Here is a 108,030-nt window from a genome sequence, read left to right as displayed (position 1 = left end):
TTCGTGCCGAACAGCGTCTGCAGTCGCGATCTCAGCAGCCTAGTGAGACCTTTACGAGCTACATCGAAGATGTCATCGCTCTCTGCAAACGCGTCGATGCATCCATGACTGAGGGCAATAAAATCAAGCATATCCTGAAGGCCATCGACGAGGATGCGTTTCAGATGCTGATTTCAAAGAGCCCCTCGACTGTTGGCCAAGTTATTGAACTCTGCCAAAGCTATGACAAGCTCCGCCGTCAACGCCTCCTCACCCGCCGTCCTGTTCCCCATCAGGAATCGTTGTCCGGCTTGACCTCTCCTCTTCACGATTCCAACCTCCTCTCGCAGATCAAGGCTTTCGTCCGGGAAGAAGTTGCTCGCCAGCTCTCCCTTATCTCTAACCCGCCGGAGTCCAGTTCGTCCCTTAGTCCGACCCTACGACACGTCATAGAAGAACAAGTGTCCGAGGTCCTTCCTCTGGAGCGGGCGCCTCAACTCACCGCCCCCCTGACTTACGCCGACGCCGTCGCACGACCACGCCCACCGACGTTCCGGGCTCCGCCTCCGATACCTAGCCCTGTTTTTACTTCCCCGCCACCACGACCTCCAGTCCACCGGGCAATTAATCCCTGGCGCACAGCGGACAATCGGCTCATCTGCTATTCGTGTGGTATTCCCGGACACGCTGCACGCCTGTGCCACCGCCGTCCACTTCATCCACGTGACGACCCACGCACAGCAGCGTACGACCATCCGTTGACTTACGCTCCAGACCGCGATTTACCTGTTCCCCGCCCTAGCCTTCGCCCAGTTTCTGACCGCCGTTCTCCTTCTCCTCGTCGTCACTCGCTCTCCCCGATGCGTCGACGTCCCTCTATCGCTGACACGGAAAACTAAGTGGCGCAGTTCCCGAGGCAGAACTGCGTCATCGTCGCAACGCTCAAGCACTCTTCTTTCGCCGCCCAACGTTATTGATGGCGCTGTTGAAGGTGTCTCTGTGCTTGCCCTCATTGACACAGGTGCCGCCATATCTGTGATTGCCGAAAAACTATGCCGCTCAATGCGAAAAGTTACGACGCCTTTATTCGGTCCATTACTCCGCACGGCCACAGCACAGCACGTCCAGCCGGTGGCTGCGTGCACCGCCAGACTTGAAATTCAAGGAGTGCTCTACATCGTCGAGTTCGTCGTTCTTCCCCACTGTTCCCACGATATTATTTTAGGTTGGAATTTTCTCTCTCGTCACCAAGCTGTTATTGACTGCTCCCGTGCAGAAGTCGCCTTCTCTTCGCTTGGCAATGCCATATCTGACGACGTTTCGCTTTCCTGCACCAAGTTATCCCTCACTGACGACATCCAGATACCCCCGAACGCATCCGTTCTGGCACGTGTATCCTGTTCCGCTGCCTCTGACTCTACCGTACTCTTCACACCTTCCACTGCTTTCGTTCGTCGCCACATCTCACCACTCCCAACCGCGCTGCTTGGCCTTCAAGCAGGTGCGACTCACCTTCCTATCTACAACCACTTCCCATTCCCGATTACGTTGCTTCGCGGTGAATCTCTCGGCACTGTGGAGCCTTACGACACCATTACCGCGTTGGAACTTCCTAATGGATCATCCGAGGTCAACACCCTCTCCGGTTGTCCTGTACCTGCCACATCGCCTGAAGACGTTTTCAGTCACGTCATCGACAACGCCTTAACCCCAAGCAGCGCCATGACCTCCTCCGTCTCCTCGACAAATTTCGCCCTGCTTTTGACAGCCATAGCACTTCTCTGGGTCGAACGACGACTGTATGCCACCGGATTGACACCGGTGCTCACTTACCGCTACGACAGCGACCATACCGCGTATCTTCGACAGAACGACGAGTCATTGATGAGCAAGTAGGTGAAATGCTCAAGCGTGGCGTCATTGAACCATCCGACAGTCCATGGGCATCGCCAGTTGTTTTAGTTAAAAAGAAGGATGGCTCGATCCGCTTTTGCGTGGACTACCGTCGCCTAAACAAAATAACCCGAAAGGATGTTTATCCATTGCCACGGATTGATGACGCCTTAGACTGCTTACAAGGTGCGGAGTTCTTTTCCTCCCTCGATCTACGCTCTGGTTTTTGGCAGGTGCCTATGGCTGCAGACGATAAGCCTAAAACAGCTTTCATCACACCAGATGGCTTATATGAATTTCGTGTGATGCCATTCGGCCTTTGCAACGCGCCCGCGACTTTTGAGCGGATGATGGATACTATTCTTCGAGGCCTCAAATGGAACACGTGCTTGTGTTATTTGGACGATGTAGTAGTGTTTGCACCAGATTTTCCTACTCACCTTGATCGCTTGGAGCAGGTTTTACGCTGTCTCAGTGACGCTGGCCTCCAACTCAACCTGAAACAATGTCACTTTGGGGCACGGAAGCTGACAATTCTCGGACATGTCGTGTCGAAGGACGGCGTCCTCCCCGATGCCGCAAAGCTCCGTGCTGTTAAAGAATTCCCAAGGCCAACGTCTCTAAAAGACTTGCGTAGTTTCATTGGCCTCTGCTCGTACTTCCGCCGCTTCATTCGCAATTTCGCTTCGATTATGGCACCGCTGACAGAGCTACTTAACGGAGATACCAATCTTTCCGCGTGGTTCCCGGCTTACGACGAGGCCTTCGCGACGCTACGTCGCCTGCTTACAACACCACCGATACTGCGCCATTTTGATCCAACTGGTCCCACGGAAATCCATACGGATGCTAGCGGCGTTGGTCTTGGCGCTGTGCTGGCCCAGCGAAAGCCCGGCTACCAAGAATATGTTGTTGCTTACGCGAGCCACACTCTTACGAAAGCCGAAGCAAATCATTCAGTCACGGAGAAAGAATGTCTAGCGATCATCTGGGCCATTACAAGATTTCGTCCATACCTGTACGGCCGGTCCTTCGATGTTGTCACCGATCACCACGCACTTTGCTGGTTGTCGTCCCTCAAGGATCCCTGCGGCCGCCTAGCCCGGTGGGTGCTGAGGCTCCAAGAGTACGACATCCGGGTTGTCTACCGCTCAGGCAAGAAGCACGCCGATGCCGATGCTCTTTCGCGCTCGCCTGTCCACACCGACATTGTCAGTGTCTCCGTCCTAGACGACCCACTTCCCCCATTCGCTTCTGTCGACATGGCTTTGGAGCAGCGCAAGGACTCCTGGATTTCGTCTTTGATAGATTACATCTCTGGTTCACCTGCACGCCCACCATCCCGAGCACTACGCCGGCAAGCTTCGCACTTCGCCATCCGCGACGGCATCGTCTATCGCCGTAACAGTTCCGACGGCCACAAATGGCTGCTTGTAATACCCCGGCAGCTCCGCACCGATGTATGCGCCGCTTTCGACGCCCTCAGTGTGCACACGCTGGTCTCTTCAAGACCTACGCCAGACCAGGTCATAGGTTTTATTGGCGCGGTACGTACACATTTGTGCAAAAGTACATTCGCTCTTGCACAGAATGTCAACGTCGCAAGCCTGATCCTTGCCGCTCTTCTGGACCAATGCAACCTTTGCCGTACCCGTCACGACCCTTTGACCGGGTTGGAATAGACCTATACGGGCCTCTTCCATACACAGCTGCTGGCAATCACTGGGTCATTGTAGCTATAGACCACCTCACGAAGTATGCCGAAACGGCCGCTCTACCAGCCGCGACGGCTCGTGACGTTGCCTCCTTCCTGCTTCAACGCTTCGTTCTACGTCACGGCGCTCCCCGCGAACTACTGAGCGACAGCGGCCGCGTCTTTCTCGCCGATGTCCTTCAAGAACTTCTCACTGAGTGCCGCATTATTCATCGCTGTACCACCGCTTATCACCCGCAAACAAACGGATTGACAGAACGCTTTAACGGAACTCTTGGCGACATGCTTTCGATGTATGTCGCCTCCAACCACACCAACTGGGACATCATCCTTCCCTATGTCACGTACGCCTACAATACGGCACCCCAGGCAACGACGGGCTTTTCTCCCTTCTTTCTTCTGAATGGCCGAGAACCGTCATTTCCCATTGACACTATTCTTCCTTACCGTCCCGACTTATCAGAGGGTACACCGGTTTCAGAAGCCGCCCGGTATGCAGAAGAATGTCGGCAACTAGCTCGCTCCCTTACAGTGCAAAAACAAGCGCTACAGAAATTTCGTCATGACGACGGGAGCCCCCACACCCAGTTTTCGCCTGACGCTCTCGTTTGGTTGTGGGTGCCTCCTACTTCGACATCAGGTGTCTCCTTCAAGTTTGTATCCCGATACCATGGACCCTAACGGGTTCTGCAGCAAACTTCTCCGGTGAACTACGTCATCGAACCTCTGACGCCCCCTACGGACCTGCGTCGCCGATGCTGCGAAACTGTCCACGTCGATCGGCTCAAGCCGTATCACGAGCCCTTCGTCCTCACGACGCCTTAGGCATCCTGTGCGGCTCCGTCTTCAGCGAGGGGGGAAGATGTAAGGAAGAAGAAGTGCGTCGTGTAGAGCTCCGCAGCTGAATCGCCAGCGCTACTGTAGTGGGGCTCGTGCTCGACGCTGTTCCTGGTGCGCCTGGCGAAACCTACGCTCTTGTGTCTTCCTGTCGGCGTCCTTCGTGCCGTCCACAGCCGTGCTAGACTTCCTTGTCATAGTGCCTAAAGCTTGCCTACCAACAGTCTTCTGGGCTAAATTTGGTGCCTAATCCCAGGCTTAACTAGTACATTTGCAAACGCGATATATGGTACTATATCACCCTCCTATACCTCCGCAATTTAAGACACATCTATTAAAGCGAAAGCCTTAGGTGTCTATGTTGGCGCTGCCCTTAGCGGTGACCTTGGCGAAACTGTGCCGTGGCGAAAAATGGCCGACGCCGCAAAGAGTAAAAGCACGTCTAAAAATTAGGGACAGCTTCTTCACACTAGTGGTGCGATAGACTGGGCTAACAGCAAAGCTGGCGACACCACCTAGCTTTATCTCGGTTCGGCCAAGTTTTTGCAAGGTTATGCACCCAGGAATCACCGACAGCCCAAGGAGCAACGAACACTCGGTCATCAAAGTATCTGGACGCTCAAACGCTTTTGCTCAGTTTCGCAGGCTCGTAACTCCGGATCAGCCGCTTCGGCGGCGCGATACTCGGGATCGGACCGAAGTCGTCTCACTAGCTCTCGAGTAACGTAGGCGGCTTTCGTGCCGCGCTTCCTTTGCTTTGGGAGTGACGCTCTTCTTCGGCCGCCCAACTTCGCGCCGATGTGCTCGGCGTTGGGACGCGGGACTTTGGTGTCGCCTCGGCAGGACACGGAGCTATATATCCTGTGGGTCGGCGCAGCGACGTCACGGCTCACGCAGCTGTGGCGAGACTTGGCGCGGTCGGCGCAGTGTTGCTAGGTGACGCATGGTGACGTCATCTCTAGGCGGAGGTTTTGCGGCGTACACTAGACGGACCATCCTCGAGCTTAAGCTATAGGTTACAGGGGTATGTGCCATTGCATGCGCTTGGACCCTTTCTACAATACCTCCAAGATTGGCCTACAGTTTTAGACGCGAGCGGCGAGAGCATCTTATGCTCGGGGCAGTGTCCGTTCTGCGGCGTCCGCACCCATCGCAACTGCGCATGCGCAACTCTCCCTCATTCTCCTCTCCTACGCAGGTGTGCGCTCTCCTCCCCTCTTCCCCCTCCGCCACAGTGCGGCGCAGCAAATCATTGCATATAACTCTCTCTCACTCTCTTCCTCTCTCTCTAAAGGTACGCCGGTAGGCGGCGCAAGTGTCGCGGCGCAGTATAAAGCGCGCGTTCGCTGTGCTCCCGTCATTCTCTCTGTGCAATGATGTGCGAAACACCACGAACAACGTCAACGTCGGCGCTAGTTGCAGCGGCAGCGCCAACGCTGCGGAGCAGAGGAAGACTCGGCCGCGAAGCGAACGTAAACGTCAGCGTCGGCAAGCGGGCCCCGAACTTCGGGCCAGGGAAGCCGAACGTCAACGTCGGCAGGAAACTTCTACGTCCCCGCGCTGAACCCGGTCGAAGAACGGATCGCACCGCGACTCCCGTTCCACGGTGACAACATCGTCATCATGACGGTGTATCTCAAACCCAGCATCTCAAGAGAAAGTGTCAAACTTTACCTCGCAAGGAGCATGGTATAGTGCACCAAGACCTACAGACACGCGCCCTTCATACTCACAGGGGACTTCAACGTAGACATGCTGACAACCGATTGGCACTGCAGCACATATGAAGGACGTATACTCTTTGCGATGCATTTCCCAAGATCACAAGCAACTCACCACCATCAGGGGAACGTGCATAGACCTCATCTTAGCAAATTTCAAGCTCGACCCTCTGCAGCAAGACCCATCGACGCTACACTTCGACCACAAAGCCATCATCTTCAAGATACCGCGCGCACCGATGCTAGGAATCATGTACGATCTCTAAATAAAGACGCAACAACCCCGTACAAACGTCTCCTCTCTTCTCAATACTTTCTCTCACTCTAACTTTCATTGGGTTGTGTTGCCAAGTGAAATGAAAAGGAAACTCGATGCACACCCCTCGCGATGCTTTCGCATCCCACCATCGTTGCCCGTAGGGTAGGATGATGTTATTTTTGTTCGCACTACGCGGCCTAACCGAGAGCTTAAACAGCTCCGCTGCTAAAATGCTTGGACTGACGTCACATTTCTCATGGAGGTTCCCATAAACAAAGTAAATTAGTGGCTTCGAGAAGAAAATTTGGTAAATTTCAGTCTGGGTGGTACTAATCGAACCCGGGCCTCCGCGGTGTGAGATGAGCACGCTTCCCTGAAGCCACGGCTGCTCCACGGTTGTGGTTTACTAAAGGTGTGCCAAGTTCGAGCCTGATTGCACAAGTAACGTGGTCACAGAGATGCGCTCGTGCCACTGCTCGCGCATTCGTCGTCTTCTACGGCTGGCTCCGATGCCACTGATCATGTCATTGTTCCCATACTGCCCCTCGCGATCGTGCCACTGCTTGCTCGTTCATCATCGTCTTCCTCCACAGCTGGCAGGCTTTCGCCTTAACGTTTTAAAAATGTGTAAAGCTTGCTTACTTTTTGTGACCTCAAAGCCCCTGTTTATCATCACAGCATTTTATAACTTTGCCTTATAACCCTTGTAAGATTTGCAAGAAAATAAGACATAAGCAAGGAAAATGCCTTAATATATCACTTGCATATGCTATCAAACACTATTAGAGTTTGCTCTGCATTAATTCTTGTGTCCCCAAACTGCATTCTTGCACCCTTTAACAAAGCAAGCACCTTTTGTGGAGACAATGGCATTGTGCATGTGTATCCGCATGTCAGGCTCATGTGCCTGCCCATTAGCCCACTTTTTGCTAGCCTGCTGTTGGAATCATGATGATTGCAGAAGATTGCGCTATGAGAGTGCTGTCCTTTTCAGTTGCGGAATGTGCTACGATTGCCAGAACACACATGCCACAACGGCCGAAACAGACACCGATCTCCTAGCGTAATCTTTTGCAATCATCGCGACTCCGACAGCAGGCTGGCAAAAAGTGGGCGAATGGGCAGGCACATGAGCATGAAAGGATGCGTGCACAATGCCATTGTCTCCATAAAAGGTGCTTGCTTCGTTAAAGGCCGCAAGTATGCAGTTTGGCACATGCTCTTCCCTCTCGTATTATTTTGTCTCACATGTGGCATGCTAATGTGTGAGGTCACATAAACAGACTTACCTTTTGGTGCTATGATTCAGTAATGGCAGTGCAGACAATGACCACGAGCTTCAGAAAGTCGATGCTGATTTCTTGTATGTCTGAATCAATGATGTAGTATAGAGTGAAACAAATGTCAGGCAAGCATGGTGACTGCAATTAATGTTTACCAGTCACTCATCAGGTTATGCGTATTATTGTATCTGTACATAAAGCACTTCTCTTATAAGGCTTGTTACCTTAACTTTTGGACAACCCTTGTAATAACTCTGTTGCAGTAGGTACAGAAAAAGGTAATCCACCCAAGAGTAGTGTGAATCCATAAAAGTAGAGTTGGAGTATATAAAGTAACTCTACTCATAAAGGAAACCAAATATACAGGTCCCTTGGAAAGAAACCTACGCAGTTGAACTTCCTTAATAGGTACTGATGCGGTAGTTGGTGATCCATGATTTTGGTGAAACAGCGCACTTGAAAAAAAAAAAAAAAAACGCTCACACAAACATGAATGATGAGGACATACAAAGGCACAGCGTATGTGTATGTCCTCATCATTTATGTTTGTGTAAACGTTTTATTGCGATAGCAATTATATGGACACTCCAAAGCAGATTTCTGCCGTCGGCGCCGCCCTCAGGTTCTGTATGACGTCAATGGAGATGAAATAGTTGCCGCGCGCCGCCGAACGCTGTATGTGCGAGTGAAAGGACGCGAGGGACGCGCGCTTTCACGGGGAGTGAACGAACGGCGAACAAACGCGCGTTCTGTGCCGTGCTCCCTTAAGGGCTGCAGAAGTAGGCGTCTCTTTCCTCCTTTACCGTAGGGGGGAGGGGGAGGGAAGGGAGGCGACGTGTAGCTGCGGCACCAAGTGCCTATTTTTATATCAGAGGCTCCGGCAACAGTCACCAACGCCGCACGCATTTTGTGCGAACGCGGGCAAAACGCCGACGCGTCGACAACAGTTCTGCGTGTTGCCGGTGCTGCTGCATGTCCAAATTTATACAGCTGATAAAGCTACTATCATTACTCCGTATAGCTCTCTACAAATTTGCTATCGCAATTGATGCTTCACCTTTCAGGTGAAACTGCGACAATTTTTTTTTAGTGCGCAGCTCTTAATAGCCCTAATGTACATTTACACAAACATAATGTGCGTTTACACATTAATGTTTGTGTAAACTTTTCTGCCACCAAACCTCTAATCACCTCTTACTAAGCTCTATTGAGGACATGTTTACTTTCCCTCTGCTATCCCTGAACCCAAGGGCTTCAAGGAGGCCAGAGGAGCCTAAACTGGAAGCTGGGTAGATATCTTCACATTCCAATAAAACATGTTCCATCATTTCCCTAGCTTTACCGCAGCAAGCACATGCATCTTCATCCTCGGTGTACCTCGCTTTATAAGTACGCGTTTTAAGGCACCCTGATCTGGCTTCGAAAAGTAAGGAGCTTCGCTTTGAGTTATTATAAATTGCTTCTTTCCTGATTTCGTTCTTTCCTTTGAGGTAGTTAATCATAGCAGGTTTCTTTTCCATTGACACCACCCATGTAATTGTCTCAGCCTCGCTCACTTTGCATTTGACGTTTGTTGCTGTGTTGCTGACCATACAGGTCGCATACTTGCCGGTAAGCTTCCTAGCTCTTTTCCTCTACTGTGAGTCAATGTTGTTCCTGTACAAATATCGGAACACTCTCACACCCCATTTAATTCCTTCCATATTCTTCAATTGTTCTTCAAAATCAATTTTACCTTGAGCCTCCCTTACTTCAAAATTTGTCCAGCCCGTATCACCCTGCAAAGCTTCATTAGTAGTGTTCCCGTGATGCAAGGCATCCCACCGACCTTTGGTTGCCATCGAGTCCTGATTAGGCCCCCCGACTTCAAGCAAACAACCGCATTTCTAAATGTAAGCCCTAGAACCATTACACCTTTCCACATACCCCAGAGCACCTCGTACCTATTGTATACCCATAGCACTCTGTGTTTCATTATGGCTGCATTTCTCTTGCCTTTTGCTATTATTGTTCTTTCCTGTGTCTCCAGATATATACCGCCTTCGTTTATCCATACACCAAAGTGTTTGTATTCTTTTAGCTGAAGTATTTCCTGGCCCTGGTATCAACGCTGTTGTTCACTGTTTTCATTGAACACCATAAAACCAGATTGTTAACGCTAAATGTTAATCCTAAGTTCTCACATTCTTCTCCACAGATATCAGCCAGACGTTGCTTATCCCTTTGCTTGTTAGCAAGCAACACAATGTCCACATGAAATAAACCGGGAAGCTGCTGCTCAACTATTGTGCCGGCTTGTTTGTATGAGAGGTTAAACCCAGTATTGATTCCTTCCAGCGCCCTTTCCATTCTTACCAAGTACATCATAAACAGCAGCAGGGATAAAGGGCACCCCTGCCTCAGTCCCTTGTTGATATCAACATTATCCTCACTCGTCATCCCTTCCCATTCAACACAAACGGTATTTTCTCGGTAAATCTCCCTCAATAGTTGTATACAGTCGTTGCCTATACCTTCCCCTTGCAGGATATCCCACAAAATGTTGTGGTCTACGTTGTCATACACTATAGACGGCTACGGTAATGTCTAAAAAAGCCACATAGAGCAGTCTCCTTTCTTCTCTGGATATTGCAATACACCGAGTAAGGACAAATATGTTATCATCCAGATGCCTACAGATTCTGAAGCCATTCTGAAGTTCTCCCAATATGTCATTATCTGCCCATGCTTGCAGCTTCAATTTAATCGCCTGCATTGCCAACCTGTATATCACAGTTGTAATGATCATTGGTCTATATGAGTGATTTCTATCTTTTTCCTCTTACCTTTATAAATTAATTCTACTTTGTCATCAGCTGTCTGGTATTCGTCTATCATTTAAGGGTTTTTTCTACTACTTTTAACAGAGCTTCCTTAATTTTTGGTCCTAGTTCATATTTCAGCCTAATGGAAATCTTGTCTAGCCCTGTGGCTGTGTGCTTAGGAATTTTCTCTTCGGCTTTCTTCCAGTTGAAACTGTCAGCTCCTTTCCCATCTGGTTCTCTTTCATGCTCTTTTTTTCCTCAAGTACAACCTCATCATTGCCTTGGAGATCTGGCTGTTATTTTTCGTATGTAATTTATGCTGCGTCCCCTTCCAGTTTGTTTCCATCTTCGTCTATGATATGTTCTTGTATTGTTCCAGACTTCCTGCCTAATAAGTTCATGTGGTTCCAAAATATTATAGGTGCAGCCTTCGTTTTCTCACGTATTTCTGACAACCAACGTTCACTTTCACCTTTACCTTTCCTTGAACCAGCATTTGAACCACAGATTTTTTCTCACGGTATATTTCCCATTTTCTGGCTACTTCATCCTGCAGCAACTGCGCTTTTTTTGCCTGCCTGTGCTCTCGTGATGCTTTCTGTCGTTCAGCGATCGCTTCTTGTATCTCCCTGTTCCACCAGCTTCTCGGTTTCTTTTTTCTTTCCAACGAACATGTTGCTTCTCTTTCCGTATTTCTGTCGTAATTACACTAGGAAATGAACTATACTCCCACTCTTTGCTTGGCCATTTGACAATTTCTTCCTCGACTCTCGCGATTATGTTTGTTATTTGTTCAGCATTCAAATTTGGCCTGGCTGTTCCTCGCTCCCTTTCCCAACTACATATCCCATTTGCAAAATGATGCGTTTATGATCACTCCCTATGCTGCTACACCCTTCCTCGTCAATGACCATTTCCCTCAGCTTATCATAAATTCCTTCTGTCATCAGACAGTAATCAATGGTTGATTGCCGGTTTCCTACTTCCCACGTGGTCTGCCCATCACTTAGGCCCTGTATTCACGATGACGAGGTTATGTTGCTGACAAAGATCTAGCATTGACTTCCCGTTGGTCTTATGGTATAGCCATATAGATCCTGCACGTGGGCATTCATGTCCCCTAATAGGATAATACCGTCATCATTCCCAAAACCCCTAATATCAAAACTTAGACATTCCACTAACTCCCGATTCTTTTCCTTGAAATTTTTCATCATCATCATCATCAGCCTATATGATGATGAAAAATTTCAAGGAAAAGAATCGGGAGTTAGTGGAATGTCTAAGTTTTGATATTAGGGGTTTCGGGAATGATGACGGTATTATCCTATTATTGAAATTTTTACCTGTCCATAAATACGTCACGCCAAGCGAAGTTTTCTTTCCACTGACTGTGCCTGATAGCCAAAGATGCTCTTGACACTTTGAATTTACTCTTTCCCATTTGGCCCCCTGATTTACGAGCATTCTGACTCCCCAACCCTTTTTCTTCCAATTTTGTTCGGTTACACCCTTCCAAAACATAATTCTCAATCATTGGTGGCTCTTCTAAATCTCTAATGTGCGTTTCTGTAACCGCACACACACCTCTTTGTTCTCTATTTAACTGCTCCTCAATTTCTAACTACTTTTCCTTTCTTCTGCCAATTTGCGCCCATGGGCCCTCTAAAAGATCAATTGCACGACCAGCAAGTCGCCAGCCCACTTAACGTCCAAGCCTGTGATCGAAGTGAAATCTGTCTCTTTGAAAGCCACCGTACCTTCTCACTTCCCTGTTGACTTCCACAAACTCGAAACCTTTCTCTCGGCTCACTTTCCCAATCGCCTCATTAGTGGCCACAACTGCTCTTTGTACGTAAATGTCACATACAGGTACCTGTGGCACAGTGCATACCCCAACCTGCACCCAAGGGGCCACCTCACGTAAGCGATCAACACCCTTTGCCAAACGCTGGGCTAGTCCTGCCCCTTTCCTGTTGAGCAAGTCATTTAGGATGCTGAGAGACCAATGAGAGTGCCCCTTCAGTGACGTGCATGCGGGAAACTGGTTTCATGCGGACTCGCCAGGCAGCTCGATGCGTACTCATGTCTGGTCTCGGCCGAACCGCTAGTTTCGTACTATCGTCTGTTCGCGTCAGCTCTCGCTCGTGCTTGTTTGGTTTGCTTGGTTTAGTTTCGTTTGCGCTTGTTTCGATTGTCATGATTTGCAATTGTTTGTAATCTGACTGTATGCGCGACACGAATTGTGCAGTACTTTCTGGAAGCCAAGCGGCATCAGTGAGTAAACTGGAACCTTTCACGAATCATGTATAAAAGCCAACATGCTTGACTCGCAGATCAGATATCCAATGATTGCCGACTCTGCGACATGTCCCTCTCAATTTGTTTGCCTCGATATATCGCGAAATGGAAACACATATAGCGCTGAGCTCAAATTTCGCATAGAGAGTATCGTAATCATGGGTGAATTTTTTTTTCATTACGCTGCTTCACTATGCAGTTGAACCAAAACTTGTCAGTGGATAGGGTATTTAATCTGCAATCAATGCCTTTTCGGGGCGGGCACTTAACCATCTGGGCTTTGAAGCTTTGCGCTACGCTTGCATGAATGACAATTTTTGCTTACCTCGAGACTCCCTCCACATGCAGAATTAATTCTACAAAACTGCCACAGTTCAGCCCACACGCACTTCGAGTGGTCAATTAATTTGGCCTTGCTCAGCAATCTACTATCCTGGTTACTTCAAATAGTTGTGCAGCTGCCCCGAAAAGGTATTGATCGCAGGCTTGATCTGCTCTCCATGACGAATTACATAACTGTGAAACTTTCTCATGAACCAACATGAGTTTATTCATAACTTCGTGGTACTGTAAGCTGGATAAAAATTTGTCCCCCTTTGCGAAGCTTCTTCCCCAGTGTGGATTTCTGCAGAACTAATTTGCATTGGCAGATGTAGGTGTCGCTTGATTTTACCAACACGCAGAGAGAGACTGCAGGCCCGTACGGTGGAGGTGACAAGTTTTTATTCTGTAAATCGTGCACGTCCAAAAGGGTATCACAAGCCAAGAGAGAAAGTGGCCAGCCTATTTCAGCTACCGTGAACCAGCATAATCACCGTGAACAGGTTCATGCCGAAGGCCACACCAAATGGGGATTGGGAACCCATTTCAAGCAATGCGAAACGAGGACCAACAATGAGAGACCTGCTCCGAGTGATATGAGCCAAAGTGACAGCATTTGTGCAGTTGTCAGCCACACCAGAGTTGTGCTGCTGAAATGCCACAAGATCAAGATTAGCCTACACGTTGCTGACAGCAAAATGTGATACAGCATGGCAGATAAGCAGCACTCCATGGCATCTCTCATGTTGGCTATGATGGTTGCCTTTATTAGTTTTGAATCATTATTAGTCCTTGTGTAGAGGTATCAAAAGGCAGTTTACAGTACACCACATGGCTATCAAGTGTCTATCCAAGCTCTTCATTTTGCAAGCAAGGTTTTATCCAAGACTCCCATTTTTGCCTTCTGCAAACTTTCTTAAAGCAAATATAGGTGCACGTTACTTGTCATAACATCAGCATAGAGTAGGAGAGAGCAGGAATGGCATGGCTGTTCCGACTAGAAGTGAGCACCTGGTGTACATACTGCACATACTGTTTATACTGTTCACAGCAATTTGGCATGTACAAGTATGTAGAAGTCACAAAAGCATAGTTTGACAGTGATGAGTCATTCTACTTTGTTCACAGTGCAGTGGCACCACAAACCATCCACTTATCTTTGTTCTGTCCGAAGAGCAAGAAATTCTCTGCATGACACCATGTTCTGCTTTGCTTTGCTTACACCATGTCCTTATCATGCCAACACTGTCACACAGGACAACTCGATCACCTCTGATTAGCTTACCATAACAGTTTCCACATCATGTACAGTGACTTACAGAAGTGACAAAAGTTCGTGAAGAAAATTTTCTCACAGACCAAGCACGCAGCCTAGAATTCAAAGGCTGCACTTTGAAAGTAAAAAAATAAGTTACAATTGCATGAGGTGGATCCAAGCATTGTACAATGCTTGCTCAGGACAACCGTGAGAACGCTCATTTTTTCATTCATTTTCATTGCTACCGTAGCACATCAAAATTTTTCCAGGATTTATGCATTATGCAATTTTTTTTTCCTAATTAGTTCAGTGCACAGGTAAAAAAAGCACAAAAATACAAGAAATAAATAAAGGAAATAAAAGACAAGCAGCACAAGTTCTCTATATGAAACTCAGCTATCAGAGAGATCTATGTGCTCTCTCATGACAGCTGCACAGATCAGCATGTGTGATAGGTGCTCAAATGACACACGCAAGGCATGATGACACAGCCAAGGTGTATACCAGGCAACGCTGTCAAAAGACATTTACCATCAAACGCATTCATAACAATACTGATTGAATATAGCAATGGGCAGCTGTGGCTCCGTTAGCTTCTTCATGTCTTGTGTAACAAAATACACCACCCATAACTGCTTTGAGACAGCATTATATGTAATGACAAAATTGATTCGCTTGCTATGGTGTGGTCTGAAAGGGAATAAAGAAGTCAACAAAATTTTGAGGACAGAGGTGAAATTACTCTGTAAACATTTGATGCTGCACATTGTGAGGCTGTGTGGGAAGCAATGTACGTTGCTATGCTGCGTGGGTCCACACTATTTCACATCATTGTATCTTCCATGCTTGGATGTGCATTGCAGATTTACCATGGTCATGAGCGGTCATTGGCATAATGTTTCTTGGATGGACTTTTTAAAAGAACACAAACGTATGAAACGGAAAAAGCTGGCAGACTAAGGATCTTGCACTGTGAACAAACAGATTACTCTGCCCTGTTCCAGTAGCTGAAAAATGTTAAGTACATTCAAGTTAACTCCACATCTTTTAACATAACATGGTTATAACAATTATCTCCAATAACAGTGAAATTTTCATTGCACTTCAGTATTGTTATAAGAGGGCTTGACCTTACTTATTATGTGCATTAAGATGTGAAAAAAAAATAAAGGAACACAGTCACTCACGTTGGATATTGGGTGAGCAAATGGGAAGAGTGCATCTAATACAGGCAAGTACCCTAGGTGATCAGAAGCAAAAGCAAACAGTTACCAGCACTTTAACCAAAGCATGTCAGATACACGTCACCCCCATGATACCAGAAATTTTGCTCATATACAGCAACAAAACTATTCTAGTAAACCTTTTTCATGGTCTAGTGCGAAGACATACTTGTAACAGAAAAATACACAATAAAGATGCAATTACATGGCGGCACTTGTTCTTCATACCCTGCCATGTGACTGACTTTTTTAGGCTACTTTCTGTTACAGCAAAGTATATCAGCCCTGAGTACTTTGCTGTGGACACATTATATATTTGAGAAACCACTACAACCTCTTAGGTTCAACACTAAAAAGAGCACATTTTGATGCGAAAGCGTCAAATGGCCCATCAAGCGGAAGCATGTGTTATCGATGCGTTTCTTGTCCACGCAAGCTCTCGCCTCCATTCTAACTGCACCTTGGTAAGACCAAATCAAGACGCGTCAATGGTCTCGACACGCCCGCTTGTCCGCGAGGAGTTCATTACTCGAAGGACCGCTCAGCGGCATTCAAGTGGACATTGATGCTTTCGCATTCACAACTCATAAGAAGTTATTAACATAAGAACACATTAAGCATCGCGCTTCATGAGCTCACATTATGAAGCTCTTTTGCTATGGCAGCTTGCAGCCTACGCTTGATAAATTCCGCCTTACTTGCAATAGCATAATTGAACTTAAATCTTGTGAAAACCTTACACATTCCACCAAGTCGTCTTAAAACAGTCTGCTTCTTGACATTGCACTTCTGTTGTTTTGGCCCGCTAAAGGCCAACTGCATTGAAATTTCACTTTGGCTAAATTAGTTATAAATGAATATAATACAAAAGTAATCATGGAGAAGCTGTAGCGTGGAAATGGTCAAAATGTTAACTTAACAGCGCTAAAATATCCCATTGGTACATGCGATGCAGATCTCACAACATGTCTTCTAAGATGTTAAGTGCTTTGCGGACGTCACCATGATTTCAGAGGTTGACTGATTAATGGGTTTTAATGGCGCAAGGGCCAGTTGCGCAAGGGCGCAAGGGCCAGATTGGCGCCAAAGAGCGCCAATATCAGAGGTCATTCTTCAGGTTAGTTGTAAATGTTCCACATACTGCTTCATTTCTGCCGAGTGGTAATGACAGTATTTTCTACAAAGGAATTTAGGTGTCAAAAAAATATATTTTTGAAAGCTTTTCATGGTGCATCCACTTGTATTTTTAACCTAGAAAACTGTTCTATGAATACCGTTTGGGAATCTAATTGTTTTATGCAGTAAGAAATTTCACTGTAGTTCGCTTTTAGGCATCAGTGGTGTGGTAATGGCAACACAAGTGCCAGTGTACTTTATTGAATGCATAAAATTTACAAAGGCGCTTCCAAGCAGAACCCCAGGGCTACCCTTGATAATGTTGGCTTTTTACCTATACAGTCAAACTTTGCAATAATGAAATGGGATATACCGAAATAATGGGCATAACAAAGTCAGTGAAATTACCCTTGAAATCCCGCAGAAATTCATATAGCAGTACATGCAATAATGGATATAACGAAGTAATGGTTATAGCGAAGTAATTATGGCTCCCCCCTTCAACTTTGTAACAACGAGGCTTTACGGTATGTTTTACACAGTCTGGACTTAGTTTGTTTGCTTATCCAGATTTTTAATTACTTTCCTATTTTTGTTTATTTTCTTGTCTACTTCATGTCAATTCAAATGCCTCATTTGAAGTAGAAAGGTTACATTAATCTCTCTCTCCCTTGCCCTAATAAGCTTTAGCAACAACTTGCTTTTAAGGCTCGTTGCTATGGCTTGTTGCTATGATTACCTTGATGCTAATGTAACCTTGCACATCAGTGGAAACCAAGGCGGGAAACAGCTTTTACTGTTAACGGTGACAAAAGGTGGGCTTGATGGCCCTTCATAATTTTTTTTGTTTTTCAAGCTGGCTGGAAATAATGTATTTATAGGTGGAATAGTTATATTCCCTTCTAGTTCTTTGTAGTATAGTCCCATTCTTCACAAGGTGAATGCATACATTTGTTTCAGTTAAAATAGCATCTGGGTGCCATTACCTTGATGCCTCTTTGGAATGACTTTTTGCTATGATTGTATACAATATCAAACCCAGAAACCGGCCTTGCGGTAACAATTATATTAGATTAAAGTAAATACTTATGCACTAGAATTCTTTGACACTACCGTTAGTGCTTTACAACTGTTACAAGTTGAGAAGAAACATTTAGACAACCTACGTGCAGATGCCTGAAGCAACTACACAGGTTGTCTAATGCAGGACGCTTTGTGGTGTAGAAATATATCAAAAACATATAAACATTAATTGAAAGAACACATATCTACCACTGTAATATTTTAGAAGTGGAAAGCAGCAGCATGGTAAAGCACACCTGGTTGTTGGGACGATTTCATAACCATTAGAAAGAAAATGAAAAAGAGAAACCTGTTGCTTGTTACATGGATTAGGGGTGCGGTTACATGTCCTCCGCCAAGCATGTCATGGCTCATGAGATCTTGCGCTCATCAAAGGACATGATGGCAAACAGAATGATGCATGTAATTACTGTAGTACTGGTAACTACAGTGGTCGCTTGGGCTTTTCAGAAAAAACATAAGCAGGTGATTCACTGCACGGTGCACTATAACATGAGCAACCAGACAAATTGTGGTTAGCAAAGCAAACAGCCTTTTCAAAGCAAGCACAAATTAGTGGTATGGCTCCTCTAAAGACAGCCAAAAACAAGCAGGGTATTTCACCTAAAGGATGAGCTTAAGGGTCAATGTTATCCGAGTTAAAATGGTATACTGCGTGAGTTCTTAACTCCCTACATGATTTGGAAATGAAGGTTGTTGAAATACGTAAAGCGATCGAGAACTGGCTGCTCTTACAGACTGCAATGCTATGTTGCGTTAAGCAATGACAGTGACGGCCTGTAGGCTGTTCTTCTCATTTAAAACAAAAGCTCCACATTTCAGTGAATGTGTAGCTCGAAGCCACTTAACAATCTGACCATGTGGAAGGAGCTACACAGCTGTGAACATCTTGCTGATGAGCATGGCAGCTACTACAGCAGTCAGAACATACAGCAAAGAAAAACAATGGAACACATCAAGTTTTCATTGACAGCTCATGTAGGTAAGAATGCTGGTGATGGGTCATGTATTATCGCAGTTTGCCGGTGGTTTCAGCGACTGCAAAGCCTGGTTATGGGCAACGCATGATGGAAATGTTGCCAAACCTACTATGGGCCCACATTGGCACATTGCCACAAAGTATCATACGCAATTTGCCTGAACGCACGGTGGTTGTTTCACCACTACAGGAATGATGCTCAATAGGTCGACATTAATTCACTTGGTTGAGAATGAACTTGACTTGAATGTGATTTTGGGCTTTAATATCCCGGGATCCTCTACAGGAACTAATCATAAACCTTGGAAAACAATTCAATTCACCTGGGGAAATTTAACTGATTTAGGTAAACAATGATTGCTTAGTCTATTCGTACTGGCAAATCTGGGTAACACTTTATTTGTGACAGTGATTACAGGCATTTTGTCTAATGTTATACTAAACAACTAACTCCATTAAATGCCTTGAACAAGCTGAACGGTACAATGCACTATAATTTGCAATTGACGCCACGAAAAGCTTTTCATATTTTGCAAAATCTGAATCAAACACAGTAGCGTATAAGGCGTATGTGCTTTGCTGATGTATGTGCAAGGTACCCGACACGCATGGTTGGGAAAATGTGCAAAATTGTTGGAGCTTACAACGTTGTAATGTTTGCTGCCGTGATGTCTGTAGCATATGACTAGAAGTACGCTACTGCTGCCTGCCATTGCGCCACACTGCAATGCCGACCCTGAGGTCTCTGTGGCTACTCACTCGCAATAAGCTGATCTTCAAATTGAGCAATGCTTTTCAACATCACAAAGAACATTCGTGAGAGCAAATGGGAACAGGCTGAGTTGAGAAGGCAATATGCCCTTGAAACACCGCCTTCAGTGTGCATAGACTAAAAATAAAGTCAAGGAAAGCATCAGAAAACTACCTGTTTCTAATTGAAGTGCAGAATTAGCAACGAAAACTCTTATTCTTTCCTTGGCTTCATATTGTTGTACTCATAAGAATAAGCGCTTCTCTGTAAATCTGATTCTCCTGCTTTGCTTCCTTATCCCAATTGATCAACAAAGGGAGGAGATACGCCGATATCATATTTTAAATCATATGATCAGTATATGACCTATACTGGGAGAATGCTTGCCCCTGATACAAAGCAAATCATTTGTTTATCAGACATGGCATCAATGCCAAGGCACCAAATTAAGTTATTTAGCCAGTTAAAGTCTGAAGCACTGCAGTGGAGGGCTCCAGAATAATTCTGAATAAATGGGGTGCTCAAACGTACAACTAAAGCTAGATGAAAGAACATTTTCCCATTTTTCCCCTGTTAAAAAGCGGTAACTGCCGCGGGGAATTGAACCTGGTAACGCTAAGGTAATAAATCATGCATTCAAGACATGCGGTGCAGCAAAGCAATCATTCGAGTTTCGCCTGCTCACAAACAGATGGCGCAGTAGGAAGTCTATCATAGCCACAACAAAGGCTTGCATTTTAAGAATGAGCAATGATATGTAAGAGCACACACATGGATGAACTGATGTCGATCTTAGCTGCAGCCACTAAGAAAAATGTCACAGTCTTATCAGCAAAGAGGCTTTGCAACTGTTCTGCAATTCTGCAATTAATATTTGCTGTTACCGTAATGTAAGTGACACTTGAACGCAGTGCTAACATTCGAATAAACACGACTAATGTGCATACAAAAAAATGGCATGCAGCTTTCCAAGCTCCTATCTGCTAGCATGTGCGGCAGAAAGGACCCCGCTACTGCTACTGTCTTTCAATATAGGGACCTATGACCTCGACTGACACACCCAGTTTTAGAGCAATGTCTTGCTCAGGGACCTTTGTGACAGTTTCATAATTTGCCCACCTGACAATTCTGCTACCATAAAGGTGCTGTCCATGACATCACCAATGGTTTCTTGTGAGTTTCTGGCAGCTGCCTGTGCACAGTGCTGCTAAGGTTGCCTTGGCAAGCAAATGTAAAAGGGTGCTTTGCTGTCTGCTTGTGCTCGGGCATGACTTTGGCACAGAAATTTTCTTGGTTGAGAAATAAATTTCCTCTCGACAACAGCTGATGCCTAGGAAAACTTCTGTAGTTGGAGCGATTTCGCGGAGTGTCAAAAAGTGGGAAAGTGATTTGTAAAAGGAGGATGTTTGTACCATAGTGGGCAGAACTTTGGAGGCAACAGTGGTGTGGCTTTTGGTGGGGCTATGTAGCCTGAAATTCAGACACGCACCTCACTGATGGAACATGCATGCACACGTACCACTTGATTTCAGGCCACACACCAAGGGTTCACGATGGAAAGTACTTTCTTTTTTTTATTCGCAGCACATGTGGTCTTCACACTTTTGCTAGTAACCGTCAATCGTTTCCTGAATTGCTATACTACAGTAAACATGCCACACCATACCTCACTGCACTCCAGCCGTCACAACTTTGTATTAATTGCATGAGCTTGCTGAAATCTACTTCGTACAGTATGGAGAGCACCTATTTACAGATGTTGAGCGCAAGATGGACAGACAACTTTACAAGGTAGCTACATTGCTTGATGAATGAAGCCAGACTAATGTAGAAGTCTCCTCTGCTACGTCACCAGTGAGCATAACCCCTCCAGTGCATGCTGTCCCCCTAAACAGCCATAGTCTGCTGTGTTAGCACGGTGTCATATATGCACTTGCAAAGTGATATGGCCTGCGCAAAAGCGGATTATTTCCTCACTGCAAGGGGAAGGAATTTGTGGCAAAAGATGAAGATGTTGGAAGTAACAGGAAATTCCGCGAATGCGTCAATCCCCTCACTGGGATTTTGTGCCACCTAGGTTCTTACTTTACCCATACTTATTCTGCAGTGGGGAGATGGCCTGAGAACAGCACTACCTGCCATTTGTTAAGGAATCGTGGTCGGTAGAATCAAACGAAAAAGTTAAGACGAGGGGCATCACAAACAACCATGGCCAAGGCAGTGGTAATGTTTTCATTCGAAGCAGTCCCAAGCATAACACTCTGGCTAAATCACTTTACATGTGAGAATTTCACCAAAGAAATCCACTTTTTTCGCTTTACGATACCCTATATTTCCCCATCCGTCTGTAACTGCTTTGATAAACCTGCTGGCTAGAAATGGTTTTAGGCGCAAAAAATAAGACACGGACAACAGAATAAAAGACCCGGACTGGCGCACACTTACTATATACTATACTGAAGTAATGGCCTGCAAACCCTTTTTCTCAGATAAGTGCAAACCACAGATGGTAGATAAATAACTGATACAGGCTATCCATTACCCGTGATTCAATCCTGTATTGCTGTGCAACCTACGTATCATTGTTTCGTGCAGTGCCTTTGCTCAGTGACCCAGAATTTGAGTGACACACAACACTGTAACTACAATGTGACCTGCCACGAGTGGTACATGTCTAAGCAGATAGTAAAATCTAGGTAAAAGACCACTCAAAGCCTTCGTTCAGTGTCATACACAGCCAAAGAAAATGTAGTTTTAAATGACTACAGTAGAACCTAGTTCATAAATTTTAAAGAAAAATGCGAAAGGAATGTACTAACCGGCAAAACATACAATCCAAAATCACTAAAACATTTGACACACTGAACTGTAGTTTACATCTACGTAATGCGAAGCGTTGTGCGAATTGTTGCAGCAGGAGATGACAATGCGTGTTCAGCTAGTGAGGCTTGAGCAATTCGAGACGGGCATTGTCGTTCTTGCGGCTTCGCCAAGATTACGTTTGCGCTCTCCAAATTCAGCCTGGGTAAGCCGCTTCTTCGAGTGGGGCATTATGGCAGGAAGTTTCGAAGCACTCACATGGCGTGAATCGTTGTGACATAAGACGCCGACGCGCGTCAGGCTCATGGGGCCTGAGTGACCCGAGATGAAATGAAGCTGGTGGATGACGGCGAAATATGATGCCTACGATGCCACCAGAGTGAAACATGATGCTCACTTTGTGCTGCAGCATGGAACGGCGACGCGTATTAGGTTTATCACCTATTTTCCAACTTCCAACGGCACTATGCCCAACGCTCTGTGAAACAGATAGGTGAAAATGCTCATCGCAATCGGGTTGGCGGCGATGACTGTGAATGTGGCGAACGGCAACCCAGGAGGAGATTTAGGTGCTACCATAATAGAAAACTGAGTGCGTGCCGGCGTTCTCGCGTGAGACGGGCGGGCGAGTATTGCGAGGGAGCTGCTGGGGCAGGCCACTACTGTTCTCGATCGCGCACGCCTTTTCTTGTTACATGTTTACGCCTTTTCTTGTTTACGTATCGTACAATTGCAGTTTGGTGATGTACTAAACATTGGTGCCGAAAGAACGTATTTTCCGGGAACGCATTAAGCATAAAAACAGAAGCGTAACGGTATTCGGTAATCTTTTGTGTTCTTGATCGTACACGTTGGTGCCAAGAAATCAACCGTAACCGGATCATATCAACGATGTTCCACTGTACATATGCTTCCATGCATACACCCATTCAAAACAATGTAAGCAGCAGATTTACAAGCAATGTTATCGTCAGTAGAAAGCACTGCGGTTCTCGGCATCATTTTGTGACGTACCAATGAATGTCAAGGCACCAAAATATACGATGCAATTATTTTGGCACCTCCTGTGGTTTCAACATTGCAACTCCGACAGCAGTGCACCCTAACACCTCAGCCACGACAAGTGGGTTTTCCACTACAATGCAATGTCTCTCATCGCCGCTCCAATAGTTTTGGGAAGTACAGATGACCAGTAGTCTGCAGAACACTAAGCAGGTACATTGCTTTCTTTGTCAAAAATAAGAGAAGCCCCTGTATTCTCCCAGCCCCACACCCGTACTCTTGAGATTGCACAGTAAAGTTGAAAAATGCCAAACAGATACGTAAGCACCCAGACCGTCTACAAAACCGATCGTACAGATGTGAAAAAAACAACAACAACAAAACAAACACTTCAATTACGATGAAACAAAAAACAAAGCCGCAGTACCACAAACAATTATATTAAAGTCTCGGTTATAAGCAGCAAAGGAGAAATTAGAAGTGAGCACAGTGTGATCTGCATGATTAGCCTCAAGTACTGGCTGCTCTCAGGCACATGATCCTAGTAAAACTTCTAAGCTTAGAGAAGAGCCACTCATTTTAGCAAGCTCCTTAATTTCTTTCATATATGACAGATCAATCCCTTAAATTGAGAATAAATTTTACATTCATGACACCACCTTGGGGACATAAATGGGGGTGTTTTCAGGGTGAACATTTGTTGATTCTATAACATCACATGATGGATCTAATGACACCTAGACTTAGTTTTCATCATCCCCAATAGGTAGCAGTACATACTAAACTCGTTATTCTCACCAGAACAAAGCATGTAGCCGGCTTTCTCCACATGTCCCACCAAATTTTCAGCTTATGCTAAAGTGCGTTTAGTATATCACTTTCGCAACAGGCACATGTACCTAAAGATGCATGCCACATTTAGGAGACCCTTGGAGGAAGAGCATGAGATTCACCACTTGAAATACCCCACAAGCAATGTGGAGAGGCAGTTTATACACGGATACCTGGCCAGCCACTAATAAACACCCCAGATGTAGCAAGGCAGCATTTCACATGCTCTGTGCCACAGTTCTTCAATCATGCCAGTTGCAAAATTCTCCATAGCCCTCATATTTAAGAATCCAGAGACAGAGATGGGCAAACAGCATGGAGGTCTGCTGATTCTTGCATCTCTATGAACAACAAGACTAACTGGGCGCAGTAGCAAGAAGAAAAAACAGATCTATGAGCCCACTGTAGCAAGACCAAATAAATAAACAACATTCTTTTTTTTTTTTTTGCACTGGAGATGTGTCTTAAAGCATAATGTTAGGAATTTACCCCTCAGCCAGATCTGCCATTTTGGGCACTCTAACATACTTAATAGGCTACAATACACCAAAGCAGTTTCACTTTGTCTCTGACTGGTGGCATGTAAGTCAATAGATCCTGCACGGATTAATGCCTGGAGCATGCCCGGAGTATGAAGCACAGTTACAAAACTGGCATGATTAAAGAGCTTGAACTGGCACAGCTGTCAGGGCTTTTAGTCACAACAGCAGGTCAGGTGGTTGTCACAAGAGGCCACAAATACACTTGGCTGCTCACAATGAAAGCCCCTGCAGAGCTTACTGCCTGTAAAGGGCAGAGCTCAGCTTGCGACCACATGGAGGGCCGCGAGGCAATGCGCAAACACGACGACATTGATATCACGAGACAAGAGGGCTTACATTTGGCTATCTATATTGCTTGCGAAAAAAACAATTACGTGAGGCATCTTCCACGCTGGCCGACTGTGTAAGACGCCTACATTGTCCTTGCACGTCCATAAGTAGCAAGGCAAATCTCCTTTGTCATCAAGAGTGTACAGCCCTATGCAGCCTACAGACACATCAATTACTTTTCCTTACAGTTAGAAAAGGCTAGTCAGAAATGGGTGTAAATAAGTTAACGTTAAGGCAGCAGCCACTGCAATAGTGAAGGTTCGGGTCTAAAGACACGTCATCACACATACGTTCACTGTACCAACGGAAGAGTTCACTTATGGGTGCTTGCAGTGGGGTTCTGCACTTTCTTATGTTCTGGTTATGCCTATTGCCAGATTCTAAGTAATACTGTCATTTAAACTTGCATGATGGTTATCACAATTATTAATAATAAGTAACGGTGTTAACATCTGCACAGACCCAAACAATAAGAGACACTGGAGCAAAACATTAAGATAACCTACATTGCGAGATTGACATGGCAACAGCAGATAAGTCAGTCTTGCCGACACTGGAGGCTTGAAAAGCCAGTGAAAAAAATTAATAAATAAACAAAACACAATTGGTGACGCAGCCTTGAAATTCTTGAACCACCTGCCCATGAAACCATAGATTTTAATGGCCTGTTCCTGGCTAGTCCATATTAATCAATAAGGAGATAATATTGCACTCGAGGGTAAGTAAAGGCTGAAAGTGGTCACTCTCGTCTCATTTTCTTGCTCAGAATGGTCCGATATACAATAAGAAATCATACACCCATAGCGTTGCAGTGGCTGCAGTGTGGGCTTCAAATTCAGAAAGAAAGATTTCGGCCACAATTATTTCTCCATTTAAAAGATCAACCTTTCTCTGGCAAAATTTGAGCGAATGCTGCACCAGTCTATAACTGATCCAATATTCTACTTAAGTGTCTCTCTAGTACCAGTCAAAGTAGCAAGTAGCAGTGAGTTTGCCTCAAATGCAGAATTCTCCCAACTTCCCATCCCTACGAGTCACCCAACTACACAGAGGCAGCTGAGAACACCAACTGCACAGAAGGCTGCGCACGCTACTGTGCAAGGCAGCTGAGATTCAGACACAATTTGAACACGCATTAAACAAACACGTTCAGGACAGAAAGTCTCTGATAACGCCTCACAAAGGCGAAGAAGGGTGTCATCACAAAGAACGTCCACGTGATCACATGCAGCACACCGGTACGTTTTGTCACAGGATCGCTCACGCACTCCGACTGAGATTCTGTGTGGTGACTGCCAGGATTCGGTGCGTCAGTGCGCACCAACCAGGCGGAAGTCCCAGTGGTGCACTACCTTGGCGTCATTACACATCTCGAGTGTGACGTGCTGACCAGCTCGGGCCTTCTTGGCACCCAGACACAGGCCGGCCGCCAGGTTGTACAGGGCAGTGCTTTTCTGCACGGGCACACACCATGACGTCATAGTGTCAGTACGAGCACTTCTGAACATTTATCCTCTGTTCAAGATCAGAAAGCATCAATGAGCGGGCAAACGTGGGTAAGTGACATTGTCACGCGGTGTAGAAATGAGGTGACGACAAAGGAATTACCTGAATAATTAAAGACAGATATTTATTGCGGCAAACTCGTGCCCGCAATGAAAAAGAATAACTCAGCGGCAACGATTGTGATAAGCACAGTAGCTGTCAATGAATCAAATGAAGCATCTCTTGCAGGGCCATTATTTATACATGACGTAGAAGTTTCTCAATGACTTGCATATAGCATTGCAAATGTTCCTGAATGAGCTAGAAGCTTCGCATTGAAAGCGTTCTCAAATACGGCAATAACAGTACAGCTTTGAAGAAGAGGAAGAAAACATTTATTTGTGGCGATGTTTAGTCTGCATCACCACACAGCTTTGAGAACGCACAGATAAGCACACAAAATGCAAGAACATACACTATAGACCCTTTTTGTGGAGTAGTTTGCTCTAGAGGAACGAGATGGTGCTTTCGGCAGCACGCCATACACTGCCTCAGCGAAAGCACACAAATACTAATCCTTTACTGCTTTGGCCCTGCTGCCGTGCGATCAACTGTCACAAATGCAAGTGGGTAATCGCTAACGCACTGTACGTCATTGATGCTGCAAAATGAGCAACGCTAGATGGAAAAGGTGAGTCAGTCACGATTTCAGACACAAAAAATAATGATGAAATATTATGGAATGAAATGAATCTGTGGGACCAAGTCCACGGACCACTGCTGCATAAGGACTGTCTCTGTGGCCGGCCCTTAGCGATGTACGGCTTTTCTCAAGGATAAAAAAAATTCACTCGTTTGCCAGCATTGTATCGCTAATCTCGAAAGTAACAGCTTCAACCCCCGAAACGTCAGCAAGAGTGAGCACCACTCATAACACAGTGACAATGGGAGTAGCGCCGCTTTGATGCATAATAAGTTTCTCGGACATTATCTGCACCATGCATCAATCTCACAGCAAATTTACGCCCACTCTATCGCCAACATTTTTAAGAATAAGTGAATGGGCACAAACTTGAATCAATGCACCGAAGCATCGGTGACAAACACCGATAATACACTAATAATAAAAGCTGAATGTTTCATGACGGTCCACAGAGCAAGCGAGTGACTAGCCATAATGCATCTTTGCTACAGGCTATTACCAAGTACAGAAGAACAACATTCCAAGCCTTGTGGGAAGGAAGAACAAATCTGTCGCAACTGAGCACACCCACAAGCGATTAGGCAGAAAATGAACAATGAGATAGTGACTGCACTGAAGAACGTTACTGTATCAGAAACATGAGAAGTTTAAAAGTGCTAGCCAAATAAAGAATGAACAGTAAAACACACTGATCCTGATTTAATTCATAAGCGGAAAGGTTGGATAGCTTGGAATACATTTCTAGCCCCACTTATACAAGAAATCTTGTTAATTCGACCCTTGTTAATTCGAAAAATTGGATAATTCGGTCTCGTCCTTTGGTCCTGGCAGGCGTATGCATTATTTAATGCAATCAAACTCTCGTTAATTCGGACGTATCTGGCTGTACATCGGTTAATTCGGACAACTCTCGGAGCTCGACGAGTGCGGAGCGCTGCAAAAGAGCAAAAATGGTGCCAGCATACAACCGAAACAAAGCGGGTGAGTCTCCACCGCCACAGTCATTATCGGATATCGTACGTGAATGACGGCAACGCCGAAAGGCTTTGAGCTTATTGGTGCCTTTGAAGCCTTTATTCTTGCATTCATAGCCACGCGTAACACCGCGTTGGTCGCGTGCCTTCATAGCTGCGTAGTCATCATCCATGATTGCGTCGATAGCCACCACGGTTTCGTCCACAGCGGTCGCAGCAAACAGTAGTTTCGTTTTGACTCGGTGCGTGCGTCGGCCGCGTGCCTTCAGAACTGCAATGTCACCGTCCATGATCACGTCGATAGCGGCTATGGTCTCATCCACAGTGGTTATGGAAAACAGTTTTAATGCGCAAGCGATCTTTGGCGAGTGCCCCAGCAATATCTGTCACGAGAAAAGTGTAATGCCTTGTGTCAGCACAAAAATGCGTAATTTGCGAAGTTAAGACATTAAATTACTATAAATGTGTAAATGTAGATGATTGGCAGCTTAATAAGCGACGAGGAACAATTGAAACAAAAGAAGAAGAAAATATGATCAGAGAAAACTGTTCTCGTCAGGCCAAATTGAAAGCTTACTTTCCCGCATTACGGGTGTGTGTGCAGAGAAGCCTGCTGTGTGACTGCCGAGTATAAAAATCAGGATAACTGATTGATACATGTGATAATAGTACAATAACAATAATAAATGATTGGTGGCATTAAAAAAAATGAAAACACTGGTGACGTTGCTGTCTCAAGGTCGTAACAAAAAAGAAAAAACAGAAAATAAACTAAAACAAATGAAAAAAACGGCTCTGGTGAAACCGGTTTTGACAGCGTTCTGGCTCAGTAGATACGATCACATTGAAGGGGCCATGCAGCTTCCTGGCAACTCATCTCCCCACAGTTTGGTACACGAATTTAATTTCCTTTGGCACCGGAACAGCGATGGGTAGACATGCATCATGCTAGGAAAAGCAAATAAGCAAAGTGAAGTAACAGCCGAGTCAAAGAATGCTTACGCATTAGTAGACAAATCTCAGAATTTCTGTACTCTTTTTTCGTCTTGACTTGGTGCAAAGCTGTCGAGGATGAAGACCACCGGCTACATAGCGACGTACGGATGATCTGCTGGCGACCAGTTCACTGGCAAAAAAATAATCGGGATGTGCATGCGGCAGTGAAAAGCATGTCTCAGATGAAAGCGCGCGCCGCTGCCGTGCTATTAAGTCATGAGGTCTTTGTCGCTTAAAGTGCTAATCAGATGAAGAGAATTCGCCTTTCGCATTGCGCTGTGGTGCCACCTTAGCGGGCTCCGCGAGAAACAATATGTACGGCGTCGGGGCCCCGCGGGACGCAGAGGCACGCTGCAAGAAGCGAGCTGAAATGGGTTTGTGCATTTGTCAGTCATTGTAATTTTCGTTTTGTGTGAGTGGCCGCTTGTTGGAAAGGACACCTAGGCTGGCAATGACTCTGGTGCGACTTACAACCGCAAGTCATCGAAATATGATGACGGGATTTCGTACAGCTACGCCGACAAAACCAGTCACCGTGCGATGTGCCTCTGAACAAATACATCGCACCATAACTCGATTGACACTGCGCCTACGCTTGTATTCCTGTTATTCATATTTATTCGTACCAAACATGAGTCCAAACATGCTTCGGAAGTTAAAATGCACGAATGTGACCACTCGCCAGCCGCACACATCAAGTTTAAGCTGGGGTCGATTCCGCTCAGATCGTACATAGCAGCAGAGTTCATGCATTTGCCACTGTTAGACTTGCACTCAACGTACGCTAATAGGATGATAAAAAGTGCTTTTATAGCCGAGTCTCGACCACAGTGGCTGTAGCTCTTCGAAGGGGTGACATTGCGCCCAGAGTATTTATGCAACGCAAGAACGGCGCATTTGTTTACATCGGCACCCGTACGGCCACCGCTCGCTGTTCGCTTCAAGTACAGTAGAAACCGTGCACCGCTCCCACGAAATAATAAGGAAATGTTCAAAGCATATATGAACCCTTCTCATGCACATATCAGACGCGATCACACTGAGACAAGAAGGCATGAACGTTCCGGGCACATCGAAAACGGCGACAACGACCACCTAGCCGCTCTGGCACGCGAAAATGCCGATGCTCGCCGTACTCGCGTGGCAACGAGCGGTGTTGTTGCTTACGATGCAGTATCGAAAGGGCCATCACTTGTTGCCTCTTTAGCATAAGAGGCAAACTGTGTTTTCGGTAACTACTAAGGCAGCATAAAAATACACTCTCCGTAGTTGCACTTCGTTCATGGAAGCGCAGGTGACTGCGACCGACAGCCTTCGTTCAAGAACGGTGCCTGTACCGCGGTATTAGCACTGCGCCGTGTCGCCGCTTCCCACTCTGCGTGTGCATCGTACTATGCTAAGAGTGGTTCACTTCAAGTCAGTAAGGTCAGTACCGAACTATATAAGCAGTTTCCTTCGTCATACTTGCTTATCCTATATTTCAGGACCGCCGGTAGCGGACGAACTCGTAGGCTGTGTTAGGCCTAATGAAGCTGCTTGAACGAGATCGACACCGCCTCAAACTTGATGTGGAGGGCTGTAAAGGGCTGGAAATCGTGCATATCAGCGCCGGAAGCACGTTTCAACTCAATTTGAGCGTCAATAAAAACATACACGAGCGCATTTGCGGCGATATTCCCGTTGTTGGTGCGACGTTCTCACTCGGCGGCCGCTCGCACGGCGAACAGCACACTGGTTTTGTCGGCGGCGGCGGTCGCTTCTTCGTCATATACTTGTATGACAATATAGGTCTCCTACTGGCACAGTATCCCAACTACAGCCGGCCGAGCGTTGGCGCCGGCGTGAGGTCGACTTCTGACCGACATCGGTGTCGTGTCGGCATATATTGTGATGTACCAGACGTTAACCGAATATCGCTGTGAACAGCTGAAGTTTCTACCGAAACACAGCGCAAATACTGCGTCGTCGACCGGCACAGCGCCGACAATAAAGAGTTCGCGTGCATGACGGCTATGCTGCATACGCGTGCATCGTCAGCTGCACGAACCACCAACGCTGTACAAAACGCTTTCGGCACTCGCCGCTAGGGTACAGCGCATGTGCACTCGGGACATGCAAAAGGCGGATTGCAACTTCCGCACTGCTTTTGTGCAGAATAGAAATAAGATTTGCTCATTCCTTCAGTAAATAAAAGAGTATTGATGTAGCAAGCATTTGCTTATTGTTTTCTTGATATCCTGGATAATTCAACATTTGGCTAATTCGGACATTCTTCTTGGTGCCATGAAATCCGAATTAACGAGGTTTTACTGTCGTACAAGCACCATATACACTGCTCGTGCCATTTGGACAAGGCGTCATGAGCTCTGAAAGCGTTGACATGTGCTCTGAAGCTGCGGCCAAAGCTTCGTGTGGTAGACCGAGTTGCCAACTACGATATCCACAAAAACAGAGGTTTGCCGAGCCGAACCAGCGTCATGCATATACATTGTGTGCACGAAGGCAACAGAGGATGCTGAGGCACGCAACGGATGCGTCACCACCCCATCAAACATGGCGGCACCCACACAATTGATGTGAAAAGGGTCTATAATATGATAAGATGTTGCTACAGTGGCAAAATAATGAAGTGAAGCAGACGCCTTATGCAGCAATACTCTAGTCGAAATTAAGAGGGAAAAAGTGGATTTGAGCAAGACATACAATGGTGCACAGCAGATGAAGTGGGGGCCTATTAGAGAATCAGAATGGAGCACCAAAGACAGAAACACAGTTGAGGGTGGCAGAAGATTAGATTAGCAGGCATAGAATGTTTCTTTTTCTTCTTTCTTTTGTTTATTAAATGCACACTGATATGATGAATGGCATAGGATGTCAGCTGAGGCAAGACATGAGTACCTAATTTAAGATCGCTGGGAGATCTCTCAGTCCTGCAGCGAACGTATATGCTGATGACGATCTTGTAGAAACTGGGGTTATCCAAGACAACATCCCTGAACTTGCCAATAGAGGGAGTGGAGTAGCCAGACTAGTTAAAGGCCCCAGAAAAAAATGTAAGTAGCGCCAACAGCGCCCCTTCGCCTCTGCCTCCTCTCCTAGAAGCTGCAGCAGTGCCTCTTTGGTGTCCACAAGGAAACTATCGACACGAAAGCCACGAGAATGGCCGCGCTCGACTGGCACACGCTCGTTAACGCAAGAGTTGTGTCTTCGGCGCCCATCGTTGCCTCGGCGCGCGTGCTGCGTTCCATCAAGTAAACAAGGCAAAAGTGAGTAGACATTCCAGATGGCGCTTGCTCGACCTTCTAAAAACACCAGTGCGTCACGTTTGAAACCGTGCGATTTCTCAGAGCTGCTGAGCTTACCCGGATGTCCATTTCCAGCGCAGTGGCGCTGCCTTCAGTAGTGTCAACACTGAGTGCGTCAGCATGCAAATGCACTCGCGTTCGGCCCTGCTTGCTTGCGGGGATGGTTTTTGCCAGTACAAGCGTTTAGCTCACTTAAATATTTTATAAAGCACTTCCATGACATGGTGTACTCCTAAAATAGTGAACAAGTCGTAACCGCACCATCGGCATAAACTCAGTTTAAAGACCCTGAATAAATAGGTTTCTTTCTCAGGGGCCTTATGTCATGCATCAAAACACAGTGCTAGCACTTCTGTACATTGACTGATTGAATACCGCATATTTTTTACATTTTCAGGCACTACACAAATCTCGCCCCTTGCTTTTACATACATTCCATTCGGCCGTCCTCAACGTTACCTTTTAGCATTTTTCCTACTACCAAACCTCTCCGACTTTTTTCAGGTCCCTTTGAATGTGATGCTGCTGTGAAGCCACACTTGGGGGCAAATATGCATTTAATTCACACCCTGACGTTACTGTTAAATGTTTAGCATTTTTGGTGCGGGTTATACGTGCTAAGATTCGGTACTTGCAATTGAAACAGCAGCCGCACTGCCTGGTCAGAAGAGCCACCATGTGAGTTGGCATACTGAGCATGGTCGGCAGCGTGGCATATTCGAATTAACTACCGCAGACACTTACGCGTTCGACTTATCGGGCCATTTTCACACATTGAAATACACTTAATTACGACCGGACTACGGACGTCAGCTTGAATAAACTGGAAGTTCAAAATAGATAGGTACGAATTAACAAGATGCCACTGTACATCATAGCAGTGACTAAGTAACAGTCACGCATATGACTTGCTCATCACAAAATGCTGCAAAAAAAATGCCAGAACAAGAGGAATTTTGCATGAAATAAGCCTTTACAAATGGTGTATGATGATTTTACAGTCCCAAAATTTGTAATTCACCACCTTCTGTGAGCTATGCTGACTATCTTATTCAAAAGGCAGGAAGTGCATACCGTCCCCATAGCATTAATCGACATAATGCAGTGATATGCCTTTTGCAACAATGAACTTGCATGAGAGGCTTCTGCATCCAATGTAGCAAGCTCCCCCAAAATTTAGTAAGCCAGTGCAGTAAAACATTGTTAATTCGAACATTGCTGGTTCAGAAAATCGGTTAACTTATACTCGTACTTTGTTACTGGCAACTGTATGCATTACTTAATTTCGTCAAGCTCTTGTTCATTCCAACCTATCTGGCCACGTAATAGTTCATTCAGATGACCCTCACTATGCACCGAGCACTGTGTGCTGTAAATGTGCTATACAAAAGAGTGATAGCGTAGAACCAAAACAAAGTGACAGAGTCCACATTGCCATAGACATCAGCGGGTACCGTATGGGAACAACAGATACAGTTCATGCCTTTGTACAGTATAGACCCCTTATAACGTAACCGCTTATAGTGCAGGACCGGATATAGTGCGGTCTTTTCAGACTCCCGTTAATTTTCCCATAGCACTCCATGTATACACGTATCGCTTATAGTGCAGTTTCGGGAAACGAAATACCGGTTACAGTGCGGCTGCCTGGGAGTACGGAAGTCAGCGGAGACGGCGAACGCTCCCCTCAAACGGGCACCCCAAGGAGTGCTCGAGGAAGAAAGACGAAGTGGAGGAGAAGGGCACGTGGTGCGAACGAACAGCCAGTGAGGCTGAAACCAGAATCTTGAGTGCGAGTCGTGAAATACCACGGCGCGCATAGCGAGCGAGGGCCACGAAACTGCCAACACCGGCCAACGCTCGCTTCACGATAACGGCAGTAAACGAAACTTCAGGGAGCGGGCAGCGCCGGCACGGCACGGCGAAGGCCGCACGCAGATACCGTGGAATGTGAGGGAGGAGGGCGGCAGGGAAGCGGATTTTGCCTCGGCAACTCCGCCACTTAAGTGGCTCCCCTCGCCCTCCCTCGTAGCTCCCTCACTTTCGACTGTCACCGTGCGCGTGCTGCCGTGCAGGCGCCGCCGCTCCACCGGCCCAGCGCCAGCTCCATGAAGTTTCGTTTTCTGCCGTTATCAGGAAGCAGGCGGTTGCCGGCGTGGGCAGTTTCATTGGCCGGCCTGGGATAGCACCGTGCTTTCCTCTGCGCCGTAGCTGCAGCGTGCAAGGTCAACACATGACTAGAAAGTAGAGGAAGCATAAAGGAGAAAGAAGGGTTCACTGCCATTTTCTATGCATGGCTACCGGTAGCTTGGCTGTGACTTTGGTACATACGTACACGCATTTTCCGGCGCAACGCAGAATCGGCGACCTTGCCATTTGAGAGAGGGTGAAATTTCCGCTCTGTTTTTTTTTTTTGTTTTTGTTTTGTACGCGCGCGACATTGATGGGTCTCTCCTAAGCTTTTAACTCTATGGCGGTGCCGGAGCAATGCCGGTCGGAGGCGCCACCGCGTGATTTGGTTCGAATTAACAAGATTTGACTGTAAACTGAATGCAAACGTTCTAGCCGCACTCCTTGACTGTTGCATACGCGTGGCGGCTTGGTGCACATGTTTTGCATATGTGCGGGCCTTGAAAACTGTTGCTTTGGTTATAGTGCGGTACCGCTTATAGTGCGGATATTCGCGACTCCGGCAACTTACATTATAGGCAGTCTACACTTTATTGTATTTACCACCACACATGACACTGAGTTGACTGTGTGCCTTCAGGAGGGTCTAGTGTCACCGACTCTGGTTAGGTTGATAGACACCACGGATCTTTCTGCTGTGGCTCCAGCAAGCAGCTGTTTCGTTTTGATTCAGTGCCAGGTGCATGCATTGTCACAAACACTGTGGAAGCCATTGAGAATGAAAAGTATTTCTACCGTGGCTTGCACCGGTGGTGTCGAACCCGCCGGCTACACTATGATGAACAATCTGTTGCTGACCAGCTCAATGGCAAAGAAATAACCGGGATGTACGTGCAGCAGTGAAAAGCACGTCTACTCGGATGACGCAAATCTCGCACCATAGCTACAATGCAAAGGAAGTGAGGCCTTCGCACCTGCAAGTGCTTATCGGTCACAAAATAATGAGAATTGCAACTTTCAAGCTAATCTTGTGCAAAATAGAAACAAGGGTTGTGGATTCCTTCAGTAAGTAAAGGCATATAAATATATTAAGCATTTGTTTATTGTTTTCTTAATTAGTACATTTGATAATACGTCATTTGGTTAATTCTGACATTCTTTCAGGTCCCAATAAATCTGAATTAACGAGGTTTTACTTAATGCTGATAAGCTCGGACCTTTCCACTCTGAACTGGAGTGAAAAGCTCCAATGAAGTTAACATGAACACATCTTTATGTGTTTCTTGGAAGGGAATGTAGATTTTGAATGCACACGTAATTTTTCTATCATAGGCGAGGTGACCATTAGTAGACTTCTGAACTGTGAATCAATCAATACACCAGTTCTCAAACGGAAGCACAAAGGCAAGATTTGCAACTGTAATGCTACTTGTTGCTCGGCTAGTTGGCTCCTAGTTATTATGGTGAAAAAGGCGCCAAAGTATATGAAAGAATTATGTGGATCCCACGCACTATGGGAATCAATGTACACGAAGCTTTCCATGCTGTTTGCGTCGATTAAGGATAATTGGCGGTGATGTTTACGGCTAATGTTCAAGTTAATCAGCATTTAGTGCAATACTAGAGGGGTGAGTTGATGTTAAACGTTACTTGCAAGCACCACTTATGTTTGTCTGCACAGTAAACAGAACATACAGTGAGACATGCTTGCTTGAGGAGTTAATGTGTGCCATTGTTCGTAGCCTGTGACAAGGTTACCACTGTCATTGCCTCCCATGGCAAAACACATCATGGCTGAAGTGTTGAACTTTAATTAAATTACGGAGCTTTACGTGCCAAGCCCATAATCTGATTACAGCGCGCGTGGCAGTGGGAAACTCCGTTTAATTTTGATCACCTGGGATTCTTTAATGTGCCCCTAAATTTGAGTATAGAAGCATTTTTGCATTTCACTCTCGTCGAAATGGGGCTGCCTGCGTCAGCATTGAACCCGTGACCTCAAGCAACGCCAGTACCACAAAACTACCGCGGCGCTTCCGTAGTGTCGTCTAGATGCTGCTGTTCTTTAACGCGGCTTTGCATCCACACGCTTTACGTCAGTTGTCCGCTTAACAAACTTGCACGGGATTTATTTTTCAGAAATAGTCGAAACGTACCATAGCGTACATTGAATTTTAATTTATCCAGTTAGTCTGCAACTGCTGCCGTGTTCACTAGTAGCATTTCCTTGCCTTCTTACGCAGCCTTCCCTCTCCTGTCCTCCCCCCATGCACGCGAGCTGCGAGCGAAAAGTTGCTAGGCTGTTACGCACTCGTTTCGTGATTGTGTCGGTTCTACCCATTCTCTGCCTCCTCTTCCTACCTCCGCTCTGACATTCTATCTACCCGTCTCCGGACTGTTGTACGTTAGTAGAAAGGTAAGCACTGCAGTTTCTGAAAAGCCTTTGAGGGGGGTCACGAATAAATAAAATAGGGCAGTCGAGGGGGCATTGCAGCGATGCCCAGCGAGCTCTAGAGGGCATTGTAGTGATGCAATGGAAAGGTCCAAACGAGTTTCTCGCATCGCCCTTGCTCTCTGTCATGCTCCTGCCATGTATTTACCTGCCACCTCCCGACGCAGCCTGTATCCCCACCACCACCACCTCGATACGATGAAGTGGAAAAGTTGAAGGAAGAGGCAAAGAAAACTTCACTTTTAAAACCAGACAGGAAAGAGAGTGTTTTCTGTGCGGTCATTCCTTGAGATGGTTTCGTATCTTTTTCAGCATAATTAGCTACACCATAATTCGCAAACCTGTAGTTGAACAGATCTGGCAGGCCATCGTCGCATGCACAGCGAGTTACTCACATTGCTGGAATGGCGCCAGTCTTGGGAGCCGCCCATCTCATGGCACTTGGCGAGCCGTGGGTACTCGTCGCCCCCATCCAGACACAGCCGCTGCGCCAAGCGCAGGTCATGCAGCGCTGTCTCGTACCACAGCTGCGACATTTGAAGGAAAAATGGTACAGTCGAGCCCACGTATAACAATCCCAGTTATAAGGAATGCTCGGTTATTACAAACGAACACAGCATGACAGCCTTAATTTTCATGAGGTATATGGCAGCGCATCTCGTCGAAACCCAAGTCTTCGCAGCTCCGAGCGCCTTTACAACGAACGCATTAATACGGCTGTGCAAGCTCATCTTCAGCAAAGCTCTCGGTGGCTAGCACTTGCTTACTTTGAACAGTCTGGAAGCAACGATTATCGAGTCAGCATTCAAGAAGCAAAGCAAGCCTACTGATTACTTTGGTAAATAATGTTTTGCCATTTTATTGTAAGTGGGCTTGACTACACATGGTAAAGTCGCTTGTTGGGGGAGCGGCATAGTGCACACAAAAATCTAGCGGCTACACAGAAAGAAAAGCAATGGAAAATGACAGGCATAATTTTAAGAGACACGCAAAGACAACTATGGATTACAGATCGAACATGGGTAACCATTACTCTAGTTGAGATCACGAGGAGGAAGTGGATTTGGACAGGTCTTGTAATGCATAGGGCAGTTAACTGGTGGTTGGTTATATAAGCAGCAGGAGTACCAAGGGAATGGAAATGCAATTGAGGATGGCTACTTTAAGCAGTGCAATGAGATTAGGCGGTTTGCATGCACAGGAAGGAAGCCACATGTTGTTCAGATCAATAAAAGAGGCCTTTGTCCTGCAGTGAACATGCGATGATGAATGAATGTGAATGAATGATGTGATGACAAATAAGCACTCAAATTTAACGCACCCCTGATTTTATAGAGGAACAAATGTAGCATGCTTCAAATTCTGGCAATCGGAAATAGAATGAAAGCTGCAAAGTTTATCTTCCCGTAATTAAAATTTATTTACACATAATGTCCGTCGTCGTCATTCACAGAGAGCTTTTTATCTCTGTCTATGGACCACAACATGCTGCCCTCTTTGTGGTCTGGAAAACATGATTTTAGGGCTCTAAAGAGACACATGCAAGAGAGAACACTCAGACACACAGAGTTCCATGGGTGTCTGTGTGTTTCTCATTCTGTTCTTATGGTCCATTGTGCCCGATATTCCACTTTTCTAGACCGACTCTCCAAAAATTACAAATGGGACAGCGGCCCATGCCTATGCTACCTAGTTTGTGCTGCAATGGATGCATGTCGCTGGCGTGCTGATAACATGTGATGCAACTCTACCACTGCTAGCTCAGCGTGTAAAGTTACTAATCTTTTGAATGAGCTTTCATAATTACAACCTGCGAGTGGCACGTTATCAGAATCCTACATGAAACCTTGTTGTGCTGCCATCTTGTGACGAAAATGATGCTGGCTCTGAAGCTCGCTTGAACAGAGCTTCAGCGAGTCTGGTGTTGCCCACGGGCAACAAATTAAGCTATAGCTAAAAAGTCTCCACAAAATATTTCTTTTCGTTGAATACCTTATCTACTTGCATAATCAATGCACTTTCCCAAAACATTTAGCCGAAGTTCGGGGGTTGTCTTCATTAACTAGGGTAGACGTTTGATCAAATACTTTTCCATGGCCACTATTAAGCCTAATCTATGGCGTTAAGACTGTGCTTCAAAAACCAGTGTGACAACCAGTGATATTGTCCACGTCGCACGACTCAAACCCTACACCTCTCCAAGCGCCTTGGATATTTAACAGCATCATGACGGCACTTTTGCCGCTGGGGGGGGGGGGGGGGGGGGGCGGTAGTATTACGATATCATCTAGAGATGCTCAAGGGACGAGCCGCCGCGAGAAAGACGATGAAGTGTGTCTGGGCTTTTGGCGCGAGCAAAGTGTCAGCCTGGCGGTTTTGGCTCCAGTGTAAATATATTGTAAATAGCCTCTTTCGTGTGTGTCTTTCCACACGTAACACCAGCTACTAATGAATCGGACATAAGCTAAAGGAACGAGCAGTCATCTATTTTGTCACCTTGAAAACACTCATTCCTATTCAGAATCTGTGTACGAGGAACCCACGCTTCTGGTTGCCTCTTCAACCACTTCAACTTCAATGGCATCCTCTCACAACAGATGGCCCTTGGTGGTGTCAAATGAGTTTGAAATGCCAGTTCTCTTAAAGCTTTTGATGACAGTGTCATCAGAAATGATCCTCCACGTCTCTAGGATTATGTGGACAACAGTTCCACCAGCGGTCTCTCAATCTTGCCTTCTGGCGTCAGAGGATGATCACCCTTGGTCGCACGAAGCACACTGCCCAGCTACGGCTCACTTCGAAGTTTGCAGCAAGGATGGCCTGCTTCCTTGCAGGTCGGTGAGCCTTGTTCTGTATGGTTTCAGTTTATGCAGCACAGCGTGTCTTGCTGGCAGCCCTCAGCTTTTTGTGCTGCTGTCTCCAATCGCACATGCATACTTCATCAATGCTGAAGTGCCTTGCTGATGTGTGGCTGCCATTCTCCAAAGCACACTCAACAGCTATGCGCTTGAAGCTGGCAGTGTAGCATGCATACTGCTCTATTGCGCAACAAGCCAGCAGCCAGATCGCTCCACACACGCCGACATGACGAAAAACCTGACTGAACTAACAAAAAAAAAAGTAGGATGGAATACCGGCTGTCTGTAGATGGCACTAGGGAACATACGACATTCCCGGTCGGCCACCACCACCACCATCAGTCAAAACTGAAACCAGGTCACCGCTCACGGCACTAAGTGGCAGGTGTGACCACTATACGAGGGAAGTCATATGTGAATTTTTAGTGCCAAATTAAGAGAATGCGCTCATTATGCAAATACGTTCATTAGGCGAGTAAATACGGTACCCTTATTCTCTGTCTACGTTGCACATTCTAGTGAAAAATAAGCATTTCCTTCAGGTACTTTTATGTCTCGTCCTTAAAGGGTTAACTGAGAGTTGAACTACTGGAAGTCTGCTGCACTAAGCCTAAGCTCACATGCATGGCATATCGGGCCAATGCTCGCACTGTCACTGTGCATAGAAAGATCGAAAGTAAGTGAAGTGCCATAACCCACCTGGCGCTTAACCTTGGCACACTCCTGCAGCAAGAACACAGTGCCCTTGGTGGTGACGTCATCCTCGGACTCTACGCACAGATGAGTGCCCGACAGCTGCAGCTGCACGCAAAGAAAGCAAAGCAGCATACCGGTGAGACAGCACTCAGCAGCAATTCAAACAAATCCAGTCAACGCAATCAACATGACCCTTGAGCCTTCCTCAGTATGGTGGCGCCATCTAGTTTAGGCACCTGCAAAAGCATTCTTTCACTCAGCTTAATTTTTACATAGAAATTTTATAAACACAGTAGAACCCCACTGATACGTTTTTCATGGGACCGTAAAAAAAAGTAAGAGCCGGGAAACGCAAGAGCCAAGAAACAGGAAAAATAGAGAAATGGGAGTAGTGTTGAACTGCACAAAATATTATTTTAATTCTTACGTCTGAAAAAAGTCGTAGTTTCGCCCGAAAGCCAAAGCATCGATTGCGACAGCAAATTAGTAGACAGCTATACAAAGTGAGAATAGTAGTCTTAACGTCCGTATAAACTTGTAAACATTCGCTTATTAACTTTATTAACAAGCATGGTGTTAGCGCTCACAGGCAAACATGAACACATCACACTCGATGAAACAAAGTTTTCTCCATCCATCCATCCATCACACTCGATGAGCACAGACACGCGCTGTCAAATGCTGGCATGAAGAAGCACCGCTGCAGAAGCGACCGAAGTGACCTTCAAGCTGTTGTCTATCGCTTCAACGCAAACTGAGCGCCGAGAACACACAACACGCACAAAGCTACGAGCCGCCGACGCACCTACACTGCCTAGACTCTGCCCCCCACGCAGATTGCTTTCAAGATACGACCCGCGCGACCGCACGCCACCGCGCAGTACGCAGTTGATGCCAGAGTACATGCCACAGTACAACGCCGCCCGCTATCCCTCCCCCCTCACTCCCTCGCCGGTGTGTAGAGCGCAACGGAAGAAGGCACGCTTCCTCCCTGCTTTTCTTTCTTGCACGCCCGAGATTTAGACGCGGTTGTCAGCTCCCCTCGCATGCTTTCACTCGCACATACAGCATACGGCGCGCGGTGACAGCGTTATCGCCCTTGGACTATACGAAACATCTATGCGCCAAAACCAATTTTAGGGCCACAACGCGTCATAGACAACATCTTTAGATAACAAATTTGAATCTCAAGGGCCATGCTGGCGGAAACCGAAAATATGTCATAGTTGTCGCCCCCGGCACTTTGGGCGGCCAATGCCATCGTCCAGCCACCAAGCCAAGCGACATGAAAAGTCAAAATGACCGCTCGGGCCGGCGCGGGGTGGCAGTTCGCAACGTATATATGATGCGGGAACGGTCCCACAGTTGCGATGCAACAGCGGGGTTACCAATGCATTGGGTTCTATGGGAGCTGTGCCGGGACCGGCCGAAAACAACGTAACAGCAAGGAAAACGCAGCACCCGGGAACGTAACAGCGGGGTTCTACTGTAGCCATAGGATCTTTCTCAAAATTATACAGAATGAACTTTACACATTCTCTATACGTACGTGCTACACACAAATGCTTGTTTTTGCATTATGCCTCGATTATTTTTAGCGCTGGAAAAATCAGAAGTAGCAACATGGCGGCATCCTTGTGGTTGCCAATTTTTTCGCCCAGCTTTCCCTCTAGAGTCAGCTTAGTAACTCTATGCCCTCAGCATTTGCTCGACACTGGGCCGACAGCAGTGGATGGCCATGGTTCACTTGTGCGGTCGAGACAAAAACTCTACGCCGGTGGGGCATTGCCTAGCACTCCGTTACGGAAAGCTTGGCACTAGTGTATTTGTTCCTTGTGAAAAGGTGTATCAAGTACTGCAAGCACCCGGAAATAGCTGCGTGCTGCGCACTGCCTCACGTACACACGCACTGCCGCAGCAGCAGCAAAGTATGTTGTATTTACACTATCTAGACAAAATTTGCTCAGAAATCTGTTTTTTGTAGCCGATAGTCTGTTAGAAGCAGAATTGGTTGCATTGACAATATAGGCACGGCAAACTAAGTGAGAAGAATACTCTGTTATATCCGAAAAGATTTTGTATGCAGATCCATTATAATGGGCGCGGACTGTATAGCCATACTAGCACCTCTACTCTCAGTTACAATGCTAAATTGAGAATAGTTGGACAACCACGTCATGGCCGTGTCATGTTAGGATGGTAGGCAGAGAAAGTCACCTGAAAGCGGCCAACAATGGTGGGCATCTTCCGGCGCAGCAGGTCAAGGTTCCTGGGGGGAGGAAACTTCTTGCGCTTCTTGGGGGGTGCCAGGTCTTCGGGGCTGGGCGGCCTCAGCTCCGGGTAGACGTTGTGCATATACCAGTCGAAGGAGCGGCACTTGAGCCGTTTGCGCAGTTCCTTTCGGGCCGACACGTCCCCGTACCACTGGTTGCGGGCGTCCCTCCGTGTCTGCAGGTAGTACGTCTGCGACACAGGGGCACAGAAGGAAACAGTTGTCACATGAGGCATTAAGGAGGAGGGGGGGGGGGATGCGGCAGCTGAGCAGAGGGTAAGTTGGCGCGCGCCTATTGGCTGAGGCTGCGCATGGCTGTAAGTGCGGCTGAGTGCATATGCAGTCGCACACCCTGCTTTAGAGGTAACCTGCCATGTATGCGAAGAGTGGCCGTGCCGAGACAGCGTGGCATCATGTAATCTGTCTTCCCATGCATTTAGTATTGGTGGTTGCTTAATCTCAAGTTTCGGTGATCTGTTGAGGCGAGAGGCAGATCAAGCATTCGCTCCCCGCTGCCGTCTTTTTTCATGATAGCATTGACTTAGTGTGGGCGATGCTATCAGCCATGGGGGCAGAGTGGACGTGAAAGCGTGGCTGGCTTCGCCAATTCGTACAGCCGATGAGAAGATGTTGTTGACGTGGCATGAAACCGTATCATTCATTGCCGACTCCCAAATTCATCAAAATGAATTGTTTTCTCATTCAAATTTGCATTTTTCGACTGCCCGACAATGCATTAAGTTCTGTGGCCCCTTTCTGTGCAAGAAAAATCGATTGGCGACTGTACTTATCCGCATAAAAGGTCAAATTGCAATACAACGACATTTCGATATAATGAAGCAAAATGTCGATTTTACCGACTTCGTTTTATCGAGGTTTAACTGTACCGCCGATGTGCAGATATCGTCAACATGGCATCTTAAGTTGCCGATTCTCAAATTTAATGAAATATCCTTCTTTTGAAATTTGTGTTTTCCAGTTGTTCAAAAACTGAAAATATTATGGCCCCCTCCATGTAAGAAAAATACTTCAGCAACTGTCCCTATTTGCATAAAAGGTCAAATTTCAGTGCAGCAGACTTCTGTTAATTCAACTCTGATTAATTTGATTTTTCAGTTAATTTGATCCCGGCCGAAGTAACCGGTCAACACCCATACATTTTTATGGGCTCCAACTTTCGTTATTTCAATACTAAAATATACCTATGCCAGCTAATTCAAACTTGACCAGTCCACACTCACGCACCTGACCCCTATAGTGACCCAAATAGCGACCCCTTTAGAGGCAGCGTCTGTGTCGGCGGAGCTTAGGGGACAGTGAATATGTTGAACACACGTAATCTCCCATCAAAAACGCTTATTTTCAGCCTCCCATAGGAAGATTTTCAAGCAATAACTGTAGCTCACAATAGCTGATCACGGTATTTACCCGATCCTAACATGCTTCTTTTTTTTTATGAATACTGTGCCGGAATTTGCCTGCAATGCGCAATCAGACACAATACCAATTCCTCCACTGCGACGTTCATACACTTTACCGCATAACACGAATATATAGCGGCAAAGCTGACTTTAGGAAACAAGCTGCCGTTGTGCGACGCATTTTTACACCATTTTTCTTGCTAAAAAAATTGGGTGCGCATTAGATTTCTACCTTGCTTAGGAGCTTTACTGTCATTTCTATGTTAGCTTTTTTTACATTGCAGATATAGAAAGTGGGCGCGCATTTCATTTGGGGGCGTGTTAGAATCGGGAAAATACTTCCAAAACAATCAGCGATGTTGTTCCGATTTTTCTGCATCTTGTTTAATTCGACTCGCAAGGTAATTCGAGCAATTTCATCAGTCCTGTCAAGGTCAAACTAACGAAAGTTGACTGTATAACAAAAATAACGAAATAAAGTGGTGATCTTACCGACTTCGTTCACAGTATCGAGGTTTAACTGTAGTGCCAAGTGTGTACGGTTTTCATGATGCATCAGTGCAACAAACACAGACAGAAAAAGGATGAACACAAGTGCTGTCTTTCAATGTGAGGTTTATTATGAACACATATAGTGACCCTTTTCGCGGCGCTCCCGTGGGCGCTGCCATGTTTGATCACATGGTGACGCGTTCATTGCTTGCCTCAGCTGCCTCCGTGCCTCCGCATTTACAATGCAAGCGTGTGACGCCGGTGCAGTGCAGCAAACCTCCGTTTCGATGCGTATCGTAGACGGTGACTGTGTAGACGACACGAAGCTTTGGTCACAGCTTTAGAGGACATGTAAGTGCTTTTAGAGCCCATTGCGCCTTGTCCAAACGTCGCGAGCAGCGTATACGGTGCTTGTACTAAAAACGAGGCTAGAAATGTATTCCAAGCTGTCCAAACTTTCCGCTTATGAATTAAATCGGGATCAGTGTGCTCTGCGTTTTTTATTTGGCAAACATTTTGAACCAGCGGCTTGTCATATTTCTGACTCGGTAAAGTTACTCGATCGGTGCGGCCCACTATCTGATCGTTTATTTTCAGCGTAATCACTCGCGGGTGTGCTCTGCTGCGATAAATTTGTTCTTGCTGCGCACAAAGGCTTGGAATGTAAATGTTCTGTACTTTGCGGTAGCTCGTAGCAAAGACGTATTATCGCTAGTCCCTCGCTTACTCTGTGGACCATCACGAAACATTCAGCTTCCAACCTTCGTGTTTTGTCGGTGTAGTCGCCGTCACTCATGCTTCGGCACATTGATTCAAGTGTGAGCCTATTCACTCACACGTTGGCGATAGGGTGGGCGTAAGTTTTCGTGCGAGTAAGGGTGGATGTGTGTAGATAATGTGCGGGAAACTTACTATTCCAGTAAGTGGCACTACTTCATTTTGTAACGAGCGGTACTCAATCCCAAGTGCCGACGTTCCGGAGTTGAAGTCCTTTCTTTGGAGGTTAGCTATACAGCGCAGGCGGGTGAAATATTTTTTTTTATCCTTGAGGAAAGCCGTGCATCGCGAAGGGCGGCAACACAGGCAGTCCTTATGTAGCAGTGGTGACACAGGTTGATTACATTCATTAATATGTGAATCACTATTTTGCAGCGAACCACCGCACACGTCTTCCCTTTATCGTTACACATCTTGCAGTATGAATTGGGCACAGTGCATTAACACACACCCAGTTGCATTTTCGACAGCTGATCGCAGAGTAGCAGGGCAGAAGCAGTAATGGTTTCGTATTCGTGCACATTCGCTGAGGCAACGTATGGCGCGCGGCCGAAAGCGCCATCTCGTTCCTCTAGAGCAAACTGCTCCGCGAAAAGGGTCAAGAACACAGATTGCACCAAAACTTGAAAAGCAAACAAAAATATATTAACCAACTTTTTTAAGAACAGCACAATGCCAACCACTTGTGAGTAAACATGATCGAAAAAAGCATATTCAGCCTGAGTTAAGGAGATGGTGCCTTTCATGTGGCGACCTTGACCCCGTTAGTACTGTTGGCCTGGTCAACTGAGCAGCTAGGCGCAGTTTAGCACATATTGATGATGGTGCTTCAAATGATTTGAAATACCACATCACCTGTCATTTCCAATCACAATATTTTTGCACATGGAAATAAAAATAAGTCGCCGACGGATATTTCAGGCTGGCATGATTATTTGAACAACCCCATGCACCATCTATGTGACAAAGAACTAACGTACAACGATGAGTGAAATTTCGGACACCCGTACGATGTCTTGCTAAATATATTCGGACTTATCCAAGTGCGCGATATCAAAAACACGCATTGCAGCCGTGGGCAAAGTTCACACCACTCATGCTGTAGCCCGTGTCCTCACTTTTGTTGTCGAGGTGGTTCCTACATTTTCCAAGTGCCATACTGCCGCTGCGAAGAGTGTCGTTGACTCAGCACTAAACCATAACTTTGCCAACCAATTCAGGCCATCGCAGAGGTGCTGGTTAGGCCTAACCGGAGGGGGGGTCACATGGCAAGACGGTAAGTCGTCGAGGAAGTTCCCCCTAATATATTCATACTCGTAGACCGCATGAGAGATTAGGCAGATAGGGCATGAGATCACATGCACCAGCTGGATTGGTATACAGGTGCGTGACACGCAATTTCAATTTGTGGCGATTAGCTGGCAACTATGGAGAATGCCTACCACATTTGTATGTGCGCTAACTGGACACAACGGCCGAAGCTTGTGTGTGGGCATAAAGCTCCAAAGTGAATTTGCGCAACACAGCCTAAACTGACAGCGTTGCGGAGCCAAGGTCGCATGTGCCATATCTGAACTGTGTGAGGATGCACATCAGGCTGCAAGACTAGCGAATGCGAAATGCACGCGTGGCCTCGACCATCATGAAATTAACAAAATTTCCAGCAAGTATTATTTCAATGGAGCAGAACATGCAGCAAAATTCTGCAAAGAAGTTTTTCGTGGTGCTGCACTTGTAAAAAAACATTAATTTTCCCACCGAAAGAAGTTTTTTTCAGACTGCCTGATTATTCGGACATGTTCGCAGCCTTATCTGTGACCAAAATCAGCAATAAGTCACCACAGTGCGTCGGATCTGCATTATTTTTTCCGGCTCAACAGTGTGCCGCACGGTCACATTGAAGAGGACTTCATTGGCGCGGCGTCAAACTGTATAAGGGGGGACGCGGCTTTCACATCGCGAAAAATGGCAAAAAAATCGATTTTTTGAAAATCACATTTTCAGTTTCTGTAACTTTTATTCTATCTCATTCCGAAATATCATCACTGAAAATAAAGTAGAAGTGCTCTAAAAAAATTCTTGTATCAGCCAAGGTGCCGAAAAATTGCGCGGAAATCGCGAAAGAACGGCGTTTTTCAAGCCACGATATCTCCGGAACTGCGCAGCCGAGCGCCGCCATCTTGGTCTCGTTGGAAAGCGCATTTCTCCGTCTTCAAATCTGCCGCTTCAGCTATCTCCTCCATACAGAAACAAGCACACAAAAAGCAAATGATTGAAGGTCGTGCCAGAGCCACCGATTGGCAGCGCCCGCCACGTGACTCCAGCGCGGTTCGCCATTGGTCCGGTGCTCGCTCCGTGATGGCGTCGTCTGCTCCGCTTGTTGCGGTCTCCTCGCGAGCTCCGGACAGTTTCTGTAATTTCGACGAGTGTTAAAGCGGCCGCTACGTGGACATCGCAGTAGCGTGGCCGATCCCGCTTTTTGTGGACGTCTCAGAGCCGCGGCTAAGCATTCCGAGCATCGGTGACGCGGACTTCGCGACCGAGCTTCGGGCACGGAATGCTCGGACACGCGGCTAAGTCTCTCGCGCGTAGGCGTCTCCGACTCGGCGATGAAGCACATCGCGCGCGGACTTCTCGGATCCTTGCCTATGCATTTCGTGCGTTGGCGCCTCCGACTGCGCGACTAGGCAAATCGAGCGTCGACTCCTTGAGCCCGCGGCTACGCATTTCGCGCGTCGGCACATCGCTCAACAAGTGTCGACTCCTCGGACCCGCGGCTACGCACTTCGCGCGTCGGCATCGCGAGCGTCGACTCCTCGAGCCCGCGGCTAGGCATTTCGCGTGTCGGCACATCGCTCATGGAGTGTCGACACCTCGAGCATCTATTCCTCGAACCCGCGGCTAGGCATTTCGCGCGTCGGCACCTCGGACTGTGCGACTAAGCTCGTCGAGCGTCTATTCCGCGGACTCGCGACCAGGCATTTCGCACATCGGCACCTCGGACCCGCGACTTAGCACATCGCGCGCCGACTCTGTTATCGTAATGCAACGATATCTAGTAATAATACCTATCATACCACCCCTTCTTTTAAAGAGAACCTCATCATGAGCTCTGTTCACTAGGCCACTTGGGCTGGCACAGACACCTGGATGCAGAAGTGAGGCATCATACAAAAGTACAGCCTGGAAAGCACCTAGCAGCTGCATTGCTGCCTATGTATCAGTGGCTCTCCTAACCTCCATAGCCATTGTCAATGGAAGATGATTCAGAAGGCTGCTGAGAGCCTTCATTCAGTAACATGGTCGATTCTACCAAAAGAAAACAATGTCTCACTGACTGCAATAGAGACTGCTATCAATGAGTCAGTCTGCAGGTACAACGCTAGAACTACTGTATATTTATGCCCACATAGTTCTGCACCTCACTTGGTTTGAAACCCAGGCACCATGCTCTTTGTAGAGCAGCAGTAAAGAATGCCATACAAACATGAAAAAGGCAGAACGAAGGCTCAGCAGACCAGAGGCCACATGTCCAAGAAGCCCCACGTCACAAAACACATTAAAGATTACAACTTTGATGCGTTTTAGAGAACTGAAGAGAAGGTGCAACTTTGAGAGCCGTTTTCTCAAAACTGTTTTTTCGCCTTTCTGCTCAATTTCTGGAGCCGACTTCTTCGTTACCGTTTAGCCTATTTTAATTCTGTTTTTTTTGTCACGTTCCTTGGACTACAGTGCAGGTCGAGACAGTCTCGCATTTTTATCTTGACATTTTATAAATTTATGGCGTGGCTATTCGTTCACCCCGAAAGTAAGCTTGGTGCGAAGGTAACTTGAAAAATGACTATCTAAACAATTTTTGTTGCGAAAAAAAAAAAGTAAGACTGTCACGACCTTCAGCACGCATTGAGCTATGCAGTCAATACTCAACGAGCCTTCCATCATGTTTTTTAAGCTCCCCAGGCCCTCCAGAAAGTTCAAGAGAGAAAAATTCTGCTCAATAAAATGTTCTCAAGGTATCACTCTGAAACTTTTATGGCAGTATTAGGGAGACATTCTAAACATTTGTTCCAATTTTCATCAAAATCCATGAAGAAATCAGGAAGTTGATTTTCAAAGCCACGTCCCCCCATAAGTGGTCGCTGGCTCTCCAGATCAACAATTTTTTTTTCTTCTTAAAGTTCGGTTTTTGAAACTGCCTGATTATTCAGGCATTCTTTACCGCCCCTTCTATGCAACAAAGTATCCGTCGGCAACACTACTTTGCATAGAAGGTCAAATACCAATGTGGCAAAATTTCCATATAAGGAAGTGAAGTGCCAAGACTTCATTATACAGTGGAATCTCGATGATACGATCACGGCTAATACGAGTTTCCGGATGATACGAATTTTCCTGTGGTCCGGGCTGAGCCCCATTACTTTGCAACGTGCTAGAGAACGGTTGTTATGAATCGATTTTCAACCCGCGTTGGTTGATACGAATAAACGCCGCCCCACCGACAGCTGCGAAAGAGAACAGCGCGCAGTCACGCGCTTTCTCTTTTGGTGCGGAGGCGCGGACGCGGCGCCGGACAGCGCGGAGGCTGCGACTGGGCGCGAAGAGTTTGAAGCGGTGGCGCTTTTATTGCTTTTGTGCTTTTCCTTTCTGCGCTTTTCCCCACGCAGGCATGGGGAAGCGCAGCCGTCGCAGCGAGCGAAGGTTCGTGCGGTCGATCGCTTTAACGGAAACTGAGCGACCGAAAGCACAGCGCATACAAAGGTCAGAGCCGTGTGGAGATCGCTTTCAAGATACGGTGCGCGCGACAACACCCACAGCCGGCATAGCCGCAAAGTACAAGAACGCATTTGTTGGCAGAGTAGAAGCCGCCCCCCCCCCCCTCCCTCCTTCCCTCCCGCGCTGCCTTCCCACTTTGCTCTTTTCGCGTGCGAGATTGCATCGCCAATTACTCTTGCGTCCGGTTGCAAGATACGCATTTGGTGCCGCAGCACAGTGTAGCCACACCCCCCTCTCCCTCCCTCCCATACCCCCACGGCCTTTCGCGCGACGGTCGCGTTTGCTCTCCTCTGTGCGTTCGCTCTCTGTGAAGGCGCGCGTCCCCCGCGCGCGCTCACTCGCACATACGGCGCGCGGCGACGATTTTTTCACCCTTGGACTCATGCTCTACGTCTCATGCTCCTCCTCTGTATCGCCCTTGTTGATCTCCTCTCCCATTGGTGGGCGCACCTCGTTGAGAAGCGTGCTCGCTACTGACGTGACATTTTCCCGCGGAAACCGCATCTCACGCGGCTGCACTGTAAGCGGTTAGCGTATACATGGAGTTCTACAGGAGGGTAAACGAGAGTCGGAAAAGGCCGCGTTGTAGCCAGTTATGCACTATAAATGGTTACGTTATAAGTGGTCTATACTGTAAATGCTTTTTACTTGCGTGTGCCTGAGTGAGTTCACCTCCAATTTTTTAATTTAGCTAGTTTTAATTGTGTTTCGATGATACGAATTCCGGCTAATACGAATATTTTTTGTGATCCCGTGAGATTCGTATCATCGAGATTCCACTGTATTATGGTTTAACTGTAGCAAAAAGCAACAAAACCAAGTCATTTCAAGAACCAAGCCGGGGAACAGCTACCGCTTTTGACCATAACACTGAGGTTATGTTTCAGAGAGCCTTTACAATTGGATGATGAGTACGAAGCATGCTATGTGATGGTACATAGGGCAACAAAAAGGAGGAGTGTGCCTACCTTGTACTCATCCATCCAGACATGTGCCACGCGAAGTGAGTTCTTTGTAAGCGTATCCTCGCCACTTGGGGATCCGTAGGGGCGTCTGCGCCGAAACACGTGCCCCACTCGTGAACATGGCAGGATCTCCAGCCGCCCTCCACACATCCAAATCTGCACATGGGAGCAGGACACAGGTGATGGTGATGGCTCAATTTGAACATATCAAGGCTACATAGGGGACACGAAAGACAATGCAGGGGGTTTGCCTTGGATTAACTTGTACTCTTGATCTGAAGACACAAGTTCTGAGAGTGAGAACTTAAAAAAGTGTTCGTGGAATATATTTCAAAAGCATGGTGCAAGAAATGTGTGTAGCATTCTTTATCGCTTTTTTTTATCTGCTTACCATAATAAACACACTTCCAGAGCAACGCCGCTGTATGCACCCCCCCCCCCCCCCTCTAAGGTAATGCCTACAGGCCCTTACAGTGACAATAAGTGAATTAAAACCCGACCATTACTCCTGGTTTGCGTTTGTCTTTTTTTTTATGTAACATCAAGCACACAGCCTTGTATTGTAGCAACTCGCTTCATTGTGTTGTTTTTAAAAAAAAATGGCAAACTGATCAAATTCATGCAAACTCAAGACTTCGAAGAAAAAACACAAAATACACTTGAACAGAGCTCATCCTGATTTCTTCAGCTGTCTTTTGTGCTTTTTCAAGCTTTCAAAGCCATACATGTAACGTTAAACTTCAATGTAATGAAGTCTGAAAGATCGGCACTCTACTTAATTACATCGAAAGTTTGTTATATTGAAATTTGACCTTATATGCAAGTAAATACAGTCATACATTATTTTTCTTACACGGAAGGGGCCGCTAAACTTTCTGAATTATCAGGCAGAAATTTTAGTAAGAAAAATTAACTTTTCGACTTTGAGGGTCAGCGATCAAAGATACTGTTTCACGCCACGTTGACGATATCTTCACATCGGCAGTACAAAGCGAAGCCAGTCTCTATTTCGTGTCCACTCCACCCCCACAGCTGATAGTGTCGCCCGCAGTGGGGAGCAAATGCTTCATCTGCATCCTGCTTCAACGCATATCCGAAACTTGAGATTGCGCAACCTCGTGCTAAACACACAGGAATACAGCGTGCATGATGCCACGCCATCTTGGTATGGCCACTCTTTGCACACACGGCAGATTACCTCTAAAACAGAGTGCACGACTGTCATGCGCAGCACTGGCCGTGCTAGAAAAGGAGACACACACCAACCTGCTCCTCACTCCCCAATACCCCTTCCCCCATAGTACGCTTAACTGCAAGCTCGCTCCACTTCCCCCCCCCATTTCTACTTGCTCACACGGGAAGATGGCGCTAACCAAACCACAATCATCCTTGGCTCACTCTTGCACGCTTTGATTCGCACCCAAAGCATACAGCGTGCGGGGCCCGACAGGCTATTGCACTTGGACTTTATACCGAACATGACGCTGCTCCGCTTCGGTGGACACTCTTGATCGCGCAGCGTGTGATTTGAGAGGTGCATGAGCAAGCAGCCAATCGTAATTCAACCATTTGACCATCTGCATCCATGGAAGTTTCCATCTACTGTCTCGACATTCCTTTCGTCATATTGGAGTTAAAAGTGCATGGTGTCCTATGCATGAGAAGTTATAAAAAGTTAGTACAGTGGAACTTCGTTCACGAGTTTTGAAAAGAAATGTGAGAAAAAAACATTGTGACCGGGAAAACGTACGATCTGAAGTCACTAAAAAATTGGCAGACTTGATTTAGTTGACACCTACGTAATGCGAGGAGATGCGCGAATCAATCATAGCACAAGATGCCGACGCGCGCCGAGCTGGTCGGGCCAAGCTGCCCGCGCCGCACGTTGTCATTTTAGTGGTTTTGGCAAGATTCTGTTTACACTCCTCGAATTCAGCCTGGGTTCAGCATCTCTTTAGAGCGGGGAATTTTTGACGGGAACTTTTGACGTGCATGCCTGCGCAAATTGCGGCACAAGACGCCAATGCGCGTAGAGGTGGTGGCGCCCGAGCAACTGTTGTCGTTCAATTGCACAATGTTTTTTTTTGTGAAACAGAAATGAAATCAATCAAGCTTGTGGGCGACACCAGAATACGATGCCTATGATGTCGCCTGAGCGAAACATGACGCTCATTTCGCGTGGCCTGCAGCATGAAACAGCAGTGCATTTGAGTTATCGCCTGCTAAAAGCGTGCAGTACGCTTCAAACGGCACTACGTCCCACGTTCCGTGAAACAGATAGGTGAACATGCTTTTCGCAATAGAGCTGGCGGCGATAGCCGTGAATGTGGCATGCAACAACCTGGGAGGAGATTTGCTGGTACCGGAATAGGAAACTGAGAGCGCGCCAGCATTTTCACGTGACACGGGCAGGCGAGTACTGCGGGTAAGCTGCTGCAGCGGGCCGCTACTGTTCTCGATTGTGCATGTCTCTTGCCTTTTGGTGCTTACAAAGGATCTAGCAGCCAGAAACCGTATCATACGATCGCAGTTTGGGTATGTACTGAATGTTGATGCCGAAAGGTTGTGTTCTCCGGGAACGTATAAACCCATGTTATGATTGGGTCGAGCGAGCAGGCCCTGATTTTGAGTGCCAGAGAAGCCTCCCACGCCAGCAAGAAAGAAACGGTCACAAGCATGGCACACACACATACAGTATAGACCACTTATAACGTAACCGCTTATAGTGCAGGAGCGGATACGCAGCGGTCTTTTCAGACTCCCATAAATTTTCCCATAGCACTCCATGTATACACGTATCGCTTATAGTGCAGTTGCTCGAAACGAAATACCGGTTAGAGTGCGGCTGCCTGGGAGTATGGAAGTCAGCAGTGACGGCAAACGCTCCCCTCAAACGGGCGCCCCAAGGAGTGCTCGAGGAAGAAAGAGAGACGAAGTGGAGGATAAGGGCACATGGTGCGAACGAACAGCCAGTGAGGCTGAAACCAGAATCTTGAGTGCGAGTCGCGAAATATCACGGCGCGCATAGCGAGCGAGGGCCACGAAACTGCCAAAGCCGGCCAACGCTCGCTTCACGATAACGGCAGTAAACGAAACTTCAGGGAGCGGGCGGCGCCGGCACGGCACGGTGAAGGGCACAAGCGGAGACCGTGGAATGTGAGGGAGGAGGGCGGCAGGCAAGCGGATTTCGCCTCGGCAACTCCGCCGCTTCGGTGGCTCTCCTCGCCCTCCCTTACTTTCGACTGTCAGCGTGCGCGCCCGCCGCCGTGCAGGCGACGCCGCTCCAGCCGGCCCCGCGCCAGCTCCCTGAAGTTTCATTTTCCGCCGTTATCGGGAAGCGGGCGTTTGCCGGCATGGGCAGTTTCATTGGCCAGCCTGGGACAGCGCCGCTGCTTCCCTCTGCGCCGTAGCCGCAGCGTGCAAGGTCAACATGTTAGTAGAAAAACAGGTTCACTGCCATTTTCTACGCACGGCTGAGACGTCGGCACGTACATGCATGTTCCGGTGCAATGCAGAATCGGCGACCTTGCCATTTAAAGAGAGTGAAATTTCCGCCGCATTTTTTTTCTTTCTTTTTTTGTTTTGTTCGCGCGCGACATTGAGGGGTCTCTCCTACACTTTTAATCTATGGCGGTGCCGGTGCAATGCCAGTCGGAGGTGCCGCCGCGTGATTTGGTTCGAATTAACGAGATTTGATTGAATGCAAACGTTCCACCCGCATTCCTCAACTGTCGCATACGCGTGGGGGCTCGGTGCGCATGTTTTGCATGTGTGTGGGCCTTGAAAATTGTTGCTTTGGTTATAGTGCGGTACCGCTTATAGTGCGGATATTCGCGGCTCCGGCGACTTACGTTATAAGTGGTCTACACTGTATATTGAAAAAGAGAAATAAAAACTACAAGCACACAAAGCATTGGGCATACGAGGACAATACATAAGTGTTTCTACAAAGTGTTCGTGATGCCACAGCACGCTCACAGTTCGGTGCTCCACGAAGCTGACGTGGTTGCGTCGCTCAATGATTTGCACAAGAGGAGACGGCAGGCGAGCTCTCTAGACTCTAAGGCTCATGTTTGTCGACTGTGTATAGACGTCGGTGTCGTTTAGAGGCCCACTTGTACATTGGCGCTCAACCGGGTCCCTCCGACAGCTGTTGGCCTCCGGAACGAGACGTCCAACCCAGGCCAACGCGTCTTCCTTGCTCCGTTTCTCAGCTTCATCTGCCTCTGCAACGTGGTCTTTTCCTCGGCAGTCAGCTGGATGCACGCATTCTTCGCTGATTTGCTACGTGCTCTTTTGTGGCGCTTGCTTATTCATTATTATTCTTCTTTTTCCACGCCACGAGTGCACGTGCAGTGAAGTGTCGTCCTTGTTGTGGAGGATGCAAGCGCCGCGGTGCACGTGCTTCGATATTTTCAATGCCATTTCGTCAGCATTATTGAAGTGTCTCTTGGCACTTCACCACATCAGCCCCCATTTCATGACTGTGAGTGCGCTGTAGCAGTATAAACGCTTTCTAGAAATGCTTGTCTATTGTTCTCATATGCCCAATGCTTTGAGTGCTTGTAAATGTCATTTCTGTCTTTCATGAAAATTTGTTTTTGTGTTGTGCTTGTCACCGTTACTTCCTTAATGTCCTCGGAGGCGTCTCTGGCATTCACAGCCGGTAAAAAAGAAGCGTAACTGCATTGGGCCATTTTCTGTGTTCTTGATCGCAAACATTGGTGCCGGGAAATCATATGTAATGGGACCATATCAACGAGGTCCTACTGTACTTTGTTATATCCAAAATTTCGTTATACCGTTATACTGAAGTTCGTTATATCAAGGTTTAACTGTATTTCAATCCTGAAATAGGGTTTCATCGGATACAGTAGACTTCCGTTAATTCGACTCTAGTTAACCTTTCAAGGACGGCGTCAATTTTTTACAACACTCTTGAAAGTTCTTGCCTGGTATGAGTAAATGAGGTGCTCAGAAATGGTTTACAAAAAAATTCCCTTTCTCTACATCAAGCCCTTTACTTTAAAAAAGTGGGACCTATTTGTCCCACTGACACTAAACGGTCTTTTAAAAAGTGGAACGCATCTCCCATTGACCCTCAAGGCAAAATTATTTCTGATTACTTTCCTCACAAAAGAAAGCTCTGGAATTTTTTGTGTGGTACGAACGAATGAGGTGCTTAGAAGTAGTTTACAACTATTTCACTTCTGTACAACCAGCGGTTTATTTTATTGTGATAGCAATTATACAGGCACTTCAAGCAAACTTCGCCGTCACCGTGGGGCTCCGCATGTGTATGCTATGTGCTTATCCATGCCGTGTACAACGCTTACATTGCTACACTATTAAATCACCAAATTTGCTCATACCAGGTCTTAAGTTCTTGACTAAATTATTCCTCAGAATTCTGAGAATGGCAGCCCACAAACAAATGTTATGAAAGATAACAGTCACAGTGCATGTCTCTATCTTAAAGGGACCGTGAAACGATTTCGACGATTTTGTACAAGCCCATTGAGCCGTTAAGGTATCTCCTTCTGATCATTAAGTGCCACATTTAAGCGCTTTGTGTAAAGCGTGTAATTTTTTATACTGTTTTAAAAATGTGCATCGCTACCAATCACAGTGGTGCCACTTCCCTGAGTTCTCAGCCGCCCCGTCACCATCTACTACGTAGCGAGCGCACGTCAGTTGGGCGAGCGATCCGACTACCTACCCAGGTTGCGTCATTGATAATTTTTTTTACTTTATTGTGAACAAATGTTATTCATAATAGCTGGAATGTTGGTTAATTTGTTTCTATAAAAAAAGTAACATTTATCACTGCACTCAGGCACTTCCGGCAAACAACAAGTATCCACTCGTGTTACAACGTGCTCTGTGTTGACGCAAACTATGTGGTCAATGTTGGTCTCGAGGTTTCTTTTCACGAGGACCATGAATCGCCCTGCAAATCTAATGACTGGCGACTTGTCAAGCTGTGACATTGTGTGGTATTGCAAAGTATGCCTCAATAGGACAATCTTACAATCTCACAGCGCCTGTAGGGCTTGTTCAAACGACATTTAATAGGAAAAAGGACTTAATGAGAGCTTCAAAAAAGGAAATGTGAGAAAAAAGAAGGCTCTCTGAATGACGGAAAATAATGTTTTCATGAACATTGGTTTGGCTTGAGCACTGATGTGTGATCTTTCTAGCAAATTGATGTGCTGGTGCAAGAGCTGACATCCGTCTCGGACTGCTCAGGAATCTTCCTGCGCCTATCTTCTGCTGAAAACAACTTTAAGAACAAGCTCATAGCCCTGTCAGCTGTATCACATCGCAATTGCATTTTTTGGGGGACTGCTCACCCGGAAGGAGATCTCCAAGTTCTCTCCACCCCAGATGTCCATGCCGTCATCGTACTCGCCCAGCTCGTGGAAGTACCGCCGGTCCATGGCAAACAGGCCACCTGCCATGGTCGGTGAACTGCACCCGGCACAGCAGGTGAGCGACAGATGCATACGAGCACCGCTATACACACAAGCTCAGAGCAGCCACGCTCAATGCAAGCTATGCTTCAGAGCAGCCACGCTCAATGCAAGCTATGCTTCGCATGCGGCAAGTATTCGTAGGCTAATTGGTTGTGCACTATCGTCTTTCTCTTCATGTTATCAGTTCAAATAAGCTTTCATCCCTCCACGATTTCCAGTTCTCAAGACCACACTTCCTTAACACATGGTAAGGCCTCCTCTAGTGCTCAGTGACACGTTCCTGATAACAGCATTGTGCGCAGTACCATGCAGGTGATACTAGATGCTACAGTCAAACCCACTTGTAACAATCATCAGATGCCGAGAAAATCCCATTGCTTTAACCAATAATTGTTATAATCAGGTTGCACGTAAAAAGCAGAGCGGTCAAACATGCAAACATTTTACTTAGACAGGAAGAAGCAGTCGAACCCACTCATACATAGAGTTTCTAAATAAAAAACCTAGAGGGAAAAGTGGCGCTAGTGTCTATGGGGGTTCTCCTGAACGTCGCCTCAACCTACATGGGAATGATGGGAAGTACAGGCTTCGGATTGACTTCTGTCTTGAAACTGGTGGCGTTTGCATGCGGCGCAGTAAACGAAGCTGTATTAAAACATTTTCTTGCAAAAATTAATTTTATTGATGTTGTGTTTTATATTATGCATAATACATTGAATAAAGTTTGTATGACTTTGAGATTGAAGCATGGTTTACCACCAGGGTATGCATCGTTCTGCCTGATTTAGCGCCACTGAATAATTATTTATTTACTTTCACAACAGCAATAACAACTGTGCATGTGCTTATATAAAAAATACTCATCAAATATTTGTGGGAATAAAAATTTTGTATTATGAGAAAAGTGTTGCGCCTTTGAGAGAAATGTTACAAGTGTCGTGTGCTACGACGCCTGCTCGCTGCGAACGCAGGGAAAGTGAACTTTTCTCACAGACGCACTTGCGTCTGCGCAGACGCACTTGCGAACTCTCTCGCTCTTTCGAAAGGCTGCATCGGCTGTCACGATTGATGAACGTCTTCAAGTACTTTTAAACACATCTGCTGCAGTGCTATCTTGGACGCTTGTGGCCTCTTACGAGCATGCTTCACTATATTTTATGTTGACGTACCGCTTCTTCTGAAGTGCCCGCCAGCAACTGTTATATCGTGGCTTTGCGCTTACCCGTTTTGCGACAGCAGACTACAGCCAGGAAGCAGCAACCTTTCCTACCACAAGTAAGTTTGTGTTCTCAAATGTCCTGAAACAACCATTTCAATGAATACCTTTTACGATGCCGTCGCTTTCTCATCAGGGCTTCGTCAACACGCCGCGACACAAGCATCGTTCCAGCCGCTAGCTCAGCACGCTATCGCCATAGAATAAAGAACCCTATCGCTACTTCGAGCGACCAAACAAATACAGAGAGCTCGAGAGTATTGCGCCGCACTGCCCCACTGCGGATTGTAGCAACTGCGCTTGGAGCAAAACTAGGGAAACCAAAACTGACAAAAAAATACCTGTAGACTAGTTCGCCAGTCAACAGAATACCAATCCGTAGCCTGTACTTCCCATCATTCCCATGATAGTTGAACGATCGCAGCGCCACATTGCCCTCTAGTTATAGTAATATGAAACTCTATGCACTCATACCAATGAACCTGGACGTAACAGTGAGCAGCTGTCCCACCCTGAACCTTGGTGTGTGTTCCCTGGTAGAATAAACCACTTACTACAATGTTCCCATGCAGCATTATTGGCTATAACAATTACACCTGGCTACTGGGGAAAAAGAACGCGAAATCTAGGAAAAGAAAAAGGTGCCTGCCACTTCCACCACTCCCACATCTGTGCTGCACACGCCGCAGTCGCCCCTCTCCGGTCTCCTTTCCACCCCTCTGATGTTGGTGAGAAGGAGGAAGGGAGCGACAAAGGCGTGCACAGCAGTGCAGGGTATGTGGCACGAAGGTGGGTGTGACACACGGCTCGCATTTTTTTTTTTCTCCTGGATTTTGCATTCTTTCTCCTTTTTCTCTGCATACACACACCCTGTAGCCGGGTTTAATTGTTATAAACACTAACGTGGCATGGGAGCATTGTAGTAAGCAGTTTAGTTTACCATAGAACACATACAAAAGTTGTGGTGCATGGGCTGTACATTGTTATATCTGATATATACAGGGTGTCCCAGCTAAAAGTAGCCAATGCTTCAAAAATTGCCCCCACCTCCCCGAAGGGAATCGTGAGGAAATGCGAAGGCATTTCTTGCGCCGAGAGTACACGGCGTAGTAATTTTAATGGCATAAATTAATGACGAGACGAGGATTTGTACTGTAACCATTTATTTACACATTCATCAGCACCTGTTTGCGTTGTCATTGTACCTGACGGCCATAATCACAGCCTTGTGGTCGCTAAAGTGTACAGTCAAAGGGTCTTTGAGAACTTGTCTTCCTCTTCTTCTCCTCTGGTTGATGATGACGTTGAAGCTACTGCAGTGACGTCACCTCCAGCGAGAGGTGTAATGCTTCGGTTGGATTGTATTACACTTCTTGCTAGGGGTACCGTTGCCGTCAGACATTCGCCTTCACCGACTTCTGCCATCGCCTTGAGAGGCGCCCAGCCAGCGAACGGTCGAGAGTGAGGCGCGCGCTTCACTCCATTTATATATACGTGCGAGCGAGGGAACGGGAGAGTGGGGCGCAGGGAGGAGAGAGAGCGAACGGCAAGAGAAGGAGCGGCGAAGCACTGCACCTACCCTCTCCTACACTCTCTCCACACATGCGGGAGCTCCGCCGAGTTCCCGCGATGCGAGCGCCCTCACACGCCAGAGCGCACTCCTCCTCTCCACTCACTCTCCGCTACTCCGCCCGCACCACCTGCTCCGATTGCTAGGGGCGAGGATAAGCGCGCGCACCTGCAGCTGTTGCTATGGGAGAGGGAGTGAGAGCGAAGAGATAACACCTGCCAGCGCGCGGACACCGACAGACGCCTGACATGCCCCGACTAAGAAATGCATTCGCATTTAAAATGACGGAGCGTGCTAGGAGGCTCAAACCAACTCATTAGTGTTGAGGATCGCGTGTCCTAGTCTGACGTATTTCTTTTGCTTTGCAAAGTGCAAAGTCAATTAATTAGCATAAACTAATTACCTAACTTTTTAAATACTGGCTTTACCAAGAAAGTGCCCATACGAAAGTTGTAGATCACATTTAAAAATGGCCGACTGAAGTGTTTGCAACTAAGTACCATTGATGGAGCTTCCTGTAATTGCCTTTAAAGAAAGCCCGCAAAATACAAACACAACCACGTGTAGTGCCACTATTTCAGCGGCCCCAGATGACCCATCAGTAAAGGACATTGTTTGCATGCCTTTTTTCGAGATTCACTCGCGTGCCCTGCAAGGTGTACCCTGTCGCGATCGAGCTCACAGAGCGAGCAGCGGTGATGAAGGTGTGTCGCGCTTCGACGTGACGTGGCATAAACACATCATTTGCTCCACTTGTGGAATGAAGCCCTAACACACAAGGCAAGAAAAAGAGAAAAGAAGCTCGGGCTTGAGTAAATGTTGACTGCACAACTGTTTAATCGGGAAGGGAAATGCCATGTTCTTCTGTTCATTCGCGATCATATCTTACTAGCGAGAGTTGCTGGCCCGTACCTTGTGGCCACCTGAAACGCCAAGCCCGTCCCGGAACCACTGTACAGATATGCGGATTTGGTTTCTTGATCGAGCGTCTGGGAGCGCTGAAATAGTGGCGTTATCACGTGGTTGTATTTGTATTTCGCGTGCTTTCTTTAAAGGCAATTACAAGAAGCTCCATTAATGGTGCTTAGTTGCAAACACTTCAGTCGGCCATTTTTAAATGTGATCTACAACTTTCGTAGTGGCACTGCCTTGGTGAAGCCAATATTTAAAAAGTTAGGCAATTAGTTTATTCTAATTAATTGACTTTGCAAAACGAAAAAAATACCTCAGACTAGGACATGCGATCCTCACCACCACTGAGTTGGTTTGAGCTTCCTAGCACACTCCGTCGTTTTTAAAACATTGGCTACTTTTAGCTGGGACACCCTGTATATTGTTAAAACTGCTATCGTTATAAGCGGGTTCAACTGTATATGCAGAGGGGCCCTAGTTAGTTTAACCTTCCTCTTATTCAAATAAATTTCCAGTCCCTTTAGAGTTCAAATTATTGAGGTTCCACTGTACTTCTGTTTGCCCTTCAATCCATTCTGCCTTCCTGTTTACACATATCATTTGTGGTTTCATCAACCAGTGCACAGTCCTCAGCTTCCTTTCAAGTTCTTTGCTCAAAGTTTCAGACCATAGGTTACTACTGGCAGATTGCAATAGCTATATAATTTTCTTTTTAAGGATATTGGTAAGCTGGCACTTATGACTTCAAAGTTACTGCCCAAATGCACTTCAAAGCCATTTTCATTCTTCTGCACATTTCCTTATCATGATCAAGGCCTCTGTGACCATGTTGCCTAGGTATATGCTCGGTGTTGTACCAGCTCACATTAATATGAATTTAGTAATGTCATCACCACCAACCTAATTTATGTCGACTGCAGAATGAAGGCATTTTCCAATGGTCTCCAATTACCCCTATCTTTTGCCTGCCGGGCCCTTCTATGCCTGAAAGTTGTCTAATTTTATCAAACCACATAATCATCTGCCACTGTAGACAGCATTTCCCATCCCGTAGCACTAGGGGTGTGTGAATACTGAATAGTAGGTTTCGAATCAAATATCCAATCGAATCAAGAAAAAAATAAAAACGAATATTGAATCGAATATCACAAAATTTTGGACAAAACTCAATGCTTACAAATTGTGGGAAACAAAATATGGTAGTGTACATGCTCGGGAGTCTTCTAGCATTGCATAATAAAAAAAATGTAGCAAGCTATCAATAACACAGCTACATAGAAATAGATATACACTATGATCTGCTCTTATTAGAGGAAACAGCAAATTCGCATGACAGCACAGATTACCGCTCAGTTCTAGTACGTATATGAAGGTCTGGGAAATATTTTTTATCAATAGGATTTCCTTTGAATAGAATCAAGTGCTTTTTTTACCTCTGAAACCGAATTAGTGCCGTTCTGTTGTACTGAGTACCAATGATTGAGGTTCTCAGTTTAGCAGTGAACCTGTTTTGAGGCAATCTTTTTATTTATTGCGTAGAAAGTTTCGCATTCCAGTTTTTCTCCGAAATACAGAAGGATTATCCCAACTTTACGAAAGGTGGGTTATCGTTAAGGCCAATCTGCCCAACAGACGAAAGGACCACACATCCCATGACTCGATCACCACTCTGCACGTAGCCTTCGCCGACAGTAAAGAGCAGGAGCCGTCCGAGCCGTTTCATTGCCGTTTCATTTGCCACCAGCGAAACATTCTGAAATCTGCAGGGTCACCGTAAGTTCGTGCAATGCTCGCTCCCCCCCTTCCTTTTTCCTTCATCCGCCGTCTGCGCAAATGCATGCCACCGATCATGACACTTTCGCGTCCACCATGTAAACCCAAAGCTAGTCTTGTCACAGTTTGCTTGAAGCTACAAAAAAAGAAAAGAATTTGAGGGCACCTAAGCACTTCTCATGAGTTGTGAATGCAAAAGCATTATGTCCAATTGAACGCCGCTGAGCAGTCCTTCGAGTTTTGCGCTGCGAGCAATGTACCATAGCAGTACGTGCTGCCCGAGCCAGCAAGCCGCAGCAGCCTGCGGTGCCAATGCCGCATGCCACCAATGTTTCACTACTGCCGAGGTTGCTTCAAAGGCTTCAGACTCCATAGCGGTACGTGCTGCTCGAGGTAGCATGTCCGAGCCAGCGTCACGACCGAGCACATGGCGCGCTCGTGATGTGGCATCGTAGCTAATGGAAATTTAGGTGCCACTCCGCTGCTACAGATGCTGCCGGCTTTTTTGCTCAACGAGCCATATGAAGCTCAAATTAAAAAAAAGTAAACCCAGTTCCACCCAATGTGAAATTGTGCGCAAGTTTCTGTGATTACGTTTGTTTGCCAGTGGTTTTTGTGTGATTATGGGTGATGTTTTGACTTTTACTGCTTAACATTCCCTGCTAACTCCCGATAGAGGAAATCTCTAGCACCGTCGGTCAAAGGGATCTCTCGGCGCTTGCGTCTTTTTTCTGCCTCTTGCTGGGACAAATCAGGGTTCGCTTTCCTCCAAGTACGCTTGACTTGCGTTTCTTTTTTGCGCAGCCCCGGATTAGCCTCCCGCCACTGCCGTTTCGCTCGCGCTACCCGCTGACGATCCTCGTTCGTAGCTGTCCCCCGGCAGTTACGTCTGGCTTGCGCTTCCCTCTTGCGTAGCTCCGGATTAGCCTCCCGCCGCTGCCATTTGGCTGCCGATTCTCGTGCTCAAAACGTAGAATTCGCCCGGCGACGGCACTGCCACTCTCGGGCGAGCTCCCACAGCCGCTCGCCCCGAGCGGAATCCATGTCAAGAAAGGGCACACGATTCCCCTCCCTCTCCTCCATCACGCGCTCTGATTGATCCGCTCCTCAGCCGGCGCGGCCTCAGATTGAATGCAGCGCCCCTAGCGGTGGGTCTGGGAACCTGCCCCCTGAGTGACACTTGCGGACAGACGGACGGCACAGCCTCGACCTACAACCGCTCTGCTGTTAAAATGAAGAAGATGGATGTGGGCCTACGAACGGCGTCGGGAACGAGAGGCCGCCATACCGTGTGTCGTAAACATGGTGGCCGTAGACAACTTTGTTGCCTTCCCGTACACCGACTTCTGTTTGCAAGGCGTTTCTTTAGCTATCCGACTGTCACGCGGCTGCTGTGAAACGATCCGTGCTGATTTGCCACCAAACTATAACATTCGTCAGCAACGCCCGATGATGCTGATTAGGCCTAATGGCCTAAGCAGTCTGGCCGTGACGAAAATTCGCCTCAAGCCACCATGTAATGCTTGCCGTTAGTATGCCTGTACGGGTGGCTCGTCACATGATCGATCCCGAGGTCATGAGTGCAGGTTAGATTAAAGGCTGTTGAAGCAGCGTGAAGCTCATCGCCGCGAATCCAACACGGTCTACGTGCCTCTCGGCAGCTAAGTGGCCTGATCTTCCCACATGCTTTTGCACTTTATAAAATGCACACTGCTTTTGTTGTCATTACCTCTGTCTGCATTTCATTATCATATTGATCGTGCCTGTCAACCAGGACGAATCATGTAGCGACAGAGGCGGCTCTGGCTGGTGCGGCACCGTTCTGCGAATTGCAACATTTGGGCCCTGTGTGATCCCCGCCTCAGGCCGTTGTTGGGGTGCGCTCGCTGTGACAAAGCCCGCTACCGCGTCAGACAGGGCGGTCTGCCCACAGTGCACTCAGCATTCCTTTTGCGCCGAAAACCAAGTGAAACGCTCACTTGGGCGGCATCACACACGAAGGGCTCCGCGGGACAAGCGACATGTGGTACTGCGCCAGTCTCTGCACCGAACATATTGAATATTCGAAAAAGATATCTAAGAGATAGATATTCGATTCGTGAATCGAATTGTTAGAACGTTCACTATTGGATTTGACTCGGTGATATTCGATATCCGTACAACCCCTACTTAGCACCCATTTTGTAGCTATATTATTTAGTCTAATATTTAATATTTAAATCTTTAGCTATACTGTAAGTCTGCTCTATGCTACACATGACCTGCCTAACTCAATTTCCTTCCTAATCTGAGCCAGGATACTGGCTACAACAATTTCCTCTCTAAGGCCTGCCATAGCCTTCCTGTCTCCTAATAATCCGCCTATGATATTTCATTCCATTGCTCGTTGTGTAGTTCTTAGCTTCTTCTCCAGCTGTTTGTTTGAAGAAATATGTACGGTTGTATAGAAGTTTAGAATAAATATATTCTATAAACTAAGAATGCAGTGTCAAATACACTACTGTCCAACTCAAAAAGAACCTGTATGGATGCACCAGCCAATTACGTTCACTCATTTCCATTACGCCCTCGGTGAATTCAGCAAACTACTTTCAATGTTATTGTCTCTGGGGAACTATAATTAGGAGCACGGGGGCACAAAGGTACAGTGCGCTTTTCTGGGTGAAGCTTATACCTAGTTCTCACGTTGCAATCAAGTATAACAACATATTCCTATTTTGAGGACACAAACATGTTAGCCTCCCAATCTAGCTTTTTATAAAAAATATGATAACATTCCCAACTCCTGTACGTCCCCGAGACATCTCGTTGCTCTCGCCTGCACTCACGGTATGGGGTCGATGGCGTGCCCCGGCCCCCGCAGCCTGGGTGGGGACTCCCACTTGAAGTGGAGTCCCCAGTTGAAGCCGCCGCGCACGATGGGCGATGCGCTGTACTCAAAGGTGTCCGCGTTGATGATGTCAATGACGGGGCACGTGACTGTGGTGCGGTTGGCGCCAATGCGTGCCAGCATGGGCTCCAGCCAGCCCACGTTCACTTCGCAGTGGCTGTCCAGAAACACCAGCACCTGTGCGGAGAGTGGGGAGAACATTCAGACGCACAAGCTCGCTTGCGTCAAGTCCATGCAGTGTGTTATGAGCACGTAGAGCAGAAAGTCGGACACTGTCAAGCTGACCCAATTGTCGCTGGTTGTGGTTCAGGAAACCAATCATGCTTGTCTTGCTTCAGCACCTGCCTGTGCCACAAAGCAATTCTACAATTTGACAGGTTGGAAGGCGGCAATCTCTCAAAGCAGGTGCTTGCACCTTCTGCATCCTAAAGGACAAAAAAACTTTAGCAGACTTCATTGGTTCCTTCGACTTTACTCGTTTACTGCTCCCGACTCTTGCCAATGCCCCCAACTTGGTCCAAAATTATTATTACCGTATAAGAGGTCTGTTAGAAAAGTATCCGACCTTACTTTTTTTTACAAACACCTGATGGATATAAACAAGCGCGCTAGCATCAGCTGACCTTGAACCTTCATGCGCATTCGCGAATTCTTTCCCGCCTGCCGATAGCGTCAGTCGCTGGGACGCAGCGTTTGAGTGAGGTAGTGCGCAGTGCTCTCGTCGGTTTTTTTATTGCAAGGAAAATTACGGAGCGACTGGAGCAGCGCTACTGCATCAAATTTTGCCAGAAACTGGGCGACAGCCAAGTGGAAACCTTTCGGAAGATTCAGATGGCTTTTGGTGACGATGCTATGAGCAGCACACAGATTAAGGAGTGGTACAACCGGTTTAAAGACGGCCGCACATCGGTGGAGCACAAGCCACGCTCCGGTTGGCCATCAACATGCCGAAATGGCAAGGTCATTGCCGAAGTGAACGCTGTGGTGATGCGGGACTGTCGTGTGACTATCCGAGAAATTGCGGAAGAGGTGGGCATCAGCACTTTTTCTGCACATTCTATTATAACCGAAGATTTGGACATGAAGATAGTTGCGGCTGAAATTCGTGCCAAAGCTGCTAACGGTGGAGCAAAAGCAACTTCGTGAAGTCTCACAGGACATGCTGGATTCCACAAACAGTGACCCCGACTTCATGAACACCATAATCACTGGTGACGAGTCTTGAGTGTACAGGTACGAGCCGGAAACCAAATCCCAGTGGTCACAGTGGAAGCATTTCACATCACCAAGACCACAGAAGGCCCGTCAAGTGCGCAGCAACGTCAAAGTGATGCTGACTGCTTTCTTTGACTCCCGCGGCGTGGTACCACACAAGTACACACCACAGGGTCAAACAATCACCAAAGAGTACTACAGGATGTCCTCCGTCGCCTACGTGATGCTTGTGCGGCGCAAGTGACCGGAGTTGTGGTCAACAGGAAATTGACGCATCCATCATGGCAATGCTCCTGCACATTCCTCGCACATGATTCAGACTTTTTTAGGCGAAAAACCAGACTCCCGTAGTTCAACAGGCTCCTTACTCTCCTGATATGGCCCCCTGCGACTTCTGGCTGTTTCCCAAAATCAAGAGGCCATTGAAAGGAGCGCAATTTCAGACAAGAGAGGACATTATGGCTGCAACGACAGCTGAGCTAAACTCCTATTCCGAAAGAGGCCTTCTCGGAATGCTTCCAACAATGGCAGCACCGCTGGGAGAAGTGTGTGGGGTCCCAAGGAGACTACTTTGAGGGTCATTAGGTTTCCAACGCTCCAGTTATGCCAGCTTTTTTTCTTCGGCCAAAGGTCGGATACTTTTCTAACAGACCTCGTATAGTCGTGTAGTGAACGCACTTTTTTTCCCAAAAATTCGAAGCAAACTTGGGGGGTGCGTTTATTATGCGGGGTAAATTTTATGGGAACTTTTTCGAAACAGCGAAAATTGAAAACAGATCGCACTTATTTAAAAAACGCATTAGATAACTTATCTTTCGCAGTAAAAATAGAAGTAAGCTAATTGCAAACCGTAACAGCATTTTTATTGCCCTTCACCACGCATCGAAACCACCAGACCTGTCGTCCAGGTCGCTGGCACACACTTCATTGTGGTTCCTCAACAGTTCGTCCTCGCAGCCGCTTCCGGCCGTCTGCTGTTATCGGAAGCATCACGTTGAAGCACTGCTTTTCGGCAACTGTTTTTACAAGCACGCTGAGTGCGTCTCTTTGCTCGACCGTCTTGCTCATCGGCATGTCAAAGTTTATCAGCATCTGATCAGCATTTCCGTTTTGTAAGTGGATAAACTCGGTCCTACAGCAGGCGTATAACTCGACCTATGGGCCCATCGCACAAAGCGAAACCTAACGCAGGCAGAAAAGCGAGCAACAGACTACACCGACCATGTGCCGGCCACCACTCCTTCACTTGGACTCTCCCAAGCGGCGCGACCTGCCACGCATCACAGTGCGCACGCTCTCTTTTTAAGTCAGAGTAGAGTTCGTAAACTGCATTAAGTACTGTTGCACAAAGCCAGTTGCCGTTTTTTTTTTCTCTCCCGAGCCTGCTCGGCGCCTTTGTGCCGGCACTCACGGAAAGCATGCGGTAAGAGCAGGCTGAGTGTTATCGCGGTCGCTGCTTCCGTCAGGTCCTAAGCGACCATGATAATGCGCAGCCTGTTATTACTGCATGCTTCCTGCCAGTGTTCTCTCGTCATGGCTTTGCCAGGAACGGGCATCGAGATTAAATACGCTTGCTTTACACATGTGCGAGAGTAAAAGATCCTAGTCTCTTTGAAAAACAATAGTACGGCTGTTCGACTGTGGGACTGCACAGTAGCAAAGTTGCGGGTGCGCTGCATTCATTACGCGAGCGAAGAAAAAAATCAAATTTCTCGCGACCAATTTCGGGGTGCGTTCATTACGTGAGTAAATACGGTATTATTATTATTATTATTATTATTAATAATAATAACTATATTTAGATCTATATACAGAAGTGCTATGTGACAACGTCTGGATCCTCAGCCACAGACTAGTTATGGATCCATGCAGTTATATAAAGAAAAATAAATGATTCAGGCACGGGCACAACCATGCTTGTTTTGCATTTAAAAGTAATGAACTTTGTATCAAGAAAAAGAAAGAAAGAAAAGTGACCAAACAAGAACCAATAAAGAAGTGGTGCAGACCGCCACAGGAATGAAAAGGCCACGACCCCCTCCCGGCTAGGGCATGCACCAGCACCCTCACGCTGGCGAGACAGCCATTAGCACCCATAAGTGCTTAGTAGCCGTCAAACCTGCCAAGTGGCGCCCACTACGGAAGCCCCCCCAACACCAGTTAGGCCGCATGCCTATGAGACAAGACCCACGGCCTCCTTCACGCAGCAATAAAAAATACACGAATATAACCGTTATGCATAACTTCATTGGACACATGTGACATTCCAAGAACTGGTTAGACATTATACCATTTTAGCTGTTTGCAAAAGGCTAACACCCACCTAATATTCAATGAACGTAGCAAAAATGTACACTGATATGCAGGGTCCTCCCCACGGTGGGCGGCGATGGTTTTGCTGCCCACCACTCCGGCCGACTGCCCACCACCGCCCATGTCTCGGACTTCAAGTGTGCTGTCATCATCATCATCAGCCAATTTTTTTTTAATGTCCACTGCAGGACGAAGGCCTCCCCCTGCGATCTCAAAGTTACCCCTGTCTTGCGCTAGCTGATTCCAATTTCCACCTCCAGGCTTCCTAATTTCATCACCGCACCAAGTTTGCTGTACTTGGGGACAACTTTCTGTGCCTATGCAATGGAAGCTACGAGCGCGAGGGGCCGGCTTCCACAAGCGCGCTATTACGGGCATGCATAGACGCCGGCGGGAAGCAGCCGCATACGCTCACGAGCCAGAAACACAGGCCGGGAAGCTGGCAGTATATGCGACGATCGCGGTACTGGACCTCTAGATCGCGGTAATAGACCTTAGAAAGTGCGGCCGTGTGGCATCCCCGAGATCACGGAAGTTAGTTACATTTCTTGGCGCGCGTAGCTGGTACAGCCACAAAAGGAAGTGCGAAAGAAAGAAGAGGTGTGCGCAGAAAGAAGGGCGAAAGGGCGTCCACTTTATGTGCCTGGTTGTCTGCTAGCCAACTGTACCGGCTGCCGTATACAAGATACATGGAAATCTAAGAATCCCCACATTTCGGAATATTAGTTCGTAGCACTGAGGTATTGTTAACGTGACATGGAAACTGAATAGCGATCATTATTCTGAAGAGTTCGGTATTCTGAAGTTCGTAGTACTGAAATATATTTACATTGAAGCTATAAGCAGTCAGCAGTGGATTTCTGATAAGTTCAGTAGTCTGAAAAGTTCATTCATGTGGTGTTCGTAGTAAGTCAAACCTCGTTAATACGTACCCGTTTTATGTAATTGCGGTTTAAACGTAGTCACGAAGATTCCCCCACCCAGCCCCCATTGAACCCCATGTATTGGTTGACTGCTTAAGCCATAGTCACTCATTGCCAACCAAACGGTTAGTGCGTACTATTTTTGTTTATTATCTACACGCACAGGCACAAAATCGGCAAAATCTCATGTGCACAGACATTCGATTCCCGAGTTGTGACACCCGGACGACAGTCGCCAACGATAGTGAACTTAAAAGCATGGCCACCATGACGTATTTCCTGCTCATACAGCTGTTGCCAATTGCCACGCAAAAAAGCATGGCCTTCCAGATTTTCTCCTGGTAACGCGAAGTGGCAGTGTCTGTCTCAGCCGAGGTTAGGAGACAGTGAATGCGTTGAACACGTCGAAAAAATCTACCAGCGAAAACGCCTATTTTCGGCCTGCCCTAGGAATAGATTCAAACAATAACCATAGCTCACAATGCCCGATTAAGTATTTCAATGATTCTAAAACGGGATTTTTATTTTAATGAAAATTGGGCCAGAAATTGCCTGCTCGGTGCCATCACATATGAAGCCAAAGCTGCCTACACGGAGTTTATTTGCTATACCGCATACACAAATGTACTGCGGCGAAGCTGACTTTAGCAAACTGGCTGCCATTGTGTCGCACATATCTTTCCTTCTGAAAAATCAAATGCGCCTTAGATTTCTACTTTGTTTAGAAGCTTTAATGTAACTTCTACATTAGTTTTCTACTTTGGACACATAAAACGGGGTGTGCGTTTGTTTCGGGGGCATGTTAGCTGGCAAATGCTGCCAAATGAACCAACGGTGTGTTTTAATATTTTTATGCATCTTGTTTAATTAGACCCACTGGATAATTAGATCAATTTTGATGGTTTGCTCAGGGTCGAATTAATAGAAGACGACTGTATCTTTGCAAACTTTAAGAGAATGCTCGAACCAGTGCAAGATTTTAAGAGGGAATGAATATTCATACTCCCTGACTGAACTGATCTCACCAAAATGAAGTCACAATTTCACTGGTGCTTTACTGGACCCCCTATGCATTTATCACTACTGCTATGACACTGTCACGGCCCCTTTCTGTCTCACCTGTCCTGAAGCATTGCGTGCACCATACATTCGGGCACGGATGAGTCCCTCTCGCGCTGGCGTGCGGATGAGGCGCACGTTGGACGGCAGCTCAGAAGAAACGTAGCGAGCCAGCTCCAGCCCCAGCTCAGCTACAAATGCAAAGAGAAAACAGTGCTGAGGTTTGCAGACGAATGCTGTAGGTGGGACAACCAGAATTTACCACAGAGTTATGACAAGCATGAAATTTGTTTGTCATATCACATATGGATACCAACTGCAGATAGTAGTTTATGAAGTTTTACACCCAAAACTTGCACAGTAGAATATGAGGGACGCCATAGCGGAGAGTTCCAGGAGAATTACAACCCCTTAGGAATATTTTAAATGCAAAAACTTATCAGCCTATTTTATGTCCCCTCGCTTGCAGCGATCTTCAGTACCCCTGTCTTGTATCACGCAGCTCCGTCCTCTACCCACGTTTCCTAATGTGCACATCACCTAATCTTCAGCCATGCTTATAGCATCTACTTTCCCCTGGCATCTATTCTGTTGCTCCAATGAACCACTGGTTATCTCAACGTATTACGTTACACTACCTGCCCAACTCCAGTGCATCCTCTGCACCACTCGATTATGAGCTAGCTACCAGTGCTTACTCTCTAATACATACTGCCATTTCTTTGTCCCTCAATGTTACAACTATACATTTTTTTGCTCATTGCTCGTTATGAAAACTAAACCTTCTTATTAAGTTTCAGCCCCATGAGTTAGCCCCATAGATTTCAGCCTCGTAGGTGTCACATGTCTGTACATAGAATCAACAACCGATTTTCCGGATGCCCTACTTTTTGGAGATGCCTGATAGTTCGGACGCCTGCACAGGACCGCCACATACCCCATAGAGTCCATGTATAAGAATGTCTGAAATTTCAGATGCAAAAAACTTCACTGTCTCATTTTCCAGACTTTTTGCCATGACCACAGGTACGAAATAGCATTAACTGAAGCCACCGCCGGCTGCCATTTTTATTATCTCACTGCCTCGAGCCGGTGCTCTCGCTACTCTCGCATGCAATTCCGCTGGCAGGTGTAGCCACCACTGTGGCAATACTAAGCCTACCTGCTTCGACGTTCGCTACCAAGCTTCTTGCTGTTCGGTGCCGTGCTTTTCATAAAAACAATTCGCCTGCTGTTAGCAATGGCGCCGACTCCGCCTTTGTAATCCTCGCCAATGGCTTCGAAGCTCTGAAAGCAAGGCGCATTGCATAATGACGGTTCCCAAAAGTCAGCTTCGCCTCAATACAGAAGTGTTAAGTGGTGAAGCATATGCGAAGTATTGCGGTGAAGCGAAACCATGAGTCAGAAGGCGCAATTGTCATGGGACACGGTACCTATTCCTTAATTTACATGCGTGTACCCTTCGTCTCCTACCATAGTACGAGCACTAAATGTACTGGCAGGCCTTTAGAGCTATTTTAGACATGCCTGTGGCGATTTGAGGCCTTGGGGGAAGTAAAAGGCATGCATTCATTTTTTCGGACTGCCCGATTTTCCAGACACTTACGCGGCCCTAAGGGTCCGAAAAATTGGACGCTGCCTCTATATATTTGACAACAGCTTTTTCAAAGAAATCAGTTGAAAGCTTGTGCGACGTGTGTCTTGTCCTTTTTCTTTGCCTATGTCTGTTGAGCGCGTTTACAAGCTCACAATGAGTCTTGCGTCTCATGTGCCAAATGAATGCCAGAATATGAGAGAAAAGCTTGGCACAAGACGTGAGATATTAGAGACATTGGGCAACATTTGTACCTGTACAACCTGCAAACATTAAAATTCATTCAAATTCTACTGGACACAAAACCAGTGGAGGGGGAAGGGAGGACGTGAGAGCACACATTGTTTTTAATGTTGGCCTTGAGCGCACACCATCTGCTTGTGAGGTACATGTGCACTTTATTAACGATGATTTACCTTTACCCGAAGCACACAAGCAGCAGCAAACTTATAACAGCACGAACTAACGAGCAACATACTGTTTTTAGATCACTTAGACTTCCTTAGCGATTTTGCAGCTGCCAATTTTGCCTGTCTCCAGCCTGTTTCCAGAACTTGTCGGGATAAACTAGCTTGAAAAAAGCCTTGCTGTTATAAGGCGTCATACGCTGCCACAAGGGCACTATCAGATACTATCATATGTATATCAGTACTATACAGATACTATCACAATAATTTTTCATGCATTTTTGCAACCTTGAGCCACCCAATCTTTCAACACCTAGCCAACTATTTGGTGAGCAGCATATACTATTCATAAAATCGCAGAATGAGTCAAAATTCGTAATCTTTACAAGAAATTTGGGAGAGTTGGCAGATATAGGTATTATGCCACACCAGCACAGAAATATTTAAAAAAGATCGGGAAATAACGTACCAAACAAAGCTTTCGCACCATGATGCTTTGGTTAGCCTAGCATTACCGACAGCTAACTTTCCGATAAGGTCACTTTTCCCAGCTTTCAAACTAGATAGAGAGAAAATTTTTGATGTGAGAAATGCAATGAGGTTGGCCGGAGGAGCTTGGTCTCTGGCCTGCAACTCTATGTGGGGTTAAAAGGGATTAAAGTGGCATTTACCCAACATTACCTTCAGGAGATAGGTTGCAAAAATGACTACAACAGTGAGGCATGTGAGACTCCAGAGTTGATCTCACATCTACCCTGCGACTGCAATAATTATGGCACAAGGCATGAGACACCCAATCTTGTCGGGTGTCTCATGCTCAACCTCATGCCCAACCTGCACATCGTGAAGGTCTGTGCAGACATGTATGCACGTAACACGTATACATAGTTTGCTGCGAACCTCTACCGCGGCTGTACCTGAACAAATTCTGATGCACAGCAGTCATCGCTGTGCCAGGCAGATACTCACGCAATGTGCTGTTGTCATCGACGAGGATCAGCTCGTAAAGGAGTGCGGCTGGGGTGCGCTCAAGGACCGTGTGCACGGTGCGCACCAGTGCCGACCATGCCTCGTTGTAGAAGCACACCACCACGCTGGCTGTTGGCAGTGACTGCTCATCAAACACCTGCTTACGGCAGCTGGCAGAAAGAGCCAAAAGAAACTGCTCAGGATGCGTGACGATAACCAACATAACCAACCTAAACACCAAATAATAACAGGAACGTCAATGCATTTTGCCACAAAATTTCCAGAAAATATCTTGAAACTGATGCGTGTGTCCGCATATCTATTTCAGTGGACATGCCCTGCACACTGATTGGGTTCAATTCGGCAGTTACAACAAGTTACTCAATGCAGCTAAATTAGGAAAAGTTAATCTGTAAAACTAAGCTAATTAAACAGTTATTCAGCGGTTATGACAGATTTTCCAATGTCCACCAGCAGGAGCAACATAGGCGCATGACAAAACACAATTATAAACATTTTAATTCTCTGATAAAAATGGGGCATTTAGAAGAAAACACAAGGAAATGGTGAAGCACTTTCTCATTGAAACAAGAAACTTGTTATATTTCGTGCCATGTGTCTGTGTTTGCCTCTTTAGTGTTTTTTTTTTAACTTTAGCACAGAAATGTATGTGAAGCTCAATCAACTACAGCAACATACACAAAGTGTTCAAACTTACAGGGGGTTGCGTGTATCTGGCAGGGTGCGCACCTTGCCCAGTCGGTTGCTGATGAGCATGTTGAAGGCGTGCTGGTGGTAGCCCTCCACCTTCGCATCAAGAGAGTTCAATTCGCATTTGTCAGGCACTCAAGTCGCTGAAATGCTGGTCTGATCAAAGTTGGACAACAGCTTCACAACTCCCCAAAAGGGCATGTGATGCCCCTGAAACAGAAGCTGCCAAATCTAGCACAAAAAGTGCAGTACACTTCCATTAATTCGTCTGCAATTCATTAAATTTTTCCTTTAATTCGATCCCGACCTAAGGTCCCGGCCGGTGCCCATACGTTTCTATGGGTTCAAACTTTCGTAATTTCGATTTCAAAACGGGCGCCTTCGCCAAATAATTCGATCTTGACTGGTCAGCTTCGCCTCCATAGCGCCGTGTTATGCAGTGAAGCATACCAAGAATGAAAAGGAACTGCGGTCAGGGGACACAGAATGCGTTTATTAATTATACAGGTGTGCATGCTCCATCTCCAGTTACAGTACGAGCACCTAGATGTCTAATGAGCATACTGGCAGCCATTCAAAGCTGTGACATTGCTGTGGTAACTTGAGCTCTCGTACTGCACGCGATGCGTGTCTTGCATACGAGACCATTAACGAGGCCTAGCAAGCGTTTATTGATTATATGCGCCATGCACCGACAAGCAGAGAAAAACCAGCTGTGCTTTGGGAAAGCTAGTGAAAAGGAAGGTGGTAAGCTGAAAGAACTCAGAAAGCCGAGGGGACATTTAAAACCAACAAGAGAGCAGAGCTCTATCTAAAACTCTGAAGGCCTGCCAGCAATCTTATTAAGCGTCTCGGTGCTCATACTGTGAACAGAGATGGTGCATGTGCGTATGTAAATTAAGGAACATGTGCGATGTCCCGTAATAGTGGCGCCGTTTCCCATTTGGTATGCTTCACCTCATAATACGGCTGTACTGCGGCGAAGCTAACTTTGAAAGCAAATACTTTCAAGTGAATCAATGGCGTATTTCTGCGTGTTTCCTGGCCTTTTGTTTAATTCAACCTGCCAGATAATTCGACCAGTTACGTTGATCATGTCAGGATCGAATTAACGAAAGTTGACTGCATTACAACCATGAAAGAATCCTGAAAACCTGCTCAGCTTATCAAGATATTGGCCAATCAATCAAGCATTTGTCAATCATTCAAGTTATCGAATTCATTAGGGGCAGGTAGGCAATGCTTAGTAAACCAAGAATGAAACAAGTGTATATGAAGAGGAAGTTGCAGAGCAACATTTATTAAATGTACTTGGCTTTTGGTGATGCAGCACTAACTGCAAATATGGAGCACCAGCAATTCGGCATGCAGCCTGAAGGAACAAGAACTTTCAGGTATCTCACGAAACACCTTTGCTCACCTTCAACCATGAGGGAGTTTTGGACTAACTTAATGACAACAAATGTTCTTTTGTGACCGAGGAGAATTTTCGCTAGCCCTTGCACAATCATAAAAAAACTTTACTAGCATGTTTATGGAGAATTCACATAATTAGACACCACACAGTTCCCTTATCCAAAGTTATCCTTTCCCACCAGACGCACGCATGTACAGTAATTGCAACACGGGAACTGTGGCCAAACTGCATCCCAATGCCGTCTAGTTCCTACAAGAAGCGAGAAATTGGATTACGCATGCACGCAGACGGGCAATCATAGAAGTTCAATTCTAATGCCCTCCCGCAACCTTGAGGCTGCTAGAGGGCAATGAGATGTAGTTCGGCCACAGCTCCAATGTTCCAATTACTTCTGCTCGCCAATCATGAGTAATGCTACTAAAAGTAGCAACTTCACACAATGGAGGGTGTGCAAAAGCTGTAAAGCACTATGAGTAGAGGTACAAAGCTCAAGTGAAAACAGTATTGCTGAACATGAAACTGCCTTTGCCACAAAACTCCATTCTATGTTTTACATTGCAAGCAAATTCATCACAGGAATGTTATGCCAAAGCGGTGCCACAGTGCGACCACAAAGTAAGTAATGGGATCCGAAAGCAATGTTGACAAAAATGAACACACACGTCCCGCTTGAAAAAGCAAATATATATATATACACAGTAGGCTTTCACTAATTCAACTCCAGTTAGTTAGATCCCAACAAAAAGTTCCAGCTGATGCCCATACATTTATTTCCATAGGCCTACACTTTTGTTATTTTGATCCTGAAATTGGCGTTCGCCGGATAATTTGGACTTCGCTGGTGAGCGAGCACGCACACAACTGAATCTATTGGTGACCCCAGCAGTAGCTCCAATAGTGGCAGCGGCAGCATTGGCAGCACTTAGGGTAGAGTGAATGTAATGAACAGATGTCATCTCCCAAAGAAAACGCATACTCTTGGCTTGCTCCAGGAAGATTTCAAAGGAAAAATGGTAGCTCACAATTATTACAGTATTTATCTCAATCCTAATGCATGATTTTTTTTTTCAAGAAAGTTAATCTGGATATTGCTTGTACGGTGCAATACAGTACGAAATGAAAGCCAAAACCACATTCGCGGCATTTGGTATTGCCTACCATAACAGCCAGCCTTACCATGCTGCATTATTGCCATTGCCATTATAAGATGGCTACCATGAAAGTTCTCACATAGCATGACAACAATGCACCGCTTCCAGTCTGATTATGAAAGCAGATTTAAACAATAAGACACTTTACATGTTTAGCTATCAGCAACAGCTTACGTCCAATGTTCTTGGAATTCTGGAGAATTGCATGCATCACAGTACAAACTAGCAAAGTGGATCGTAGGTCGCCATTTCGTTTGTGATTGTAACGGTATCGTTTTATAAATGCTGAATATCAAATGCTCAATGGACCATACGTAGAACAGCATGTTGTGGTTCTTCATCGACAGTGATAAAGTGCTGTCAAAGAGTGACGACGATGGTCACTAGGTAAATGAAGTCCTATCCTGTGAAGGTTAAGTTCGCTAAGATCCTCTTTTTCTTTCTGCCAGAATCGCAGGCATGCTACACTTTTGTATGCTCAAAAATTGGGTGCATGTTCGATGTCTAGTTTGTTTAGGAGCTCTAATGTCATTTCTAAATTTGTTTTCTACTTTGAATCCATAATAAGTGCACATGACTTCAATTTGGAGACTTGTTAGAATAGGGGCAAATACTACCAAATCAATGAGCAACGTGTTCTGGTATTTTTTCTGCTTCTTGTTTAATTCGACCCGCCGGATATTTTGAACAATTTTGTCAATCACGTCATGGTAAAATTAATTAAAGTTGACTGTACAGTGCACGAACCATTAATGAAGCACTGTGAAGGAACAAGAACTTCCAGGTATCACAGAAAACACCAGCACTAACCTTCAACCATGAAGAAGTTGCAGACAGCCTTTAACCACAACAAATAAACTTTTGTTACTGAGGAGAGCATCTGCTAGACTTTGCGGCACCATTAAAAACAAGAAAAATCTGTACTATGTTTACGGTTTAGATTTTACATTATTAGACATCACATGCTGCTCCCCACCAGACTAGAGGGTGCGTGCATGTGCAAGCCCACTCAACAATGCCCATGCAGTTGTAGCTGTTGTGAGTTCCTTGGGCTCTCAACATGTCCCTATGGCTATTCATGAGTTGCACTACATTATGAAAAATCGACGTTGTGCAAAACTCGTAAAACACTAAGTGTAGAGCGAGGTACAGGAATGTAGTGCCAAGAGTATTTAACATAAAACATAACATAAAACACCATTTACCGCAAAGCTAAGTTCTATGTTCATATCGTAAGCAAATTCATCGCAGGAAATGTTATCCCAGAGGAGTACCATAGCAAAACAATAAGCCAATGGGACCCGAAAGCAACGTCGGCAGAAGTGAACATGCACGTCTGTCCTTGGAAGAATGTGTGCATTACAATACAGTCCATGCAAATCAAGCAAAAGAAGTTCGCTGAACATGTATAGAAAACTTTATGTGAATGTTTGTGTAGACTACGGCTATACAAGAACTGATGTTTACCTGAGGCTCAGCAAAGAAATTGAGGTATTCATGCTGCAACAGCTGTGACTTGTAGGACAGTCTTTACAACACCGAAGAGGCTATCCTTTGAACAGCCATTCCATGCAAATTTGGTGCAAGATTCTACACCACTACAACGCTTTTTTAGATGCATGCCTACAGCAATCAAGAATACTGTTGTGAGAAGGAAGCTTGCTCAGGCACTGTTACATTCGTCATGTACACAATACCGCACAGATTCGCAACAGCGCAATACCACGCACTAGAATGATCATAAAAGATTTCTATCCCAATTAAAATGTGGGAAAGGCCGCTTTTGCCCAACCAACCAGTGCAAGTGCGACAGTTGCTGAAAAATGGCAGTCCAGCAAAAGCACCCTGAAGCCTAATCGAAACTCCACAGTAGAACCCCGCTGACTACGTTCTTCACGGGACCATATAAAAAACACGTAAGAGCTGGGAAACGCAAGAGCCGGGAAACAGGAAAAATTGAGAAATGAGAGTAGTGTTGAACTGCACACAACTTTATTTTAATTCTTATGCATGAAAAAAAAGTCGTAACTTCGCCCGGAAGCCGAAGTATCGATTGCGATTGCAAATTAGTTGACAGCTATACAAAGTAACGATAGTAGTTCTATCGTCCATTGAAACTTGTAAACATTTGCTCATTAACTATACTAACAAGCATGCTGTCAGCGCGCACAGGCAAACATGAACACATCACACTCTATGAGCGCGGACACGCACTGTCAAACGCTGGCGTGAGGAGCGCCGCTGCTGCAGCGACCGAAGTGACCTTTGTGCTGTTGTCTATCGCTTCAACGCAAACTGAGCGCCGAGAACACACAGCACGCACAAAGCTACGAGCCGCCGACGCGCCTACACTGCCTAGACTCTGCCCTCCCGCAGATCGCGATCAAAATACGGCCTGTGCGCCGCCGCGCAGTAAGCAGTTGATGCTAGAGTACAACGCCGCTTGCTATCCCTTCCTCCTCGCCGGTACCTCAAGCACAATGGAAGAAGACGCGCTCCCTCCCTGCTTTCCTTTCTTGCACGCGCGAGTTTCGTCGGCTCCCTTCGCACGCTTTCACTCGCACATACAGCATACGGCGCGTACGGCGATGGCATTATCGTCCTTGACCATTATACGGAACATCTGTGCACCAAAACTAATTTTAGGGCCACAACGCATGATAGACACCATCTTTAGATAGCAAATACGGATCTCAAAGGCCATACTTTTTCTGGCAGAAGCCGAAAATACACGTCATAGGTGTCGCCCCGGCACTTTGGGTGACCAATGCAATCGTCAAGCCACCAAGCCAAGCGACATGAAAAGTCAAAATGGCCACTCGGGCCGGGGCAGGGGTGGCAGTTTGCAACGTATGATGCGGGAACAGTCCCACAGCTGCGACACAACAGCAAGGTTACCAATGCATTGGGTTCTATGGGAGCTGCGCCGGGACCAGGCCGAAAGCAACGTAACAGCCGGGAAAACGCAGCACCCGGGAACGTAACAGCGGCAGTTCTACTGTATTCGATTCCGGATGAAATTTTGTTACTTTCATACCCGTGCTTCTTTTGTCAGCTATATCCTATTAAGGTTGGCCGTGTTGAACTTTAAAATGTGTTCTGTATAATACTCCTATAAAGATGATGAACCTCGTGGCAGCAAGTGACACAAGGAAACATCCACCACTGCGTTATGTCATCATGCCATGTCACCTTGATCCGCTGATCCTCTGCATTGAAGATTGCCCCTAGTCGTGAGGCATCGGGCACTGCAGCAGCTCCAAAAGCGCCCGCCTGTGAAGGAACCCGCAATGTACTGTCACATCTTGGGTGGCAAGGCATGCTCACATTCAATCAAGCTTATTTCGGTGCATCTAGCATTCTGCACCTCATGTTGTAACTGTGAATATTGTTCAAGAGAGAGCAACACTGTCCTCCTCTTTCTCTAATTCTGTGAAGCACAAAGCTCATTAAAAAGGTCATCTGGGACGCCCTTCCGCTCAAGCTGATTGGCTGATGCAATGTAACTGGACATGATGAAGCAAATCAGGTTCTGACACATCCCATTGGCATTGTATTCAAGTTGCATGAAGTGGGACGGAAGATATGGAGACACCAGTGCACACCAGCTCTTCCTACAAGCCCATGCATCTGCTGCACCTTACCAGAAAAAACATTGTGCCTTCAAGCGTGCTAACAGGAAGAGATACGGAGACAAGACATGAAATAAAGAGACAATGAGCTCGAGATCTGAACAGCAAGCTTTCAAGGACATGGAAGCTAATCGAATTGGCGCAATTGCCGTATTTTCTGGACAATAGGTCCAGAAAGTTTCTAAGAAAAAATGGGTGTACTAATCACACCAATATATGACGCACCTATTTTAACTCGGTTGGCATGATGAAACAATTATGCACGCTTGTACACTGATTGCAAAATGTACTTACCCATCATTTTGGGGAACCAAATTTCCATAAAGAAAATTTTTACGAGCTGCGAATTCTAGCAGAAAAGGACTCCTCTTAGGCCAGAAAATCAACTTTAATTGCGCTTCACTCGAAGTCTTCCGACACAGTCAAAAAGTTCAACTACTTTGGCTGGCAGCATCGCTGGGTCATCATTGTCAATCTCTGAATAACTCTTATGAGGCGTTGTAGGCACGTTGCTGGCATTGCTTCTGCGGCGTGGCTTGCTCAGAAAAAAAGTAAACCTCATATTGGTCGTGCCAGTGTGCACGGTTTTATGCATATATAAGTCACACCGTTGTATAAGATGCACTGATGAAAATTTAGGAAAAAAACTGCAACTTAATAGTCCGGAAAAGAAGGTAAGCGCCGAAAATGCCATTTCACGTGAAGCTTCAACATCTTTAATGAGTAGTCATCGTGGGCAAAATAAAAAAGATACAGTAATAAGATTTGGAATGAAGATAGTCAAACACCCAAAAATACAATTTACAAATGTTCAATGACATGAGGCAATCAGTACTGACACACATACACTGTTTCCCTTTTTCCGGTGGCCACTTTTCACCCACTCACCACTGTTACCATATTACCGCTTGGCAAAAGGTGAACCTTCATGTATCAGAACTTTCTTGAATGTTGTCATCGATTCTATAGCAAGAGAATCTTGGCTGTAATCAGATCGCATGCGGAGCATGAATAGTGCTGTACATTCTAGAATGTACGCGAGCGCCAGTGATAACGCTGGAATGTATGATAAGTCATGTATAAATAGCTAATGCGCCTGACCCATAGATCAGATTACGATGATCAAAGACTGTGCTTGCCACTATCGCTCTACTCTGAGTGTTTACATGTTTTGCAGGGCACAAGTTCAACCAATAAAAACTCACCTTCTTATGTCATGAATCCAGCAGTGTCTTATTTATCCCCATCATGACAATGAGACAATATTGTCGCAATTAAAGGGGCACTAAAGGCAAATATAAAGTCAAGCTAAAGTGATAGATTAGTGCTCTATAATGTCTAAGACATCAATATTATCGCAAAAAGAGCTTCAGTAATCGAGAAATTGAGATCAATGCAAGACACAATTAGAGGCTCCACCAAGACATTCAAGCACTAGTCCAATGACGAAGGAACTCATTACAATTCTGTTCTAGTACTACTCAACCACTCGTGATAAAAAGGTCATTGTACTGTATTATAAGATGAAAGAAATTACTACTTGTCCAGTTCTATTTGATCTTTAGAAAGAAGAACTCATTGACGTTACCTTGACAATAACGCAGGCGGTCAAAGCGTTTACGCTTTCTCCACCAGGCGCCACCCACACTTTTGTGTTTCAGTTGTTTCGTTATCGCGAAGTGCTGCATTGGTTTTGCTGGCTAACGAAACTCACACAAACTGCAAGTAGCAGAGAATGCCACGTCCGTGTGATGTCGCGGGATTCCCAAACGATCCACGCCACTTGACCAAGAGCAGCTGCAGCTGCGAATCCAACGCTCTGTCTTGGCTCAGTTTCTCCATGGCCATACGTTTGCGTTTTGCGCAGAAAATCATAGCGCCGTCTGTCGGGCGCCATTTAACTCACCGACGGCAGTAAAGGGCGGTGATTGCATATGTCACCACTCCCTGCTCGGAGGCGGGTGATTTGAATCGCGCTATAAGTATGCAGATCCTTCAGTCTATATTTTCTGGTAATCTCTTTTCTCGGAACGAAACAAACGCTGCTAGGTTTGTGTAATGATACTTCAACAGTCAATGTTGACTTAGTATTTGCCTTTAGTGTCCCTTTAGATGCTAAAATTTGTATAGCTGAAGGCCGGGTGAAAGCAAAGCTCATACAGAAGCTTCAAAAATCGATGCCGGAACAACTCGGAGAGTCTCGTAAATGTGTGAGTGAAGACAAAACCCATGCAGAAGCAGTGAGAGAAGCGGAATGAGCAATAACTTCAAGTTAACTGCTTATGGCACTAAATGAATCAAGACTGCAAAGACAGCATTGATTGTCTGTTTCTTTTTGTCTTGTCCTTTCTTCTTTCAACTGTTCAACTGCAGACTGCAATGTCAGCTCTGCAATGTCGTCTATATCAGGACTGGAAAAAGACTTAAGATTGTGGCTGTCCTGCAAGGACGGCAAAGTAACGAAGCCCTCGAACGTGACCCAGATGGCCCTTCGGAGGTGTGACTTCCTTCACTTGAGCAAATCAATGAACACACTGCCAGCACTCTCCACTTCCCTATAATGCCACAGTAGAGCCCACAAGGCCCTACATATTATTTACATAGCCTGAATTGAGTTAGAGAGCCCTGCAAACACATGCATTCACAAACAAAGCCACAACAACAAGGACTCCATACACAACAAGAGAGGCAATATTATTAGAAAATGAGTGCACGGGCGAGGCTCACTGCATCAGGTAAAGAACCTCGATATTGAGTGGGGATGCTCACCCTGGTCGTACTCCGTGTGCCAGCACGAAAGTGAAGTCGGGAGGCACCGCCCTGGCGTGACCGCAGCCGTGGGTGGTGCCCGGGCGACTCAACCAGTGGTAGCAGCACCAGCACCGACACACCGCTGATTGCCACTATCACCACCAGACAGCACCACAACCTGGGAATGGAGCACACACACTCATTCCTTGGCAAAACAACAAGGAGTTGTTGAAACCTTGTCAGAATGTCACATTCATTTATGGACTGGTCGAACACGTAAAAGGGAAGCAAATTAGTCACTGATCGAAGCAAATGCCTGGTAGCCACTCGAGCACTCGTGATGGCTGCTTGATGAGGGGGGCCTTCAGTGAAAGATGTTATGTCTAGTATCCCGACCATGTTGGCAAAACTCAATGACATGTTGATTGTCTGGACAAACTTACAAAGATTGGTCAACTGCAAATCAGGAACATGATGTTCTTCAGAAATTAGAAGAGCCGCGAGGGAAGCAAAAGAAAGTTCCAAATTAAATTATGGGGTTTTAGATGCAAAACCACAACATGATTATAAGGCACGCCGTAGTGGGGGACTCCGAAATAATTTGGACTACCTGGAGTTCGTAAACGTGCACCTAAATCCAAGTACGCGGATGTTTCCGAATTTCGCCCCCATTGAAATGCGGCCGCCGCGGTCGGGATTTGATTCCGCGACCTCGTGCTTAGCAGCCCAACATCATAGGCACTAAGCAACCACGGCAGATAATTTTTAAAGTTCTGCCGTGCAGATGTCTAAAACAGGCAGAAAACTAGTGCGAGTTGTGCACACTCGTGCACAATCACAGCCCAATTTTCAGCTAAGCTGTTTCTTTCAAGCAGTTGCATTAAGAACTTCAGTTGCCTGAAGTTAAACCACGTACTTTAAAACATTGCCCACATATGATGCTTTCTAACACTTTCTTAAGAAATTTTCTACGAAGGCTGTGTTTCATTCAAGTTTAAACAGTGCAAAGGATAGCACAAGGAAGAACACTGTGAAGAGTGCAGTGTGTGAGAACTGTTAAGTGCAGTGGTTGTGGTGCCACAAAACCAACGACCGACAGAGATGAATACCCTCGAGGAGATATGGCAGAGGCGAAAAAGATTCATAAGAAAGAAGAATCGGAAGAAAAAATATAGAAAGGTGCTGCCAATCAGGCACTCCCATGAATGCTGGTTGGGAGAAGAAGAAAAAAGGTAGAAGTATGAGAGAACAATAGGGACGTGGTGGCTGTGCTCATATGCCAAGGAACGCCAACATCCACCGGAAGCTGGGAAGAGCTGCCAGGCTTTGGGCAAGAGCTTTGTGACCCTCATCCGAACCTGGACAACTCTTCTTTGCAGTTTTCAAGTGTCTCCAGGTTACGTCAAGACTTCCTGGCATTTGACGCAGGAGCGACCGGGAAACCTGCGCCGCAGCCTTCTCTGCAGTCCTCACGCCAGAGACATGCAACCGACATTCGGTGAGCTATCCTCCCCGTTCATTCTACGTCGTCACCGCATCCACTGCATCTTCATTTATGGACTTCAGTTGTTAACTTTTGGTTTTCGTATAGACATACATTTTTTTCTCATTTGGTTACTCCGTGCAGCAGTTTATTTCCGTTATGTGAGCTGTACCACTTTCCTTTGTTCATTTTTGTGTGCCAATATTATATTTTCTTCAAAGTATATTTTCACGACTTCTATTTTTCTTAGCAAACAGTCTCGCTCTCATTCGATGAGCTGAGGCTTGGACTCGGAACCATAATGTCTCTTACAAAATAAATGAACCTCATAAACACAAATGAGGAAGTGCTGTAATCATTTGTGTTCTTGCTTGTCCTGTCCTTTGTACTGTTAAAACTTCGATATATACCAGCTAGCCCACATCGACGCTCTAGTTCTGTATTTGAACCACACGCATTTTAATTCGCATACAGATTTGCCATAGCGATAGAGGTCTGCCCCAGCAACTGCTTGCGTGAACTGAGACATTAGTAGTACATAGCTGAGGTTGCTTATTGTTCACGATACAAAACAAGACTGCACATTTTTTTTACTACACACTGTTTATAGGCAATCCGGCAAAATCATACCACAATTCCTCTATGAAATATCAGAACCTTTATCAAAAGTAGAAAAATAGGACAATGACATTTCGGCAGTGGACATCAACACTGGCATAACTTCACCTGGAAGAACTGAAGTTAAAAACCACTTAAAGGGCTCCTACAACTCGCCAGGGAAAGCTTGCTGAGCAGTACCGATAGCATCACTTCGATATAGCGATGTTGTGTGCTTCATAGAGAGGGTGTGACGTAAAAGAGTGACGCCATGATGATTGTTTAAAAATGCAATGTGCGATTTGCATTGGCACGATATTGTGAGTAAAAGCATTACGTTTTAGAATGACTTTAAGTATTGCAGAGTCACAGGCACATTGTTGCAACCATGGAACCGACGCAAAACATGCCGAGCACTTTGATGCACCAACGGCCATATCACAGGAAGCACTTGTAACCATAAATGTGGCGCCTTGGCCTACGAAATCAGACCGCGCAACACACGATCGCCTGAGGCTATGAGAATGCCACGGAACACCAACAACAGGCCGAGGAGGCTTGGCAACCATGGCACGCCGGCTTCCGCTATGCCCTGCTGCTACTGGTTGTCACCATTGGACGTTTTGGGAGAGTAAAATGTGCACCTTAATGTTGAGAAAATTCAAGTGGAGGGTAACTCTCATTTTGCTGGTATTTTTACTTTTTCTCTGACCAATAATTTGGGTTTGTGCAGGTAAATTTTTATAATTCCTTTCGCTCTGTGTTCTATGGCACGCTGAGAACAGATCTAGAGCAAATATGGTGACCCGGAAACGGCGATCAAGGGGACACTAAAGCAAAACAATAAATCAACTTAGACTGATAAAATATTCTTCGAAAACTGTGCTGTCGTTAATTACACTGCAGTAGATGAATTATTAGATGAGAAAATGAAGCTCAAAGTTAATTGTTTGGAATTTCGCGCGGAAACCCTAACGTCAGCACTTCAGTGTGACGTCACAACTTCTAAAGTAATTTTTCGTATTTGGGTCACGTTGGCTCAGCAAAAGCTTGCAAAACTTTCCATGTTAAGTCTTGAGCTCCTTTAGAACACAATGTAGTCAATCTTTACCGCTAAGAAATTAACTGGGACCTAGAAGACGCCATTAAAATCTATGACGTCACGGTGAGCTGGTGCGGGAACTTCAAGGTGGCGTCGCCAATCGCCTTCTGTGTTTTTCGTTTCTTTCTGGCTTACCAAGCGGCTTCTCGCAGCAAGAGTGGAGTTTTCGGTATTGTGTCAGGGTAATGTACTGATAGAGAAGAAATCATTTTCCCGTTTAGTGTTCCTAAGGACGGGACATATAAATACAAGAAAAAAATAAAATTTTTTATCGGAATGTGCAAAACACATTGAGAAGAAGCATAATCAATGAAAAGAAAAAACATATCACGGAAACTTTTTCAAGAATACGGGGAAACATCAGGCAAGAAACTGGAAGTGCACTTCACCCTGAGCCACCTATGGCTTCGTGTGGAATTTGTACAGATAAAGGTGTGCATTTCATTTGCACTACATCACGTGTGTGACACCACAGCGCCCATTGATCTTACGTCAGTCCTTCTCCTCTGACCATGCCGTCAAAAGACAGCGAGTCGCGTGCCAAGCTTCTCCTACCTCATCCTGTGTTCCTGCTCTAAACAAATCAATGATGCTTGCCGCCTGTCATTCAGTGCTGGTCGAAGACATTTAGCCATAGGCTTCGTACTCAGAATCAGTTTATTCAATACAAAAAACGAGGTTAATTACATGGTAAGTATATACAGAAGGAGGTCCCGTAGTTAAAAACTGAAATGGGACCTCCTATGCATGATGACAAGAATTATTAATACAAACAAACAATGGCAACATGTAAAGTTAACGATAATACAGGTTTTTTTTTTAAAGACAAGCCATAAAAAAATGCAGCAGTTAATGCATAAGAACAAGGTTGCAGATCACTCAATAATAGGGAGAACTACAAAGGGTGCTTTTCCAACGCGATGAAAAGAATGCAGGAAATAAATATAGAAACACAGTTAAAGTTAAAAAAAAAGAAAGAAAGAACATACTACACTGAAAAATGGGAGTCGGATAAAGCTAAAAGAAAGCGCTTAAGTTATGTATGAAACCTGTGAGATTTCAACAATTTTAAAGGAAATGGTAATGTGTTCCAGAGGGATAAAGCTGAAAAGTGTAATGACTGCTTGCCGTAGTTGCTGTGAACGCTGGGTAAAATAAAGTTCATATTCTCTGCAAATCTAGTATTATTTATATTAATAAGAGACGTCGTTGGTATGATGGTTACTGGAAGATTATTGTTTATTGCCCTAAAAATAAAAATGACGAGGTTGTATTTAACAAGATCAGTCACATTCAAAATGTTATGAGCATGTAATAACTCACTAGCGTTAATGCTACGAGATGAAAATGTTATTAGACGAATAGCTCGATTTTTAATGACTTGCAATGACATTAGGTGACTGCTATAAGTGTTTCCCCATGATTCAATGTTATAGTTGATATGAGAATGAACGAAAGCATAATACAGCGACATTAGAGTAGAAAATAAGAAATAAGGTCGTGCTTTAATTAGAGCGCGTATTCCATATGCCATTTTCTTTTTTACGTTAGCTATGCGAATGTGAAATTTAAGGTGGCGATCGAATTCCACACCTAAATAGGAGCAATGATGAACTGCAGTGATTAGGTGATAGTTGATGGAAATGGATTGAAGGTGGTCAGGCGATCTCTGATGCCAGGTAAAGACGACAAAATTGGTCTTATTATGGTTAATCTGCAGCTTATTCTGGTCACACCACGCGGGGATTGACAGAAGATCTTCGTTTAGTTTACTTGTTAGTGTTTTTACACAATTGTTAGAATTAAATATAGTAGTGTCATCAGCGTACAGAATGCACTTCGATGAGGAGAGGCAACTAGGCAGATCATTAATATAAATTAGAAAAAGTAGGGGACCTAATATGGACCCCTGCGGTACACCTATATTAGTAGTAGCTTCTTTAGAGTAGTACCCAGAAATGTTAACGACTTGTTTTCTATCTTGTAAGTAACTGCGGATTAGAAGTAGTGGCGGACCTATTATTCCAATCGCTTCGAGCTTAGCGCAAAGAATTGCGTGATCAATAGTGTCGAAGGCCTTAGATAGGTCAACAAATATGGAGGCTGCAAATCTACCTTCATCAATTGCTTTTTTAAGGTAATCAGTAAGAGCTTTAAGTGCTAGATTAGTTGAAAAACCAGAACGAAAGCCAAATTGATGGGGCGAAAGAATGCTAAATTTATTTAACTACTTTGTTAGACGCTTTTCGATAATTTTTTCAATAACCTTAAAAAATAGAAGAACACAAATAGGTCTATAATTCTGCATGAGCGTGCGATCACCATTTTTGAAAACAGGAATGACTCGACCGCGTTTAAGTTCACGTGGGAAGACACCGGTTTTAAATATGAGGTTGAATTATGAGTATGAGAAGAATGAACTAAGCAACTGTATTTACAGAGAGACTGACGTACGAGCTGTTCATGTCCAAGTATTAATTACCTGTCAAAGCTGACATAACTTGGTTTAACATTTGATGGAACTTTTTCATTCGTTTACTACACCAAGTACCCTGCTCAAAGGCTTAGAGCAGTTTGAATCGTACATTCTGTATTTCATGTTAAATTTAGAGAAAGAACTTGGAAGGCTTTGGACAACTCATTGCCAAGGTATGAGATGACTGTTTACGGGTCTCTACCACAAGCTGTCTATATTACTGAATAGGATAATAAGCAATCCAACAATTTATATCGCATATTCGAGACCTAGGAGCACTGGTAATACATTGGCAATTAACGGCACAACATAAAATATTTTACCTCAAACAGCTTTTTCTTTCCGTTGTCTCATAAAGCTGACTAAAATAAAAAATGGAAATGAGCATAGGCCTCACAATATTTTAAGGTTTGTTAACAGTTTTCAATTTCTCAATTTAACAACCCAGGTTTTCCTTGCCTAAAGGCTGACATGCATAAAACATGAAATCGTTTTTGTGTGTTCAAGCCAAGCGGGCTGCTCAGCCTTGCACTAAAATTGGTTGGTCACTGCAATCCGTAGATATACCAGACATGAATAAATGAAAATTCACTAATTTCATTGACGTCCTATTTTAGTGATGCTTAAATCTGAGTCATAAGAGATGACAAGTTACAATGACCTTAGCCTGATGGCTAGCACACTTCTATTTCGGAAACCTGGATTTCCCGAGGACTGCTGCATCTTGCCTATACAGCAATTATGCATAATGTTTGATGTCCCAGCCACATCAACGGGCGTTCAACACAATTATACCCTCCTCAGACCCAAAGACAGCTCAGGGACATGATTGCTTTTCAAGTCAGTTTCTATTACTGACTGGTATGTTATGACATAGCCTCCTCGATAAACTCTGTGCCTGTCAAGACGTCGAGCCAACAATAGGGAGGCGCCGTCGGCACAGTTACGAACTGCCGCCGCTGATTTCGCTGAGGGCGCCACCGACGTAAAGTGCTCCGGCAGGGTCCTTCAATAGTTTTCTCCTGGTCATGAAACTCCCGCGTAATGCTACGGGAGAGCTTCATATAGCGCCCGCAGTTGCGGCGCCGCGGCGCTGGCGTCGCTGGAAGGGCGATGGGGAAGGCGGTCGCTGCCGCCGGAAAGCGGAGTGTCGGTGCGGCGTGCTGTTGTGCGTGTTTGTTTTTTGTTTCGCCGGAACGTGCCTCTCCATGTAGTGACATCGACACTTCGTAATTCACCATAGCAGTTATTACTAACATTTGTTGTGAGCCAGGCTGCCGCTCCGGATACAAGGGTGTCGACGAAAAAGTCTCCCTATTCTGTTTACAAGCCAACCCGGAACTACGCGACAGGTGGAAGCGAGCAATCCCGTGACAAGAGATTGCCGGGTTCTCGTTTGAATCGAAGTACTTTCGCGTGTGCGAAAAACATTTTGATGCCGGAGACATTGTTCGTGCGGACGTGTGTACAGTGAATGGAAACGTTGTGTCACTGCCACGCGATTGACCCAAACTGGTAGAAGACACCATTCCGAGAATTTTCCAAGGCGTATCTGTGTACTTGTCTAAGCCTACAGAACGTTCGCATGCACCGAAACGGCGCCCACCTGCGAAAAGGCTGCGAGCGGTATCTTCAAACTGCGCTGAAGCCGAAGTAGCGGCCGTCGCAACTGCAGACGTCACCGATGCAGCCGAAGAAGAAATTCACGGTAAGTCTGGTGCACACCTTTGGAGTATGCTACTTGCTCACTACGCAGGCAAACTGGCATCACTCTCATTACGATATTCGTTCTTGGTCACTCTTTGCAGATGAAGTGCGAACCGTAAATCGCCTTCGCGGTGCTGATGCAGAGTGCCTAACTGAGAACGCCGTTTTCTTTGCCTCAGAGCTGCAAAGGGTGAAGGACCAGCTTCGCAGTGTGAAGCAGCAACTTCATTCGTGTCAGCGGAAGCTTGCAAAAGCGGAGACACAGGCAAATGAAAAACGTGGCATGCAGGAAACCATTCAGAAGCTATCGGGCCGCGAGATGCTCATTATAGATCAGTGCATCATGAAGGCAAATATGAAGTCCACGAATTCAGTGCGGTAAGCCCCCATTCCTGATGGGGGTTTTTTTGTATAAATCGCGACAGTGTCTGTGTTTTAGAGGTTTACTTGAAGCGCGGCATTTGCAATGAACGTGCTTACTTTTTGCTTAATGATCCAAACGAAAAAGTGATAGCGCTGACTAAAATGAAGATGCGCCACGCCCACTCTTAAAAATGCAAGATCTCTTTCAGCATAAAGAACCTATTGCTAACCAGGTAAACCTTTTAACAACGCACACCAAAAGAACTTGCAGAGTAGCTGTGCACTGTATAGAAATGTGATAATGATTGTCTAACCATTTGATGCTAACCAGGTAAACCTTTTAATAATACACACCAAAAGAACTTGCAGAGTAGCTGTGCACTATATAGAAATGTGATAATGATTGTCTAACCATTTGATGCTAATGGGCATACACGTCTCGTTTTAAATGCAGTGAAGATCTATTATGCTTTCTGGTGCTTAAAATTTCACACTCATGTCATTCACTGAGTGATAGAGCAAGATATTTGTGTTTCAGATTGATACCCTGGCAGTTCTTTTGGACGATATACTACTGGAGCCGGCTGAGTGCATGCAAGATATCAATCGTCCAGAGTCAACGAAGGACTGCATTTTGGACTACCTTGGTGGCTAGATTGCAAGGAAGTTTGCTAAAATAAAGCTGCAAGGACTGCCTCCAAACACTGAGGAGCACCTCCCGAAAGCCAAGTGAACTGACCGAAATAAACCGACGGCGAGATCTGCCTCTCGCACGGCGCAGAGGAGTTCCCTGCGGCACAGCGACGTGACAATTCGGCGACAGAGGAGTGGTCGCGGCTACGCTCTGGCATCGCCGGCAGCTTCACCGCTGCTAATCACTCGCCACCGATATCGTCGCTAGGCCTTTTTCAGTTCACTTCGAATCTGTAGCAGACGGCGCTTCAGCACGAACCGCCGACGCTCCCAAGCAGCAATGTTTTGTTACCGCCGTGGCCGCTTTACCCTCTCCTCGCAATAATTTCTCACGATGAAGTAAACATGCTGATATTTGCGGCGCCACCAGCTGCGATACGAGCATGGCCGAGCCGCGGTTCGCTGTCCGCCGTCGGTACCCATGGACTGCAGCTGAGCTTCACTTGTATCGGAACTCTCATTAGCGCTAAACGTTTCACTGTGGACATATGGTTTTTAATAAAGTGAACATTACGCGTCACTTTACTCTATAGCGGATATAATTTTGCCTGGAATAGAAGCTGCATAACGACTAGGGGATTTTTGGAAGTGCCATCAGACCAGCTGCTTTGCCTTCTGCAAATTGTGGACGAGCACCTAGAAGTGTGCACCGTGGACAATACATATAGCCTGTGCCAATGTCTACATGAACATTGTTGAAGACATCCTGCTGGACGAAAGTACTTCCTCGGCCAGTGTTGGCTGCGCAACACATTTTGTACGCACTACGGCTGAAGTTGTGCACTTTTTTTTTATTAAGAACCGTTTGCATTTTTTACACGCGAAAGAACACACTATTTCGTGCTGGTGCTCGTTCATCCTGTCCAGCCACAGGAAAGATGAAAGCAGTGACAAATTATTTTTCCTGGTGTTTTGTCTCATTCCCTCTATGCACCAACTTTTCTGCCGGTCTATCGAACGCAATCTTAATTGCAACCATATGTGTACTAGTGCTTGCGGCACTTTTGCATTCTTGACGCTTGCTAGTAATTACTCCCGAATAATCGTATACCATGCCCTCCATTCCGCCCTTTTACTAAGTCGACACTGTCCTGCAAGGGGTAGCGTGGTTAGCACAAGTCAAAATGCTATCCACAAAGACCTGCGCAAACTTGTTTTCTGTTAGGCGGAAAAAATAATTTAAAAAATTAGGCTCTAATTGGATTAAGAAAACTGAGTATAAAGACAAACAAGAGAAACATGCAAAAAATAATAGACTTATTCAGTTTGATCGGTAAATGTAGTCTTGAATGACCTAATGACGATGGAATCTCCGAGCTGCATGGTTTCAATCTGGGCTGGTATTTTTATAAAAAGACTCGGGGCTGTTTTCAGTCGACTAAGTGAAACGCCAACCTTGAACTGATGGTGACTGCGACATTAAATGTGAATGGATGAAAAAAAAATACATTCGCACAGGTTTGAACTGATGTTTAAATTTGTATGCGTAAATGCAAGAACTTTCGCATAGAAATCGCACATATTGCCTATATCTAGCATGCGCAGTTCACCGCTGCTGCTGCAATTAGTGCCAAGATGACTTTATTCAGACGTACCTGTTCTGCGCGCAAAATTACCATTGGCAGCTTCGCGATGCCCCAGAATAAACAGGCAATTAACAGGAGAATAAGCGCTGCGGACCCCCAGCGCGCCGTAGGGCGCACCATAACTTCTTGCGCAAGCAACGTTAATCTGTGGGTCAGCTAAGCTTAGTCATTGCACACTGTATAATTTAAGCACGATTTTAATCACCTACACAGGAATCAAGAAACGTAAATATAGGTACGAGCACAAGCGAAATTGCAACACTTGACGGGCAAGCCTTGGGTGAACGATTGCCAACAATCAATGACTTGAAGTAATAAACAACTTGCATGCTATCGTATTTGGTGAAGAGTAAGCACTGCTATGTTCAGTTAGCGGACACAGTGAAATAAAAATGTGGGCGAGGTGTTTTTCATGGCAAACATTCACGCGCATGCGCGACTGCCCTTCCAAGCGCAGCAGATCGGTGCCCTTCTACTCACGGTGGCGCCTCTGGTGGCAGCTTTTGTCCCTATATGAAACTTCTGCGGGAGTTTCATGACCAGAAGAAAGTATTGAAGGACCCTGGCTGCGGCGACACTGGCTGTTTTTAATTGTAGCGGTGGTGGAACAACGATCCACTGTGTAATCAGAGCCTTGTTTATAACGCTGTAGAATAGTATAGTAGTGTCGCGAATGCAGTCTGTGAAGGTTCAAGCGCGCTTGCAGCAACTGTAGCGTCAAAGCGGATTGTGCTTCGTACGTAGCAGACAAAAAAAAAATTGGCAGCCGATCCACGAAGTGAATGCTGATGATGGAGCGAAGCTCCTTGGACAATTACGGCTCCTGCTCGAGCTTTCACTTCGGGGTCTTGCTGCCGTTGCCGGCTTGCTGCTGCTTCTCGTGCTCGTAGCTCAGGGTTAGCTTCGCGGCGTTGCCGTGGGGCTGCCGCGTCTCATTCTCAAAGTGTAGGATCAGAGTCACGACGTTTGCGCTTACGTTCGCGCTCCTCCATACTGCAGTGCTAAGTGTAGCGACAGCGGCGCGGCGCCGGCGCAACACCTGCGCGGTCGGTATGCGCGCTGCGTGCGCTCTGTGAACGCTTCTGCGCATGACGTCGTGCGCTTGCTCGGAGAGGGGCTTCGGAGTGTCGGTATGCGCGCTGCGTGTGCGACGGGGAGCTACGACGGCGACAACGGACATCGTGAGAGCCTAAGGAGCTTCGCTCCTAAAAACAGAAAAAGCCAATTTTATTTACTGCTGTTGTAGTTAATACGCCGTTGGTTACCATAGCAAAGTGCAGAAAATGCGGAAGTCGGCACGCGTTTTTATAGATATGACATCTTGCCAAAAAGTGCTTGCAAGGATGCTCTATTTAAAGCTGGAATATTCTTATAGTTAGCCGTCCTTCGAGCTTTGGCGCAAGTTAATAGCATACTATTTTTACGACTCTCACACGAGTTTTCCCCACTTCTTTTACATCAGACGAGCGTTGTGGCCTACGTGAATATTCCCCAAACCCAGAAACCTTTGCACCTTCTACCATGTCCGTGTGGTTTGGCGACCAGGAAAAATAAAAACAAATATTTAATTACTAAGAAAAAGTGCCGCATGCCTTGAATAAGCAAGATGTAAGCAAATATTTTATTACACACGCTTTGTTGAATGATGCATATCGTTCAGACATACAAAATCTTGAGGCCTCATTTACAATTAACATATTTTCTATTCAGTGGTTTCGAAGAAAATCTCTTGCAGACGTCATTCTTGTCGGTGGCTGCACTAGCATAATTCACAAGCAGTGGTTTGATAAATTTGCTTCCTGCAGGTAGAATAAAGGTCGAGTTACAGCCTCTTGCCAACACCCGCTGCCATAAAATATTAACGCTTACCGATAACGATTTGCACTCAATATTTGATGAATTAAAGAAAAGCTAGTGCAAGCTGCTACAGACTATGTTTAATATAAACCTTCAGCAAACAGTATTTAGCGAGTGCTAGCTAAGTAAACAAAACGACTGAACTTGGGAGCACGTGTGACGTGGTTCGCATGCATTCAACAGCAAAACCGATACAGGAAAAAATTAAAGCCAGCTCAAGCAAAGTCCGGTCATAAATGAGCGAGATCAATTTCTGTCATTATATGCTTTGCTCAAAGTTACATGTATAGACGTGGACAAGATCACAGTAACCATTTGATTCCCAGACACGATGTCTGGGAACTGGCGTGACCCCCCCCCCCTCTTCTAATTCCTTTATTTTCTTTTTCCCCCACTTATTTGTTTGTTGAGTACGCACGTCCAAAGCATTGTGCAATCATGGTCGCTCGACAATAAGCCCAGGCTAACGACCACAGCACCAAGAAGGTATAAAATGCATGGACTGTGCTACACGACAAAAACGGACAAAATCAATGCACACGACTACTGCTGCACTGCTGCGGAGGCAGAGGAGACGCGGGCGCGTGCGACATTAGCCAGTCTACGTTGGTGGCGCTACCTCTCGGTGGAAACGACCATGAGGGAGAGGGAAAAGCAACAACCGCTCGAGCTTCGTTTGACAGGCACAGAGTTTATCGAGGAGGCTATGGTTATGAACATGAAAATTTTTGTTTCAGTACGATGGTTATATGTGGAGAGATGCACATGCACGTATGTAAAGAAATAAACCGTCCGCTCATATTTTCTATCATAAAAACCCCTTTGAATAAACACAGAGACAAAGGCGTAACAACATATGATAGGTTGGCATCTTGATGCTACCCTCTGGATTTTCATGTGAAGTTGTGGTATACTAAACAAACTTCATGGGTGCCTTTTGTTGTCTGTGACAACGGAACGGTCTATACCAATTTAGTGTCAAATTTCACGCAAAGTGACGGCTTGCTTAAGAAAATGCTTAAACCGCTTCCGCGACTTTCCAGTTATTTGCTTCCAAGTTAATTTTGAAAAGGACTGAAGGTAATGTGCATCAGAATGTAAAAGTGGCTGCACGAGGATATCTCTGGCTTAACAGCACTCCACTGCATACTGCAGCTCCCTCTAGTATCCCTCGCCTGGGCCATCAGCTTGACACAGACAGCAAGAAGCTTTAGTTTGCACACTTTGACACCGTCCGTTAGAAGTTGTCTTCTTTGCCATCCACATCAGCATTGTAACAAAACTTAAGATGGTGACTGTCCAGAAAACCAGCCACCTACGCCAAAATTTAGAACACACTCTCCATATCGGAATGCGTAACGAGTCATCAGTCACAAACAATGCTCTACAATGCTTCAAAAATGCACGAAGCAGCTCATACAAAACAGAAGCGAGTGCTCATGATAACAGCAATGTCTACTGCCTTCGCAACTGTGTAGTTAACATCAAGCTTCTGCAATCCTGCAAGTTCCTCACCTCATAATCTTGCAAGGGGGACCCTCAGGAGATCACCGGTTCATGAGGAGGTCCCATCGTCCTGACTACAAAGGGAGCCATGTCTGGAAAACCAGAAAGTATGCGCTCACTAGTGGAGTTAATAATTACACAACTGCAGGATAATGCCACTGCTCTCATGACGATGACAAAGTGCACACGTTCGCAACGATGACAAACACAGCTCGTTAGGTAGAGACTACGGCTTGTTGGTGCATCTTTGACAAACAAACAGCACACATACAATAACAAGAGATCCAATCAAATCGCCTGCACTCCAGAACATATCGCCTGCACTGGAGAACAAGCTCAGTAGGTGCTGCACTCCGCTATTCAATATACCAGTTCAACATGCATCTGCAAGTTGCCATTCATTTCACACAGTGCAAGCTTTATGCTGGACGAGTTGACAGCATTTCTTGCAATTGTCGAAAAGGTAGTGCAGGGCTTGTGCAAGGTAGTGCCGGGCCAGTTCTGCATGAATGGGAACTGGCACTGAACTGGTGTGAACTATCACGAAGTGTAGAGCGAGTCGAATAGACCTGGGGACAGAAGCAGGCACAACACCACAGCCCTGATCATAGGGGAACGGCTGTGCTCTCCTGCTTCGAGTTCCCGTGTTTCTGTGCGCACTGTTTATTCGTTAGTGGCAGGTGGCAAGGAAGAAAAATATCTGCTGATCTGATGCCACTATGGCCGGTTGTGCACGTGCATTCCACGACGAACAAGGCAGGTTATATTCTGCTGCTTCAGACTTTCTATTCTTTTTCGATGCACACTTTGTGCTTAGTTGATTTGCACTGAAAATGCTTGCATACTTTGTATGCACTCCTCTCGACTCACTTGCTGCTGTTCTTTAACGTGAGTTCTGTACGTACAAAATTTAACAGAATTTTTGTTCTAACAGGATGAAGCACAAATTGACACAGACGCAAACCACACATTTGTTTAGGCCGTCCAGTGCAAACTCTTTCCCTGGCTATACTAAGAGGAGATCTTGAATAAAGTTTCCGGAAACGCAAGGTCCCTTTCCAATCAGTGCGCTGAATCGAGCAGACGTTCGCAACAAGCATGCATCCCAAAGAACGAAGTTCTGCACAACACTGGCGACGCCGCATGAGGCGAAAACTACGTTTGAAAAGTCCAGTTTGTGTTTTGTTATGCAGTTAATAATAGTTACGGCAGCCACCAACCACCCGCCGTGATCTTCAAATATGCGCAAAGTGTATCCGCTACATGAACTCGTTTCAAATTATAATGGTATCTGCAATCGATTGTTTCAGCTCTATTGCTTTACGGGAAAGTTGCGCTTGACAATAAGCTTGCGACGATCGCTCTTTTCCAAGCACGACTTCCTTGTACGTGGATTTAGCTGCTACTTTCCGTTTTAACGTAATACGAACACACGGAAGGTCGCGCAATTTTAGACAGTTGTTTATGTACACAAATACCGACGCTTCCACACACACATCCACTTCCGATCTTTTACTTCCGCCGCGAACTTACTCAGGCAGCTATCGTTGCAATGTTTATCCGCATTTCAATTGCATGAATCCTTCGCACTTGAAGCAGCCGGTGCATCACCGCACACTTGCTGCCCATCCCACCATGCCAGTCTTGAGCACACCGCCGCACACAGACACAACTACGCGCAACGGAAGCGCGTTGACCGCATCTCGTACGACACACCTAATTGCTTCCTCAGAAGCTGCAAAGTAAAGCTGGCGAAGCTTTCTCTTTGCAGGCAAGCTCAATATGCAAAATGTTCACAACCACCGGCGTAAGCGCGCACACGCCACAAACACACAAAACGTAGCAAGCGCCGGAAAGCCGGTACGTCACATCGGATGTTATTACGTAGAATCCGGCGGTCGGAAGCAATCGCGACGGTCGACGTGCAAATAAGAACTATTTTACAAGCAGCGCGAGATTCCAATTCACCACCGAATGGCATTGCGATTTTAATCGTCGTAAACGACGTCAAGATGGCTCTTCCCATAGTTCCCTTTATGCACGAATGCCCTTAATCTATACATGTTTGTTGTATGACTTGCATGTGTTCAGAGGCCTCACATGTCATATTGGTGTTCACAGAGTGAGGCTGATGGTGGCAGGGTGTCGAAACGAAACTCATTTTGGTTCTGTTCGAACCGGCTATAACCATAACAGCTGAAAAAAAGGAGAAAAAGCTTTAAATTAACTATACTGTCACACAAAAAGGGAAAAAATATTAATCGGCGAAACATGCAAAAGAGCTACCTCCGTCTTCTATTTTCGCCACTTAAGTAGCATTTAAATGGAAAATGAGACATCCACCCCATCGTAGCAATTGCTACAAAGTAGACGGGTTCCTCAAAAGAAAGGCCTCGCAGTTGAAGGAAAATTCGTCCTGGTCCGGGACTCGAACCCGGGACCACCGCCTTTCTGCGGCTATTACTTCGAACACTTGACTTTGCTTCGAGATGTTGATAAATTCGACTTCGCCATGCCATCTGCTAGCCGCCTGGTTATCTCAGATGGTAGAGCGGCGCTGCCCCGGAAAGGCGGTGGTCCTGGGTTCGAGTCCCGGACCAGGACGAATTCATTGTTTTCGATTCGGAGGGCTGAAGTCACCTAGATATACGTGCGTCACCTAAATATATACATAAAGGCTGATTTATTTCAGCATGGCTGATAACAGTGACGTCTTTGATTGTCGGTATCCTGCGCAGAACTTAGTTCCCGGGTTGTGAGATTATTTCTTCGCACATGTTTGCTGTGCTTTTTTCTGAACAGTAAAATAAAAAGTGATAAGCGTTGTTGAAACATTTATTTAGTCTAATAACAAAAAGTATAAGCAACAAACTCGTACTATTGATTCTAATCGGAGAAGTCCTTTGGCGCAAGCTGAAAAACAATTTATAATGCAGAAAATGTAATATGCCTTAGAAAACATGAGCATATGAAATGGGCTATCCCGCCAAGCAGACTCCTTACGGCAGATCCTACAGTAGACGTAACGAACACACATGAGAATTCAATAAGCAGGCGTACTTTTTTTTTTTTTTTTGTATTGGTTACCCCGGCAATGAAGCGGCAAGAACCTATCCGGAGCTTCTTCCTTCCTTTGAAAACGTCGAAGTGTAATGAAGCGGACGCCCCTCGGTGTTTCCGATAGCAGCTCAGAGACGACGACGAGACGTGCTGTGATTTGCAAGAGAGCTCGGGCTGTTCGCTGCTGCTAGGTTGCTGTTTATCTGCTGCTTCTCACCTTTAATTAAACATAATTACATTTGGTGGAGGTGCTGGGTATTCCTCGAGTCACCCTGGAGCTCCGCAATCGTACGTTGCCCACCGACACCATGACCGACGCGACCTACGCACCGACTGTACCCACGGCTGCCCCTGTCGCTTGCGCCGGCGTTGTTCGTCAGCGCGACCCGGCCATCTTTAGGGGGACCGGAGAGCATGACGTCGAAGAATGGCTGTCCTCCTATGAACGTGTAAGCGATCACAATAAGTGGGACGACCAGTCTAAACTGACTAACGTGATGTTTTACCTTGCTGACGTCGTCGCCAACCTTTGGTTTAAGTAGCACGAATCTGTTGATGTTGATGACCTAGTTGGTACATGACTTGGAGAAACGAACAGCGCCTTCTTGTTCGCAGCCCGGACTTGTTGCAGCCCAGGTAATAACAGTGGAGATAACCTTTGTTTTCCAGTCAGATCTTCTAGTGAGTGCTAAGCTACGGGTACATACGGAAGAGGGCGGGCACTATTTTGCAAGTCGCCTATCACTCAATCGCCCTTTCGGCGTTGTGGGCACGCTACATTAATCTACATTTAAGAATACAAGAACGAACCTTTGCTGTAGAACTTCGACAATATCATATGATATAATTTTAACTCACTTTCGGTGACCCACTGTCCGACTGTTTGAATAGATGTTTGGAGTAACTTGCGAACATCACGCGACGCGTAATGTTATTTGATCACACTCGGGAATTTGATGAGACAGACAGTGCGGAACAGGGCTGCTTCCTGTTTAGAAGCCTTTGTCAAAATTACGGAATCCGTAGTTCGCAGTAAAATAAGGGCTAGTAGCTCTGAGAGATTTCAAAGTGTCGTGTCTCTTGACAGTCGGCTATTATGAAAATTGTCGAGACGTTTAGTTGGGATGGGCACTCCGCAGCAAGCGGCCCGTGTCCCGACACGGTAGGTGAGCCTCAGTGCGACTGGCCACGGCCGTCTGGTGTTGACTGATCGGGCAGTGACGACACGTTCTCTCTGTGTCCATAATTATCTGCCAACATTGTTCTTGACGCCTTTTACGCGCGTCTCCCCCCCCCCCCCCCCCCCTGTTCTCCTCGTACCCATCACCATCACCCCACTCCCCTTCTTAAAACCCTTTTCCGTCCGTCAGTCCCTGTCGCGCTCTTCAACATTCACCGGGTTGAACGGCGCGGCGGCCGCCAACATTCCTATATATATATATATATATATATATATATATATATATGTGTGTGTGTGTGTGTGTGTGTGTGTGTGTGTGTGTTTCTGCATACACTTCCAAGCGACTCACCTACCTCCCCTCCCACCCGTTTGTTGTGGCTGTTCCTTAGCTTCCTTGACCCAGCACCCCCGTCCTTATTGACATATTCTGCTGTGCGCAAATCAGCGTTTTGAGCACAAACGGGGTGCACACCGCGTATATAAGAAGACCTTGTTGTTATACAACAAGGTCTTCTTAAGTTTATTGACGTAATGAAAGTCTGAAGAGAAAGAAAAAAATATGAAAAAAATTGGCGGAGAGGGGCGTGCTTATCATGCGTTTTCTAGACAAGCGAGTCGCAGTATTTTCGGAATGCTTTTCTTCCGCGCACCGTGGTCGACGATTGGGTGAAGTACCAGAAATGAGAAGCTCTTCGACGACACGAAGGCCTGTTGGGGAGCAACAATAAATGTCCCCAAGTTCTATGCACGCGCTCGTCCCATATTTCTCTGTGTGTGGAATTTTAGCGCTTATTCGCCTCAGCAGTTATGACAATACGCAATGATGTAGAGGCGCACCATATGAGTGGGGTCGCAATGTTCTGCCTGCTACTGGCGCCGGGCAACACCTTTCTGTTACTTTTCTCTACGAAAGCGGTGCATTCCTTTCGCCATTTTGACGCAATGAGTGTGGTCCTAAACATTAGATTCAGGGGAAGGGCGGTGGAGGTTCTACCGCTGAATTTTTAGATGCGAAGCAGCTTATGGTCGGGGCTATGTCACTCTCTCCCTCCCTCCCTCCATCCATCCGCCGTGCGGCGTCCACACTCGCACTGCGCATGCGCATCCTCCTCCCCCTCCTCTCCTTGTCTCCTCTCCTCTCGGCATTCCTCCTGTCCTCTCCGACGCTTCTCTCCTCTCCGGATTGCGCAACGAATGGCAACACCTGCGGCTCCGCGCGCGATAATGCGAAGCAGCTTTTAGGTTAGAGGCGCGACGGTAGGGGCTGCATACTCCGCTGGGGGGCGCCACTGTAACTCGCGGTATAATGACGCGCGCGCGCGCTCCGCTCCGCTCCTCTCATTCTCCTCCGGCAACGCCGCGATGAGTGCCACGGACAGCGCCAGCGTCAACGCCAGTGTCAGAGCCGTGGACAGCGCCGTGGAGAAGGCTCGAGCAGCTCCCACGAAACGGCCGCGGCGACAGGCATTTCGTTTAATATCAATTTATCATGCCATGGCGTCGACTCAAGTTCCCATTAGTTCTCAGTTCGTCGTTTCCGTTAGGTTGAGATACGTAGCTACCGTTATATTTACCGTTTGGTTTCCATGCTAACTGCCAAACTTCTCACTTACCGGAACTACGAAATGGGAAATTGCGTTGACCCCATGGCTGCTTCGCATACTACTCAGGGTTCCCCTACGGGAAGATGGTGTAATATTTTTTTGGGTGCCTCTCTTTCCACGCCTCAAATATGCTTGCAAGCAGAAAGGTCAGGCTGCGCATCTTTTATCGACAGAGGATTTGATCAGTGGTGCACTTTGTGTGCGCAACAGGTGACAGGCGCAAAGCAAGGGCTGGTCGTCCTCCAGAGAGTGGTCAAGTCATCATTCCTTCAACAAAGAAACATGTGGAGCTTGAGACAGCGCTTTGCATGCTTGTCAATTTGCCTTTCAATAAAGCGTTTCTCTCTCTCCGCTCCCGTAATCACAATGTGCCTGTCATGGGCGCACATGCCCGGGGGGAGCACTGACGCGGATGAACTAGCGTGTTCACTTTAAAAACGCCTCGACACCGGCCATGAACGAAGCTAAGGCGCCCGAAAATTTCTGTAATCTCACGAGACACAATAGACAGTTTAACAGAGCGCCACTTCCGCTCCGTTCCGCTCAGATTTCACGCTCTGAGGTACTGCACGGAACTGCGTAGATTTCGCATTTGATCAGCGCGTCCTGCCGAGACGCGAGCGACGCGCTATCAACCAGGCTGCAAAACGACGGAAAGCTCAAGTAGACACGCTGTCACGCTCCGCTCAGTCGGCTTTGTAGCGGAGCGAGGGATGCGGCCTTCGTTCCGGGGCCGGTATGAGCGTTGTGCGCAAGCGCAATAGCGTTCCCGCTAAGCGGTTGTGTGGCATTTGCTAACATATGCAGGTGTGAGCGGAGCGGACAGCAAGCGCTCAGCTAAAACACTCTAATAGGCAGTTTTAGCAGAGCGTTCGCGGTCCGCTCCGCTCAGACCGTCGTGTCCGAACGATTCACGCAGAGCCGCTCAGCGGAACGCTAGCAGGAGCGCTAAAGCGCGTGCGCACAACGCTTATATCGGCAGCGGAACGAAGAACGCTGCCCACGGTCCGCTACGAAGCCATTTGAGCGGAGCGTTAGGGTGCGTCTAATGGTTGCTTTGCCGTTTTACAGCCGCGCTGAGCGTGCGTGGCCGGCGTCTCTGGCAGACGCGCTTGTCAAACAAGCCAAATCAACGCAGTTCATGCAGCCAGAGGTGTGCGTGAAACGTTAGCGGAGCGGAGCGTAGGCAACGCTCTGCTAAAACTGTCTAATAGCCGGTCGGCTTGAGCATCTTTTAGAGCGCAGCTCTTCGGCCGTTCTGGCACCGAGCGTCGGCGTAACTGAGCGAACGAGCCCAGTGAAAGATGTAAGCGAACGCGGAGCGCAGCGGGGGATGAAAGACGCGAGGAGGAAAGCGGAGGAGGGTGCAGCGGAACCATGAGGCGGAAAGTGGAGGAGGAGGCGTATGGCGAAAAGGTGAGAAGGAAAGCGTAGTGCGGCGGCGATGGCTACAAGATGGCGCCACTGTAGCGCGCGTCGTCTGGGATGTCTGCTGTGAATCGCGCCCACGCGTCACCCACCCGCTGGCGATTTTACAATTGCTAGTAGGTACAGCGGAGACTTCCGCTTAACACGTGTTGTCATGGAAATCGTGCAGCTCCTAGGTGCCTAGGGACATAATCGCTTAGGGACTTTTGAGGCACTGGTCTCCGCTGAGCGTGGCCGTCTTATCTCCGGGACCGGGCGCAGCGACCTTGCTGAGCGCAGCTCCTACGTGCGTAGGGAGCGAATCGTTTAGGGCGCGTTGACTGTGTGGCGGTGTCTGGGCCACGCCGGTCGCGCTTTATTGTTGTAGCGTTTGTTCTAGTGGCGGAAATCCTTGCAGTAGTGGTGGTGTGGCATGACGGGTTTTGATCTTGGTGAACTGTGGTGGTGTAAACAAGTGGATACTGCTCGCGTTTGTACCCCGGTGCCGCGGCGGAAGCCGCGGTGCCGGGCGCCGACGCGAAGCGGTGGTTGTTCGGGTGAGATTTTGGGGTGAGATGTTGGGGTGAGAATAAAAAATTACTGCTCCAGTCAGGTAGACTGCTCCCTCCCTGATAGTGAGATTTTATTTGGATCACCAAAACAGTGATGCGTTTATTTAGGAATATCATCGTTTCTCTCTCGCACCCGCTTGTCCTCGTGCCTGCGAGAGAGAAACGATGGCATTCTTAAATAAACGCATCACTGTTTTGATAATCCAAATAAAATCTCACTATCAGGGAGGGAGTAGTCTACCTGACTGGAGCAGTATTTTTTCTTATTTTTGGGATGTCGCTACGCTGCGCTCCGCATCAGCCCAACGACCGCCGCTTCGCGTCGGCGCCCGGTACCGCGGCTTCCGCCGCGGCACCGGGGTACAAACGCGAGCACTATTTTGTTCTCGGCGCAACAGCCAAATAATTTTGTCCATGCGCATGGGAGAGGAGGTCGTCCCCATGACAACCCCCGGCCCGGGCGCCTTCGGACAGCTACTGTAGTCCTCGACTTGCTTTCACATTGAAGCTTACCCTTTCATCCATGTCGCTCTTTCTGCTCCCACCTCCTGAAACTTTCTGTTCCGTGGGAAGGGGGGAGGGGGTCGGGTCGGAAAATTTCGGCGGGGGGGGGGGTTATCGACCCCCCCAACACGGCCCGCCGCCTGCCTACGCCTATGCTGTATAGTCTATCTCCAGTCCTGCTAGGCTCGACAAATGGCGGTAGTACTTAAATAAATCGTTGTCGTGTGTTAAGATTTTGTTCAGTGCTTTATCTATAATGTTTATTTTTGCCATCGGTAACCTTCCTGGAGCCGCTGCGGAAGCATTTCCTCTGCACACCACCTTGGCTCCCAACAGTGAGCAGATCCACAAGACGAGAGTTGTTCAGCGGACAATCGAGGGAACATTTATTTCCGCGCTTTCGCGCCGTCGGCGCACGGCTGTAACCTGTCGAGGAAGTCCAAGAGTAGGCCACGCGCACCCTGCACATCGGGCGTCTCCTCGCATCGGCGCAGGCGGGAGTAGCTTCGTTCCAGGCATCCGGACCAGCTGGAGCGTAGAAGTCTGCGCGGTGCGAAAAGAGGGCATGGCGGCTATTCCTTACTGTAACAACAACACAACAATCACAATGTTGTGTTGTAGCGACAGTCGAATTGGCACTTTGACGAGTTCAGATGAATATCAGGGGTGCAAAATAATGGGAGAGTGGCGGACAGACAAAGAATATTACGGATTAATTAACGGTGAACGTGCGTACATCATCAAGGAAGCAAAGCTTCACTTAAATCCTCAGAGGTGCGTATTAATATAGGCAGCTGGGGCATTCCGCAAGCCAAGGTTCATGACCTCAAATAGGTAGAGGCCCCCCGGTGTGACATGCGCGGTTATTCACTCGATTCGTGTCGTCAACAGAGATCTGTAAACAGACTGAACGCAGATCAATATAGAAAAAAAAACTACCAAATGCCATGTAGATAATCGACGGCTTCATCACTGCAGAACAATGAGTAAGCATTATGTGTTATCTTTACGTGTATTGTTCAAATGTGAGGTAGTCCACCCAAGTTCACCGCGTGTTCGTCATCTTCAACCTATATGTTATGTCGGCTGCAAAACAAAGGAGTCTCCCAGCGATGTCGAATTGCCCCTGCCTTGCGCCAGTTGACTCAATGTTGTGCCTGAAATAATTTCATCAGACAACCTAGTTCTCTGCCGTCCTCGACTGCGGTTCCCTTCCCTTGGTGCTCATTATGTAACTCCAATAGACCATCTGCCCTACGTATTACATGGCCTTCCAGACTCCATTTAATGTCAGCTGACTGTCGGCTACCCTCGTTTGCTGGCTAATACACGCTACTGTCTTGCTGTCTTGCGCCTATGATATTTCGTTTAATAGCTCATTGCGCGATACTTATAAGGCTTCTCTGTTATCCACGAAGTTCCTGTCCCACATGTAAGTACCGGTAGCAGTGTGTTTATATACCTTTGTTTAGTTAACGGACATCAGGGGTCACCTCATAGATGAAACGAATACTCCACGATTTCTTTGATATTTTTGACCATTTTCCCAACTTCTTTTTGAATGACCTGGCGTTCGCTACCATACAAGCGATATATGGATGTTGGTGGATAATTCGCTAGTGTTGATAAAGTGCATGACGACGGAGGTCTGACCAAATGGGTGGTGGTCAAAATCAAGGAGGTCGTGGTATGATGATAAAAAAAGACGAATGCTATCATCTTGTTAGGCGGCTTTAACTGAGTGTGTTTAAATAAAATGCAGACATTATAACGCAAAGCGAGATGACACTGGATGAAGATATAAATATCCGCAGGTGGGAATCGAACCCCCAGCATCCGCATTACGCTTGCTTGGGTTGTTTTAGCGTTAAGCTACCACTGCGTATTCGCTGTCCCGTTCTTTTTTCACGTTTGACACTTCGCCTCCAAGGTTTCTACACTCGCCACGCTCCTCTCTGTGTTCGCTCTATCCTGTCATTATTTCAATCCTTGGTCGACCCTCTCCTTG

The 108,030-nt window shown here is 46.4% G+C and overlaps 2 protein-coding genes across 3 annotated transcripts in view; both read right to left on the bottom strand.

Moving 5' to 3' along the window:
- Nucleotides 1-16,672: 16,672 nt before the first annotated feature.
- Nucleotides 16,673-99,524, bottom strand: LOC119441591 (polypeptide N-acetylgalactosaminyltransferase 11-like). Of its 2 annotated transcripts, XM_037706200.2 has the most exons (14): nucleotides 99,229-99,524; nucleotides 97,705-97,787; nucleotides 84,344-84,503; nucleotides 81,135-81,215; nucleotides 75,382-75,470; nucleotides 74,664-74,833; nucleotides 71,754-71,884; nucleotides 66,122-66,360; nucleotides 57,700-57,817; nucleotides 51,350-51,502; nucleotides 42,864-43,109; nucleotides 40,650-40,751; nucleotides 37,488-37,619; nucleotides 16,673-26,501 (listed from the first exon to the last, which is right to left on the bottom strand). In XM_037706200.2, exons 2-14 carry the CDS (start codon nucleotides 97,707-97,709, stop codon nucleotides 26,358-26,360), a joined length of 1,770 nt encoding a protein of 589 aa, XP_037562128.1. In that variant the 5' UTR covers nucleotides 97,710-97,787; nucleotides 99,229-99,524; the 3' UTR covers nucleotides 16,673-26,357. The 2 variants fall into 2 exon arrangements, with proteins under 2 accessions (XP_037562128.1, XP_049517398.1); XM_049661441.1 differs by lacking the exon at nucleotides 84,344-84,503.
- A 6,825-nt stretch (nucleotides 99,525-106,349) lies between these two features.
- Nucleotides 106,350-108,030, bottom strand: part of LOC119441590 (uncharacterized) — a 31,768-nt gene continuing 30,087 nt past the window's right edge. Inside the window, exon 7 of the mRNA XM_037706199.2 lies at nucleotides 106,350-106,565. Within this exon, the coding sequence (XP_037562127.1) occupies nucleotides 106,409-106,565 (157 nt within the window). The 3' untranslated portion in view covers nucleotides 106,350-106,408. The remainder of the gene's footprint in view (nucleotides 106,566-108,030) is intronic.

This window comes from Dermacentor silvarum, chromosome 2 (assembly GCF_013339745.2).
Source record: "Dermacentor silvarum isolate Dsil-2018 chromosome 2, BIME_Dsil_1.4, whole genome shotgun sequence".
NCBI lineage: Eukaryota > Metazoa > Arthropoda > Arachnida > Ixodida > Ixodidae > Dermacentor > Dermacentor silvarum.
The sequence above is the reverse complement of the archived record's forward strand: the minus strand, read 5'-3'. Positions and strand labels throughout refer to the sequence as shown.

Bases quoted from the DNA above. Each gene is read 5' to 3' on its own strand.
- LOC119441591 (XM_037706200.2), bottom strand. The intron at 40,752-42,863 runs GTGACTTTCTCT...CTTTGCGTGCAG, and splicing joins CCATTGTTGGCCGCTTTCAG to CTGCAGCTGTCGGGCACTCA. The intron at 26,502-37,487 runs GTGAGTAACTCG...GTGCCCGTGCAG, and splicing joins ACTGGCGCCATTCCAGCAAT to AAAAGCACTGCCCTGTACAA.